The sequence below is a fragment of the Equus przewalskii genome, chromosome 9 (assembly GCF_037783145.1).
Source record: "Equus przewalskii isolate Varuska chromosome 9, EquPr2, whole genome shotgun sequence".
Lineage (NCBI taxonomy): Eukaryota > Metazoa > Chordata > Mammalia > Perissodactyla > Equidae > Equus > Equus przewalskii.
The window spans coordinates 47,817,738-47,961,916 of record NC_091839.1 but is presented as its reverse complement, the minus strand read 5'-3'; the positions used below and the strand labels follow the sequence as shown (position 1 = coordinate 47,961,916).

Sequence of the window (144,179 nt, the reverse complement as noted above, 5' to 3'; positions counted from 1 at the left end):
GGGACATTTTCTTCTGTTTCCAGTTTAAGGTTTTTTTTAGTCAAGAGAACATGTTGAATTTTATCAGATTTTTTTGTTTTTTTTTAAGATTGGCTCCTGAGCTAACAACTGTTGCCAGTCTTCTTTTTTTTTGCCCTTGGTTTTTCTCCCCAAATCCCCCCAGTACATAGTTGCATATTTTAGTTGTAGGTCCTTCTAGTTGTGGCGTGTGGGATGCTGCCTCAGCATGGCTTGATGAGTGGTGCCATGTCTGCACCCAGGATCCGAACCAGCAAAACCCTGGGTCGCCAAAGTGGAGCACATGAACTTAACCACTTGGCCACGGGGCCGGCCCCTTATCAGTTATTTTTTAGTGTCATAATAATACTAATCTTAGTATTTAAGAATGATCAGAAGGGAAGTCTGAGTAAAAGTGGTTTGTAGTGGAAGGCGGAAGGTAAGAGAAGCCTGGAGTTTAGGAAGGTGAAGAAGTTGGGAAGAGTGTTTCAGGCCAGAGTTACGATATGAAGGTAGGAGAGAGCATGATGCCTTTGCAGAACAGTTGGAGTTCTATACAGTTAGGGGGAAGTGTGAGGGGTGAATTTGGGAGAAATGAGGTGGGATGGGGTGGTAGGGGCCAGATCGTGAAGATCCTTATTGTCTTTGGGTTTTATCCTGAGAACAATGGGAAGTCATTGAGAAGTTTCATGTCTCCCTCAGATCTGCTTCATAATAGGGGCAGTTTTGAGAGTGGGCTGGGAGGGAACCAGCATTTTATCTGGGTAGAGGAGACCACTTAGGAGGCTTTTACCGCCCTTTCTGCTGGAGACGTTGGCTTGGACTGGGCTGATGTAGTGACTGGGAGAGAAGTGAGGGGTTTGAGAGGAGGCGGCATCAACAGAATTTCGTCATTGATTGGCTGTAATGCGTGAAGGAGGGGGGATGACAGGGATAACGTGACGTAAGAGAAACTTTGAGTTTTGGAATGAGATATGGGAGGTGGGTGGTATTGGTCACTGAGAGAGACAATATGAGGATAGCATTGGATTTTCAGAGAAAGGGATAAGTTCAGTTTTAGAGATGTTGATTTTAAGTTGCTTGTAGATTGTCCAAGTGGAGATGCCCATTAGGCATTTGGGAGTTTGGGTCTGCAAGTCAAGAGAAAGGTCTAGGTTTGAGATCAAATTTGAAAGTCATTAACATGTAGGTAGTCATGAAAGTTCAGGGGGTGTGTGGGATTACTTAGGAAGAATGTGTAGAATGAAAAAAGGGCCTGGGCCAGAACTTGGGACACACTAACATTTAAGGGGCAGCTGTAGGGAAACAGATCACAAAGAAAACAAAGAAGGGACCACTGGAGAGAGAGATGGAAAACCAGGAGTGGGTTGGCATGGAAACCAAGGGGAAAGACAGTTATGGGCACTTTGGAGAAGTCAACAGCATCGGATGCTGTAGTGAGTTCAAATAAAGCCTGAAAAGTGTCCTCTGAGTTAAGATCTAATCCTCTGGATTAGAGATCACAAATATCATTATCTTCTAAAGCTTAACTAAAAAGAAGGAAACTGGTCATAAAGGAAGTGTTGGTTTTGGGTTTGGTGTTTCTAAATAGTAGTGACTATAGCATTTTTATACTTTGATGGAACAGCAGCAGTAGCTGGGGTGCAGTTGAAAGGCAGAGGAAAAGGGAATGATGGGCATAGCTGGGTAGGAGGAGTGAAATACAGGGGACAAATGCAAGGATTAAGCTCGGGTAGGACAGACGGACAGAAAGATGGGTGTGCATAGGTAGTTTTATTGATATCACTTGGGGTATTGGAGGGATTAGGTTATTTTCTTGGAAGATCTCCACCAATATTTGAATTCTTTCAAGGTGTTTGGGGGCATCGAATATGAAATATAAAACTAGGAAACAGAATGGAGATTATCAAGTAAGTTGTTAGGGCAGCATCAGAATCTCGCCCTTCTAAGCAGTTTTTAATCTGATCGTTTTATTCATTAATGTACATGAAATAATGTGAGTAGATGGTATATATTCAATAATTACTTTCTAGAACTACCTAAATTTCTTAATGATGATTAAGATATAGTTATGAAATGGCAACATGGCAAAAGTGCCATCAAACTATGGCTCATTATAATGAGAAAATGTAGTTTAAGCATGTGAAGCATTTATTTGAAGAAGAATAGTGGAGATTTGAGAAGCATGAAAGTAGATGTCAGGTCTTTTCTCTCATCTTGAAACCCTTTTTTGTTTTGTCTTTCGGTACTAGGTAAAAGATGCTGGAACACCTCAGGAGCCAAAGGAATTCAGACTGCCGAAAGGCCATCACTTTGACATGATGAATATTAAGAACATTCCCAAAGGCAAAATTTCTGTTGCAGAGGCTTTGACACTTCTCAATAATCATAAACTTTATCCAGAAACATGGACTGCTGAGAAAATAGCAGAAGAATACTATCTAGATCAGAAAGATGTCAATTCCCTTCTCAAGTATTTTATTACTTTTGAAGTCAAAATCTTCCCTCCTGAAGACAAGAAAGCAATCGAATCAAAATGAAGAAAATCTTGAAGTTACTTTTCCTATACATACTCCCCATCCCCATGCCCTGTTTATTTTCTTACTTTTAGCATGTTAAATTATATAAATTACTGAATGTTTAAAACTCCCTCCTTGTGAGGCCACACTATTTATTGAGCTCTGCTGAATTTGCAGTATTGCTGAGATTGAATTTTGTTTTCTTTTAAACTTTATTTTGGTTTAGGCATATGCTCATATGTATATCAGCATGACTAAGCACATGTACAAATTTATCATAAATAAAAGAATTAATGTGTTATTTTAGGCACATATCATATCAGCTTTTAAATGTCATTTGGCCTCTTGGGAAGTGTCCTGAATTCCTCATTTAACATTCAAAGTTTCATCTTCCAATTTAGATGATTAGTTTATTCTTATGGAATAGTGAAAGTAAGAGCTTTCCTGTCTCTTAAGACTGACATTTTCTTGTTAGGGAAAGAGAGACTTGACAGTGAGGTAGAATAACTATTTTCTAAATAAAGACAGGAGACTGGATACCAAATCAAGAGAAAAATACATTTTTACTACTACAGGGAATAAGAATTAGAACTTCTTTTGTTTTGAGTTGGTTTTATATATGGAATAGCTCTTTAAAATTATGAGAAGGAATTGGTGTTTATAAAATTTTAACAATCTCTGCTTTGACAAACAGATCAGTCCAAAAGCTTTCAGAGAGGCAAGCAGTAGTTGGAGCTATCTGAAAAAAATAACTTTTTTCTTGACTTAATGTAGAAATACAAGAAAATTTTAAAGAATGGTTAAATCAGAACTGTGGTAAATGAAATTTAGTGATCAAATGTGTATATCTTCTAATTTAAATGCTGGCTGAAAGAGGAGAGAAAAATTAGCAAGTAGAATCATATACAATGTGATCATTAGAAGGGACCTGGGAAATTGCTTCTTCATCCATTTAACAAACTTATGAGCATAATGTGTAAGAGTACTGGGGTCTTGAGCAAGATTGTGTAAATTTGGCTTTGTCATATTACTACCTGTGGGATTTGGGGTAGATTGTGTAACCTCTTTGAGATTGAATTTCCTCCATGAAATGAGTATAATGCAGCCTGACTTAAATCTGAGGGTTACTGTGAAGATAAATAAAGGACCACAAAGGACTGAACAAATAACGACTGACTTTTCTGTATTTGAGAACAGAGGCCTGGGGACGTTTCATGACTTTTTAAAGATTATTCCGTAGTTTATGACATAGCCAGGCCCATAATTTAGGTTTTCTAAATCCTAGGGGTGTTTTTTTTTCTGTTGTGACAAAAAGAAGCATCTCTCCAAAGAGCAGAGCTGCGAGTTTTAGGAATATTGGGGAAAGTGATAAGAAAAATTCCAGGTTATCAGTTTCTTTCTGAGAGAAGGTAGACATTTGCTGCTTTGCAGGGGTTCCCCTGGAAATGGTATGGAAGATTCTGAGGAATCCATCATGATGATGGAATGAGGCATTCATAATGCTGAGAAAAGAAAAGGTGGGAAATGTTTGTTTTCAAATGCAGTTTCATTATGTGAATAAACTATACCTAGTATATATTTGGTTCAAAACTAATTCTTTTAAGAAAATAACTCTGAATATAAAATTCTATTTTAAAACTGGTAAATCAGTCATCAGAACTTTCCCTTTATCAAATAAGGGTCAATACTTGAATTACTAATACTGCTGTTTCTGAGCCATCTTCCCTATTCAAATCTGCACTGGTCAGGCAGCTGTAAATATGGCTGTTACATGGTGTCACATGATAAAATAAAGTACTTCCCATATCATTCATTGGCCTATTGCTGCTTTTTATTACACGTAGGAGAGTGCTTGGGTAGTAGTCGCATCCTGGAAAGTGTGGAGTTTAGATTCAGAAAACCTGGGTATCAATCTCAGCATCACCACTAGCGGTGTGATCTTGGAAGTGATTTCAACTGTAAAACAGGTAATGATTGCTAACATTTTAAAAATAGTTGCTGTCCTCGGCACTCATCTAGGTGCTTTGCATGGATTAACTTGCTTAATATTTATTGCAAGTATGAGGGTGAGTACTACTGTAAACCATATTTTACAGAGAAAATTGAAGCAGAGAGAGATCCAAAGTATCTTCAAGATTTTCAGAGTGGTGAACCACTTAGTGAGTGGTGGAACGTGGATTTAAACCCTAGTAGGTTGTTTTCAAAACTGCTTCTGACTGCTACACTGTGTTGCCTCTCTGTGGGATTATAGGAGTCAAGTGAGGTGGCTTGGGACATGTGAGGCCAGGACTGCTCAGTGCCCGCTGTGCATGAGAATCACCTGTAGAGCTCTGGAGACATGGATGTCTGGGCCCCGTCTGCTGTGATAGACGTTTAGTAAGTCTGAGAGACTCCCTTGTTCATGGGCTCTGTATCAGGGACTTTTAAAAAATATTTAGTGGCCAGTGTGGCACCAGACTCTCCAGAAAGAGTGTGTGCTGACCATCTGTGTAGGTTAAATATCACCTCTTGGTTCTAAAGTTTACTGTGTAAGAATAAAAGGAAGGAGTAGGAGATAGAAGGGTGGCTTTGAAGGCGTTTGAAGGGGACAAGCTTTCTCAGGTGTGATGAAGGGGAAAAGGAAAGAATCCCTGGAGATTTTAAAAAAGATTTGGGGTTAGCAGGGTCAGGAGAGGAGAGGGAGGTTAAGCATAGGGTGGGCAGAAGAACTGGGGTCCAGGAAGCCGATAGAGGAAAAGGTGCCCAAGTGGGTTGTTTTGGCAAAGTTCTACGATAAATAAGGTGATGATATAATATTGCCCAAACTGGGACACTTTTGTGACTGAAAAGGGCAGCAATTACATTAGAATAATAGAGGTAATAGGCATAAACTGGAATGTCTTGGACAAACTAGGAGGTATGGTCATCCTAACCACAAAAGGCACTAATGGAGGTCTTGAAGGCCACCTGGGATCTGGATGCAACCCTCTTACCTCCACTTCCTCAACATGTAGCATCTCACTATTAACCCCTCAGGAGTGACCCCTATCTCTGTCAGGGGCCTTTGCTTGGCCCTAACTAATGTGTGTACATGGACATCCCTCCTCCGTATCTACCTCACGCCCTTAAACACCCATAATCCCAAGAAAAGGGGAATGGGGCCCTGGACAATCTTTGGTGGTGTGATGATGAAGTTTCTGTACCATACCTGGAGGGACTGAACTGAGGTGGCTCAAAGCACCCTGAATTGGGGCTGTGCTTAAAGATACCTTGTTGAGTACAAGTTAAAAATATATAAGAAACAAGCACATATAAAGGATTAAAATGATTTTATGCATCTTAAATACCAATACTTATTGCTTCATAGCTGCTCTATCTTACTTTTCCTGACAAAGACCAATCCATTAAATAGTTTGAAAGAAGGAATGTCTATCCATTTGTTTATATGAATACTCCATTTCTTCTGCTTTAGGAATAAGAGGACTGAATTACCTGCTAGGAGAAATGATGACATATCAGAAGCGCTTAGGTCTAAATCCCTATATAAAAACCAAAGCTTTACATTCAGAGCATTCGGATCACTAATTCCTTGGTCTTTTTTTTGCCATTGTCACTGCTCCAACAACAGAATTATGTCTTGGGAGCACGCAAGTCAAATTGTAGGAGAGAAGCTCACCGGTTAGAACAGAATCCTAAGCAGAGATGAAGTTCTGTAATTTTTTAATGTATTGATGTAAAGTATACAGTAGGCAACACCAAAATTGCTTTCTCCTTGCTTCCTGTGATGAAAAAGGCAAGAGGCAGGTCATGATAAAGACGAATAATTTTGGGACAAGAATTTAATCAAAATGGGGTAAGCCAGCAGTTGGGAGTTGAGAAGTCATCCCTGAGATGAAAGTAAGTAGATAACAGTTTGCAGTCTCGATGAACGGGAAAATTTCTTCATTACATGAGAGAATATAAGCTTTGGAAAGGTGGCCTAGTTTTGAAAGAAGAAAGCCACAATAATGCCACCTGAATGACAATGAACTCTACTTATGGCTCCAAAGCAAGTAAACTAATAAAAGGATTTATGTGTGGGATTGATTACTGACATCCACATCTGGAGATAGAGGACACCACTGAGGAAAAAAACAAACAAATTTTGTATATTCCTAAAATAAGCCTCAGGCCTTTTTCTTATTCCAGAAGGATAAGTATTGATTAATACATATATGTTTGGTAGTAAAGATTCCATTTAGAGATAATGCTTTTGAGTAATTTTGCTATTTTAGTATACTTTGTAGTACTTGTGTATGGGAAATATTGTAGCCAGATTTTTCTTTAAATGTCTTCCTGCATTTGAAGGTAAGCATAATACCAATCATCCAGTAATTTAACTGAACTATATAATGAAGATTATTACTTTTATTTTAGAATTATCTATACTTTCCTTTCATTTTTCAATGATGCTTGTTACTTAAGAGTATGTTTTTTGTGTAATACTTTTATTTTTCTTTAGTTCACTTTTTTTCAATATATGGCATTTTGATTTCACAAATTCTTATATGGGTTGGTGAGTATATAAACAGATGCCACTTTTTAATTACCCTAATAAGAAACAAAATGGGCTCATATATATTATTAATATCATTATTAGTGTAGGGAAACCCTTGCAGAGAGCATTCAGCTCGCATTAACTCTATTCATTGCTCCTTAGACGATTATCCATTCATTATTCAATCATTTCTATACCTTCCTGCTCCTGGTGCTGGTCCACAACTGATGCTATTGGTTCATATGAGGAGCCGAGTAATGGAAAAACCACTCAAAATTTGTCTTGTGGAAGGAAAGGAGGAGAGAAATTATTTTTTGCCTTACAAACCTCCCAGAAATACCTCAGTGTCACCAAAGCAAATGAGTACCTTTTCTCCTCTTAGGTTATTTTTTTCTTTTGTTACTGGTCCTGATGCTTCAGGAGGAATAGCAGAAAGTAAGATAAAAGATTTTTTAAAGTTTTAAGAGATTCTAAAACCTCAGAACAGTATCCTTAATGAGGCCCTTAAATATTTAGATTGCCACATTCTATTTTTTAAGAGACCCACTTTTAGGTAGGTCAAATGAGTGACCCACATCTGAATGTAGATATAAGATTAATAGCATGATTTTTTAAACTTTCTCTGCTTGCTCAAGTAGTTCATTAAGCAAAAAGAAGACACGTTTAAACTTTGCTTAATAGTTTTTTAAAAGAGAAATGGCTTTTCAAATCATTTCCTCAAATCAATAATATATTGCTAATTATTTATTCTTTTGTATATTTATTCATCACAAATATTTATTGATCTATCTACTGTGTTCCAGGCACTATTCTGGAAGCTGAGGACACAGCAGGAAAGATAAAGTCTCATGGACCTTGCAGTTTTACAGTGTTAGCTGCTGTTTCCTTAGCTATTGCTCCATAACAAGACTCAAAACCTGGCAGCTTAAACCATCAATTTGCTGTTCTCTCATGGTTTTGCAGATTGTTGGAGCTCAGCTGGGCTGTTTTCCTTCGGATCTCTAATGTAGTGGTGGCTGAGGCTGGTGTCATCTGAAGGCTAAACTGGGCTGGACGTCCAAGATGGCTCACTCAAATGGCAGCCAGTTGATGACAGTTTTTGGCTGAGAGTTGAGCTAAGACTGGATCAGAGCATCTACAGGCATACTCTCCATATGGGCTTCTTGTAATACAGTGACTAGCTGGCTTCCAGAAGCAAATGTGACAGGACAAAGAAAGAGAACTGTCAGAAATTGTCAGAGCATCACTTTTTTGTTCTATTCATCAGAGCAGTCACAGAGCCTGCCTTGGTTCAAGGCAGGGGACGTAGGCCACACCTCCCTGTGGGAAAAGTGTCAAAGAATTTGTTGCCATCTTCGCCCTTTGTGGTGCATCATATCAGGAAATGCATGATGTCAATTTGTCTCATTTTGATGATATTAACTTTGATAGCTTGGTTAAAGTGGCATCTGCGATATTTTCCCTATAAAATTACTTTTTGCCATCATAATTAACAAGTTATTGATTAGGAAGGGGCATGGAAAGTACTGGAAGTGTTCTCTCTCTTGATCTGGTTGGACATTGCATTAGTATATACATGTGTACAAATATATCAAGATGTCCATTTCAAAATAAAGTACTTTACATACTTTAGTATATTATGCTTAATACCTCAATAAAAAAGAAAAAAATTTTAAAAATCAAAATTGCTGTCTTCACCTTCATACCTTGCCCGGTTGTACTTCGGTTGGTTGAACAGTGATTCTGCTAGTCTCGCCGTTACAGAGATCGCAAAGCTCAGACACCTCTGACTCTTCTCTAGGTCACTGTCACCTTTGGCTTTCGGCATCAGTCGTGACTCTCTATACTTCATTTTCCAGCTGGCTCCCAGACTAATTTTTCTAAAAAAACAAATGTGAATGTGAAACTGTTTCTCCCCTGCTTGAAATTCATCCCTTCACCCCTAGGACAAAATCCAAGTTCCTTAAATTGTACGGAGCTCCATGTCTGCTTAATCTCTCTAAACTCATCTCCCTTGACTTTCTCGGTGTGAGCCCCAGCCCTCCTGTTTCCTACTGAGGTATGTATTTACCTATGACCTAAAATGCAAAATAACACTTCCATGGTTTACTGAATGGTAATTTAGTTCAATTCTGTTTAATGAATATTACTGAGTATTAATCGAGTACAAGACTCTGAGCTACATACAGAGGTGAGAGTTGTGATAAATAAATATAGTCCTTGCTTCCTGTTGGGATAAGAGAAATGTACAAACTACTCCACTACATGGTAAAATTTAATAAGTGTCCTAAGAAGTATAAACAATGCAATGGGGATTCAGAGGTGGGAGAGATGAGAACCGTCTGAGCAGGGTTTATTTGCCTTAATTAATGCTTTGTCCCAAGGAGAATGAACTGCCATTTAAGGGGAAAAATCACATGGAAGTAATTAGTTCATCAAAGAATTACGGTTCCAGAGAGCCCAGACCATTTTTGTGGGTGGCGTACATGGTGCCTGTGCCACAGAAGGTCTTCCGCTCCCTGTGGTCACTCTTTCACGTATCTTGAGAGGCTATTGTGTGGTTTTGACTTTCTTATACTGGTAGATACTGTTTCCAATTTTATTTTCTCCTTGCAAAGTGCTGCTGTGGCTGGTACAGTGGAGGTGGAGATTCTCGCTGTGACACTCACAATGGGTCTTTTGTGCAGAGCGTGCCCAGAGAGACTCTTTAATGTTTATGGAAAAGGTGCGATCTCTGGCAAAGTCTCAGGTCTTCGTATTTCATTAGACACCTAATGTCCCTTTTACACCCAGTATTTCTATTTCTATACATTAGAATCCTGTGATTATACAGCTGCTGCAGAAGAGCCAACTCTATGAGTTTGCTAGGGCTGCCGTAACAAAGTCCCACAGACTGGGTAGCCCAAACAACCGAAAGTTATGTTCTCACAGTTCTGGTGTCTAGAAGTCTGAGATCAAGGTGTTGTCAGGGTTCTTTCTTCTGAGGCCTCTCTCCTTGGCTTGAAGATGACCATCTTCTCCCTGTGACTTCACAAGGTCCTTCCTCTGTGCCTGTTTGTGTCCTAATCCCCTCCTTTTATAAGAACACCAGTCACGTTGGATTAGGGCCCACCCTAATGACCTCACTTAACTGTAATTACTTCTTTAAAAGCCCTCTCTCCAAATACAGTCACATTCTGAGATACTAGGGTTTAGGACTCCAACATGAATTCTGAGGGAACACAGTTCAACCCATAACAGGAACCTATGTCAGATTTTAGCTGCATGTAATTATTTTTTAAGGACGTAATAAGATCCTGGTGCATTTTGCATTGCATAAAGTTCAAGTAGGTTTATGCCGCAGTTTAGACTTGAACATTACTATTAAGGATAATTGGGACTTGCCGGTCGAAGGATCCTAGAGCATTGGATGTTATCTTAGTCAAGATCAGGTCCAGCTCCTTCATTTGCAGGTTCAGATATGGCGTCTAACGTCGAACAATTGAAAGCAGGGTCTAGAACTCAGGCTCCTAATTTCCTGATTCACGATGCAGTGTGACGCCTACCTGGTAAGACCACTTGATTTCCTAAAGATAACCTGGAAGCGCTGCAAGATCTTAGAATCTCTCTGTCATCAGGAATAAGAGTAGCAGGAGGTCTAGCTTTACGATTTAAGGTTTCTAATTGTATTCTGGTGCTTTGACAATATTTGCAACCCATATGTAATACCTATGATAATTTTTCGTAAGTGAATTAGAGGTTACAGAGCATATTAGCAAGGCATACCTGCATTCAAATGTCGGCTTCCCTCACTTGCTGGGAGGTTAGTTAAACATTCTCAATTTCGTTCCCCCACCAATGAAGTCCCCTCACTACTTATTTATCTGTGAGAATATATCAACATAACAAGAAATAAATGTGTGATCTACACGATTTTCAGAATAAAACAAACCACAGCATCATACCAATGTACTGTTTCCATACATCTCCCTACCATAACTGGGATAGTGATAAAAAATTTGGTTTCTGGGTCTATGGAAATTCTTTTTTCTTGCTGTTATTTTCATCATGGCTTTGTGAATTTAAATCCTCTCTACTTCAGATGTGCACCAGATTTATAAACTTTTATTCCAGTTCTGAAATTTTTTCAAAATTTACAATACAGTTTATGAGTATAAAATAAAGTGATTTCACTGAGAGTTTAATCAATTAAAAGGAAAGAGAATTCGGTAAAAGAATGTATTAATTTAAGAGGAGTATCAAACTTGATTTGTGATAACATCATGAGAGAGAGTATGAGATATGACATTGAAGAGAAAATGAATTCTTTCTTTTTTTTCTTTTTTCTTTTTCTTTTTTTTTTTTTTTGGCTGAAGAAGATTTGCCCAGAGCTAATGTCTGTGCCAATCTTCCTCTATTTTTTTTTTTCTATATGGGTTGCCACCACAGCATGGCCACTGATGAGTGGTGTAGGTCTGTGCCTGGGAACTGAACTTGGGCTGCCAAAGTGGAGTGCACCAAAGTTTACTAGGCCACGGAACTGGCCCAAAAATTAACTTTTAATTATTTAGTTTGATACATAGTGTAATATAGTCAGATTCTGTCACTTGGGATTTTATTATTTGACAGTACAGACAGAAGCAGACCATTTAAATAAAAGTGATTTCTAAGGAGAAAGCAAATAATAGTTTTCTAAGCAAACTGTTAGTTTGAAAAAAGTACTGGGAACATATTTAACTTATACTGGAGAATAAACTGCTTTTAAAACCCCAAATTTCTTGGAAGACTTAGTAAGTTTTAAACTTTTAAAACCCAAAATTGCTTTAAAGAGTTAGGATATTGCTATGTATGTGAGTAGATTGTGCTATTTGCAATTATGCTAATTACCAATGAGTGATTATCTGTTCTTTCCCCAACTGGAATTCTGTTTAGAAAGATGTGTATATTTATATGTCTTTGCTTTTCCTGTGAATTTACCAGGGATAAAACTGAGCCTCTTTAAAAATATTGTCATTAGTGTGGTTTCCACTTTTTTTAGCTTGATTTGGGAGATTTTAATCTAACTCCAATGATGGTAAATTTTTATGAAATGAATAATCTGGGGCAAACTCAAAAGCAAAACCTTTTATTCCTTTGTAGAGTACTCTAAGTAACTGAATCATTGAGTTTATAATAACGGTGATAGTAATAATGATATTTTTATCATGGCATATATTTACAGTATTTATTATTTACTAGGCATAATGGTAAGTGCTTTACATGCCTTATTTCATTTTATCCTCACAATTATTCTATATGGTAGCTTCTTTTAGTCTTCCCAGTTTGCAGGTGAGAAAACTGAATATTAGAATGCTAAGTGCTTGCTTGACCTAAGGTCATGTTGCAGTCAGTGGGGAGGGGCTATCAGGGACACGTCCTCTCCAAAGTCCAGGTCTTGACCACAGTGGTGGTGGGCTGCTTCCCCATCACCACACTTTTATTCTACTTGTAATGCTCAGTGCCTAGCAAGCAAGACTCTTTTCCGCTTTGAGACTAGAAACAAATATCACCATTGTCTACAGCAAAGATTCCCAGAAAGATGAATTTCAAAGGGAAGTGATACGCCACCATGAATCTTACAGGGGAAGTGGTTATTGGGCTGCACATAAAAGGAGAGATAGGAACTCACCCTGGAGGAAAGTTTAGTATAGAGAGAGGGAACAATATATGTCAAGGCTTAGAGGTGAGATAGAGAATGTGGAAATGGTCCATGGTTTTACTCAGATTTGGGTCAGCAGTTTGTCTTGCATTCTTTTATCCCACATCCCTCCGGCCCCACCAAGGATTGTGCCTTTGGTTTCTTTGCTTTCACAGATTTAGAAGACCTGGATGTAGACTATCTGGTGTGGCTGGAGCCTGTCTTATCTTACATCACATTCTATTTTGAGACTCTGTGCAATCTTGCTGTTTGCCTCATCTTCAATGAATCAGTGCTGGCCTTTGAGATGCCCATACATGGTTCTGCATAGTATCCTTGGTGATGAGATGCTGATAGAGGCTTTCAAACACTGCTTCATTAAACTTTCATACCTTAGGTATCTCAAGGGCTCAGAGAAGAAAGGTCAGCTCCCTAAATGAGATTCTTAAAGACAGGCACTGAATGCTCTTTCCTCTCTTGACAACATCCTATTGTGTTTATTATGGCATGTTGGTTGGTTGTTCTGGTGACAGTAAGGGAGAGAAGGGTGAACAAGGATGAGGTGGTGAAAGGTTTTGCTTTGAGGGGAGGGAGGTAGGCTCTAGCATCTTTTGTCAAAGCTTGCTCTCATTCAACGGTCTTGGCTGTCATGTAACCTGTTTCTGTGATGCTGGTATATTTTCATATATTCATACCTAAGAATCCTTGAAAAATAAGAAAAGGAAGGTGATATTTGTGCTCATTTTCTTTCATCTGACTAGGCTTTGCCATCATTTAAACCTCTTATATTTATAGTCATGTCCTGAAAGCAACACAGGTACATTATTCCTGTTCTAGTCTTTGTTAACAGCATTTAGTTTTCAAAGTTATTTCTCCAGTGCTATCACTTATGTATCTGATTTTTAAAAAATTTTATTAAGGTCATAACGGTTTATAAGATTGTGGAATTTCACTTGTACATTATTATTTGTCAGTCACACCTTTACCCCTTATGCCCACCCCCAAACCCCCTTCCCTTCTGGCAACCACAAATCTGTTCTCTTGGTCCACGTGTTTGCTTATGTTCCACATATGAGTGAAATCATACAGTGTTTGTCTTTCTCTGTCTAGCTTGTTTCACTTAACATAATACCCTCAAGATCCATCCATGTGGTTGCAAATAGGAAGATTTTGTCTTTTTTATGACTGAGTAGTATTCCATTGTATAGATATGTACTACATCTTCTTTATCCATTCATCAATCGATGGGCACTTGGGTTGCTTCCATGTCTTGGCTATTGTGAATCATGCTTCAATGAACATAAGGGTGCATAAGTCTCTTTGAATTGTTGATTTCTAGTTTTGGATAAATACTCAGTAGTGGGATAGCTGGGTAGTATGGTATTTCTATTTTTAATTATTTGAGAAGGCTCCATACTGTTTTCCATAGTGGCTGTACCAGTTTGCATTCCCACCAGCAGTCTATAAGGGTTCCCTTTTCTTCACATCCTCTCCAACATCTGTTATTTTTGTCTTGGTAATTATAGCCATTTTAACAGGTGTAAGGTGATATCTCATCGAAGTTTTGATTTGCGTTTCCCTAATGATTAATGATGTTGAACATCTTTTCACGTGCCCATTGGCCATCTGTCTATCTTCTTAGGAAAAATGTCTGTTCATATCCTCTGCCCATTTTTTGATAAGGTTGTTTGTTTTTTGTTGTTGAGTTCTTTACGTATTTTGGAGATTAATCCCTTGTGGGATATATGATTTGCAAATATTTTCTCCCAGTTGGTGGGTTGTCTTTCCATTTTCTTCCTGATTTCCTTTGCCTTGAAGAAGCTCTTTGGTCTGTTGAAGTCCCAGTTGTTTATTTTTTATTTTGTTTCCCTTGCTGAAGTAGACATGGTATTCGAAAAGATCCTTCCAAGACCAGTGTCAAAGAGTGTATTGCCTATATATTCTTCTAGGAGTTTTGTGGTTTCATGTCTTACCTTCAAGTTTTTAATCCATTTTGAATTAATTTTTGTGTATTGTGAAAGATAATGGTCTCCTTTCATTCTTTTGCATGTGGCTGTCCAGTTTTCCCAGCACCATTTATTGAGGAGACTTTCCTTTCTCCGTTGTATATTCTTAGCTCCTTTCTCGAAGATTAGCTGACCATACATATGTGGTTTTACTTCTGGGCTTTCAATTCTATTCCATTGATCTGTGTGTTGGTTTTTATACTAGTACCATGCTGTTTTGATTACTGTAGCTTTGTAGTGTATGTTGAAGTCAGGGATTGTGATGCCTCCAGCTTTGTTCTTTTTTCTCAGGATTGCTTTAGCTCTTCAGAGTATTTTGTTGCCCCGTATGAATTTTAGGATTCTTTGTTCTATTTCCTTGAAGACTGTCACTGGGATTCTGATTGGGATTGCATTGAATCTGTAGATTGCTTTAGGTAGTATCGACATTATACCTATGCTTATTCTTCCAATTCATGTACATGGAATATCTTTCCATTTTTTTATGTCATCTTTGATTTCTTTCAATCATGTCTTATACTTTTCAGTGCAGAGGTCTTTCATCTCTTCAGTTAAGTTCTTCCTAGATATTTTATTCTTTCTGTTGAGATTGTAAATGGGATTGTATTCTTGAGTTCTCTTTTTGTTAGTTTGTTTTTACACTATAGAAATCCAACTGATTTCTGTAAGTTGACTTTGTACCCTGCAACTTTGCTGTAGTTGTTGATTATTTCTAATAGTTTTCTGATGGATGCTTTAGGGTTTTCTATATGTAAGATCATGCCGTCTGCAAACAGCGAGAGTTTCCCTTCTTCATTGCCAATTTGGATACCTTTTATTTCTTTTTCTTGCCTAACTGCTCTGGCCAAAACCTCCAGTACTATGTTGAATAAGAGTGGTGAGAGTCGGCACTCTTGTCTTGTTCCTGTTCTCATAGGAATGGCTTTCAGTTTTTCCCCATTGAGTATGATGTTGGCTGTAGGTTTGTCATATATGGCCTTTATTATGTTGAGGTACTTTCCTTCTATACCCATTTTATTGAGAGTTTTTATCGTAAATGGATGATGGATCTTGTCAAATTGTTTCTCTGCATCTATTGAGATGATCATGTGGGTTTTATTCCTCATTTTGTTAATGGGGTGTATCACACTGATTTGTAGATGTTGACCCATCCCTGCATCTCTAGTATAAGTCTTACTTGATCATGGTGTATGATCCTTTTAATGTATTGCTGTATTTAGTTTGCCAATATTTTGTTGAGGATTTTTGCATTTATGTCCATCAGCAATATTAGCCTGTAATTTTCCTTCTTTGTGTTGTTTTTGTCTAGCTTGGGATCAGGGTGATGTTGGCCTCATAGAATGTGTTAGGAAGTGTTCTGTCTTCTTCAATTTTTTTTTGAGGAAGATTAGCCCTGAGCTAACATCTGCCACCAATCTTCTTCTTTTTGCTGAGGAAGATTGGCCCTGAGCTAACATCTGTGCCCATCTTCCTCTATTTTATATGGGGGATGCCTGCCACAGCATGGGCTAATAGTGGTGTGCAGGTCCCCACCCAGGATCCATACCAGTGAACCCCAGGTTGCCAAAGTTGAGTGCAAAAACTTAAGGCCACTGGGCTGTCCCCCATCTTCTTCAATTTTTTGGAATAGTTTGAGAAGGATAGGTATTAAATCTTCTTTGACTGTTTGGTAGAATTCTCCAGGGGAGCCATCCGGTCCTGGACTTTTATTTTTTGGGAGGTTTTTGATTACTGTTTCAAGCTCTTGACTGGTGATTGGTCTATTCAGATTCTCTATTTCTTCTTGATTCAGTTTTGGGAGGTTGTATGAGTCTAAGAATTTCTCCATTTCTTCTAGATTGTCCAATTTCTTGGCATATAGTTTTCATAGTATTCTCTTATAATTATTTGTATTTCTGTGGTATCCATTGGAATTTCTCCTCTTTCATTTCTAATTTTATTTATTTGAGTCTTTTCTCTTTTTTTCATAGTGAGTCTGGCTTATGGCTTGTCAATTTTGTTTATCTTCTCAAAGAACCAGCTCTTAGTTTCATTGAGCCTTTCTACTTTTTTTTTGTTTCAATTTCATTTATTTCTGCTCTAATTTTTGTTATTTCCCTCCTTCTACTGATTTCAGCTTTGTTTGTTCTTCTTTTTCTAGTTCTGTTAAGTGTAGTTTAAAATTGCTTATTTGAGATTTTTCCTGTTTGTTAAGGCGGGCCTGTATTGTTATGAATTTCCTACTTAGGACCACTTTTGCTGCATTCCATATGAGTTGGTATGGTGTATTTTCATTTTCATTTGTCTCCAGATGTTTTTTGATTTCTCCTTTAATTTATTCAATGATCCATTGGTTCATTGAACAGTAGCCTGTTGTTTAGTCTCCACATGTTTGTCACTTTCCCAGCTTTTTTCTTGTAGTTGATTTCCAGTTTCATAGCATTGTGGTCAGATAAGATGTTTGATGTGATTTTAATCTTAAATTTATTGAGGTTACCTTGTTTCCCAACATATGGTCTATCTTTGAGAATGTTCCATGTGCACTTGAGAGGAATGTGTATTCTGTTATTTTTGGATGGAGTGTTCTATATGTATCTATTAAGTCCATCTGGTCTAGTTTTTCATTTAATTTCGCTATTTCCTTGTTGACTTTCTGTCTTGATGATCTATCCATTGATGTAAGTGGGGTGTTAAGGTCTCCTACTATTATTGTGTTGCTGTTAATATCTCCTTTTAGGTCTGTTAAGAGGTGCTTTATCTACTTTGGTACTCCTGTGTCAGGTGCATATATATTTATAACTGTTATGTCCTCTTGGTGGAATGTCCCTTTTATCACTATATACCGCCCCTCTTTGTCTCTCATTGCCTTTTTTATCTTGAAATCTACTTTGTCTGATCTAAGTATGGCAATATCTGCTTTCTTTTGTTTGCCATTAGCTTGGAGCATCATCTTCCATCCCTTCACTCTGACCCTGTATTGTCTTTAGAGCTGAGATGTGTTTCCTTGAAGCAGTATATTGTTGGGTCTTGTTTTTTAATCCATCCAGCCACTCTGTGTCTTTTGATTGGAGAATTCAATCCATTTACATTTAGAGTGATTATTGATATATAAGGGCTTACTGCTGCAATTTTATAACTTCTTTTCCAGTTGTTCTGTATTTCCCTTGTTTTTCGTCCATGTATTTTGGACTGCCAATTCCGTTTGGTGGCTCTCTAAGATGATTTCCTCAGTTTTCTCTTTATTTATCCTTTTTGTCTCTGTTCTGATTTTTTGTTTAGTGGTTACCATGAGGTTTGTATAAAAGATCTTGCAGATGAGATAGTCCATTTTCTGATAGCCTTTTATTTCCTTAATCTAAGCAGGTTCCATTCTTTTCCTCGTCCCTGTCTAAGTTATTGTTGTCACAACTTATTTTGTGTTGTGAGTTTGTGGGTTAAAATGAAGTGATTATAGTTATTTTTGATGTTTTCTTTCCCTTTATCTTTAATCTTATAATTGCTTGCCAACCTGTTCTAATAGAGAGCTGCAATTTTGTGATTTTGTCTGCCTATTTATCCCCTTGCTCAAGGCTTTGTAAACTCTTTCTTTTCTTTTTTAGGTATGAGGGACTTTGTGATCATTTCTTGGGGTGGGGGATGTCTTGTGGTGATGAACTCCCTCAGCTTCTGTTTATCTGGGAAAGTTTTTATTTCTCTGTCGTATCTGAAGGATATGTTCACTGGATAAAGTATTGTTGGCTGAAAGTTTTTGTCTTTCAGAATTTTGAATATATCATTCCACTCTCTCCTAGCCTGTAAGGTTTCTGCTGAGAAATCCACTGAAAGCCTAATAGGGGCTCCTTTGTAGGTTATTTTCATCTGCCTATCTGCCCTTAAAATTTTTTCTTTTTCTTTGACTTTTGCCAGTTTTACTAATACATGCCTTGGAGGAAGTCTTTTTACATTGATGTAATTAGGAGTTCTATTGCTTTCTTTTACTTGTAATTTCAGTTCTTTCCCCAGGTTTGGGAAGTTCTCAGCTAATTCTTTGAACAAGCTCTCTGCTCCTTTCTCCCTCTCTTCTCTCTCTGGAATACCTATAATCCTTATATTGCATTTCCTAATTGAGTCGAATATTCTCAGAGAATTTCTTCATTTCTTTTTAGTCCTATTTCTCTCTTCTCCACTATTGGAAGCATTTCTATATTTCTGTCCTCTAAATTGCTATTTATGCCCTCTGTAGTATCAGCTCTGTTATTTAAGGACTCCAGATTTTTCTTTATCTCATTCATTGGGGTTTTCATCTCTAACATTTCTGATTTTTTTTTTTTTATGGTTTAAATCTCTTTTGTGAAGAATTCCCTCTGTCTGTTAATTTTATTCCTGATATCGTTGAACTGTCTTCCCGAGTTTTTTTTGTAACTCTTTGAGTTTTTTTATGGTAACTCTTTTGAATTCTCTGTCATTTAGATTGTAAATTTCTGTGCCTTCAATACTGATTTCTGGGTACTTGTCATTTTCCTTCAGGTTTGGAGTGTTAATATATCTCTTCATACTATTTTATGGGGTACATTTGTGCCTTTGCATAGCAGTGGTATTTGTTCACAGATTCCACCTGCCACAACTGGGGGCAGGAGGTGGGCAGAAGCTGTGTATTCTGAGCCTGCCATGATCCCTGCCAGCTGTGCCTGTCCTTTGGAAGCTATACTGAAAGGGCCCATCTGTGTTTACCTGCTCACCACCACTGCCTTACAAGTGTCTGCACTGGCACTCTGGTGGGGGTTCCTTGTTCTGCCTGACTGGCTGAGCTGGTGTGCCAGGTGGACAGAGGGGCACTTCTTTTGCATGCATGATCCCAGAAGCACTCCCACTCTGCACTCACTGTCTACCCTCCTGGGGTGTTTGCCTTGGTGAAGACACCCCTGTGATTGCTTAGTCACCTCAGTATGGAGGTTTCCCATGGACTGGGAGGCAACTCCAAGAGCTAAGGTGTTCCTGCAGAGAGCTGCCCCTCCCCCTCCTCCCCTCAGAGCCGTGTGTGATCCTGCACCCTAGATTGCAGCCATTGGGGGAGGAAGAGGAGATCCTCTTACCACCTTCCACTGCATCCCAGGGGGTGCAGCACCTCCGCCTTCAGACATATGGCTGTGTGGATCTCTCAGACGTCTGTTGTGTTGTGTGAATGTCCTCTGTTGGTTTATGAGCATTGTTTTCATTGTATCTTGGGAGAGTCTAAGGAGACTCACTCTACCATGATGCTGACATCACTCTCTTATGTATCTCATTTTAACAACTATGATTAAAACACAATCAAATAATATTTGACTCTTACCATTCTTTAGAGCTTGGTTATTGACTTCTGCATCAGGCAGAATTAATGAATCTTATTGGTTGTGTCTCATACAGAGACCTAAGATTCCAGCAAACATTTATCCCTTCTTCCCTGTATATAACAGTTTTGACTGAGACGGCTTTGAGTGGCCAAACAGCATACTGGCCTTTCCTGGGTTTCTCTCCTTTGCAGCTGGTGGTGATAGAATGTCTTTTTAAACAGACACCCTATCAGTCAGACCTTGGAGGCTGCACAGTTCCCACCAAACAGTGATGGGCATCAGAGATGAAGAACAGCCTCCCTCCACACTGTCTGCTATATTAACTTAGGATTTGGGAGGTGAGAGGTTGGCCTAGATTTCTTTCTGGCCTATTTGAAACATCAAAGAATGAGACAAAGCAATTGGACACCACAGGTATAAGAAACCTCTTTGCTCAAAAGGTGAACGTGGAAGAGCAAGCTAATTTATCATTTACCTCCTGAAATTGTTCCTTCTCCATTCCGAGTTAGGAGAGAGGAGGGCAGGTCTCTTTTTGTAAAGGGAAATAGGAAAAGTTGGCAAGAGTGAGAAGAAGATGGTTTGAATTGTGTTTCCCCTGGATTTCTAAGAATAGTATATGCATATATAAATACTTTTACTTATCATTCTAAAAGTGAAAGAGGAAAATGATAATTTTTAAGGAGAGGCAACCTAGAGATAAAAATACAGCTATTATAGCTTCTAAAATAATGCCAATATCTACAGCAGTCTTGATTTTCTTTCATTCTTATGGCAGAGGACATAGAGAAAAGAGATTAAGCTATTTTCCTCTTCTAGTACTCAAAACTCCTCTTTCTTTCCCAGAAGTCTTTTTTTTTTTTTTTGCAAAATCACAAATCCATGTTTATTTTTTCAACATAGTGTACAATTTAACAAATCATTTATCTCCATTCGTCATTTTGTATACTTAGGACTTTAGAAACATCTTGTTCTCAGAAGGATTCCAGAAGAAACTGAAGTCACACAGGCTTATTTCCTGCTCTGCCTCAGAACAACACAATATTATTATCTAGGTATTTCTATTTTTACCCTATAATGAGGACACTCAATCTAAAATTGCACACAGCCCTGAGCTGTTACATTTCTGGTTTACTTTAACCTGAATAAGTCCTTCAGATTTTCCTGAAATCAGATGTGTGCAGTGCCAGTTTCAAGGCCATACATGGCTCGTTACTGTCAGAATTCAATGTTTATTTCTCATTGTAATGAAAAAGGCCCTCTGGCTGTCCAACCAGCTGTAATCTTTTACTAGTTCTGAATAAACATTTCAACCCATAATGAGTCATTGTTGGATTTGATGAAGAAAATGGAATTAGAGAGAGAGTAATTTACATCTGTGCTGGCCACTCATTAAAGTTTTTCAACAAATGTGGGTGAGGCAAAAAGATGTAATGAAAAAAGAAAGTTGTGGTTTTCAAAATGTGGAGAAACAGTTGAAAAAGACTGATGTTATCCTAATGTACTGCTCTGTGAAAGAAACAGGTGAAGCTGCTCTCCTTACGGGTGTGACCGACAAAGCGTGTGGACCTCCTGCAACGTGGCAAAAAAACTTTCCATGGATATGAAGTTGGGTCCTCAAGATCAGGGCCTAAATTTCCACCTTTGGAGCTGACCCTGCAAGATCTATCCATGCCCCACATTCTAGGACCCTCCCATCCTCGAGGTGGGAGTGTTGACCTGGAGGAGGAGAATCTGAGGAAGATGGTTTCCATGTCAAAGAAGCCTGGGTCAGGTTCATCTCTAACCTGAGAGGCTCCCTCTGAGGCCCTGGAACTGCTGCCCTCCTGGGCGAGTCAAACCATTTGGGGCAAAGACTCCTTTGCAGAGTGCTAATGAATTCAGAACTCTCTCAGGAGTCTTAAGGAATTCTTCTCTGTATCCAACCTCTACTGCCTGGAAACTTGCTGGGGATAGCTTGGCTGGGTCTCTGAAAGTTCCCTTTCATCCTCTTAAACCATTGGATGCATTCTTCTCAAATAATAAAGCGAACATTCAACATTTTAGCCAAAATGAGTCAAGCTGTACAACTCTAGCTTTTGAGCTTTCTACCTTTTCAAAGCTCTGACCCTGATGCCAGAACATGTCCTTCTTGGTATGAAACTGTATATTTGACTTATAGTAGAATTTTGGGAAATATCAAGGAGCTCAGAATGATCGATGAGGGCGTAGGTAAGTGGGCTACCACAAGAAAAGGGAAAGGGAAGCTTGAGAGTCCGGTTAGTAAGCATAGGCTGCAAAGTGCGAAAGCTTCTCAGCTCTCAGCACTGCTCCTTGGAGCAAGGCACGACACCACACGTCTTTTGAGTTGTCAGTTTCCCTGCAGCCTCCATACCCTCACAGAGAAGAGACAATTATGCTTAATTTTATATTCACTGGTTGAATTTCTTTAAACCACTTTAAATATCAGAGCAGCATTCTTACCATAAACAGAAATCTTGTTCTGAACTGATTATTTAAATGAGTTTGTCACTTTCACAGACTGGAAATCTTCTAAGGGATTTTGTTTCCAAAAGAACTTTAGAAAATACTAGCAAAGATCTTTTATTAAAGTGAGACAAGTGATAAAGAACTGAATCTTTCTAAAATTACAGATTATGAATCACCAGAAAAACTGACGGCTTATGCATATCAAATCTGATCTTGCAAAGATCATATTGCCAGAAGGGTGTGACTGGAATGCAGAGTAGAAAAAAGATGCAAGACGTCAATGGTGAATGTGTAAACATGAGCGGCCAGATCCTTTTCGACAAAGAGTGAGCCAGGTAACTACTTTTGTTTCTCCAGTTGACAACATTAGCCACCCTAGATGCTGAAAAAGACCCTTGTGTGATGGCTCCTAGTGAAGGAAATATTAGATTATTTTAAAAGACACTGACATTTACGTAAGAAGCAGTTTTTGCTTACAATGGCAATGCCTTGTTTCTAAATGGGGATCTTGGGCTCTGGAAAATGATTTGATTCTTGTGTCTGAGGGCATAGTGATGATAAAATCTGAGTTAACAAAAAAAAGCAAAAACTTGAAAAGGTTGCCCTCACCCATAGGACCTTTGAAGATATACTTTCCTTCTCTCATTAACTTTTTATAAAGCAAGGGAATTCTCTTTTAAGACACTCTCCAACATCCCACTTAATGCATCCTCTTGGGGAAATTATGGCTTCACCAGGGAGCTCTGCTGAGGGTGTGAGCTGTGTTTGCCCCTGTAGGGGAAAAGGATTTTATGTAGTTTAAAAAAGAAAAACAGAGAAACCGTGTATTTGAGCTTTGGATGTTGATATTTCCCTCTTTGAAAGTAGAGTAGTTTTTTATATTTCTGCATTTCCTCTAAATGGAGCAGAAAAATTCAAAACACATTCAAACTAGAGCGGATTTCCATATAGGGTGAGTTTAGTATGAGCCAGATCTGAAGACTAGCCTGAAGCCTTCCTTCCCCAAGAAAGAGCACCAAAGAAGTGGAGTGTATGGGGTGGTTATATACCATCCTGGAACAAAGAGCATACATCACATATGATAGGAATGTCCCTTTTTAAGTTGTCACAGGATGCTGGCACAGCATGTCAGTGATCAGCAGGTCAGTGGTCCAAAGTAATCATAGCAGGTTGGTAATTAATCCTTAGTTTCCAGGAAGAGATGCTTATCCTTAAAGAAATGCCAATATGGGGGAAAGCTACATCCCTGTCTTTAGGGGCATTATTCTTGTCTTTGGGACATAGTAAATATTTAAGGCAGATGTACAATGCCTTCTCAACAGGCCACATCAGACCCTTTTGGAAAAACAAGTTCAAGCCGAATTAGTTTTATACCAAATGGCTTCTTCAAATACTCCAATATATCCTATTGCTTTTCATTTATTTATCAAATGTAAGCTAAGAATTGTTTTCTCTCACGTGTCTTCACAGTACCCCTGCCACTTAATAGACATTACCCTTTCTGGAATACTGTTGGGGGAACCAGATTGTGGTGGGCTTTATAAGCCATACCGAAGAGTTTACTCCTGATGTGTTAGCTCTGCAGAGTCACTGAAGGATTTGGAACATCAAAGAAACTTAATGAGAACGGTTGTGTACGCGATAGTTGGGGCTGGGAGCAGCACGAGGGAGGATTCGATTGTGACTTGTCCAGGGTTGCAGGAAAGAAAATTGGTCTTAGATGGTGTCAGTAGAAATGGAAACAAGATGGATATGAGAAGTATTTTGAAAAATTGTAAGCTCCTTGAAGGCCAGAATTTTGTTTCGCTTATCTCTGTGTCTGCTCCATCTTCCCAATGTAAGGGACACTCAGCATCCCATAGACATACGTTCCAGTAAATTGAACTGTGTGACAGGACATAGTGAATGAAGACTAAATACAAAGCAATAATGCTGATAGAGCGTTGTTTGGAATGAATATTCAGTTATATTTTTAAAAATGATTCCAATATACCAATGAATAGGAAAATGGTGATATCCTTGAGAGAGACTTCCCTGGGTTAAGGGTCATAATCAAATACCAATTCCTTACTTGCTTATGGTGCCTTTGAGCTTTTCCCAGATAGAATTCCTTGATCCCTCCTCTGCGCTCTGTGGAAACTCTGTTCGGTAAATACATTGTTGCTCTTCTCACATTGTATTACTATTAGTTCCCGTCTGTTATAACTTCTTGAAGGTAGAGACCTAACCATGTCAATTTTTAAAAGATTGAGGTAGAATTGTCATGCAGTAAAATGCACACACTGTAAGTGTACAGCTCAGTTACTTTCTACTTGTGTATATACTCATGTAGCTGCTACCTAGATTGAGATGCAGAATTATTCAATCATTTCAGAAAGTTCTCTTCTGTGCCTTCTTGGTCAAAAGTCATAAATGCCTGTGCCCCTGCCAAAGGTAACCATGAGTCTGACCTCTACTGTATAGATTAGTTTTGTCTGTTCTTGAATTTCATATAAATGGAAACATGCAGTGTGTACTCTTTCACTCAGCATAATATTTATTTTTTTATTTATCCTTCTTCTCCCCAAAGCCGCCAAGTACACAGTTGTATATTTTAGTTGTGAGTCCTTCTAGTTGTGGCATGTGGGACGCCGCCTCAGCATGGCTTGATGAGCAGTGCTAGGTCCACATCTAGGATCTGAACCAGCGAAACCCTGGGCCGCTGAAGCAGAGTGCGCGAATTTAACCACTTGACCACAGGGCTGGCCCCTCAGCATAATATTTTTGAGGTTTATTTGTGTCACTGTGTATATCAGTTGGTTGTTCTTTTTGTTACTTATTATTCCATTTTATGAATGTGTCATTTTCCTGTTGATGAACATTTGAATTGTTTCCAGGTTTGAGCTATTGTGAATAAAGCTGATATTAACATTCTTGTACATGTCTTTTTGGAGACGTGCTCCCATTTCTTTTGGGTTTGGACGTAGGGGTGGAATTGCTGGGTCATAGGGTAGGCATATGTTTCATTTTATTAGAAACTGCCTAATAATGTAGCATTTTACTTTCCCACCATTAATGAGCCTTGCAGTTGGTCCACAGCCTCACCAATACTTGGTATGGCCGGTTGTCTAATTTTAGTCATTAGGGTAGATATGTAATGCAGTTTTAATTTGTGTTTCTCTGATGAGTAATGATGTTGAACACCTATTCATTTGCTTATTGGCCACTTGGATGTCTTCTGTGAATTGTCTCTTCAAGTGTTTTGCACATTTTAAAAACTGAGTTGTCTGTCTTTTCTTATTAATTACTCATGTTACTTTTTGAATTCCCAGTATTCAGCATAGTGACTGACAATTAGCAAATGTTTTTAAAGGTTTGTTGAATAAGACAATGAGAGTAAATAAAACTGGCTTTATTTGCAAGTTTTTCTCTGTCACTGTCCACAGGAAATGGGTTGTGGAAGTAATTTGCTTCTATGGTGCATTTAAATTTGTTGATTTTTGAAAATATCGAGACATAAATTCTAAACACAGATGGTTTTATTTTGATAAAAGCTCTTGTGATTTTACATTAAATTATGGTTTATTCATGCATTTAAAGTACTCATCATCATAGTGTCTGGAAGCCTAGAAAGATTTTAGACTAGAATACAAATTGTAACATTACTTTCTGTTCTTTTTTCATCATGTTAATAAGGTAGATTAGATATGATGTCCAAAATGCAGGATTTACTCCACATTTTTTATTCGATTTCTAGATTAGAAATGTACTTTCAAATTTCTTGAAGATAAATGAACTTTAAAACATATGAAAAAACATTTTAAAGTCCAGATTTATTTTATATTTTAATGACTATTTTTCTAATTATAGAAGTAAAAGCCACTCAATTTTGAACATTTAGAAAATATGGCAGTATAAAGAGAAAAACAATCTTAATTTGACCAAATCCAGATTCTCACTCTGGCCTTCTTTGTGTGTTTTGTGCACATCCCTGTGTGTGTATATATATATATACACCCACATACATGTATAAATATGTATGATCTATGTTGCTATCTGTTTATTTTTGTAGTTCCACTCAACTTTCTCCCATGGTAGATTGGAGCCAGCCCTGGTGGTCTCGTGGTTAAGATTTGGCGCTCTCAGTGCCAAGGCGTGGGTTCGTTTCTCAGTCAGGGAACCACACCACTGTCTGTCAGTTGTCATACTGTGGTGGCTGTGTGTTGCTGTGATGCTGAGGCTAAGCCAGCAGTATTTCAAATACCAGCAAGGTTGCCTGTGATGGACAGGTTTCAGCAGAGCTTCCAGACTAAGACAGACAAGGAAGAAGGACCTGGCCACTCACTTCTGAAAACATTGGCATGAAAACCCTGTGAATAGCAGGGAGCATTGTCTGATAGAGTGTAGGAAGTGGAGAGGATAGTGCAAAAAGACCAGGCGGGGTTCCACTCTGCTGTCCCCAGGGTCACTAGGAGTCAGAATCCACTGGACGACACTGACAACGACAACAAAGATTGGAAGGCTGTTTTTACGTTTATTTGTATAAAGAAGAAAGTTGGTTGTTTTATGTCTCTGATACCTTTTGTATAGCTTTTTGCTTCATGAAGCAAACCTGAACATAGATATTTATTAATCCTTTCCCATTATCTGTGCTTCCTCAGGATGGGAACTATGTCAATCTTTCCTGTCCTCTAGCCCCTAATATTACGCCTTGTGTATGCAGCAGGCACGCATCAAGTGGTGGTTTTTTAACAGGCCTTTGGAGAACTGCTGGCTCTCTTAGGGGCGTCCCAGTTGTGAAGAAGAGGCCAGATTCTGTGAACTGAGTAAGAATAGATTGTTCTACGTGATCCCAAGTAGACGTGAGAAACTCATGGTTTGCTTCTACTCTTGACGTTTTATAGACTCAGGAGCTCACAAGGATCCTTACAGATCTTCTCAATCAATTCTATGCACTCAGGCAGATGAATTGCTGAACTCTAAGACAGCCAAGATTTCTCCTGAAGCTTTTTTTTTTTTTTTTTGGATGAGAAAGATGGGCCCTGAGCTAACCTCTGTTCCCAATCTTCCCCCTTTGTTTTCCCCCCAAAGCTTCAATACATAGTTGTATATGCTCGTTGTAAGTCCTTCTGGTTCTCCTGTGTGGGATGCCACCACAGCATGGATTGATGAGTAGTGTGTAGGTCCACGCCCAGGATCTGAACTGGCAAACCCCAGGCCACTGAAGTGGAGCGTGGGAACTTAACCACTACGCACGGGGTGGGCCTTTCCTGAAGCTTTTTAAAGATGGAGACTATTGATATATTTTGTCAAATGTAGTCTCCTCCAAATGTTATTTCATGGGAAGATTTAATTAGTAGTTTAGTTATGCTTGGAATGGCTCAATTCCAACTTCAACTTTTCTAACCTAAAACAGATAATTATATTCCACATTTAGGTGGTGAGAAGAAAATGATAGCAGAAAGCAGTATGCTGAATTTACAAAGTAAAGAGGTTTATTATCTAAATCTTGAATATACAAAATTATAGCCCTGGAAATTAATATGACATACAGTTTTAAATTATGAAAATTAAATGTGATTTTATAAAATCTCACTTATAGAGAAATAAACCCAAAGGAAATAGATAATATAAATAGTGATCTCTGATTAGAGTATATTTTCCTTTAGACATTTTAGTATTAATAAATGCTTTGTGTATAATGTACCTTCAAAATTATCTTCAAACATTATTTTCTTTTAGAATAAAATGAAGTTTATGGAGATCACTCATGGAAACTTTTTTTTTTTTGAGGAAGATTAGCCCTGAGCTAACATCTGCTGCCAATCCTCCTCTTTTTGCTGAGGAAGACTGGCCCTGAGCTAACATCCATGCCCATCTTCCTCTACTTTATATGTGGGACGCCTACCATAGCATGGCTTGCCAAGCGGTGCCATGTCTGCATCCAGGATCCAAACCAGCAAACCCCGGACCACCAAAGCGGAACGTGTGAACCTAACCACTGCGCCACCAGGCCGGCCTCTCATGGAAACTTTGCATGAATTCACAATGTACATTTTTAGAAACTTGAACAGATTTAATTAACGCAAATAAAAACGCACCCTGACCCCAAACCTTCCCCTCAGGTAAAGCATGATGCCAGCTGTGTGGAAGGATGCCTTTTCCTGTATCATTGTCTCCCCAGAGTTTTCTATTAAGGGGCAGGGGATCTACTCAACTTCTTTGAGAGGCCAAGATGGTTCTGGAAGATGGGTGTATAACCCTTCCCATGCTGTGAATTTTCTAGGTGTTATAATGTTCAGGCTGTAGAATATTTTTAGCAGTGGTGCTACTGAGCAGCTGACCCCGGACACACTGTGGTTTAAGGAGCGCAAAGCCTGTGCGTCACCACTGACCCCTGCTTTCCCCTTCTCTGCGCCCTCCCTTCCATAAGGGTTTCACCCCTTAATGGGAAGAATTAAGCTTCTGAGCAAGATCAGAGTGCATCAATCATATTTTTGTGATTGGTTATGGTTGGTAAGTAGGCAAATATTTAGTCAGTACCCAATGTGGTGCTGAAATCCTGCTATAAATCTAGCTCTTCTTACATCTGAAATATCAGTTTAACTGAGTCTAAGAAACAATAAAACTTGGATAAGCTTCATGAATTTAGGTTCCTTAAGCAGTTTTACATCAAAGCACTCAGTGGGGTTAAAATAATTTCATACAATATACATTGCAACTTATTTCATACCAAGCATAGGGCATTAAAATATAGTCTGTGCTTTTTGTGAGTAAGAAGATGGAATCTTTATGTGGTTTACTCTTTTAAATGCATCCCTTTGAAAATATGATAAAATAGACACATTCTACTAGGAATCCCCGATATTCCCTTCCCTATCAGATATCAGGTCTGTTGATCACTGCTCAGGAGACCTTGTTGGCCCCACGTGTCTTTAAAATTGCCAATTAGCAGCCCTGCCCAGATGCAGCTGTTGCCACCCACAAAGGAGGGACGTGATTTAAAAACAGGCAACTCGTTTCTCCCATGATTGGGCTAAAAACATGCAAAGTATGGCTGTATGAAACAAAGGATGCTTTGAAGTTGTTGAAATCATTCTACGACTGAGAACCACTGCTGGAAATTTTCCCGTGTGCTGCAGCCCTCTCCTCTGAGCATAAGCACCCTGGAGACCGGAGGCGTTGTTTTGCTTTTCTCAGTGCAAACTGCTTTGAGTCTCTCTGGCATCATTAAGTCAAATTTTAGCCCAGACGTTTTGTTCAGACCTAAACTCTGAATGACACTTGCTCGGTTGATTAAGAGGGAAGAACAGCATCTGGGAACTGCTCATAATGTGATACAAACGCCAAAGGGTTGAACTTGGCCTGAAATATATATATATATCAGCTCCTGGTGCTTTATATTCTGCTGTGAAGATTTTATTTTTGTCTCCTTCAGACACACTTCAGCCTGGCTAATAATGCCTTAGGTCTGGGGCATGTTTGCTTTTTCTTTATAAAATGAGCATGTATTTTTCTTCCATGTGTTCCCTCCTCCTTCAACTTCCCACCTCCCATCTTCTATCCTCAAAGAAGTATTTACCTTCCCATTTATAATCTTTTATGTTTTATTAGTTTAATATCGTGGGTTTGAGTATGAACCTATGCAAAAAGTTGGCAGAAGAAAATAATACTCGGCAAAATTTATCAAAGATATATACATCTAGATAAATTTGTTTAAAACAAATATTGTATACTTCATATTGTGGGGAGAGGATCTAGCCACTGCCTTTAAGTATAAGAGTAGAAATAATAATATCAATAATAACAATATTAACATTTGTTGCAATCTTATTTTGTAGGAGACACTGTGTAATGGACTTTACGCTCATCATCTTCTAAGATAAATTCAATGATCCCCATATTTTAAATGAAGGAATTGAGACCCAGAGAGGTCAAGTGACTAGCCTAAGGTCACACAGGTCAAATGAGACCCAGGTAGAACAAAGGTTTGGACTGAGTCTGTCTCAAAGCTGCCATACTTTCACAGCACATTAAAATACCTGTGCAAGGCATTGGGAGATGGTGTGTTCAGGCGTATAGGAGAAAGTAAAAGGAAAATAATTCGAGACTTGGTTGGTTGGGAAAAGTTCCATGGAAAAAGTGAACATTCTTAGAAGTGGTATGTTGGAAATGTGAAGAGAAGGAGCTGGGGAGAACTCTTGAGGGAAAACTCACGCCCTCTCCAACTTTGTGCAGGTTGTTCCGCATCAAGTCTGTGAGTCCTCAGAGTTCCCATTTTTGCCAGTCTTGTCAGGTAGCCCATGGACGGAGCAAAGATTGTGTTCCATTCACTCTGCCTCCGGTCATACCATTGACTTAGAGCTTTTGGGAAAATGGTAGCATTTGTTTCAAACAGAGAACCTTATAATTTGTCAGAAAATTCTTGGTTTACTTATTTTCAAGAAACATCTTATTTTGGTCCTATCAAAGGAGGATGGGCATTATTATCCTCATTTTATTGGTGAAGAAACTAAAGCTCAGAAAGACTTTACAAGAATAGTGTCACCTATATATTCTTTTTTGCATCTTTTTTCCTTAACCATATATCATCAGCATATTCTTACGTGATTAAATATTCTTTTACAGCATAATTTTCAATAGTTGCATCTATTTCCTCATGTAGGTATGAGGTAGTTGCCTTAGCAGTACTCCGCTGTGGACATTTAGGTTGATGATAGTCCTCTGTCGCCAGCGGTGTGGGGAAAAGTCTTTCCTAAATTGTATATGTTGTGGGTGGGAGTATGAATTTGATAATATCTATTAAAATTAAAAGTATGCATGTTCCTGAGCAAATGACTACTTTTAGGAATTTGTCTGTTAGAAATAATCACACATGTACAACAGCAGCTTTGTTTATATTTGCAGAAACACTGGGGACAATTTATACATTCAGAAATTACAAATTAGCCAGATCACAGTACATTGGTACAATGTAATATTCCGCAGCCATGAAAAGGATTCAAATGTGCCTTCATGGAAGACTTTCCAAAACATGTTTTGAGTAAAAACATCAGATTGCAAAATAGTATGAACCCACTTATTAAATATGTAAGTATAGACTTAGAGACACATAAAACATGTTTGGAGTAATATAAACCAGATCATAAAAAGCGATCTTTTGAAAGTTTATTAGGTGGGTGCCTGTATATATTAGGCAAGGAATTGGAGGCAGCTTTGTATTTTATACATTTCTAGTTTTCTTTAATTTTAATACTACTTTTCTTAAATTTTTTTTTTTTAATTTTTACAATTTAAAAAAGGGGTTTCTGTGGGAAAAAATAAACAAATGTCACAATTTGGTTTGGACCCACTCTACTTGACTCCTGGCCCCTCCCTGGAGCTTGGCCCAAATTCTTGTTGTGTTTCAGGAGCTGTGTGCTGTCCCATTCTACTGCTGGCTCTTTGCTCAGTGGAGCCGCCCTTGCCCCTGGGGCCCCTCCTACTCACCCAACCTCCCTCTCTCCCAACACTGGGAGCAAGCCAGACTGAAATGTTCCCCCAACCCCACCTTCTATCTCTCAGCCTGCTTTTGCCCTTCCAAACAAGAAGTTATTGGTGAGATGGTTTTTTCCACCTAATCTTCTGAGCGATCAGGCTGCTTCCGTAGCGTGATGAATTGCATAGCCGGACTCTGCTGTTCTTCAGTCTGGGCCCGTCTGCCTGGCCTCCAACAGATATCTTGAAATTTCTGGTATTTCAGTGGTTCATTTCCAATGCTCATGTGTGCTTTGTCCCTATTTTTACATTTCCTTAGTTGTTTTGGTCTGGATCAGAGGGGAGAGTTGTCTGTCTCTACTCACGTTTCCATCTTTACTAGGAACTCACAGAAACACAGAGCAGTGAGGCCAGACCCAGGAGGGTGGATCAGGCAAGAGGGGAAGCACAAGCAAAGGCATGGGGATTAGAGAGAATGGGGTATACAATGAGGAAACTGCAGGTAAGTAGGTACGCCTTGATGGAGATGTTGCAGGAATATAAAATATGTGCCCTTAAGCCATAATTACCCCACCATCTACTCACACACACACACAGCCACCTCGTGTCTGTGTCAGACATCACTGATTAATTACGGAGGTGCCCTCATAATCCCTCTCGACAGACTCCTCCAGCAGCCATCATCTGTGGGTGTTGGTATAAAAGAGGAAACTCGTTTTCCGTCTCAGCTATAAAACCTTCCTGGAGGCCCCAGGTAGAGTTGGTCACTATCTTTGTAGGGTGACCCTATCTATTGCAGTTGCGACAGCACCATGCTGACAATATTCAAAGGGTGACATTTATTCTAATTTATTTAGTAAGCCAATAGTTTTGCTAATCTTCCTATTCATCCTCGGCATACACGTGGATGTCCAAGGAGATGAAGATTGCTTGAGACTCTGGAAAGGAACATCACCGTGTGGATGAGAAAGAAGTTCAGGGCTGAAAGGTTCATTTCCATTTAAGAGCAAGAGACAGAGCTACTCTTCTCTGCTGATGTGTAATTTATCTCTCGAGTCTTTTACACATTGTTCATTGCATTGGTATTTCTTAAGTCAATGTATTATATTTGTTCTCAACGTTTATTTGCTGACAAGATCAGCTTTAATCAATGACCTGGAAATTTAGGGCATTTAAAATAGATGTTTCAAAGTCAATAGCTGGGAACCAATGATGTTTATTTCATAAAGTTATGTTTATTTCCGAAGCAATTCAGATGCACTTGTATGTGTGACAGTCCACTTTTTCTCTTGAATGAATAGACTCTTGGAGGTACTTATAGCCTAAAAAGCCACTGAAATTATGGATTGGATTTAATTCTTAAGGGGGTACTTTTAAAAAATTTTATTGAGGTCATAATGGTTTATAAGATTGTGGAATTTCAGTTGTGCATTATTATTTGTCAGTCACTATATATATGTGCCCCTTTACCTCTTTTGCCCACCCAAAAACCCCCTTCTCTGCAGGTAACCATTAATCTGTTCTCTTTGTCCTTATGTTTATCTTCCACTTACAAGTGAAATGTGGTGTTTGTCTTTCTCTGTCTGGCTTATTTCACTTAACATAATATCCTCAAGGTCCATCCATGTTGTTGCAAATGGAACAATTTTCTCTTTTTTATGGCTGAGTACTATTCCATTGTATATATACACCACATCTTCTTTATCTATTCATCAGTTTATAGAAACTTGGGTTGCTTCCACATCTTGGCTATTGTGAATAATAGTGCAATGAACATAGGGGTGCATAAGTCTCTTTGAATTGTTGATTTCTAGTTTTGGATAAATACCCAGTAGTGGGATAGCTGGGTTGTATGGTATTGCCATTTTTAATCATTTGAGAAAGCTCCATACTGTTTTCCATAGTGGCTGTACCAGTTTGCATTCCTACCAGCAGTGTATGAGGTTTCCCTTTTTCCCACATCCTCTCCAATATTTGCTATTTTTTGTCTTTGTACTTATAGTCATTCTAACAGTTGTAGGGTGATATCTTAGTGTAGTTTTGATTTGCATTTCCCTAATGATTAATGATGTTGAACATCTTTTCATGTGCCTGTTGGCCACCTGTCCATCTTCTTTGGAAAAATGCCTGTTCATATTCTCTGCCCATTTTTTCCATCAGTTTGTTTGTTGTTGACTTCTTTATATATTTTGGAGATTAACCTTAAGGGGGTACTTTTTGGATCCTTCATCACTATTTCAAATTCTCAGTTCTGTTTTCAATTAGAAAGACTTTCAATGATCATCATTAAAATGTTTACCATTAAATTTAAATGCAATTCATTATAACGAAATGCCTTAAGCAAAATTCAAAGTAATAAAGAGAATGCAATATTTTCCTATAATTTTCATGTTTTTAAAATTTATTGTCCAAGGCAGATAAAATCAAAATAAGGGAAAAAAACATCCTCTCACAACCTTATCCTCCAACATCTCCATCTGTTTTCATTTTCATCTGTTTTTTTTAAGTTCTGGTCTATGTATAACAGAAATTTTTGAATTCTGCTATAACGTAGAATAATGATGTTTATTTTTATTATACTAGAATTACATTTTGCATTTCATGACCAAGCTGCAAAATTTGTAAATATCAGTTTCTTTTCCGGTGTCATGTTTTCCATACCAAGATTTCTTGGATTCTCTCCAAAATCCATTTCTGGTGTGTTCTCTCACTGAATTTATTTGTCACATGGCCTCATCACTTATGAAATTACTCCCTCACTCCTTCCATGAAGTAAAAGGCAAGAGAGCTGTCATATTTTGAATCTGTTGGCTTTTTGGATAACCAAGTGTGGTTGGAACTTGTCTTTTATAGTACTATAACTCGATTTTTACTTAATTTCTGTTTTTAAAACGTGCCATTCATACTCTTATACGCCTAAAGTATTTGATACAGGATGAAATTGAAATTTTGTAGGCTATCAGTGCAGCAGATCCATCTTAGTTAAGAAAAGGAGGAAAATAGGTTTGTGCCCAGTAGATGGCTTGGCTGTAGAGGTGTGCTAATGAGGCCAGTGACCCAGGATGACTTGTTCAAGAGGATGCTTTATCCCTACAAGAAATTGTGGTCACAGAAAGACCTGAAGCTGAGATGGTTTTTCTCTAAAATACAGTGACCTGAAAGCCGGGCAAGAGTTACTGTTTTCTTTATCATGGCCCTGAATGTAATTCAAATATTAGCTCTTACCAGATTTGTGCCACAGAGCAACCTGTGAAAGTATTTTTAGTTTTAAAAATCAAGGTTTACAATTTTTTCCTATATTATCTAGACTTTAAATTTTCCTTATATCAAAATCCCATTGCTTTTAATGAGGTAAGTTATAGAAATATAATTTGCTAGATACTTGTCTAAGGAATTTTTTGGTTCCTTTGATTTTCCTGTGGATTAAGCATCATTATTCCGTTATCGTCCCCACTTTTATGATGACATGACTTTTGCACAGAAAGTTGAGGTAACTTGCCCTGCTTCAGTGGAGGAGCCAGGAGGATGAATCAGGTGGTCTGGTTCCGGAGCCTACAAACCTAACCACCAGCTATAGCAGCCTCCCAACACACAACAGGCACAGAGCCAGAGACTTGTTTGCAGGTTGGGAAGTCTGGAAATAACGTGTTGTGGAAACTGTGGCTGCATGAATAGGACAGGGGCGTTGAGAGAAACATCTCATCTGTATTAATTTTGAATGTTTCAGAGAAGGTATTGGAGTTTCAAATTATTTGTGAAATACAGCAAAGCCATCCCTATTTTGTAACCTCCCATGGGATGCAAAGAAACTGCATGGACGCGACACTTCAGCAGAAAGGGGACACTTTCTGGGTGGAAGTCCTTTCAGGCTGCATTTTAACTTCAAGTTCCAGAGATGCCCTCAGGCTTTTCACACAATAGCACCACCCAGACTTTCTTCCCTTGTCTTTTCCGTATATGTAAAGTGTCTTACCTTGTGTTCTCCGATTAATAACCATGAGATAACGCGCAGCTTCATTATCATGCACAGCGTCAACACGTATGTCCTGGCAGGCCAGCTAGAGTTCAGTCCAAGAAGAGCTCATTAGGGTATTTGGGATAGTAAATTTAAATTCCAGGCCCCTAAGCAAATTTCAGATTTGGAGTTGATTGTGTCAAAGCAAAGAGAGGCTGAGAATGCAATAATTGCATGTGAGGAAGAAAAACAATCCTGCCTAAGACTTTGCCCAGAGCCCACCAGGCTACTCCCTCCTGCTCCATGTTTCTTCCTCCTCCTCCTCCTCCTCCTCCCTTGGCTCCAGCTGCGAGGGAGGAGGCTTGCCTTTAACGGAGACTTGGCTTCCCTTTGATTCAGCTGTTTGGATTCCTTGAACTGAATCAGAAGTGGCAATCAAAGCTTTTCACCAGTCTACCTAGTTAGGATCATTTCACTTCTTCCAGCCCTTTAATAATGGTGGAATAAGTCATCTCTGTTTAAGCCGTGGTGGAGCTGGCTTGTTTGTTGTATAGTTGGCCGTATTGTTTGCTTCAAACAGTATGGCTGGAAGAAACAAATCCAAGCCTATTGCTGCTGCATTGGAGGGTTTGTTCGGTTTTCAGTTTTATTTGGAAAATCTTAACAGATGAAAAGATCCAAAAATTATTTAAGATTTCAAATTTGGACTGTACTTGGTTTTATCAACCAAGTGCTTCTGAGTAATGTGGAAATTAAGTGAGAATCTTTAAAAATAAGCAATTAGATTCTGCTAATAAAAACAACACCAACAGCAGAGACAGAAAACTCCTCTTTCCTGGAAGTAAGGTCTGCTCTCTGAATGGAAAAGTGGAAAACAGGCTGTACCAAGAAGGAAGACGTCAGCAGATAAACTAACAAAGCCGAGAAGGGAACAGGAGAGATTCATGAGCGATTGCTGGTTCTTGGCTTCCGTCATGCCCTTGAGTTGATATCTGTTACTTTGCAGCTAAAATTGTCTTCACTGTTATTATAAATAATACGAAAAAAGCCGGAAAGTCTTAAAAATGTAATTCATGACAAACTTTTTGGAGAAAGGAGTTTATTGGAAGCAGTCAAATGCTGAGGTTGGTTTGCTTTTCAAGGTTGAACATTGAATGTCCTCAGAGGGGATGGAAGAGCTGCTGCCACAGCATTTCTCAGGCCAGACCTCCACACCCAGAGGACAAGGAAAGTAATCTAACGGGAGAGAGCGTTCAGAGTTCCCACAGGAAGACACCATCCTGTTGAAGTAGAGAAAGTGCATACCTCTGCTTGCCCATTGTTACCTTTGCTTCAGGGAGTTGATCTCTGGTGTACAACAGAATACTGGGGCATTGCAGGAAGGGCTTGTGGGGCAAGATACTGACAGGGAGACGTCATCTCTACCAGATCTCGTATCCTGACAGCACTTCCTAATTCCATAAGCTGCTCGAAAGAAACCAGAAGTGGAAAATGGAAGAGGAAAGAAATAAAAAATTTAGAATAATTTTAAAAGACATAATGTCAGATTTACACGGGTAAAATATAAAAGAATATCTCTTCTGGAAGTTGCTTCCTCTGGTAAACAGAGAAGAGGTATGAAGGTGTGTGTGCTTTAGGCACTTGAAAATAGTTTGAGGAAGGAAAAAGAATGAGTGGATGATAATACTGTGGAACTAGTGCAGTGTGAGTGTGAAGCATGTAAGAACATATGACGAGAAAATAAACATGGAAAGGGCAGGATATGAATGTTCAGAGTTATTCAATTTATACACTTCATATTTTGCTTTGTTTTCTCTTTGATGCCCTAGAAATAGAAAGTGAAATACTCCCTCACCATCCAGGAGAGTTTGAAGAGTCAACCCTTCCTGCCCTCAAGGAAAGAGAAACTAGTTTAAGATTTAGGCTCTGGGTATAATGGACTTTCACAGCTCATTGTGAAAGAACGAGAGGGAGTATAGGGTTTGTGGAAAGAAGCAGAGTGGCATGGAGAAACTGAGACGAGAAGGGACTTCCTCAGCCTACAATGAGATTCTCCTGGGAGTAGGGAGTAGAAGGGGCTCAGAGCATCCAGAATCTCTAGTTCCAGAAATGGCTGCAAGACGAGCCTATGGAGGTGAGATCCTAAGTGCTAGAGTTGCCAGCCTCCTAGAAAATTCCCATGTCCTACTCAGGGCATGCAAGCAAAGTGTCTGAGAGACCATGTCAGGCTTGATTGATGAGGATGCTTGCAGCAACCACGACAAAGGGGAAATTAGAGACTTCTTTCTCCAGACGCCATGAATGCCTTCTGGTTTCTGACGAAGCTCTGAGATGGGATCAGGGGTCCTAATGATGACCCAAATAGAACCGATCTACAGGGATGTAGGCTGAAGGCAGAACTTGGGTTGAATTAATGAAAATTAGGTGATGTTTTCTTTATGCTTGAGGTTGTGGGCTGAGTTTCTTACCAGCTACATAGTTTTACCCAATATTGGCCTCTGTCCAAACACCAATGATGCATCTACTCTTGTTTTCTGTGAAGGTAATTGAGGTGCACCCTTCTCTATGAAGGGTGTATTTTCTTCCTTTTGTAACCCAACATCTGTGCTTTTGTTTTGTTTTGTCTTATGGAATCTAACAGAAATATATACTGAGAGCGAATAAAATTACCCTAGATTTACAGGATTCCCCAAATACATGGAAGTACATCATTTCTTCAATTCTGGTTTAAAAGGATTACGTGTCGATATATGTGATGAGGGTTTATTTGAAAGTGTCAGGCTTCAGTGCATTTGATCACAAATTTCAGGTATCTCTCCTAAGTCGACTGAGGATAGGGAACTCAGATTTATACAAGCCACTGGTCAGTTTTGCATAAATAGAAGCCTGGAATTTAAAGAAAAGAGTTTTTGGTTGAGATAATTCCTGGTTATAAAGTGATATCAAAACCTCATTTTCTCTTCTTTGTGTTAATTCTTAGATAAAGGCCTAGGGTGTGCAGTAGTCAAGTCTGAAGTCTCTGATGAGAGCTCAGGGGTCTTGCCTTGACAGAAATTTCTGTGCAGAAGAATCAGCAGAGGGCAGATTTGGATTGATTTGGGCTAGTCTTCCGAAGTGCTGAAAGGTTTACAAAGGAAATGTGAATTTCGAGGCGGAGACCAACACTGTTGTAGATGTGCGGTTCTGTTCATAAAATTTGTTGGATTAGATATGGAAGCGGGTACAGACAGAAAGATACCAAATTTGTTTGAAGACTTATCTTTTCCTAATAATAAAAGTATTACATGTTCAATTGAGGAAAATGTGGAAAATAAAATATAGAGAAGAAAACAAATCTAGTTTCATCCAGAAATAACTATTATAAACATTTTGGTGCATTTCTAGACAGTATCCTCTCTCTCTATAGATATATATAGATATACACATATATCTATATATATCAAGATACATACTAAGAATATACTGTAGATACTGTTTTGTATGCTGTTTTAGTCACTCAACAGTGAATCATTAGCCTTTTCCTATGTCTTTAAAAATTCTTCCCAAACAACATTTTGAATGACTGATATCCCATCAGAAATATATAGCATAAGTTACTTAGCCATTCTGCTTCATTAGGGATATTTTTATGGTGAAAAATCATTGCATATAAACCTTAGACATACTTCGATTATTTCTTCACGATAGATTTGTAGGTGTGAAATTATTTGGGGAGACAAAAGATATGAACTTTTCTGTGGCTCTTAATTTATATTATGAAATTGTTTTCTAGAATGGTTGTACCAGTTTATGCAAGAATTCCCATTTTATTATGCTTGAAGGTCCTGAATAGTATTTTCTAAAACTCTTTTAATTTGAAATTCTTAAAGAAATTGCAATTGTTCGAATTTGCATTTCTTTGATTATGTGTGACCTTGAACATATTTCATGTTTACTAGTCACATACATTTCCTCTTCTGTAAATATCTTTTCCTTTCTTTTCTTTTGGGGGTTTTATTGTTTTTCTATTGCTATATATTGAAAATCATCGTTTGTTATATTTGTGATATAATTATGAATTATATGGTATATATGTGTTTCTATACTCAGACTATTAACTCTTTTTCTTTGGTGAAATCTATTTTTGTCTCATGCACATATCCTCCTCTGAGGTTCTTATCAATTCTTGCAGGGTCAGGTCAAATCTTATTTCCTCCTAAAAGCCTTTCAAGATCCCTGAGGTGAAATGAAGCTTCTCCTCTTCCACACTACCACCGTATTTGGTTTTATTACTCTAGCGCACTTGTTTCCATCTGCTTTAGAAGAAAGCTTGCCTCTTTGGAAAGGAGCTATTCCGTTTTACTCACTTTGATATTCCTTAACAGTACTCACACAATCCTTTGCACAAAACAAGTGTCCAATAAATGCTTATGTTAAATGAAGTGAAACCAAAACCATTATAGCTTAACTTTCAAAGATAATAGATCCTTATCATCTTGCGATTGCACATGCAGCAACTTGACAAGATCAACTACAATCTGAATGAAAAGAAAACAAACTCACCATGAATTTTTCTCTTATAACCCAAGTGCAGGCTGTAGGGATTTATGCCTCCATCGTAGTTTGGTTGAAGCTAGTCACTCATATGAGCTTTTTCCAAAATTAAATTCACTGGGAAAAATATATCATAAAAGCCACTCTAATTGACACAGTTATTAAAAAAAAGAGAAATAAAAGCTAGATAGACACACAATCACAACTTCTAATGGGATTAGAAATATGAAAACAACAACAAAACTTCCAAGAATGCTGAGTTAGAATTGCCAGGAGTGATTCTGAGTGGTATAATTTTGTTTTATTGGTACCCAGGGATTTTAAGGATACAGAATAGAGTGATAAACATAACCAATAAATAGGACAGCACACGGTGTAGTGGCAGACTATTCACCGGGCATACAGATATGAAAGGCTTTGATGACTCAATTTTAAAACTCAATCCCTCAGTTTTCTTTGAGAAGCAAAAATTGTCTTGTTTTTTAGGAAAATTCATGTGAATATAGATCTGAAAGATGGGCTACAAGTGGAGCCTGAGCGTATTGTTAAGGTACCAATTGCTAGCCGGAATACTTGTGCCCCAGTCCCTTTGGCTCCGTGAGGATGAGGACTCACCCCGACATCACCTGGTGTGTGGTGTGCTCACTCCTCCAGGCTCACAGAATCTATCTCCTGAGGCTGGTCCCACTGCTCTTGTGGGGGAAATGATTTCAGAAAAAGTGGACCCTCCAGAAACTGGAAGCCAAAAAAGAAAGAAACTTTTAAGGTAGGACATGTTATCTTTTTAAGCTTTGAAGTTCAAAGTGTGCAGTCTCGGTGGGAAGCAGAAGAGGTCTGCAACAGACACATGAACAACACATGTTCTGTGAACAAGATAAAAGAGTTCTATCATTGAGCCAGAGAGACCGAGGAGAAGCAGAATTATGTACAGCACTCTGCCTCTCCAGACGTCCCTCCTTCTGTTTGTACTCCCTCTCCCAGGAACAAACGTTTTTTGTGATGGGAGATACAGCAGAGAACACAAGGGGAGCTGTCTCCCATTACTTTTGGGAGAGTCCAATTTAAAGGGAACTTTTTCTCAGCAAACGTTCTCAGGGCCACCAGCCGTGGGAAGTCTACCACAGATGGCGGTGAAGGCATAGTGCGCCCAGATGAGTGCTTACTAAAAGATAATAACATTAGGATCAGAAGTTAAACGCTACATGGGAGTAATAGTAAAAAAACTGAAGTTTAGAAGTGGAATTGGCTTTAATCATGACCTACATAAACTCTCACGTTGTACAGATGAAGGGATCTGACCAGGAAATTTAATTACTTACCTACATAACCCAGCTTGTTAGTGGCAGAGTCCGAATTAGAATCCTGCCTTCCATTGCCCGGATGTTTCTCTTCTTCAGGACCCCAACTCACCATCCTCCCAGGCTTTCTAAACTCTGATCCCAAACGTTTCTTTTATAGCTTTGTATTTTATATATATATTTTGACATAATTAAAATATTTTATTAAGGCACCTATATAAACAAAGTTATTTTTAAAAAGAAAAACAAAACCCACAGAAGGATTAGGAAGAAAAGCAACAAGCCCTGGCTCTAAATTCCTTCTGTCCCACTCTACAAATGCAAGTATGTTAGCTCTCTTCTTCGCTGTTCCTCTTGTATTCCTTTTGGTCGTTATCTCAAAATAAAAGACTGGTATATTTATTGTTAACTTATCAATTTAAGATTTTGCTTATGGATTTGATAGAAGAGAAGACTTGTGTAGAGCATTGTATAAATCTTTTTCCTTTATTGTTTTTTAAAAATATATTATTTGATATGTAATTACATACTTAAATACAGGTTTTTGTGTGTGTGAGGAAGATTGGTCCTGAGCAGACAACCGTTGCCAATCTTCCTCTTTTTGCTTGAGAAAGATTGTTGCTGAGCTAACATCTCTGCCTCTGTTTTACGTGGGATGCTGCCACAGCATGGCTTGATGAGCAGTACTAGGTCTGCGCCCAGGATCCTAACCCGCCAACCCTGGGCACTGAAGCAGAATGCACGAACTTAACCACTACACCACTGGGCAGGCCCCAATCTTCTGTTTTGTATGTGGGATGCCTCCACACCATAGCTTGATGAGTGGTGCATGGGTCCACACATAGGTCCATGCCTGGGGTTCCAAACCCACAAACACTGGGCCACCCAAGTGGAGGGGGTGAACTTAACCACCGGCCCCAGTTTTGCTTGTTTTTGAGCTGTAAAATATCTATAGTAGCATATTGTAAGTAATCTTGTTGGATTTGCTTTCTTCACTCAATATTATGTTTCCAAGAGTAATCAATTTTGTTGGATTTTTCTGAATTCATTTTAACATCTTTGTGATATTCCATTCTGTGAATGCACCACAATTTATTCATCCATTCTCCTGCTGTCTCTGCTGACATTTGTTTTTTCCTTTTTTTCTGCCTCATCTTCTGAACATTGAGGTGTGGAGCATTCCTGTGTTTCCTGGTGTGCATATGCCCAGTTTCTCTTGGGTGCATAGTTAGGAGTGAGACCTCTGGGTCACCTGCTGTAACAATGTTCAGCTTTTAGAGATGTTGCCAAGTTGGTCTTCCCTCTCACCAGAGATCTGTAAGTTTCCATTGATCCAATAGCTCTCCACAATCACTGTGAAATGGTATTCTAATGAGGTTGAACGTTTTTTGTGTTTTATGTATTTGTTAGCCATTAATTTTCCTCTACTATGAAAAGCCTATTTAAATCTTTGGTTGATTTTTCTATCAGATTGATTGACTTTTTCATGTTGATTTATAGCAGTCAATTATGTATTACAAATACAGATCTTATGTTTGTTGCCTGGTGTAATCAGTCAGGGTCCTGTCAGGGAAAGAAACCACACCAATTATTTGAACAGTAATAATTTAATATAAAGAATTGCTAAGTAGTAGAGGGTAGTTATCTACAAAAAGGAATAAAAGATGAAGCTAAGAGGTCCAGAAGTAGCAGGTGCATAGTCTCCCAACCTCCCACTGCCAAGGCTGAGGTTCAGACCTCTCTCAAGAGGTAAAGGCCTCTTCAGAAGCCTGCCAGTGGTGAAGAAACTTATGAGAGGGTGTGGCAAGAGCTAGTCTGTGGGAAGCATCTGTCAATGCGGAGGGTGTGGGTGAGCTGGGTGTGGTCTCTGGAAGGGGCTCACCATTGCGGGAGGGCCTAGTGGGTGAGAGCTGGTCGTAGAAGCAATCAACCATTGCAGATGATGTGGGTGGCAGGAGACGGCCAGAAATTGTGTCTCAAGGCTTGATTAGACTCAGATTAAACATTGTTGGCCAGACGACTTCATAAGTGACATTGTATACTGCTTATTCAACCACACCAGGATGCAACTAATGATAAGTTAGTTCTTGGTATCTCCTACAAATCTTTATGATAAACCCACATTTTGCCCTTTGCTATTAGATGATCTGTGGGGTGAAATTTTGCACTCTGAGAATATAGTTTTCCTTGACATCCTTTTATGTACAGTTTTTATCATTTTTTACCCTAATCAAATAATACATTGGGAATTGCAAAATGGTGACTATTCCAATTCTGTAGTAGTGTTTGCATTGATTAGCCTTCATTCTTTTGTTAAGAGGTTCTTTCTTTTGATTTTTCCCTTTTCCTTATGATAGAAAGCAAGCAAATACCCAAAGACTAATTGGATAATGTCAAAAAGCTACAGAAGTCAGCCAGAAGAATCTCCCATTGGCCACATTTGAGCAGCCAAAAGAATGATGATGTAATTAATTATAATGTGTTCAACAAATAAAATCCGTAAGTCTATAGTGATACAAAGAGTACAGAGAGAAAGATATCTTTCACCCATTGAGTTTAATCCATTTACATTTTGATTATGATTATCAATATATTTGGATTTATTTTAGACTCTTACTTTTCGACATCTATTTTTTATTCCACTTTTTCTGTGCTTCTCATTTTGTGTTTGTTTGTTTTGGAGAAATGGAATTTAATTAGTGTTCAGTTGTTTTTGCTTTTTCCTTATCCCATTTTCCCCCACTACATATTCTGAATTTATACACTATTTTCATTCATTTAGTGTTTGTCTTTGAAAAATTGCCATTTGTATTTAGCTTCACAGGTCTGAAGATTAAAAAAAAAATCTGTGCCTCCCTCCAGGACATACAGAGACCTCAGGACACTAACTCCAATTACTCCCTCTTGGTGTTTTAGTTTAGTTTAGTTTTGTTTTGCTGAGGAAGATTCTCCCTGAGCTAACATCTGTGCCAATCTTCCTCTATTTTGTATGTGGGTCACTGCCACAGCATGGCCACTGATGGGTGGTATTGCTCTGCCCCCAGGATCCGAATCTGGGCTGCTGAAGTGAAGTGTGTGAACTTAACAACTATGCCACAAGGCCAGACCCTCCTGGTGTATTATTATGGTCCAGTATTTTAGTTCTGCTTTTTTTTTTAAAAGCATTTTAAATTAGAAACTATCATCATTATTATCTTATATAGAAAGATTTTGTTTGGGTTTATATTTTTGTTTACCATTTTATTAATTTACCATTCTTTCTAGTATCTTGGACCCTTCATCTAGCATCATTTTCCTTCTTCCTAAATTACAGCCTTGAGAAGCTCCCTTAGTGATGACCGCTTGGTAGAAAACTCTCAGATTTTGCTTATTTGCAAATGTCTTTATTTACTTGCATTCTTAAAGAAATAGTTTTTCTAGGTACCCCTTTCTAGGTTGATTATTTTCTCTCAACCTTTGATGATATTAGTCCACTATCTTCAGAATCCAGTGTTGCTATTGAGAAGAGCGTGTCCTTATAATTGCTGTTCCTTTGTGGGTAAACAGCCTTTTATTCTGTCTGTTTTTAAGATCTTTTCTCTGTTTTTGATGTTCTGCAGTTCTACTACTAAGTGTCTAGGTGTGGATTTCTTTTTGTTTATACTGCTTGTGTGCAGTTCTTGAATCTGTAGATTCATGTTTTTAATCAATTCTGAAAATGTTTCAGTTCTTAGCTTGCTAACCATTTCCTCTTCCCTATTTCTATTCTCTTCTTCTAAGACTCTTAATTTAATATATGTTAAGCTTTCTCATTTCACTCTTGCAATTCTTTAATGTCCTTATGTTAGTCAAAGTTCTCTAGGGAAACAGAAGCAATGGGATGTGTGCATACACACGCATACACACACATACACACATCTCTTGGAGGGGGATAGAGAGAGAGAGAGAGAAATTTTAAAGGATTGGCTCACAAGATTGTGGAGGCTTGGCAAGTCCAAAATCTGTAGGGTGGGTTAGCAGACTGGAAAGACCAGGGAAGAGTTGCAGTTGGAGTCCAATTCAGTCATCTGGCAAAATTCCTTCTTCATCAGGGAGGTCATTCTTTTTCCCATTAAAGCCTTCAACTGATTGGATGAGACCCACCCACATTATGGAAGATAGTCTGCTTTATTAAAGTTTACTGATATAAATATTAATCTCAACTGAAAAATGCCTTCACAGAAACATTTAGAATAATGTTTGACCAAATATCTGGGTACCTTAGCCCAGTCAACTTGACACATAAAATTAATCATCACAGTCCCTTTCATGTTTCTCTCCTGTTTTTCTGTTATGCATTCTGAATAATTTCTTTGCATCTATCTCAGCCACTATCTAGCTCTCAGATTCTTTACAGTTGTATATAATCTCCTATTTAGTAACTAATTGAGTTCCTCTTTCAATGGATATATTTTCAATTTCTGGAAGTTATTTTTTAAAAATTGTCTGTTTATTCACTATATTTTAACAGTCACTATTTGGTTGATCATCTTTGTAAGTCCACTCTTCATTATTTTAGAACTCACTTGCCTAACTGCTTCATATTCTGGACTTAATAAAATTCTAATATCTGTAGTCCTTAGGTTCTAAATCTGTTGATTTTGCTAAATCTCAGTCATTCTAGTTTCACTTTCTTACATGTTTTTTTCTCGTAGGATGGTCTTTGATTATAATCCCACTGATCGATCCTAATGGGTGGGAAGCTGTGGGCCTGATTTGAGGATTGTGGAAGCTTTCCTAAGGAGAGGATTTGCTTCTGCTTTAAATGATATCAGATAGTGTCACTAACATGGGACCATTTCAACTCCTCATTATAGACTAGGCTCATCTTAGGGTCCCAGGATCCCTAGCTTCCTTTCCCTACCTGGTTAGGTCAAGGTTCAGTTGCCAGATGACAATGCTGCTACTGGAAGCCACTGCCAGACTGCTCCACCCAGATCTTTGGTTCCAACCCCTGATAATTGTTGCTCCACCTCAGCTCATGTGTAATTAATCACTATGAAGACAATGTTATCATATATCATCAATAATGATAATAAAGGTAGTAGCATCAGCTGTGTTATTCTCGCCTAGATGGCGTATAATAAGGAAAAGGAGAAATGAAAACTATGAATGTCCCCCTGAGAACTTGCATGAAGAGTCAAAAAGCCTCCACGGCCACTTTGAAAGAATCCTTCCTCCTCTCTAGGGTTTCAGGGTAGATACGGCTGAGGCCCAAGCCCCGGGGCCTGATTGGAAGGCCTGCAGAGTTGCAAAATCAATGAAATGCTTCATTCTACTAGATCTCTTATACTAAGGTAAGGGTGCTGGTGGGAAAGGTGTGGATGAGGATATTTGGGCAGACACATGTGAAGTTGAGAGATTTAAATTCTCCAATATTTCAGAATCTCTCTTGGCAGAGGAGCCCTCTCCTGCTCTTCAGGAAATCGGCTTAACTCTGCATCAAAGCCTTCCAATGACTGCACCTTAGGCAGCTGTTGCACAAGCTGATACTGATTCTTCTCAGGACCCATCTGCTCACTATCTTTTATTGTCCCTCGCATGATATATAAGAGTTATATCACAACATGAGCCAGATAGAAAAAAATGTGAGGACATAGTTTTTGTCCCCAAAGTTACAGTAGCTCACCAGATTCTATTGTCAGGAGTGTGAGGAGCACGTACAGGAATGAAATCTAATGGTCTTCGTTTAAGGAGGATGAACCAGAAGCCTTGTTTGGGCTGGGTTCTTTGCCATGAGTGTGCTCACATGGAATTTTGAATTTAACACAGTGGTTCAAGTGCTTGTGAGGGCACCGCCAGCTTCTACCACTCTGGGATTCCATTTTTGTCACTGAGTTCAGGGAACCCAATTCTATTACAGCATCTTCTACCATCATCTATGGCTTACTAAGGACAGTTACCAGAGAGCTTATGAAAGGATGATGATGCTCCCTACTCAATGCATTTCTTAATGCCTTGGTGACAAGAGGACCTTAAGGACTCTTGGAGGCATATGGTTAGGAGATGGCTGAGAATATTGCATATACTAGAAGCATCCTAACAATTCTGTCTCCTGGAGCTTTCAGATGCCTTCCTCTATAGCTCTGGTTCTCAAAGTGTGAGTCTGGTACAAGCTATGTCAGCATTAGCTGGGTACCTGATAGAAATTCAACTTCTTGGACCCCAACCCAACATACTGAATCAGAAATTCTGGAGTGACTCCCAGAAATCTGTCTTTTAAAAAACCCTCTTGAGATTCTGTTGCTTGCCGAAGTTTGAGAACCAGTGTTATACAGCTCTGAAAGCACACGATGTAAGAATTCCAGCCATCCTGAGGTCCCATGCTGGAAAAACCATGTAGAAAGACTACATGGAAATAGAGAAAGATACCCAAGGACCCCCAGCTGATTCAGCCCCTGGCTGTTTGACATTCACTTCTAGTGTTTTTAATGTATCTTTGAATAGATAAATGAGTTTGAGAAGTATGTAGTGTTGTTTGTATGTATATGTTTTTAATTTACATAAGTAGTATTGTCTTGTACTGTTTCTTACGTTTTTCACTTAATATTGTTTCATATATAATTCATTCTATGTATCTACTCCATTTAACATTCATTCTCCAAATGGTGTGCATCCAGGTTGCCTTCAACTCTCTCCTACCACGAACAATGATCAACATCCACATAATGCCCTGCCCCACTTCATGAACTTATGAAAATATCTATGAAGGCTATACTGATGGAGAAAAACTTAAATTCCCATTTTCTCTTAGAAATAATTCTATTAGAGGACAAAGCTTTTCTGTCAGAAATTTTAGAAGACTGGTGAGACAGTCATTACTAAGAGCCTTGAGGCTTTCCTGGTTTTATATACTTATCACACACACACGCATACAAACACAAATATGACTCCATATTCTTGGTTTGTGGGTTGAAACAAAAAAGTCATGCAAATGACACGTTGTGAATAGCTGTAATATTTTCTACTGAAGTCTATACTAACTGATGCTCTTCTTATAACCTATGTACACGTGAAACCGGCAGAAGAGTACAGTTCACAGTGGGAATGTGAATTCCCTAGGTGGTTGGCAATAGCATAGTCTCAGTAAATATATAACCAGTTGTCGGTGAAGGAGCCATGGGCTAGCACTAAGTGCTTTAAGACTATTCATGGAGTTAATTGCTATCTTAACAACAGATCATTCTTCAGGACTTATATTGGTATCTGCTATTTTGTGAATTTCTTAACTATTCAAAAACAAGTGTTGTAATGTCTTCAGAAAACAAGATACATACTCCATAGGCCTCTTGAAAGCACTTCTAATTTATTATATATTAAAACTGTATATATTTTGTACACATACATTAACTCTCTGTCACCATGCTTAAAGGAGAAGAATGAGGAGTGACCGTTGTCAGTGTGAGGTTTCCCCAAATTCCACCACTCTCCCCTCTCCTGTGGGGTTCCCTTGCTGATGGAGTGGTATATACAGGGACTAAGCCAATTGGGGAAACAACAATTAGGCTCATTTATTAATAACCAGCAGTGTATCTGATACTACAGTTCAAGTAGTAAAAACAGAATTGGCTAAGCCAGAGAGGTATCTGCTAAGCACTTGAATTAAGTATATCTAGGCTGCTGGACCTCCTAACTTACCCACCCAGGAAAGCACAGAGGAGGATGTCCGGGTTTGATGGGGAAACTGTCTGGCAGCTTCACCATAGAAGGCTGAAAGCTTACCCACTTGCACACAGGAACAGAACCTAAAGGAAATGACTGGTTTGGCTTCTTCCTTTAGGGCACAATAACCTTGTGCATTAGATAATTGTGGCCTAATGAGGGTTGATGCGTTCAACAAATATTTACTGAGAATTTATTTAACCAGATATAAAGAAGAACTCACTTTATTCTTAGAGTTCACGTGCTAGAACAATCTTTATCAAAATGTGTATTCCAAGAAACAGGTACTCGACACATAAGAGAACTATGGTCTGGAAAGTTTGAGGAGTGCTGGTTGTTTTGGTCTGCTCGGGCTGCTGTAACAAAAATACCAGACACTGGGTGATTTAAACAACAACTACTTATTTCTCAAAGTTCTAGAGGCTGGGAAATCCACGATCAAGGGGCCAGTAGATTTGGTCTCTGATGAGGGCCTGCTTCCTGGCTCATAGCCAGCCATCTCACTGTGTCCTCACACAGCAGAGAGAGTGAGAGAGTCCTCTGGGGTCCTTTGTAAGGGCACTAATCTCATTCATGAGGGCTCCACTTTCATGAGTTAATCACCTTCCAAAAGCCCCACCACCTAATACCATCACCGTGGGTGTTAGGATTTCAAGATGTGAATTTTTGAGGGGACACAAACATACAGTCCATTGTATGGGTTATAGACTTTAAACAAGTTGGTTTTGGCAGAACTTCTTAGAGCATTTAATACGCAGATGACATTGGGATTCTCCAAGAGGAACAGAGACTAACGTATTTCCCAAACTGACTAAAGAACTAATGTCCATCGGACACATTTTAAGAAATACTGACCTCATTACTCGTCTCCGCCTTTCTCCAGCCACACTGGTCTCCTGGCTGTTCTTTGACTATTCCAGGCTCTCAGCCTGGAGGCTTTGCCTCCTGGTACTCCTGCCTGGAATACTTGCCCCCAGATAGTCACTGCCTTGATCACTTGTGGTCATTTGATTAGTTGTTCCTCCAGCCCTCTATCTCCCTTCCCTACTTTCTTCTTCTCCATAGTAATTATCACCTCCTAACACACCCTATATTTCACTTACTTGTTGTGTTTATTGTCTGTCTCTCTCTAGGAAAATATGAGCTCCCTGAAAGCAGGAGTTTTGACTGTTTTGTTCACTGCTGACTTCCAACAGCACGTGGCACTGAATACATGACTGAAGGAAGAACTGGTTTAGAGGAAGAATTGCTGTAAGAGATATATTGTGCAATAACTTTAAAATTCTAAACAGCTATATTATTCTCATCTGTGAGTATTTCACATTATCCCTCCTCCTGGGTTTTGGGGCATCGAAGCCATTAAATGTTAATAATTTATTTATGGCTCAATTTTAAAAAGAAAAGTTACTATTCAATTCTAAAATTTGCTTCACCTAGATTCCACTTGCTGATAACAGAGAGGTTGATATTGATGAAAAGGAAGTAGATCTGACGCTACGATTACTTTTCAAAGCTTATGGAGCCCTAATCCAAAAAGAAGAGATCTATCTATCCATCTACCACATCCTTTAAAGATTTTATTCCCTTCTCATCTCATTTTCCCACCTCTTAGATGAACTTCTTGCACCCAAATCCTTGTCAGGATCTACTTCTAAAGGAACAAAGACTCTGTATATGTCTCAAGTTCCTTAGCTGTAAAAAGTGAAGGTGTTTTATGAAATGAATTCAAGAATTCTATAATTCTATTGTATAATAGTGAATGTAACCCAGACATCAAATGGGACCTTCTTGTCTCTTATGAGCCAGATAAAACGAGCTCAACACCCTCAACCCCAAATTCATGGCCATGGAAGTCCAGAGCCTTCTCAAGCATTCTGAGAATTCCTGAAATACTTAAGCTCTTCTGCTCACATCCACTTCCTGAATTCTGCTCCTTTTGATACTCAGGTCTGCACCATGTAAACCTAGATAGGGATCTCAAGTTTGAATTCTCTTAAAGCAAACAAACAAAAACAACTTCCTAAAAGCGTTTGTAGCTGAGTCAGACTTTAATGAATTTCTGGAGAGTAGGTGAAGGAGTGGTTTGAGTTCTAGGAACACAGATAGCTGCAAGCAGAACAGCTCTGATCACAGGTCTTACAAGGTCCTTTGAGGACCCCACTGCTGAGGAGTTTCACTGACACTTCTCACCTAGACTCAGGCCTTCTCCCTCTTTTTTCCTCCTCTCTTTGGCTCTTCATTTGTCTCTCTTGTTACTCTCAGGAGCAACAACATCCCAACTCTGTCCGTGCAATCCAGCTTCTCCCTTCTGGAATGTTTTGGCATATGTTTGTCATCTAAGCCTTAACAGCCTTGCTTATATCAACTGGCCTCATCAATTTATTCTCCCAAACCATGACACGTTCCTACTTAGGAAGAATTCTGGTGGTATTTGTTCATCCAGCATCTCTCCCCTTTTCCCCAACCCCTTCTCATATGAATTAGTTCTTTTCTTTCTCTTCCTCTAGTAGGCACTGCAGTTATCTCTCTGTCTTTTTTTTCATCTGATATAAGGTTTACTACAATGATCAAAACAGAACTAGCAAAATAGTAGACAAGTACATCAATGGAATAGACTAGAGAGCCCAGAAACAGATCCATGCTTACATGCTCAATTCTTCTTCTTCTTTTTTTTCTTTCCCATTCTGCTGTTATCTCTTTGACATACCAAAACAGGAATCCCAAACTAGTTTCCACTGTTGCTGTTTCACAGTCTTTTCGTTCTCTCTCCATGTGGCTAATACCTTTGGTTCTCTTTCCCAGGCAGTCCTTAGTGCTCTGCCTCATGTAACCACGTCACACTTTTGTTAAAGTGGTGCGTGGCTTCTCGCTGTTCCATAGATAACACACATGATTATCCTTCAAAGAAGTCTTCCTGTATTGAGAAGGAGACGTACACATTAATTCCTTGTGGCTTCCCTAGGCTGGCTATGTTAGAACGTCCCTACAGTTTCTAATCAAACCTCAGTTATGCTCTTATCATTGTTTCCTAGCTGTCAAATTCATGTCACCTGACTGTGTCTTTGCCCACCAAGAAGCAGGCATGAAAAAGGGATGAGGTGTGCCAGAGATTTACTGATGGAAATGTCAGTGAAAGATAAAGAGGAGGAAGGAGGAAGTAGGGAGAGCCTTCAGACGATGTTGCAGGTCTCTTACCCGTGCAAGGAGAGAGGGAAGGAAGGAGGAGAGGGTACACAGAGTCTGAGACTGCAGCACAGTTCTAAGAAAGTTTTGGCCAGGCTGATGAGGAGTCCTGGAGCCCAAGTATCTGTTAGAGGAGGCCTGTCTTCAGGAACAGGCCAACACTAGTGCCCCACACATTCTCTGTCTTTGGCTGAGTGTGGCAAGAAGGAAGTGTGGTCTTAGTGAATACAGTGGTGGATTTTGAGGGCCCCAGGCTGGCAGTGACCTGGAATTCCTGCGGCAGGACAGCTGAGTGGTGCATTTTAATGGCCACCACATCGGGCTTATTGAACACTTTCCTTTCTAGTGGTATTTATTACTTTGCCCATTATCTATATAAGTTACATATCTAACATCAGCAGAAAATCTTTAGAAGGTGAGTATTATATTTAAAATAATTATGTATAATAAGGAATTAAAATGATTTCATATGGTAATTTTGAGAATAATTGTTTTCTTCTAGTGATTTTTATTCTAAAATGGAGAATTTTAACTTATGATTTCTAAGAAAGCCAAAAAATTCGAACAAAATTCCTTTCAACTCAAATATGTGTTTATCCATTATCTTTTTTAAAAAACTAAAATACTGAGATTTTATCACTTCTGAATACTCTTTAAAGGTTCTTGAAGTAATACCTTTTGTAAGGGTCAATTATAATTGTTTTAAAAATATCAATTATGTGAAAAATGAGTGATTACAAAAGATCTAAAAGCTGATAAAACTTACTATCAGCAGGATAAGAACCACTTCACTTGTCAACAAATTCATGTTTGCTGAAAAAAAAAACCAATGACATTGATATTGAATATTTTTTAAGGAGATTTCTTTATTTTATCATTTTTACTCTTCTCTATTTCCTATAACAAACTTGTACTTCTTTATAATCAGAGAGACAATGTATATATCTAACTCTTTTATATATCAAACTATATATCTAACCCTTCCCTAATTTCTCCACATCTTTAAAAAAACACCCACAACTGGATTTAATAGCCTAATAAGAAGTTAATAAGGGCAGAGTCAAGGAAAGATTGTTTCCTAGCCTGACATTGAGTACTGTTAGTTCTATTTCTTTTTCTTTTTCCTTTTTTTTGAGGAAGATTAGCCCTGAGCTAACTACTGCCAATCCTCCTCTTTTTGCTGAGGAAGACTGGCCCTGAACTATCATCCATGCCCATCTTCCTCTACTTTATACGTGGGACGCCTACCACAGCATGGCTTTTGCCACGTGGTGTCATGTCCGCACCTGGGATCCGCACCGGCGAACCCCGGGCCGCCGAGGAGGGGAAGTGCGAACTTAACTGCTGCACCACTGGGCCAGCCCCATGTTAGTTACATTTCATAATGGAAAAATTTCAAATCAGCTGCCTACCATTCCAGAACTCTCTAAAAGGCAATGAGATAAAGGAACATCCAGAAAAATACAAGTGTTGTTGGTAGTGATGACTCTAACACACGTCAACATTAACTTTGAATCAGAAAATATGTTGTGTTTTAGATGAATGTCTTATTTAATCCTCATAATACTTCTTTCTTATTCCCAATTTACAGATGAAGAAACTGAGGGTGGAAGAGGTTAGTTAACTGCCTACTGTCCCTCCAACATGGTGGTGCTATAAGTAGAACTTGTGATTTTCAAATGCCAAAGGATTTACTTATCTGCTACATTATCTTGCATTTCTAGTTAAGCTCCTGCTCAGTTGGGCTGGCACTGTGTGAGCTATGAGGCCTCTTTCTGCTTCTATAGATAAAGGCCGGATATGAAAAATAGTCATATATGAAAACACCTTTGTGAATTTTGTCATATCCTCAAAATATTTGTACTTTTATTCACTTAATATTTTTAAATTGACTCATTTTTTTAAAACAGCTTAGAAGTAATATCCATGAGATGGATGTGCTAGTTATATTTTCCAATTCATAATAAATAAAATAGACATATTAAAGGTTATCTTCTCCTAAAATTGAATCCTGTGCCAACAATGGTCCAGATACCAGTGCTGGAGGAACGCCAGACTAAGACAGACTAAAAACTGGCTGAATGGCTTCTCTCCAACTTCTTTCGCTGGTCTCGGCCTGTTGGATTTTACCACTACAATGTTTATTTGGTGTGTGTGTGTGCATGTGCTTGCACAAGTGTGTGTGTACTCTAGGGGGTGGGGAATAGCATGATTGGGTAAGGTGGGGAAAGGGAAAAGGCCAAGAGACCATGTCCCCAGAAAGAATAGATGCATCCAGCTGGTTAGTCCCTATGGACTCCCCTGTAGACTTCACCATGGACATGCCAAGGTGGAATCAACCAAAGCTAGTCACTGGGGCACAAAGATACCTGGAGAGTAGGTGCCTGTGATACAGAGAGCTAGTTGTGTGGTATGGTCAGTACCTTTCCCACAGAGACCCTCACTGATCACTCTTTTGGTCCAATCCTATGCTGCTAAGGGGGTCCCTTAGCTAAAGGACTGGCTTGAGAGCTTTGCCCTCAGTGTGCAATGAGTTGAAAGATGCCTTGAATATGACGAGCAAATACTGGCTAAAAAATATTATAATAAAAGACTTCTGAGCCTAAAACCTTTTTTCTAAAGATATTCAAGATGCAACCAGGCCCAGACTCACATATATTTATCACTGTCCTATGAGCAAAACTAAGAGAAAGATTTTAATAAACGATTAACAACATCAAACAAATTTTTTTAAAAAAATAACTTTATTAGGGAACTTTCCAAACGTACACAATAATAGAGAGCATAAGAGAATAAACCTCCATATATCCATCCCCCAGCTTCAAAAAGTATCAATCATTTTTTCTTCTATTCCTCCTTCCATTTTTTCCCTGCAGGATTATAAAATTCTTATGTATGCACCCCTGATGACATTTTTGTTTTACACATAACTGTCGTGCTATTATAATATCTAACAAAATTAACAATAATTCATTTATAGTACTTAGTCCATAATCGGATTTTCCTGACTGTCTCAAAGGTTCTTTTCACAGGTGGTTTGGTCAAAACAGGACACAGAGGCCACACATTGCATTTCATGATTATGATCCTTAAATCTCTTTTACTCTTTTACAATCGGCCCCATTTCTTCATGCCATTGATGTGATAGAGAAACCAGGTCATTTTTCTAATTGAATGTTCGACCTTCTGGATTTGACTGATTGCTTCCTTGAGGTGGTTTTTAAACTTGATCCTCTGTCCCCTGTATTTCCTGTTAGGTTTAGAGGCTTGATTAGATCCAGATTCAATTTCTTAGGCAAGAAGACCTCAGAGTGCTTCGGGGTACTTCTGATTTTGTCGTATCATGATGTCCAGAATCTGGCTGTCAGACTTTTCGATTTCAGTTTTTTTCCTTTTCTTTCTTACCTTAGTTGCTCTGTCTAAGCAACTAATTTTGGTGAGATTCTAAATTATGCTACATTTATTATTTTGCCCAAACAAATTAAAAAAAAGTTGAGATTTACATAGACAAGATAACTAGGCGCAGAATACCAGTGGTTGTGAGTCTTAGGACAATTTGTGTTTGAGGAAAACTTCTGCTTCATACACAAAGGTATTGGCTTAATAGGGTAAAAATGTATAAGATGTGAACACTTAGGGATGACTGAATGCAAACTTATAAAAAGCACATCAGTAATTACTATATTTAGAAGCCACACTGTTAAAAGCCAGGATGATGATAGCTGAAATTTAATGAGTCATTTACTAATTATTTAGCTTATAGATTTCCAAGGCCATTTGCTTCTAGTCCTGTTCCTCTTCCTTAGGGAATTTCTGGTGGTATTTTACCACTTTTTAACACCTCCAGAAACTACTGTATGCTGATAACTGACCATAAACAGCACAGGTGGAGAGATACATAAGAGACTATGACTCAGTATCCACGCTGTGTTACTGATGGAGATAAACCATGAGCCGTTTGCACCACAGTTGCAGATTTTCAGGGCAGAAGGCAGTTAGAATTCTGCTGACTACCTAGTATGCTATCCATTGCTTGTAAAGAAATAGAAACATAAGTCATGAAGGTCAATGTGCCCACTGAAGGAGACAGGGATCACCGTGCTCCTCAGGTGCTAGATGTGTTCTGCTGGGGGTCTAGCCAAGGATTGGCAGCCATGACTGCACCTGGGGAGCTTTTAAACTCTGATGCCCAGACTCTACCCCAGAACAGAATCTGGGTCTCTGAGGGTGGGTCCCAGGCATTGGTATTATAAAAAAGCTCTTCAGGTCATTCTAACTTGCAGTCAGGGCTGAAAACCTCCAATCTAGCCAGCACATAAGAGGTATCATTTATAGGTGTTACTCTCTGCAAAGGGCTGTGCTGGAAATCTCTTGCACAAAAGGAAATTGATGCTTGAGAGACGTTATTCGCTCAATGTCTTGCTCCAAAGCAGTTTCACAGTCTGACTCCAGAACTAGGGGCTTTTGAACGTTTTTTGAACATGACCCAAAGCAAGCCATGAAATTTACATCATAACACAAGATAATGAAACACAAGTTTAACAAATAATACTTAAACTTATTAAGTATGATGCACTCTGGTATTTTGTTTTATTTAATTAAAAAATTACTGGTCAAAACCCACTAAAATGATTTCAGGATTTGCAGTTTGAAGCGCCTGCCTAAACCATGACACTACAGATTTCCTTTCTGTTCCAAACACGTGGCAATGTCTTCTCATTTTGTTTGTTTTGCCAATGGATGTCTTCTCATTTTGTTTGTTTTCTCACCTGGAAAGCCTGTTCTTTTTTTTCTCTGCATTTTTTAAAGGCCATCAAATTGATTCCTGGCTAAAAAGCATTTCCTTGACTACTCCAATGCATAGCGTCTCTTACTTCAATGCCTGTAGTTAACACACAGAGCTCATCACACATCTTTTTTACACTAAACGATATGATATATTGTGATGCTCTGTATAATTGCCGTATATCTTAGACGGTTATGTCTGCTTGACTAAATTTAACCTCTTTGAGGACAGTGACCATGTGGTATGCTTTTGCTTCCCTACTTTTTGAAATGTCTAGCACAGAGCTGGGCACATAACAGATACTTAACAGCTGTGTGACCTTAGACAAGTCAATCTCTGAGCTTTCATGTCTTCATCCCTGAAACGAAGGGAGCGGTTTTAGGTTAACTTTAAAGTCTCTTGCAGGTTTTTAAGTTTATTTTTAAAAATCATATCTACAAACTAATTCTACAAAATACAGAAATGAAGGAAGAAAATATGAAACGTTTTTATGAGCCACTGCAAGACAAGTTTTTGTGTGGGAAGAAAAAAGGCTGAAATGGCATTTTCGGTTGGCAAAATATAAACTCCTCTGAGCTATCTCTGAAAAGAGAAAGAGGAACTTATTGGAGTTTGAAAATGAAGTTGGGCCCGGTGTCACTTGGATACTGAAACGTAATTGTTCGTAGGCCGCATTTCTTTTTCAAGTTGAATGAATATATATGTAATGCGAAATTTCCATGGACTCTTATCAAGTTGAATTGATTACATGATGACACAAGGCTTAACAACGAATGAGGGATGGCTGGCGTGTAGAGGCAGAGGTATCATGATCTAGGAAGAACATTATTGACTATAATTACGTTTTAGGTATTGTTTGTTTGCAAGTGGTTTGTTCAACATCACTGAAGACCTTCCCAGTGGCTTCTGAGGCCAAAGGATGTGGCTGGCTGGTTCAGTGACTTGCAACTCCATGACCATCAGCATTTTTCTGGTCCTGAGGCTACTGGCAGAGGAGCCAGAAAGGAGTAAGTCCCTTGGGTGGTGTATATGTATGTGTACGTATGTGTAGGTGTGTGTGTGAGTGGGGGGGGGGAGCGTGTGTTGGGAAATGGGGGGCTGTGAGGAAAGGGTCATCTATGGTCCTTCCCTTCTCCATATTCATTTCCTCTTTGTTAACACTAATTTTCCTTTGGGGAACCTCCTCTCTCCTGCTCAGTCCCTGTGGTTTGGGTGTGTATTGGGGATGAGGGAACAGGCACTAAGGTATCTCCCGTGACCTTTTTCAGACTCAGGCAAATGACCCCAACTTCGCAGTGCCTCTTCTAATCCATGGTTACCATGGTTAATTCAGAGTTGGGCACAGGATCCAAATGAGTCTGATGAGATTCATTTCTTGGCCTGTTCTCTTGCTAATGGGATCCACTGCTAAGGAGGTTGGAGGAGGAGGTAAGCCTGGGGCTGTAGATCTAGGCCCTGATTAGAGAAAATAACACCAGTAGAATGAAAGCACAGCCACCATATGGAGAGAAACTGAGTCCTAACACTCTATGAGCATCTGAAGAAAAAAAGGATTTAAAAATCTCATGGTTTTTTGCCAGCTCTGCTCTTGGGATTTATAAGCATATGAGCTAATACATTCCAACCTCCTCCACTGTAGGTTTTCTTAAGTCAGTTCGAGTTGGGTACCTGTTACATCCAACTATCCTGACATTACACAGGAGTTTATCATAAAACCAGGATATCCTCACTCTGCTCATGGCTAACCTCCTCTCTCATCTTAACGTTTGGTCCAGGCTGAACCCTGTCTCCCACTTTTATAGAGCCCAAGGCTTATTTCCTCTCCATTTGGTAACAGAAATTGCTCTGATCTTTTGCCTGTTGTCTCCCTGCCCTCTTCCTCCACAAGTCAACGTGTGCTTGTTTCCCAGCTGAAGGTGGCAGGAGAGGAAGAACTGAGGTCCAGTTTCAGGCTACTGATGCAAGTGCCTTTGTGTGAATTAGAAAGTACCATTCCCTCTGAGCCCCCCTGGGGGTTCTTTAGAGCCTAGGCTGAATCTTAACCCTCAATTGCCTGCCCACATCCACTTCAGCCAGAGGATACTGAGCAGGGTACAAATGACACAACACTATGCTGAGACCCCAAAGTACTAAGCATGGGAGCCATGGGGTAGAAAAAGAAACCCTTTGCTGCCCACGCCCACTGTTTACTGTGGTCTATTTTTAGAGTGTTGACAGCTGCCGATGCTGTGTGTCTCCGGAGCATCCCCACGCGGGGCATACCCCACTGTGGTCTCAGCAGTGATCACAAATGTTGATGATAGCTGGAAAAACAATCACTTGTTTCTTTGAAGCAGGATTTCCCAGCATCATTTAGATTTTAAGGCGGTGTCTTTTCTGGAGGGCCTTCCTGAGTTCAGTTTGGCAATCATTACAGCCAGTCTTTGTTGATGAAGGTCAATGGTTCATGAAATCCAGTTGATGCCCACCTGGCAATTGGCAACTGGAGGAGAACAGAACACAGGGTAAAGCAGAGCATTTGGCAAGTCAGCAAGTGACAAGTCACAGCAGTGAGATCTTCAGGGGTCAGTCTAGGGACCCCAGCCGGTCTTTAACTATTTTAGTCTCCTGCGCTCCTGGGGGAGATTCTGATCACTGTGTTGGAGATAGAGAAAGAGCGAGCAAGAAACGCGAGGAAACGCGATTCCATGGGCAGTCGCCAGCGGCGCGCACCGGCTTTGGGGGCGCCGGGAAGACGAGACCCTAAAAGCGACTAGAGCGGTTAGGAGAAGTGGCTAAATTCCAGGGATCGTCGTGGAGGACAAGCCAGTGGCGAGGGCGGCCACCCGTGCCGGGTCCCAGCACTTGCCCCACATTTGCTCAGGCAGAGGGGCGACCAGACCTGGCGGGAAGCAGAGAGGCGCAGCCGGGAAAGGGAAGCGCAGCAGCCCGGGGGCACCCCGGACGGTGGCCTCTGAATCTTTCGGTCTCTGCTTGCCCCTTCCCTCTTTACTTGCCTCCTCCCCCTTTCCTTCCTCCCCGCCCCCCTCCCGTCCTAAAGCGCGGCGGGCGCCTTTAAGAGGGAGCTTTGGTTACCCTGGGGGCGGGAACCCCTCGGCAGATTGGGAGGCGGCGGCGCTCGGCCGCGATGCTCCTTACTTTCGGCTCCAGCTCCCGCCGCCGCCGCCGCCTCCTGGATCGCCACCGCCACCTCCTCCTCCTCCTCCTCCTCCTCTGCCTCGTAGCGTTCTTTTCTGCGGCGGAGGAGAGAAGTGCTATGTCAGGAAAGTTCCGGGAGGGACTGTGTGGGGCCATGCTCCCTGGGCTCCTGTGCAGGCGCCCGCGCGCAGCTCTTTGTATGAGGTGAGACTTGGGGTCCTGGGCCCCCGGGACAGGTAGCAGCCTGCAGGGAGCGCTTTGATGCGCCGCGTCGAGATCGGTATGCAGCTGGGGGGAGTGTATGGCGGAGAAGGAGGCGAAGTTGTGCCGGAGAAGCTCGGGTTTTCGGGAAGATTTTTGCAGCTGGACTAGAGTGATTTCAGCAGCCAGCGCCACACCGTGGGGCCCGGCTGGGACTCGGTTTCCCCGGGGGCCGCCTCGCCGCGCCGCCCGCCGCCGCCGCCCCCATCCCTGCCTGCTGGAGCACTTAGGCCTTCTAGGAAACCGGGCGGCTGCAGGTTGGCACCCAGTGCCGGCTCTTTCACTGCCGGGCTCTCTCCTGGAGAAGCTAAGTGCTGGGAGTGAGAGGAGGGGGATGGAATCCTCTTGAAGTTTTACAGTGTGGTCTCGTCACTCTTTAGGGCTGAAATTCACCCCGTTTGCCCCGGTGGGAAGGCTCCTTGCGGGCTCCAGCAGTTCGAGAGGTGGCCTCTTCCATGTGGGCGCTGTGTGTCTGGCGGTCAGCCTGGGTCGGTTGTCAGCATCACCCTGATTTTAATCCTTCCTCCCTCGCCCCTTTTGGAAAACATTTTTTTTTTTTAAGAAAAAAAAAAAAAACATCTTGGAGGCATAGGATGCTAAAAAAAAAAAACCTCTCAACAATATACCTTTATTAAATTTATCCCCCGGGACTGACCCAAATTTTCAAAATGATCGTTTAGTCCCTGATGAAATATTTAGATTTGGTCTGGAAACTTAGGAAATACAGGTACCGTCATAGTCGGATGCAGTTTTTTCAGTGAGGTAATATGAGGCTTTAACCTATTTTTTAAAAATAAGATTTTTTCTTTGTTTATTGGTGAATTTGGTTTTCATTGTCTCTTAGATTAAGAAGGCTACAACTAATTGTAGGAGAGTGTTTCTAAGAATCATAAATAAAACCTGATGTTTCTTGCATAATCCCACATTGCCTCAGATGGTTTCACCTATGGATGAGGTATGTAATACGTGTAATTATCTGATGAAACCTAATATATAAGTACATTTATTACACAAATGGGTGTCCTGTGCCCATTTTCTCCCACTCCCAGGTCTTACCACACCTATTTCTGTTTCTGTCTTCTCCACTCACATTGTGTACGGAACATCTGATTTCAGCTACAAATAAAGCTGCTGATGGAAAGTCCCTATATTTTGTGACATGTTGCATAGTCGTAATTTTAGTGACATAATTGTTTATATAGCCCAGATTATTTCAAAAAATAAAAACAGAATGTGGGAGCTTGTTTAAAGAGTATCATGAAATATTTAAATTCTGAGGTATATGTTTTACATATAATTTTGTGTGTGAAAAATATACTACCAAAATAGACAGTCTTGTAGGAAATGTCTTATTTGCAGTGGGGAAATTTTGAAAGAAAATCCTTCCAGAATAACCATTAATATTATAACATTTCGTTGGGAATATAGATATTCATCTCTGAGCACAATTTTGTCACTCTTCTGTCAAATATACCAGAACTGAAACTTTCAAAAAAGAATTCACCATATCGAGCATTTTCTGAAAATTTGCAGCAAACTGAACATTCTTGAGAAAAAATTTGCTTAGAAAAAGTCACATACTTAAAACCCTAACTGCAGTTACCATTCTTCCTTAAGTTTGCCGGGCTCCAGGCGAGACAGTACTGCATTCAGTAAAAATTTGGGATTCTAAGGTGGATGTGACTTAGTTGTTAGGATTGTATTGATTAATATGAGTATCATGAGATTTTCTATATAGTTTATTTGATTTGAGATGATTGTTTTGTGAATGATTCTTTTTGAAACTAAATATATATGTCACATAAATATATCACAAATATATATCTCACAAAATCCATATCTATCTATATCTATCTATGGATTGATATGGGATAGATGTAGATAGCTATGGATATATATATCTCCATATATATATATTTTAATATATATGTATTTTCCTGGCAAAGCAAACTTCATTGTGGCCCTGAGGTTGGGGCTCTTGCTTCCAGGCCTGCTGGAGAGTTGGGGTGAGGGGCTGTCGTGTTGCCCCCAACACCTCCATCGCACTCAGACTCTGATGGAAGGGATGGGGAGGTGGGGTGTCCTTGGTCTGCAGCACACCTGAGGAAGGCCTACTCTGCATGCTGCTCTCGCAGGCCCTTCCTTGGTCATTATATATATATCCATATAGCCGTGGAGATGCATATTTATGTATGTATAACATGGAAAACTGTTCAGGGACTTGATAATACACTTGCACTGAGAACAGCAGGTCTAAAAGATCAGAAGCTAAAAACAGCCTGTTAGGACTTCTCATTTCTTCAGCATTTTCGTCAATATCGGTTGCTATTAAAAAATACTATGTTTTCCAACATGTTCTTGTTCTCACACAAGGCTTGGACCAGGGAGCCATATGCCAACGATCCTAACCACATATTTGTTAAAATGGACTGAGTTATCCCACCAATGGATGATTGAAGCAGGCATTTCTTAAGCTTCAGTTATTTATCTTCAGTAGAGGAATCCTTAGGTAACATTTAGCTTGTCAGTGTAGTGTTTTCTTCTTTTAACTCTTCAAAAATGACCTTCAGGGCATGCCCCCATAGGTCTGGGACTTAAGAGAATAGACTTCAAAGGCATGGGAGGCAAACCCTGGGGAAGTTTTGATACTCCAGTGTAGGAAATGATTTGAGAGAGGTCTCCATTAATGCTTGGGAAAATAATACCTATAATACAGTGCTTCAGTCCACAGCTGAAGCTGCTACATTTCAGCATATGTACGAAAGTTAGAAATGAAATGAAATGATTTTTTAGACTTTTTGCTTTAATTTGCCAGGCATTTACCAGAAATGTGTTTATATTTGCTACAAATGCCTTTTAATGTGTTGCATGTAATAATCTCCCCTTCCTCCTTTTTTTTGCAAGCATGACCTCTGTAATTAGGGTGAGTTCATAGTGTTTACTTGAAATAGACAGTGATGTGTTTCACAGAGTTTATGTTGTGTCACTTCGGCTTTTAAAAAATACGTTTGAAATGTTTGAATCTCTGAGATCACTGCCTTTCAGAACTAATGGGATCTTGGTCAATTATAGTTTCAGTTTCCTGGGAATTTTCTGTTTAAGGTCAGATGTGGCCCTAATTTGAACTGGATGATCCACAAAGTAGGTACTTTTGTAACCACAAAAGATGGAGAACATTCCAAATAATTTGCACTGTGGGCAGCCCAACATGCTTTAGTGTTTAGCTGGCTTGAGGCCATATGCCGTCCTTGTAAAAGATGATTTCTGAAGCTGACGGCAAGCTGTTTGACACATAGGATAAAATGCCTTTTAGCTTCTATGCCAGTAAATATGGACAGGCTTGGTAAAAGTAATTTGTTCCCATTTCTGCCTGTATGACAAAAGATTCAGAAAACTCAGGCATGATACTCTAGTTTAATACGCTAGAAAGTTCCTTCATGTTCATTAAAAATGTAAGGCAGAGTTGAGAGGGTTGAATTTTAATATAGCTTTCAGGTCTTGGGCAAAAGAGTACACTTACAGTTAGGCGGGTAATCTAGTGGTCGCCTATTGAAATTAATAATAACACTTGTCGGTATTTCCTTTGGGTGATAATACAAAAGAAATTATATCCTCCCAGGCCCAATTTAGATTAAAAAAACATCTCCAGCCAGATACTGTACCAATCAACTGGCATATATGTTAATCGATTCTTAGAAATTTTTAGTTGAAACTGTTAGGTGTCATTATAGTCGTAAACTTTACATACATTTTGAGGTTTTGGTCCAAAGTTTCTTTTCTCTTAATTGACTTAGCCCAATCTATATTGTTAAAGCATTTCAAAAATATTTAAGGCAAATTTTTTAACGTGGAAACTTCTAAGGATCTGCCTTGGGGAGATGGTGCAGAGGGGAATGATTCTTTATTCTAGCTGTTACCTTCCAAAGGGGGGCGCCCTCACCTCTTCCTATTCTTTTTAAACAAAAATAAATAGGTAATTTTAGAGACAGAACTTTTTAAGGTATTTAAAGATGCTTGAAGTTTGCATCCGAATAAGAATTTCAACTGCAAGTTACCCAAGAGTCAGTTAACGTCTTTGCCAGGCGTTGGTACAGCATCTGGCTGAGGGGGCTGCTGCAGGTTTTTCGATGTGAATTCGTCCCGGGAGGATATAGGTTCAAAGGGATTGGAGTAGAAAGGGGCTACTCCAGGAATAGCATCCATTGCCTTCCAGAGGGGAAAATGTTTGCCTAAGTGTGTACTTGCAACAAAATCCATTCTTTTCATCATTTTAGCTTACGTTTTCCATTTCCTGCAGGCTGTATGTGAAGTAGGCCATCTTGCTGCTCCATTTTGATTAACCTTACGCAAACTGTGATGCCTTCTAAAGCACTAGCAGAAAGTGTGTTCTTTGTCTTTCGGCTTGTTCCCACTCAGCTGTGTCAAACGATTTTCCTTCTTTTGAATTACGATCTTTCTCGATTTATGATGGGGTTACATCCTAATAAACCCTTTGTAAGTTAAGAATATCATAAGTCGAAAATGTGTTTAATACACCTGACCTACTGAGCATCATAGCATAGCCTTGCCTACCTTAAACGTGCTCAGAACACTTACATCAGCCTGCAGTTGGATAAAATCATCTAATACAAAGCCTATTTTATAATATAGTGTTGAATGTCTCATGTAATTTATTGAATCCTCTACTGAAAATGAAAAACAGGATTAATGTGTGGTAACAGAATGGTGTAAGCGTATCTCTTGTTCACCCTCGTGATTGCAAGGCTGACTGGGAGCTGTGGCTCGCTGCCGCTGCCCAGCATCATGGGAGAATATCATACCGTGTGTCCCTAGACTCGGAAAAGATCAGAATTCAAAATTTGAAGTACGGTTTTCACTGAATGCTTATTCCTTCCGCACTATGGTAGAGTCAGAAAGTCGTTAAGTTGAACCGTCTTAAGTTGGGGACTATCTGTGTTGGCTTCATTAATGATATATTAGGAGTTTTGAATTTACGCTTCCCCCATTTTCCGTAATAGGACTTGGATAAATTTGCTTCTGCTGAAAGGGGCAGTGATATTGGGAACTTCTGTTTTTGTGTCTATATTTCATGTATAGTTGCTATTGTAAGGTTTCAAATCTTTGTTATTTGTGTGCTATAATGGATATTTTTTATTATTATGGAAGTGACACATCTTCATTATAGAAAATTTAGAAAATCCAGACAATCAAAAAACCAAAAAGACCAAAACCAAAACCAATAAACAAAGAAAAGAAAAGAGGGGGCTGGCCCATGGTGTAGTGATTAAGTTCAGTGTGCTTTGCTTTCGCGGCCTGGGTTTGTGGGTTCGGGTCCGGGGTGTGGACCTACACCACTTGTCCACCATGCTTTGGTGGTGACCCACATATAAAATAGAGGAAGAGTGGTAACAGTTGTTAGCTCAGGGCAAAATCTTCCTAAGCAAAAAAAAAAAAAAAAAAAAAGAAGGAAAAGAAAAGGAGAATTACTTTCAGAGATAACTATTGGTAACATTTTGGTGTATATTTTTATATACATATGGTAAAGTACCTATAGTACATAAAGTAAATATATATTTCTTTTTAATTTTCATACAAAGATGAACCACACTGCACATCATGGTATGATCTTCTGTAACATTTTGAATACTGACAGTATTTTATTCTATGGATATATCATAATTTATTGGGGATATGCTGTAATATCAGATAGGTTTTCCTTTTTTTTTTTTTTTTTTTTGCTACCATATAGCAGTAAATATCTTATAGCTTAGTTTTTGTGCACATCTAAGGTTATTCCCTTTGGGTGGAGCCCTAGAAGTAGAATTTTGGGGTAGGGATAAAGGGCATTGATGTTTTTCATTGAACTCAAGGCACTTTATTATTCCCCATATCAAATCTATAGACTTCATCATAGTTTTTCTTGATTACCTTCTGCAGTTTTGTTTGGTCAGTGTGATATGAAAAACTCAAGTCAGACAGGATTTGAACCTGGACCCGACTGGGGGCTTTATCCCAGTGAAATAACCCTAGATATTTGAAAAGACTCAGCTGTAAGATCCGTTCTCAACACCAAACTGTTAAGTCGCGCTCAGTCACAGCTGTAAGTGCTCTTTCCACCTAAACAGATCCAGCTGCTGATAGCGCGCCCTGAGAATGTTGTCCCTTTTTCGCTTTGTTTCCTTACTGTGTTACCACCTGACCTCCTGCCCACGTGTACTGATGCGCACGTAATTGCTGTATGGTAGAGGGCAGAGAGAGTGTTTCTTGTGTCGTCATTTCTAAGATTAAAAATGTTCTGTTTTCTGCCCTTTGCTGCCGACTCCGGGAATCTGAACGTCCCACGTGTGTATATGTTTCTATATATCTGTATATTATCTATGTCTTTCTCCCCTTCTGTCAATAATACAAAACTTCATCTTAGCCAGAAATTGCCTTTGGAAACCAGAGAAGTATCACAGGCTATCACAAAAACGTGGTCACTTCCAGGAACAAAACTAGGATATAAAATGGACAAAAACTAGGAAAAGGACGTGTGTGAAAACCTAAGGATTCTTGGGTAAATGGAGAGAGAAATTCTCCCTTCATTTTTATGAATAAAGTTGTCTTTAGCCATCAAACATGACCATAATGAATGCAGAGTCACATTTGTATTTTCATGTACAAATTTTCAGTTTTAGAATTTGGTGCTGGCTGTAAAAGGAAAGAGAAAGTAAACACACACACCCAAACATATTTTCTGGGCCAGTTATTCTTCAGACATGGTCTTCTCTTCTGTGAAGCCATCTCTTCTCTGTTCTCTAAGTCAGACTGAGGCTCGCTGTTCCCTTAATACCTGCTGCTTACCTCTGTTTTGGCACTTCAGAGTGAAGTTTTGTTTAGATGAGTATCGTTTCCTTCTTTAATATCTTAAAGAAGAGGAACCGTATCCTTGTGTTTTGACATGGAATGTGACAGTCATGTCAAGACAGAACGTGAGATTTTCTCATGAGATCCTGTGGATAGTCACTGTTTACATGGGAATGTTCAGAATATGTTTTTGAAACTGATTTTACTACATAATTCTCTTAGAGTATTTATTGTGAAGTACGTTGTACATATAAAAGTGCATAAAACATATTTCTAAGTTAAAAAAATTGAATACCTGTGGATATACTATCAAGGCTAAGAAGTATAGCATATGTAGAATCCCTCTGTTTATTCATTCCCCACTTAAAGGAAACCCTTGTCTTATCCCTAAAGCAGCATATTCTATTTTTTTTTGAGGACGATTAGCCCTGAGCTAACATCCACTACCCGTTCTCCTCTTTTTGCTGAGGAAGGTAGGCCCTGCGCTAACATCTGTGTCCATCTTCCTCTATTTTATATGTGGGACGCATACCACAGCATGGCTTGATAAGTAGTGCGTAGGTCCACACCCGGGATTCGAACTGGTGAACCCTGGGCTGCTGAAGTGGAGTGCATGAACTTTACTGCTGTGCCACTGGGCTGGCCCTGCGTATTCTTTTTTTTTTTTTGAGGAAGATTAGCCCTGAGCTAACTACTGCCTATCCTCCTCTTTTTGCTGAGGAAGACTGGCCCTGAGCTAACATCCATGCCCATCTTCCGCTACTTTATGTGTGGGACGCCTACCACAGCGTGGCTTGCCGAATGGTGCCATGTCTGCACCCAGGATTTGAACAGGTGAACCCAGGGCCGCTGAAGCAGAACGTGTGCACTTAACTGCTCGCTACCGGGCTGGCCCCTGCATATTCTTTAATTTTGGTTATTTTTGGACTTTACATGAAGGGAATCTTATATTTCTTATATATAATAGATATATATATTTTTAAGCTTGCTTCATTTGTTAGGATTTTGAGATTCATCAATGTTGATAGCTGTCATTTTTTTTTGTTTGTTTAGTGTTTTGTTTTATGAATTCTATAATTTATCCATTCTACTGTTAAGGGGCATTTGTCATTGTAACTAGGTTTTCAAAAGCATAAAGTATAAGCATAAAGTTTTCCATGATATCTTTTATCTGTTTAATCATTGCTGCATCTGTGGTATGTCCCATTTATTTTTACTCCTGATGCTGCTAATTTTTCTCTTTCTCTCCTTCAACCTTGAGCTGTATATTTTCTCTTAATCTTTTCAAAGAACCAACTTTTGGCTTTGCTGATCATTCTCTGTTATATGCTTGTTTTCTAACTCTTTCATTTTTGCTCTTTTACTTTTTCTTCCATGGTTTTGGGTTTATTCTGCCATTATTCTAATTTCTTAGTTGAGTGCTTAGCTTATTCGTTGTGAATCTTACCTCATTAGAGTACAGTGCATTTCCTTTGAATCACCATTTTAGCTGCTTATCAGAATTTTTTATGTAGTTTTTTAATCATACAGTTCTAAATATTTTCTGTGATTTCTTTGATCCATGAGTTCTTGAGAATGGTATTTTCTAATTTCTAAACATATTTTGTTTTTGATTTCTAACCTACGTGTGACATGATCAGAGCATGTGGTCTCTGTTATATGAGTTCTTTGGTGCTTTTTGAGGTTAGCTTCATGGACATGAGCTAGTATTCTCTTTTTAATGAATGTGCCATGTGTAGCTTGAAAATATTGTGTATTCTCCAGTTTCTGGGTGCAGTCTTCCATGTGTATCCATAAGATGAAAATTGTAATTGTGTATTTAAATCTTCTTTATCTTTATTTATGGTTTTTTCTACTTGATCATTCAGTTACTGAGAAATTGTAATAATGGATTTATCAATTTCATGTCAGTAATTTACCTTTTGCTTTACATATTTTGAGGTTTGTTATTAGGTGCCTTAACAATTAGATTTTTAAATATCCCTGTGGTAAATTAAACTTTTTATTGTATGTGATGGCCTTCTAAATCTCTAATAGTGCTGTTTAACTTAATGTCTTTTTTCTTTGATATTAATAAAACCATATAGGGTTCTCTATTGGTTGTGATCGGCTTGATATATCTTTCTCTACTCTTTGACTTTCAAGTTGGATTAAAGTTCTTATGTTTTTAGATGTGTCTTTTATGAACAGCATATAGCTGTATCTTTGCTTTTAACTGGAAACTTTAGTCTTTTAATATTTAGAATGAGGACTGATATATTCGGATTTCTTTATCATCATATTATGATGTATTTCCTATTCTGCTTTTTCTGTCTTTCTATTCTCCTTTGTTGCCTTCTTTTAGATAGATTGATTTCCCCCTTTTTCACTGTTCTTTTTCTTTTGAGGGTTAGGGGACTGGCTATAAGCTCAATATGTGTTCTTTTAGTGGATACCCAGACAGTTTGACTATGCACATTCATCTTAATCTACTCTAAAGTTATGATCAGTGTCTTTGCCTTCTGTGGTGGACTGAATTGTGTACCCTCAAAATTCATGTTGAAACCCCAACTGCAATGTGAACTGTACTTGGTGATAGGGTCTATAAGGAGGTAATTAAGGTTAAATGACCAATAAGGTTGGTGTCCTTGTAAGAAGAGGAAGAGACACCAGAGATCTCTCCCTTCTGCACACGTGCAGAGGAAAGGCCAAGTGAAGACACAGTGAGAAGGCAGCTGTCTGTAGGACAAGAAGAGAGGTCTCACCAGAAACCAACCCTGACAGCGCCTTGACCTTAGACTTCTAGCCTCTAAAATTGTAAGAAAATAAATTTCTGTTCTTTCGGCCACCAGTCTGGATATTTTCTTATGGTCACCTAGCCGACTAATACACTCTCCTTTAAAAGAATGCAAATTCCTAAGAATTTTTTAACTCTTATGATACCCACTTCCAACTTATGTGTTATTGCTGTTGAGTATTTTAGTTCTAGCCTGTTTTTTTCTCTCATAAGTTAGACATTACTTTTATTGTTGTGTACAGTGTCTTTTATATCTCACCATTCCTTCTTGGATATCAGATCTTCTGTCTGGGATCATTTTTTTTTCTGCCTGACGTACATTCTTTTCCTTTATTGAGAGAGAGAGAAAAAAGAAAGACAGAGGGTATCTATGTGTGTGTGTGAGAGAGACAGAGACAGGGAGATTTTTGTTTGTGTGTCACAATCCTTTTCTTTCACTTCTTTCTTGAAAGAGAGATTCCCTGGGTATTAAATTCTATTTTGACAGTTGTTTTCTTCCAGTGCATCAAAAAATATCATTCCATTGTCTCTGAATTTTATTGTTGCCCTTGAGAATTAAGCAGTGAAACTAATTTCTTTTGCTTTGTTGGGGAATCTATTTTTCCCCTCTGGTTCCTTCTAGGGAACCTTTTAAAGCTATCCAGATAATCTCCCTCTTCTTAAAGATATTCTCTCGACCTCTCTCTCTCGGTTCTGAGTTAGCAATCTTATGTTTCTAGGTATGAATTTTTAAAAAATCCTGCTTGGCGTTAGAGAGGGTGCATTTGAGACTAGCATCTTTCAGGAATTCTGAAAACTTCTATGTATTATCTTTTTGAATATTTTCTCTTCTCTACTAATTTTATGATCTCCTTCTGGAACCCCAATTGCGTGTTTGTTACACTTTCTGTATTATCTTCCTTGTCTCTTATCTCTTTAATCTCTTATCATTCATTGTTTTCTCTTGGTTGTGTTTGGGAAAAATTTCTTATGTTCCAACTTGCAGTTCACTAATTTACTTCAGTTATGTCTAATATTTCACTTTGTTGATTTTTTTTTTTTTTGGTGAGGAAGATTAACCTTGAACTAATATCTGTTGCCAGTCTTCCTAATTTTTTGCTTGAGGAAGAATAGACCTGAGCTAATGTCTGTGCTAGTCTTCCTCTACTTTATATGTGGGTCACTGCCACAGCATGGCTGATGAGTGGCATTGATCTGCGTCTGGGATCTGAACCTGGAACCCAGACTGCCAAAGCAGAATGCGCCAAACTTGACCATAACAACATGGGGCCAGTCCCTGACTTTGTCTTGAATATTAGTTTATTGTATTTTTCATTTTTATTACTTAATTCTTTTTCATATCTGCTTGTCTCCTGCTAATAATTTCAACCATTTATTCTTTTATTTTATACTTTTTGTCTAATAACTTATGTAACTGAAGTTGTGGTGGACTTGTTTTTGTGATTTTCCCCTGCTCTGAATCACTCATGCTGCTTTGGTCATTCTGAAGTACTGTGATTTTTCACTATGAGCGGCTCACTTTCCTCAGAACTTCATCTGTGGCAATTTTCTCAGGCTTGGGTTGAAGGTGAGTTCCTTCGGAGGGGAAATACATTTTGATTCTGCTACTAGCTTGGATGCTCTATTGACCAGAGCACATTTGAAATCAGATTTCTGCTTGAGGTTTTTTTTTTTTTTTTCAATCTCAGGACTAGTCTGTGGTTACAAATCCTTTGGGGGAGATTATTTTCCCTCATCCCTGCAGCACCAAGGATCAAGACCTGCAGTTTTCTTTGCTGTCCCTTTCATCATGGAGGAGTTTATTTCTTGTTCATCTTTAACGTACCGAATGTAGCCCTTTGAAGTCCGGGTTGCTACTGGGATCTTCTGATAAATATTATAATTCTATAATCCCATCTCAAATGATTTAAATTTGACTATACTAAAGAAACTATTTTGTTTCTGAGATCATGGCCATGTACGAAGTAGGAGATCTTTGTTATTTGGGTTAATATGCAAACCTTAACTAACCATGCATGATGTTTACTTTTGAAAAGACAAAGCAGACACTAATGTGTCAAGATGTGATGGCAGAATGCTTACTTTTCAGTTTTCCTTCGAACTCCAGTTTTATAATTGATCATTTTTCTCTGCTGATAAGTTTGAAATTTCTGTTAGGTTGTTGGGATCAGCACTTTCTTTTTGTAAGCCCTAAACTTCGTCTTATTTATGGTCATTGAGTATTTAGTGTTGTGTTTTGTTTTTTTAGGAAGCTGGTACAGTCATCTCCTTTTAAACTGTTTGATTACATCTTCAAGTTTGAAAGACACCGCCAGTCACATTTGGTTTTCCGTTGCCTCCCATTTCTGGGCTTTGCCTTTAAAATGGTAGTAGGGAAAGTTAAAAAGCCACTGATAGTCTGTGTTGCCCTGATTTATACTCTCAAAAACAAGTTAAAGATGGCAAACTGCAGGCTTCTTCTGGGTAGTTCACTTTTGAAAAGGAGTAATTATTCTATGCTTATTTCAAATGGTTACATCTTTGTAAACATTTTAAGAAACACTTAGTGTTTCTCTTTTGTTATTATACTCACATTTTTCCCTTTAACCCTCATGATATAGACACGTGGGTGCAGCCTTGGTTGTGATGAACACTTAAAAGAGAAAGAGTTTAAGACCTCCCATTTACATCTCTCAGTTCTCAGTTACTGTGGTTTAGCTATGAAAACTTAGATATGTGGTAAAATGAAGCCAAATATCAAACAAAAAAAGGACTACTGTAATTAACTTGATTACTTTTGGATAATTATTCCATTCATCAGGTGATGATTATTCCTGTCATAAAATTAAGCTTTTACTATTTTCCGTGCTCTTTTTATGAAATAATTTTTCTTTTTTCAGTCTGAGTTTTAAAGTCGATCTTTTTGTCCTGCTAATTTTCCTCATTGTGCATAAAGAGGCACCAGAATAGAAAAGATCTCTGAAGCTCACATACTAGAATCTCATTCCGGTAAGGTCTTTGCTTATATCTAGATTCTAGGTTGGAATAAAGTTCCGGGAAAAGATCCTTCTGGTAATTATTTTTTTAGTGTATAGACAGCAAACACTCCTGTCAAAAGCCATGTTACATAAAGCATCCATTTAGTTTGTGGCCCTTGTAGAAAGGGCATTTTCTATGTATCTAATAAATATTTGATACTTGGCGTGATCATTTCACTGACTACTGTCCAAGCCAGAATCTGTGTTAAATTTTGCTTATTCTGCTCAATTACAGCATAATAAATATTCTGCATATGAGAAGAATTTTCACATTTTGTTCCATCCGTCATTAAGCAGACTCTACATTTGAGAGCCATTCTAGTGCAATGATTCTTGCCATTGTTGGATATATATGGAGCACACACATACACACACTGCTTTCTGGTATCACTCTCTCATAGGCTGTATCTGCTGGGAGAAATCAACTGAGAAGTGGGCATGAATGAAGTATAATAAAACTGGAAAAACTCCACAGGAGCATAAGCAATGATGTTTATACAGCAGTATTTAGTGCTCTTCTTTCCCTTTGTTTGTGTAAGAGGAAATCCAAGAATTGCAATTCTGACTATTGTGTGTACAGTTGACACTGGGCCAGTGAATTCCCTATGGGTCCTTGGTTGTACCAGCCATACGTCAGTTGCATCAGCACTTTGTGAACTTGCAAAGCCTTTGCTGATGCTTTGATCTTTGAGCAGAGGACCAGAAGACTAGCAGCGGGCACCTGACTGAATGGCAGCATCATGGGGACCCTATCAATGGAGAACCTAGTAATGAACACCCACCACAACCTCTCCCTGAATCCCTTCTCCCTTGTGATTTTGTGATGCGTGATGAGAAGTTGTTTGGTGTTTCGAATACAGCCATTTTATCATCTTGATTTTTTTTAAAAAAAATTTCTGATGGTTCAAAATGAATATTACAGATTTTCTTTAAAAAATTTCTTGGCTAAGTCATGATTTTTTTTTGCTGGGTGGGGGGAGCAGATCTGCAGTACTTTGAGTTTAGAATAGCAATTATGTAACCCTTTTTACTTAGTGATCCTTCCGCATTGTTGGATGCACAGCAAACTTGATTGAAAATTAAAATTTAGAAAGCATAGAAATGGAAATAAGGTTGGGGTAGAGGAGATAATCACTTTTATACGTGATTTCTGCTTTATGGCAAGATTTAGTAGAGAGCCCTTCAGCTAGTGGGATTTCAAGAACCATTTTCTTGAATTTAAAATTATTTGCCAACAGTTTGGTTTCAGAAGACTTTTTTTCAGGACTGCATGCATTTTGTAAAATTTTATTTATTCTTTCCATGAAAGATTCCTGCTTTTAGTCCTTATTTATTCATTTTATTTTACCTTTTACTCCCTGTGATCAACTTTCTCCTATGCCTTCCCCACCAAAAGATAAAACAGGAACAATATAAACCAGACTTCAAAAGCAAAATACATTAGTCTTTAGCCTAGTACTTTTGGATTCATCTTAGTCGATAATATCATGTTATCATAGAGCATGAGATTTAGAGAATGTTGCTAGAAAGTATGGACACATATAATTGAAGAATTAGGCTTTCTCCTCTTGGAGCATCCTGAGGTTTTCTTCACAGCACATACAACATGGTGTAATCTAGTGGTTATTTTGTGTTTGTGTGTTTGCTTGGCATGAGTCAGGGCTCTCGAGAGAAACAGAACCAATAGGAGGTATATATGATTTATTCTAAGGAGTTGGCTCATGTGATTATGGAGGCTGAGAAGTGCTACCATCTGGCATCTGCAAGCTGGAGACAGGGTAAGCTGATGGTGTAGTTCTGAGAACTGGAGGGCTAATGGTGTAAGTACCACTTGAGGGTAGAATATGGATGTCTAGCTCAGTCAGGCAGTTGGAGTGCAAATTCCCCCTTCCTCTGCCTTTTTGTTTTATTCAGGCCTTCAACGGACGGGATGATGCCCGCCCACATTGGAGAGGGCAGTCTGCTTTACTGAGTCTACCAGTTCAAATGCTAGTCTCATCCAGAAACATCATCACAGACACACCCAGAAGTAGTGTTTAATCCAGGTACCCTGTGTCTCAGTCATGTTGACATGTAAAATTAACCATCACAATGAGTTTCCCCACTAGACTTGTGAGTTACATAAGATCAGGAGATACATCTGTTTTGTTCTTTCCTGTATGCCATGCTTAGTCAAAAGCTGGCTTCAAGCAGATGCTTAATAACTGTTTCTTAAAGGATGGAAGGAAATGAATTTAAAGAAGTGTATAAGTCAAGTTGAAAAATACATGTCAAAGCTTTATATGATAGACGTGGATAGCATGGTGGAAGACTGAGTATCAGGGCAAGATACCCAAGTGAAGGTAATTTCAGTTGGCACAGGATGACTCTTGACGTTTCCTTTGTCTTTATCTGGTGGCCACTTTGAATACTAAAACTAAAGTCTTACTTCTTGGATTTTGGAACTCTAAGTATTTTAAATATGACCTTTAGATTTTTCAGAATCTTCCCAAGTTAACCAGAATTATTTTGATCATGGCAGTGAATCAAGGTCAAACAGATTTGCCATTATTTCTGAGGATGAGTCAGTGCTGCTCTTCAGCAATCCTCTTTTGAAATGGCATACTAAGAGCAGAATGATCTTTAATTCTGTGCTGTTTCTCTTGTGTTATTTTTTAGCTTCCCACACATGAAAAAATTTAGTAATTCCATATTTTCCCTTATGTTCATTATTGGAATTTGCTATGGTAATGAATTGCATTTGCATACTATGGACCAAGGGACCAAGCATTTTTTTTTTAAGAGATATATATAGATATGGTTGACTACTGCATATGCAATCATGAGATTATTTGAGGTCTCTGGTGACATCATGAAGGTCTTCCACTCCCACGTTCTGTGAAATACCGTAGGAGGAGATGTGTCTGGTTGATGTGGGTGAGGTGCGAAGCGGGGGTAGTAAGGTGGTGGGGTAGGGAATCTTATAGACGTGTCTGTCTTCTTCCAAGGGATGATGCTTGAACCATCTTAGGCAGTGACATTGTCCTGATGTGTAGGAAGAAAGAGGAGACCCTGATGTAAGCGTGTGTCCCCACTTGGTTTTAGTAGACAGACAGCATTTGTGAATCTCCAACAACTAGCTTGGTACCTGGCATGTGGTTGGTACCCTAGACATTTTTGTTGAATTGGCTCATCTGGAGATCTCAGGGATAGTCATAGTCAGCAACAAAAAGTGTTCTTATGAAAAACAAGTAAGCTATACTACAGTTGCATCTGGAGATATTTAAACTGAGTACGGTTGGAGATTTTTTTAGGTCTAGGAAGAAATATGTAGACTTCCACCATGTTTGAAGCAATGAAAGAACAAGAGAAGCTACATCTCTTTTGTTCTGAAAAGAGATTATTGAAAGTCACTTTTCTGAAATAAGGGGAGCAGAAGCTGGAGTGGAGAAGGTCAGAGGGAGAGAAACAAGGTATCATGTCAAAATAGTAGTGCAGAATTTTGAAGTGAGAAAGAGGTTTAAATTCAGTTTGGGATGAAATATGGAAAAGAGTCATTTGCAAGGGTGAAAGAGTAGAATCCTAAATGTCACTGAAGTGCTGGTTCTGTGGAGGGCATGGTTTTCTTTTCTGGTCAAAGTAGAACGGCTAGCTCATATACACTGAGCACCGGCTATGTGTCAGTACTTTATATTTGCTGTCTCACTTAATCCTTACAATGGCTTCATGAACTGAGGCGCGCTGTGAGCATCTCCATTTTTCTGACGTAGAACTTGAGGAACCGAGAGATTAAGTAACCTGCTCAGTGACACACAGTTTGTAAATGGCAACCAGGTGCTCTGACCACTGCTAACGGGGACACGCTGGGCATCTGGAAGAACAGCATGGAAGTGCTCAGTAGACAGCTTTATTGTAGCCCTGACTGACTTTTTATTCCCTCCAGAGGACGTGCCAAAATCATTTGTAGTAAGAGGCAATGGAGAAGAATGTACCAGCATTTTTAGAAGTGCCAGTAGGATGGGGGAAACATTTAGCTTTGATTAGATAAACTTATTTTAAGGCCTTGGAAACTTTCACTCTGTTAACTTTGTGGCTATTAAAGAAAAATTAAATGTTTCATCCTCGTGTAGATAGGTATATGGGGTCAGATGGGTTATAGAGTTACTTAAGGGAACAGGTGTAGAAAGTGGAGTGGCAAGCTGAGCTGTACTCCAAAATTCAGATGACTCTAAAGTTGGATTTAAAAAGAAAAACTCGAGGGGACTGGCTTGGTAGCACAGCGGTAAAGTCTGCATGTCCTGCTCTGGTGGCCTGGGGTTCACTGGTTCAGATCCCTGGTGCAGACCTACGCACCGCTTGGCACGCCATGCTGTGGCAGGCAGCCCACATATAAAGGAGAGGAAGATGGGCATGGATGTTAGCTTAGGGCCAGTCTGCCTCAGCAAAAAGAGGAGGATTGGCGGCAGATGCTAGTTCAGGGCTAATCTTCCCAAAAAAATAAATAAATAAAAGAAAAGAAAGAAAAAGAAAAACTAGTGGAATAGCATGAAAGTAAACAAATATAAGCAAGTGTTTTTTTTCCCCGTTTCTTTCTTTGCTTTAAAATTGCATTGATTCCCAGGGGATGTTTCTGGGAACCAGAAAGGTGATCCAGAGATTAGTATGAAAAGGGAGGCACTGTTTTTTTAGATTAGTAGGTAAATGATTGGAGGAAATATGGGGTACTTTAAAAATGAGTGACTAGATAAATTACCATATTTAAATTTTGTGCTTTTGAGGATGATAAAACTCTATTCTACTCATAAGTCTGTTGTGCCCTTTACTGGGGAGAGTACATTTCTTGCTTAATAACAGTAACACTTACCTAAAGGATAAGGCACATTTGAGTAATTCCTCCTGTCACCAGTTTCCAAATTTTTAAATATTGTGTTGTATGCTGCCCATGGACAGCGGTCATGATGAGAGAGGCAGGAGAATGTGTATTTTGCTTCCTTGATGTCTTTCTTAAGGAGTAGAGGTTGTTTTAAAGGAATATGTCTTATGATCATTGAAAAGAAACATTTATATATGTATTTATAATACATGAAAATATTCTTCAAGAAGAATTTTTTCCTGACTATAAGAGAATTACTCATTTTACAAGATTTGGAAAATACAGAAAAGTAAGAAAAAATATATCACCGATAATCCTGCTGGTCAGAAACATCTGTTAATATTTTGATGGGTTCCTTTCCAACCCCTTTTAGAAACTTTAAAAAACATATCAGGAGCATACTGTATATATAGTTTTGTAGTCTGTTTTCTTCACTTAACATGCTTGCATAATATTTTCTTGCGTCACTAAATACTCTTCAAAAACAGTTTTAGTGGCCATACAACATTCTATCCTATAAATCATGTAAGTAACTCAATCTGTTTCTTTAATGCGAATCTTTAGGCTGGTTCCATTTTCTTACTATCATGTACATGAAATTTTTTACCGGCTTTATTGAGATACGTTTAACATCATAGAATTCAGCCATTTCGGGCGTGCGGTTCAGTGGTGTTTAGTAATTTTACCAAGTGGTGCCACCATCAGCATAATCAGTTTTAGAACATTTTCTTCCCCCTAATAAAATCCCTCATGCTGATTTATAGTTAATCCCCTCCCATCCTTGCCCCAGGCAGCTACTAATTTACTTTCTCTTTCTATACGGTTGCCTTTTCTGCACATTTCATATAAGTGGAATTATGTACTATGGGGTTTCTTGTGACTGATTTCTTTTGCATACCATAATATTTTTGAGGTTCATCCATAACATAGCATGTATCAGTACTTTATTCCTTTTTACTGCTGAACAGAATTGCATTGTAGGGGTGTCATACATTTTGTTTATCCAGTTGCCAGTTGATGGACATTTAGGTTGTTTCTAGCTTTGTGCTGTTAAGAATAATGCTGCTACGAACATTCATGTGCAGGTCTTTGTGTAGGCGTACATTTTCATTTCTCTTGGGTCCATACCTAGGAGTCGAATTGCTGAGTTGTATGGGAATTTTGTTGTCTATTTGAGAAACTTCCAAATTGTTTTCCAAAGTAGTTCCACCATTTTACATTCCCATCAGCAATATATGAGAGTTCCTATTTCTCCATATCCTCACTAACATTTATTATTGTCTGTCTTATTTATTATAGCCATTCTAGTGGTTGTGAAATATCTCTTTGTGGTTTTAATATGCATTTCCCTAACAATAGTAATGTTGAACATCTTTTTTTTTTTTTTCTTGGTGAGGAAGATTGGCCCTGATCTAACATCTGTTGCCAATCTTCCTCTTTTTCTTGAGGAAGATTGTCACTGAGCTAACATCTGTGCCAATCTTCCTGTTTGGTTTGTGGGATGCTGCCACCGCATGGCCTGATGAGCTATGAATAGGTCTGTGCCTGGGATCTGAACCTGCAAACCCCAGGCTGCCAAAGTAGAGCGCATGAACTTACCCACTACAACACTGGGCCAACCCCAATGTTGAACATCTTTTCATGTGCTTATTAGGCATTCATATATGTTCTTTGTTGAAATGTCTATTCATATCTTTTGTCAGTTTTTCAATTTGGTTTGAATATTAAGTTATGTAAGTGTTCTTTGTAAATTCTGAGTACGGGTCTTTTATTTTATAGGTGTTTTGCAAATACTTTCAGTCTTTTGCTTGGCTTTTCATTTTCTTAATTATGTCATCTGAAGTGCAAAAATTTTGAATTTTGATGAGGTCCAATTTGTCAACTTTTTCTTTTATGCACTATTCTTTTGGTGTCATACTTATGAATTCTATGCCTAACCCAAGGTTTGGACGATTTTATATATATTTTAATTACATGAATTTTTCAAGGATATTTTAAAATATTTCTTACGGATGAGTCCTTGTAATAGTTTTATTTTTAATAATGTTTTCTGAAGTATTAGGTACTTCAAGAAGATATACAAATCATAAGGGAAATTTGAAAAAATGAATACATATGTATAATTACTGCACCAATCAAGAGAGAATGTTACCAGCATCCCAGGAACCCCCCAGAACCTCCCAGAAGCTGTTTCCAGTCATTACTCCCACTCTTTTCCAAAGGTAACCAATAATTACTAACACCATAGATTAATTTTGCCTGTTTTTGAATTTTACATAAGTGGAATAGCATTGTATATACATTTTTGTGGTTGTGTCTTTTGCTCAATATTATATTTGTGAGATTCATCCATGTGGTATGTTGCAGTAGTTTGTTCTTTTTCATGGCTGTATAGTATTTCATTATACGAATATATTACATTTATTTATCAATTCTAGTATTGACATTTTTGTTGTTCAAATTTTGGCTATTTTTAATAGCATTGCTGGGAATATACTTGTCCTTGACTTTTGGTGTACAAATGTGAGCATTTCTGTTGAGTGTCTACTTAGGTGAGGCATTGCTGGGTTAAAGCAGGCACGACGACTGCACATTTACCATAAATGACAAACTGCTTTCCACAGACATCTACCAGTTTCCACTCCCAACAGCAGTATATGAAAGTTCCATTTGCACCACATTCTGACCAGCACTCGCTGTTTTCCATCTTTTTTATTTTAGCCATTCTGTTGGATTTGTGTTTTCCTGTGGTTTTCATTTGCATTTCCCTGATGAGTAATGAGGGAGAGCACCTTTACCTTTTTTTTTGGTGTGTGTGTGGCTATTTGGATCTTCTGTTGTGAAGTTTTGTTCAATTCCTTTGCTCGTGTTTCAACTGGGTTTGTTTGTGTTTTCCTTATAAATTTATTGTCATCAAAAAGTCCATGTATGCGTTCCGGTGTGAGTCCTTTGTCAGTTATACAACTGCAAGTGTCTCCTTCTGTGGTTGGGCTTGCATTTGCATTCTCATAGTGATGCCCTTTTGGTCAACTTATCAGTCTTTCCTTTATAGCTAGTGCTTTTGATGTCTTATTTGTGTCTTAAAAATAAACTTTATTCGAACACAATGAAGATTAAGAAACTGAAACTTGAGCTAACTAATGAGAGGCAGGTGTTTGGTTGTTAGGAGGGCTCTTCAGTTTCCTGTCCACGCCTGTTCCAAGAGAGCAGCCCCTCAGAAGATGTTGCCCCCACGCTCCTGTGAGCCCCGAAAACCAGCTTTCAGCCCTTTGAGCCTGCCAGGGGCGCTGCTGCCCTCAGCTTCTCAGCCTCCCAGCTGCCTCTCTTACTCAACTTTAAGCTTCTCAGCTGCTTTTAAGCTTTTCAGCTGCCACTTTTTAGGCTCTCAGCTTCTCAGTTGCCTTGAGAAAACCTCTGAGCTGGCATTTTAGGATTGGCTCATGCCTCCGGGGGAAAAGTGTCATCGAATGCAGAGCAACCTCTCTTTTCCTTCCTTCCTTCTCTCTGGGATCTTGGCCTCTCAGGTTCTCTCTGCTTTGGTAGCTCTTAGATGCCTTCAAAGAGGTTTTAAAAAAATTATCCAGGTTTTTTGGTTGTTGTTGGTGGGAATATTGGTCTTCCACAAGCTTGTCTTTCTTTGCCAGAGAAGAATTCCCTTGGGAATGTTTTTTAAGGCTGTTGATAAAGCTTGTTGAATTACTATAAGGTTGGGTTTCTGTTGGTGGAGTATTAGTTTGCCAGAATTATTTTTATCTTTTTAAACTGTTAAGAATTTGCTAGGCAAAAAATAACATGGTGGTTTTCTTAATTTTTATTTTCTAGTGAGACTGAACACTGTTTCCAGCAACGGTTGGTCCTTTTTATCTTCTATTTATGAGTTACCTATTAATCTCACTGATTTTTAAGAACTGTGTAACATTGCCTGTATTAATAAGAATTCATGCATCTGAAGATAAAGGCTTATTACCTTAATGAACTTAAAAATAATTGCCTTTTCCATTGATGTTTATAATGTTTCAGTATTGTTGAAGGCAAGAGTTGTATCTCCTGTTCATTTGTATTCTTTCTTGGTATCTGGTGCATCCTGTCAACATGAAGCGGATTGCATTAAAAAATAACGCAGAGCTAGGATGAAGAAGCTCTTAAAGTTTGTTTCCTGTGTCATGTGATGTTCAGTGATTAATCACTGTGAAAAATTTCGTTAGTTATTGATTTAAATTATTTTATTTAGGACCATGTACTCAAGGCCAGGATCCTGAGGCATTTCACTTTTCATCATTATCTTCTTTCTCACATCCATCCAAATCACTAACATAGGATCAAATTCTCCTTTGTGAGGTACCACATTTATTGGGGATAAGTAACGTATCTGCTTCATAAATCTCCACAACTGTAAAAGTGTAAATTATACGTCTTACCTTCCTCACATGAAGTTAAATTAATGGCGTTCCTAGAAGCATCATATAAATGCTGGATGGCAACCTTACTAGTTGCATTTTGAAGGAGTTTAAGGGTAAGACAGTTTTAGACTGACTTCAGATTCTGAAGCGTGCACATAAAAATTTTAAAAATCTAAGGCATTCTCCATTGACATAGTTTATCCAACTCTAACCAAGTGTTTGGGTTTCAAGAAATGATCTAGACAGTTTAATTTTTAGTCAACGTTATGAAAATAGTGCCTGAGGAGGAGGGATAGTGGAATTTTCCTTATCATGTTAGGCATACGTTGGCTCTCTTAATTGTGGAAATACAATTTTACTCCCAGAGATGTCCTTGTTTTAGCTACTGCTCTACCTTTTTTGGTCATTTCATCAACTCTGCATAAAACATAATGTCTGTTCTCCTGCTGCCTCTGGCCCTCAGGGAATGGTGTTCTGAAGAAAAATGGAAGCCTTTGGGGAAGGCTGGTCTAAAAATAAAATCCTCAAGGTGTGAGACCGGGGGTGTGGGCCAGATCTAGGGAGAGCATTTTTAACATTGCAGATTGCTGTGTTAAGTGGAAGAAAAGTCCCTTTCTCTTTCCTCGGGGGATGAGGGAGGCAGCAAAGCCTTTTGGAGAGAGCAGGGACTCTGGAGCTGGGCTGCCCTGGCTTCCAATTCCAGCTCTCCCCCCAGCTGTGTGATTGGAGGCCTGTCATGCTCCACGCCTTGGTTTACTTGTCTTCAAAATGAGGAAAATACTTCCACCTTTAGGGTGGTTTGTCAGGATTAGCAATAATGTATGTGAGGGTCTGGAACACGATGAGTGTTGAAGAAATGGGAGCTAACATTGCACATCTTAAATTTTGTCTCTCCTTCTGGGATAAGACTTTTTCTTCTCTCAGCATGATGGTGATTCACACACTAGAGCCAGGTTACATCTGTGCTAATACTAGCTCTGCTATTTATTAGCTCTGTGACCGTGGGCAAGTTACCTAGTTTCTTTGTAGCTCAGCTTCCTCATCTGTAAAGGAGCGTGGTTATGATGCCCACTTTCGAAAGATACTACAAATAGTAATATTTGTAGAGTACCAGAATAACGCCTGACTAATATGGAATCACCATTTGATGTGTAAAAGTCAACACTCAAAGCCAACATTAATTGCTTATTGTTATTAATAAAGGTAATAGGATTAGAGATGGAACTAGAGGCTGCATTGCTGTGGGATAAATGATGACCTGCACAGAAGAGAAATAGGCGTGAAGAAGTTGAGTGAGATCAAAATTGGCCACTCTGAAGCTGGCACAAATTCAGGTGGCTGCTGTTATCAGGAGCAATCTCAGAGTGGTGGAGACACTTGCTTTTAGCTCACTCTTAGGAGAACCTGCAGAGAAATGTCCTCACAAGGATGGCTTCTGCTGTGTGCTCCACTGTCAGGAAAGACACCAAAAGGAAAAGGAACGCGATTCGGGTGGAAAATACTTCCGTGTGGCACTCAAAAATACCATACATGTTCTCCTTTGGTTGAGAGAGAGATATATATTTATTTATATACTATAATATATATTTACATGGTACATATATTATATATATTTAATGTATATTATGTTTCAGATATAAAGTTGAAGCTTAAAAAAGTCTATGGATTATTTTTTGCGTACTATTGAATGTCATTGGGCCTGAAATTTTTTTTCATTTGCCTTGAATTAGCATAAATAAGACCACAGTTGTCTTTTTTGTTGAGTTTTTATAAATTTTTTATATCCTACATTTCAGGTAGTGCCAGTCTTCATATAACACTTGTTTAATACACTTTGAATATCTGGTAACTTACGCAGGTGTTCATCTGTTGCTCAGGCCATATGTTGAGTCCTTCATGGCTCACCCTTCTGTTAAAAAACCGCAGCTACTGTTCAGAGATAAGTCAAAGGATAGAAGACATCTTAAAGGTAAAACAAACTTGTAGGGGAGACTCAAGAATGTGTGCACATCTATAAAATGAGAAGTGAACTGCTTTTTGTGGCAGAGTGATTTTTCTCTCCATCTCAGATGTTACAGAGATAAAGAGAAAGAATAAAAACACTTGGGTTCATGGGGCTGGCCCGGTGGCATGGTGGTTAAGTTCGCATGCCCTGCTTTGGCAGCCCAGGGTTTGCAGGTTTGGATCCCAGGCACGGACCTACCACTGCTTGTCAAGCCATGCTGTGGTGGCATCCCACATAAAATAGAGGAAGATTGGCATGGATGTTACCTCAGTGACAGTCTCCCTCAAGCAAAAAAAAAAAAAAAAGGAAGATTGGCAACAGATGTTAGCTCAGGGCCAATCTTCCTCACAAAACCCCCCACAAAAAACAATTGGGTTCAGAAATTTCCTAACATGAATGCTGAGAATACTTTTAAAGCTGAGGGTTTTTGGAAAGTTCACCACAACGTTGTTTTCTGCAGACTTCCATTGGCCATAATAATTCTTTTGTGTGTGAAGAAGATTGGCCCTGAGCTAACATCTGTTGCCAATCTTCCTCTTTTTGCTTGAGGAATACCATGCCAGTCTTCCTCTACTTTGTACATAGGACACTGCCACATCATGGCTTGATGAACGGTGTGTAGGTCTGTGCCCGGGATCCAAACCTGTGAACCCTGGGCTGCCGAAGTGGAACATGCAAACTTAACCACTGTGCCACTGGGCGGGCCCCCATAATCGGTATTTTAAGGTAAAAGCAAGATTCACAGTGCTGTCTAGGTGCAATGAATGAAGGAGGTAGAATGGACAGCTGAGCGATGCCCCACGCTTGCACTGTTTTTCTCAATCTGCAACCCTACCCTCTAGAAGAGCAGCACAGCATTTAACTCCAGAGTTAAAAAATAGAAACTTCTTTTCTCAAGAAATCAAAGGAATTTGCCTGAGGAGAAGTGGAGTTGATAAGGGGACAACATAGACCCCAAACAAAGCCCTTGTCTTCTTGGTATTTGGAAGCCCGCCCCCGGCCCACCCTAAAATGAAGCCTGTCTTTTGACAAGTCCAACATCTCCACACACAGAACTCCCTGCCAGCTGCCGCATGAGAGGAGAGATTAGCAGAAAAGCAGAGCCAGGTGTCCAGGAGCAGAGGAAACCCACAGCAGCCACAGGGAAGGAAGCACCCTATCCTTTCTTCAGCAGTATGCACCAGATAAATGACAAGAAACAGTGTCCTGAAAGAGTGATAAAGTAAACAGCACAGATGTCCCTGTAAGAAACAGGGATTAATTAAGGAATTGAAGAGAATATAAAAGAAAACTTTAGGAGAGTTTCAAGAAGATGACAGCTGGAAAATAACAGGATGCAGTAAAATAGGAACAGTCAAAGAATAAGGAAGAACTCTTGAAAATTAGGCATTTGTTTGCTGAAATTAAAATAATTCAGTGGAAAATTTGAAAGATGACTATAAGGAAATCCCCTAGAATATAGTGCAAAAAGAGGCAGAAAACTTGAAAGAAGGGCAAAGAGACAGGCTGAGTCAAGTTGGTCTAAAATCTAAATAGCTGAAATTCCAGAAGATCCGGCAGAGTAAATGAAGAGTTGAGAAAATCAAATAAATAATAGACACTCCTTTGTGCTCTGGGAAATAATCTGAATCTTCAGATTGACAAGTTCGGAGGGTGCAGCAAAATGGATGAAGACAACAAATATACTAAGTAAAGTTCAGAGTTTCTTTGCAGGATTTTTTTTGTCCTTAAAATATAGGGTGTTCTGAGAGCATGCTCTGGAGTACTGTGTTCAGAAGGTAAATTCTTTCTTTGTCGTTATCAATTTGATATATAGGTTTACGTTCATTTATTTTTGTGTGTATTAAATTTTGAAGGTTTACATTTTTATCCCGTTAATATTTTTTTCAAATATGTAAAGTATTTAAATGGCACAAAAGTCAAAACCATATAAAAAAGCATAGAGAAACTTTACGAACATCTCTCTCTTTTCCGTCTCAGGATCTTCTTAAAAAGCAGACTCTGATTTTGTAGATCTGGAGCCTAATATTCTGCATTCTAACAAGCCCCTCAGTGATGCAGATGCTGCTGGTCCACAGGCGGCCCTTTGAATAGCAAGTTCCCAGACAATATTGCAGATTTGCCAGTTTTTCATGTGGCATTCTAAAGACAAGGAACAGAATAGCAACTGGCTTCATATTAGAGCCTTCTTTCATTCAAATCAAAGAGTATGAATGAAATGATAGGAGGTAGAAGACAACACAGGAAAAGGAAGAGGAAAGAGGAGCAGCTGGCCAGTGCCATGGAGAAGTCCTGAGAGCGTCGGCAGCCAGTGCTGCAGGAAGTGGAAGTGCTGGTGAGGGTGGAGGCTGAAGACTCTTAAAGCAAGAGGAGCACTCAGAAGCAGGGGTTGGAATAGCTCTGCTGGGCCGGTGGAGGCTGGGCAGAACACGCCTGCTCTTCTCGGCATCAGCCTATGGAAGCACAGGCATTGGGAACCTCCTTGAAATCTGCACCCCAGTGTGGGCTTTACAAACAGTCCAGTAACCCCAGAATGACTAAGCGTCCCACTAAGGAAAGCAAACCATCCAGAGCCTGTCTTTCTGTGGTCATTTGGGAGCTCTCACGATGTACAGTAGCAGACCAGCCATGAAGCTGAGCCCTGTGTCCTACACATCTGATCTGCATCTCTAACAACATTGCAGCATAATGAAAGAGGCTAGGAAAGTGAATAGCATCTGTCGAAATATGTCTATCAAAAAGCTGGTGGAGTTCACTCACCTTGGTGTTATCTGGGTCACTCAGCTGTACTGAATAATTCTTATGGACTGAGGTTTTACTTTATTAGAATTTCATTGAGGCATGGCTTGATCCTTTCTTTCAAATACGTTGAAAATATTCTTTGAGATTCAAGTTAATTACTTTTATTTTCTCAAAAAAATAACAAAAGCACATTAAAATGCAGAAAGAAAAGAAAAAGCCCATATTCCTACCACCATTAACATATTACTTTCAGCTTTTGGGCAATTATTTCCCTTGAGCTTGTGTGTATGTGTGTGTGTCAAACAGTTATAATTATGCTAAATATGCAATATTCCATCCCATTTTTTATGACTTCATGTTTTAAGCATTTCTCCATGTTTTTATAGTGTTCATAAATAACACTTAAAGTGGCTGAATCATGTCTTACTGAGTTAAGTAGGCCCTAAATATTGGTCATTTAGGTTGGAAGATCCTTAAAGAGCTGTCAGCATTTGGAATATGTGTGGTGAAATGGGAAGTAGAAGTGGATGATTAGGAAAAGGAAATATTTTCTTTTGGAGGCTTTTTTTTCTCTAAGTTTAAAATTATCTCTAAATCTTAAAGGGTGAGGTGGTTCTGTTACTACATTTATTTATTTATTTATTTATTTATTTGAGGAAGATTAGCCCTAAGCTAACTGCTGCCAATCCTCCTTTTGCTGAGGAAGACTGGCCCTGAGCTAACATCCATGCCCATCTTCCTCTACTTTATATGTTGGATGCCTACCACAGCATGGCTTTTGCTAAGCGGTGCCATGTCCACACCCAGGATCTGAACTGGCGAACCCTGGGCTGCCAAAGCAGAACGTGCGCACTTAACTGCTGTGCCACTGGGCCGGCCCCCTCTGTTACTTTATTAAAGGGTTTCACAGAAATGGGTGTTTTACTTGATGGGTAGTTATACTTATCAGAATGTATTGAATCCAAAGGAATCCCAGATTACTTTTTTTTTTCAAGATTTTATGTTTTTTCTTTTTCTCTCCAAAGCCCCCCGGTACATAGTTGTGTATTCTTAGTTGTGAGTCCTTCTAGTTGTGGCATGTGGGATGCCGCCTCAGCATGGCCTGATGAGCGGTGCCATGTCCGCGCCCAGGATCCGAACCAGTGAAACCCTGGGCCACTGAAGCGGAGCACAGGAACTTAACCACTTGGCCACGGGGCTGGCCCCCCAGATTACTTTTTAAAATCAGTCTTCCCTCACCACCTGGCCTTAGTTAAAGACTTCACTAACAGGTGCCTTGCTCCTGGGGAGATAATGTCCCTGTAACACAGTGCTAATCTGGAGGTGTGTATAGAATGCAGCTGGAGCACGGAGAGAGGGTGCTTAATCCAACTTGCAGCCTTAAGAAGGGTTGCTGGAGAGAATGATATCTTTTTTTTTTTTGAGGAAGATTAGCCCTGAGCTAACATCTGCTGCCAATCCTCTTTTTGCTGAGGAAGACTGGCCTTGAGCTAACATCCGTGCCCATCTTCCTCTACTTTATATGTGGGACGCCTACCACAGCATGGCTTGACAAGCGGTGCCATGTCCACACCTGGGATCCGAACTGGCAAACCCTGGGGTGCCAAAGCAGAACATGTGCACTTAACCACTGTGCCACCGTGCTGGCCCTGAAAAGGATATCTTAAAGGAGGTGTAAGAGTGTGTAAGAATGACCTGACATAGAAATGTGGAAGGCCTTCTAGGTAGAGGGACCAGCAGGTGTCATGGGCCCATCCCCAGCCTGGTCACTGCATGGAGATAGAGTGCTTGGCAGTCACATGACTACCTCCAAGGCCCAGGGACCCTGTCCTTACCAGATGATGGGAGAAGGAGCACTAGTCAGAAAAAACCCCACAAACAACAGGTGGTTATATTATAATCTGAGACAACAGAGAGGAGGGAAGCTTCTCCCAACTCCACGTGCATCCTTCACAAATTCTGATACATGTTTTTTGGGTCACCATCCTTCCATATCCTCTTAGCCCCTGAATTCTTATCAATGATGGATATGTTGGATCCCTCAGGTTGTTGAGAACAAAAAGATTGATCACCATTGCTGCAGTTGATGGGAATACATCGTGTTTAAATGATTAGAGTTGTGATTAAAAAAAAATCATCTGGCTACAGTTTGGTGGGTGGATTTAGGAGGAGAGGGCAAGGCTGAGGAAGAGAGACTGTTCAGGAGGCTCCTACCCGGACTAGAGACGTGGGCACAGGGGTAAGGAGGAGGGGAAGCAGTTAAAGGACTACTCGGAGATTTCGGCAGGCTAGAGTGGCTGGTTTGGTGTGCTGGTAGAGGGAGGAGAAGAAATGGTGCTTAACTCCCAGCTTTTGGGTTGAAGTAAGTGGATGATGAGGCTATTAACTGCAATTAGGGTATAGGAGAAAAGTAATAATAATAGTAATATCATTTTAGATTAGTGTGTCTTTTTCAGTGTGTTTGTGTTTCTTAGCTGGGGTTTCTTAGAAGGCATAGCCTGAGGCAAAGTGAACGTAGTGGACAGCTGTACTGGAAAGTGCCTTCCCTGGGTGGCCAGAGTGAGGGGGAAAGGGAAGTGAGGCAGAGAGGAAGGAAAAGCACATGCAAAGTGGTGTGTCACTGATCTGGCCACAACCTCGTCAGGTGAGTTGTCTTCTCGACAGGCTTTAAAGAACGCTCTGGGGGCCTGGTGGTCAGTCAGGGACGTGAGGGGGAGCCATTCCTTTCTGTCTCCTATGTTTCTCGGGCCGAAATTCACCCCATGGGGTATTGTTTGACCTTTACTCTCAGATTGTTAAGGAGCCACTCTGGGCAGCCAGGGGAAAGCAGACCCCATGCCCCACAGTGTGGTGCGTAATAGGAGCTGAGAAATGGTTGCAAGAGCCGAGACCTCTGAGTTCTGTGGGGTCAGATTTGGGCAAGCAGCCCAGGCCCCGGGGACTTATGGAGGCCCGGGTGGCAGATGGGCCTGAGGGAATATAGACAGGCATGTAAACAGGCTCCAAAGTGTTTTCCCAGTGTCTCTCAACCCTGCTCTCTCTTCCTAGTTTCCCGTTTATAGTCTGTAAGAGTTCTATAATGCTCAGATTTTTATTATACTGTTTTATTCTCATTACTGCTCAGGTTTTATTCGTAGATTTATATTCCTCTAGTTTCTATGAACCTGGCGCCTCCATAGGTAAGTTCTAGATTGTGGGTTTAAAATAATCGTGTTCCTCTGTTTATTTGTGTCATAGTCTGATTGGGCTGCTATAACAAAACACCACAGACTGGGTGGCTTATAAACAGCAGAAATGTATTTCTCACGGTTTGGGAGATGGGAAGTCTGGGATCAGGACGCCAGCATGGGCAGATGAGAGCTCTCATCCAGGTTGCAGACTGCTGACTTCTGGCTGTGCCCTCACGTGGGAGGAGGGGCAAGGGCGCTTTCTTGGGCCTCTTTGATAAGAGCACTGATCCCATTCGTGAGTGTCTACTCTCAGGGCCTAATCATTTCCCAAAGCTCCCACCTCCGAATACTATGGCATTGGACCTTCAGGTTTTCAATTTATTAATTTAGGGGGACACAATTATTCAGAAGATAGTGTAGGGGAGGAGGACATTTCCTCTCCCCAAATGGGGGTTCGTCTGGCTGGAGAACGAATTAAATTCACATGAGACAGAATAGCAAGAGAAAATTAAACAAAGCTTTATGAGGAACCATGGCCCGGGGCCTTTCTTCCCGAAGGAAGAAAGGGCACCGAAGAAGTGGGGTGCACATAGTGGTTATATAGCCCCCAAACGGGGTGTTTCACATGTGATTGAAAAGTCCCTTTTACAATAGTCACGAGGCTGCTCTGTCAGCACAGCGCTTGATGGAAACGGCAGATAGGTCTGCTGTCTCAGTGAGCGCCGCAGGGTGGCAGGTGTGTTGCCTTGGGCTGGGGGGGCGGTGTCACAGATGAGCGCCGCAATCGGTTCCCAGCCTAAAGAAAGATGCTTAATCTTTAAGGAGATGCCAACGTTGGGAGGGGGAGGGAAGTCAGTTACAGGAGGTTACCAGACTAGCACAATAAAATGCAGATTTTAAGTCCTTGCCTTTGGTATTGATTAAGAGTTTTTAGAGAGAAGGTCATCTCCTTTCTTCTTCCTGGTACAGAGAGGGAGGCACCTTTTACAGATAGAGATTTACCTTACAAATGTAAACGTGTCCTAACAAAGGGCAAGTCCATTCCTCAGAGCCTCCTTGCCTGTCCCACTTTATCAAAAGCAGTCAGCCTCAAATAATCCTGATGCCAAAGAGACATATCTTGGGGTGGCCAATTCCAGGTCCCCACAGTAGCAGCTCTCCAGCTCGTTACTTAGAGGACGGAAAACTGCCCTGTCAGATCTCACCAGGTACTTGATTTCATCTATTCCCTGTGTATTACTATGCTAATCTCTGTAGCTTGCTTCCCAAATAGATAAGATACACCCTATGTTTCAGTAAAGAACTATTGAAAAATCAATAGCTCTCAAAAAAGTAGTATTTCTAAAGGCAACATTGTAGAATAAACTCTTCTTTTAAGGGTTTCATAAACAAGAAGGAGACATTGGGTTATGAATGTGATGATAGAATTTTTTAAGTTAATGACTCTCTAGCTTAGGGTTTTTTTTTTTTTTGCTCTTCTTGGTGAGGAAGATTGGCCCTGAGCTAAGATCTGTTGCCGATCTTCCTCTTTTTTTTTCTCCCCAAAGCCTCAGTACGTAGTTGTATATTCTAGTTGTAGATCATTCTAGTTCTTCTGTGTGGGATGCCTCCTCAGTATAGCCTGATGAGCAGTGCTAGGTCTGTGCCCAAGATTCGAACTGGGGAACCCCAGGCCTCTGAAGTGGATTGCGTGAACTCAACCACTCAGCCATGGGCTGACCCCTGATTCTGTAGCTTTTTATTGAGTGTGTACTATATGTCAGGCTCTTAATTGGGTTTAAAGATACAGTGCTGAACAAAAAAAGGTCACAGGGGCTGGCTCCATGGCCAAAGTTCACATGGTCTGCTTCTGCAGCCCAGGGTTTTGCCGGTTCGGATCCTGGGTGTGGACGTGGCACCGCTCATCAAGCCATGCTGAGGTGGCGTCCCACATGCCACAACTAGAAGGACCAACAGCTAAAATATACAACTATGTACTGGGGGGATCTGGGGTGAAAAAAAAAAAAAGATTGGCAACAGTTGTTAGCTCAGGTGCCAATCTTTAAAAATACTTAAAGAAAAGCTCACATCTCTGCCTTCCTAGAGTTTGTGCTCCAAACGAGGCAGGGGTGTGGCAGGCATGGGCACAGGATGAATGAAAGGATGCCCTGGGTAACTGTAAAATGACTGCTGACCCAGTATTCTCATGGAGAAGTACATGTTGAAGTGAGACAATAGAATGGGGGTGGGGGTTGGCTTCACGGGGCCAGGGGAGATGCTAATAGTAAGGGAGGAGTAAGAATTCACAAAGTGAACAGGGAATGGGGATGAGTGAATAGTTGGCTGTTTATTCATTTAGCTAATGTTTACTGAACATTGACTGTGTGGCAGGCACAGTCGTAGGTGTTGGGAATCTAGCTGTGAATAACCCAGGCAAAAATTCCGACCTTGTGAGAGTTGTTGGTAGTTTGGACCAGAATGATGGCATAGGGGTTGGAGAGAAGTGGCCTCGTAGGAACAATAGTTAGCAGTTAAAATGGACAGTTCTTGGGGGAAGGAAGGAATTATTGCTGAAGGAGGAAGATCTCAAGGTCCTCTTCGGTTTCTGGCTTGGATAAGCAGATGGGTGGCGATCCAGTCACTGAGCATGGGAACGCTGGTGTGGGGTAGCTTAGAGGGCCAAGGAACCATCCCCCTAAGTTTAATTAGGACAGGCAGAGTTTGAGGGCCCTTTGAGATGTCCAAGTGGAGATGTTACATGAGCAGTTGGGTATGTGAGGCTGGCATTCAGAGGTAAGATTTGGGATGTAGAAACACATTTGTCAGGTATCTGTATACGCGCGGTAACTGAAGGAGTGGGCAGGGAGATTGCTTATTGCATGAGAAGAAAAGAATCAAGCTTTTAAACCTTTTTTTCCTTTTTTGTGTATTTCTCAAAATGAGACTAAATTATATTGCTTTAAATTAGCATGTGGATTTCAATCTGAATGCCCATGTACTCCCTTAGGTATAGAAAACAAAACAAAACTTGTTTTCACCCTTGCCTTCTGCAGATAGTTTATAGGTGATAAAAGGAGGTATTCAAGTTTTAAAATAGCAGTTATACATCTAGGCAGGCTTATTATTTGTTTTGAGATTCCAGATTCATTATCTAATAAGACTTGGTATTTCCTTCAGATTTTGAATTTTCAGTCAAACACCATTGTGAGAAACGTCAAAGTAATGTGTCTGTGAACTATTCAAAAAGGCTGATGAAGTTAAAGTGGACTGCATTTTCCCCAATAATAGTTTCAAGGCAGGAGAGGATTCTCAGAACAATGACCTAATGAACGTGAGCCAAAGAATAAGAAATAGAAATGAGAGACAAAAGGAATATGAACAAAACCTGTCACCCATGGGGCTCATCACTTCTTTTGCTTTTTGTGTTTCTGGAAAGGTTCCAGAAGGTTAATCTTCTATTAGCCACTTAAAAAAATACATTTTCCTAGTTTTTAATTAGAATTAATTTGCTCTTCTATTAAATGCTGACCTTTCTTGCCACTTGAGTTACAGTTTTAATTGTTATCAGAAGTCACTTAGAATATTCTCCTCTAAACAGAGCCCTTGCTGACATTTAGTTTAATTTCTCAGTATTTGTGGGGGAAAGTAACATGAACGCAAATAAACCCTTAGGCTTAATAATCTAATTTTGAAAATGTCTGTGGAAGAACTAAATGTTTCTTTGAACATTTGTGAGAAAAATTCTTTTTTGTCGTGAATATTCTGGTTCGAATTAGAAATATATTGGGAATGGAACAGTGCTATAAATAGAATACTGCTCATGGTTCGTATTTAAAATGTGCACACGGCAGTTTTTTCCCTTTAGCTTTATTGCATATAAGTTTTAAGTTAGATATACGATGAAAATAAATGAAATTTTGATTCGATGATGATTATCTCTTTATAAAAATAACTTTAAATAAGCCCTCCCCATCCTATCCACTCTACTTAACTGTTGCATTTTCTCTTTTGGTTAGTTGTTCAAAATTTCCTTCTACTCTACCTACAGATAAACCACAAAATGACAAAATTCGGCCAAAAAAATGTAGATATTGCTATAGTGATATAAATTTATTTGTGGACTATTCTTTTTAGTTGTAAAGCAGGTGGCCCAATGAAAGTGATTGCTCTGTTTTGTTTTTAATGAAATAGAGTTTAAATTTGGGCTACTTCTGAGGTGAAATGCCTGATTCTTTAGTTCTGATTCCACCTACCTCGTAACAGAACTCAAGAGTGTACTCAGAGTCTATTTGCTTCTATTGTGGTGTATTTTTGTCTACCATTTCTCTTTTCTAGTTAGACTCTCTAGACATGTAGTAAGGGCCTAGTATAGGCAAAGAATATGGAGTTATGTGTGATACATCTTCTCTTTCCTCTTAGTTTTCAATTTTGTTTCTTTCCTATATGACAAGAAAGACAGGGGTAGAAGGAGGAAGGCTTTGGGACTAAGTGAAATTCTTCTTGGCTAAGAGTGTGGCAAATGTCAGAGAAGGACAGTAGTGTGACACCTTTTCTCCTCTAGCAGAGCTTCTGGCCCATAATGGGAGAGAGTTGCTCAATAACCCAAGACAAGAGCATTTTCCTTTCTTTTAGACTTTTGTTTTGTTCAAGACAAAAGCAGACTGTCTGAGTAAGGCCAGTATTTTAAATTCTCACCTGTTTTTATGCTACTCTATCAGTTAAGAATTTGCTAAAACACTTGGGTTATTCCGTTAGTCCTCCCCTGGTCTTCACCAGCAGCCAATTTTGTGTTTACTTCACTCCTTCAGGGACAGAAGAGTTCTAGAGCAGCAGTTGTTTCGAAGTGGTGCTGCTTGACCCTTCCCGGCAGCCTGGGCTTGGTGGGCTTGATACCGAACCTGAACCTGAAGTGAGTTCGCTCACCTGTTGCACAGCAAGCCAATCTCTGCCACAGGGTGTGGTGGAAGAAAGTAGGAATTTTATTTTTGCACAGTGCTGAGCAAGGAGACAGGGCAGCTAACACTGAAATCCCAAACTCCCCGAAAAGCTAGAAGGAAGGGTTTTTATTTGGGGTTTTAGGTAGGGGAGGGGGAGCATATGGCCTTGCTGGTCAGAGCTTTCCCACCAGCCTGTCTTTGGCCTTGAGACTACTTGCAGAGAGGAGGGAGCCCGTGACCTTGCTGGTCAGCAGCTTCCCCACCAGCCTGTATCTCTTTGCGGGGAGGAGATAATGCATCCAGGTGCTAGTCCTTCGTGGTGCCTGTCTCCATGGAGGATAGTGGATTCTGGAGCCAGGAAGCCAGAGAGTAAGCAGGCAATGAGTGTTTTGGTTTTAACCCCATGTATGCTGGGCTTAATGTGGGGAAACTGATATCAGGGTTGGTATCAGGCTCAAGGCCACCCTTTAGAGCATGTACTGTGAGCTGGGACTGGGCTGGTGGGACGTCTCTGCCAGGAGCCCTGGGAAGCTTGAGCCCAGATCTTTCACTAGGCCCACTTGTTGAGGGGATCCACAAACTGAATGGTTTTCTTCTCACTCTCTTCTCTGTGCTTACAGGGTGCTATAAATGGTTATTGCATTTTAAGCATCACTAGAGTGCATAGCTTTGTGTTCGGCCTGATAGATTACACAGAAGATAGGCTGTGGCCTTCATCCTCAGGGACTTCTATTTAGGAAACAGGTGAAGAAAAGTGTGAGAATAATAAAGATCAGTATTGGTTTGGTGTGAAAAAAAATTCTACAAAACCAGGAGCGAATAAGGAAAATATATTTCTCACCCTTGTTTTCACACCAGAGAAGAAATCCTTTTTGTTGGTTTGGTGTATGCTCTTTTATCTGTCTTTTTGTCTGTTTATCTATCTATACATATATATACGTATACAGTCGTGCATTGGTTAACAACAGGGATACATTCTGAGAAATGCATTGTTAGGTGATTTTGTTGTGAGAACATCATAGAGTGTACTGAAGGGGAACAAAATTTGTTACCTCTAAAGATCTCTTTAACATGAGGATTGTTTTAGGCTGATTATTTTTAAGAAACGAAAGAGTAAGAAAGTTTTTCTGCTACCTCCCCCTTAACTACCTTAAAGAATCCACATCAAAAAACCTGTCTCAGGAAGCGAGCTATCCACTTAGCATAATGTGAACTGGGTGGTAGACAGGGACGAACTTAGGAAAGCCTGTTTGTTGGGCTCTCTTCTGTGTTTTTCTGTTTCTGCATTGCCAAACAAGCCCTGTTTTCCAAATATTGATCCTTTTTCCTATCTGTGAATTACCTTCCTTCCCTTTGAGGTCCCTGACTCACCCCCAACATCTTCTTTTGTCTGTAGCTGAGGATGGTATTTAAGGTGAGGGCTTCAGCCATTTTGGCGAGTTACTTGGTTTTCCTGGGTTTCTCCCATGTATACATGTTATTAAACTTTTGTTTGTTTTCATCCTATTAATCTATCTTATGTCAATTTAATTCTCAGACCAACCAGAAGAACCTAGAAGGGTACAGGAAAATTTCTTTGTCTTCTACAGTACTTACACAGACCTAGATGGTATAGCCTACTATACACCTAAGCTGTATGGTACTAATCTTATCATTGCATATGTGGTCCCTTGTTGACCAAAATGTTGTTATGCAGTGCATGACTATACATATACACATGCAGATGCATATACATATATGCATACACACTCACACACATAGACACACATCTACATACGTACACAACAATGGGACTGTGTTGTATGTCATTCTGCAAATTGATTTTTTTCACTCAGTATATGATGAATATTCTTTGGTGTCACTATTGTAGATTACTGTTTGTGATAGCTGCAGGGTATTCTCTAGTATGTGTGTACTATAATTCATTTAACTATTATCTTATTGATGAACATTTAGAAAGGATCTAGTTTTTTACTCTTAATTCTGCAATAATTATCCTTATCTGCATGTTGCTGCTATTATTTCTGTAATATAGAATTCCACGCAATATTTAAATTCTTTATTTTTATTAAGGTACTTTTAAAGTAAGTAAATTCTTTATTTTTATTGAAAAATACTTCCTGGTTATCCTTCAAACAATTGAACCAGTTTATACTCCAACCAAAGATATGCAATAAAGATATAGATTGCATAAAATAGTTGAAGCACTGTAGAAAGATCATGGTTATAATATGTTGTCTTTTGATGGCACTTTGTACTTTATAATCCACTTCCACCTATCTTATTGAAGTCTCACAACCACCCAGTGGTGTGGTTTTATATCTGCACTTTTATAGGGATTGCACTGAATCTATAGATTGCTTTGGGTAGTATGAGTTTTTTAACAATATTAATTCTTCCAGTCCATGAACATGGGATGTGTTTCCACTTATTTGTGTCTTCTTCAATTCTGTCATCAAAGTGTTATAGTTTTCAGTGTAGGTCTTTTACCTCCTTGGTTAAATTTGATGCTTTTGTAAATGGGATTGCTTTCTTAATTTCTCTTTCAGAAAGTTTATTGTTAGTGTATAGAACCACAACTGATTTTGTATCCTGCAGCTTTACTGAATTTATTTATTAGTTCTAACAGTTTTTTAGTGGAGTCTCTATGATTTTCAGTATATAAGATCACATCACCTACAAATAGAGGTAGTTTTACTTCTTCTGTTCTGGTTTGGATGCATTTTATTTCTTTTTCTTGCCTAATTGCTCTGGCTAGGACTTCTAGTACTGTATTGAATAGAAGTATTGAGAGTGAGGATCTTTGTCTTGTTTCTGATCTTAGAGAAAAGGCTTTTAACTTTTCGCCTTTGAGTATGATGTCAGTTGTGGGCTTGTCATACATGGCTTTTATTATGTTGAGGTACATTCCTTCTATACCAAATTTGTTGAGAGTTTTTAAATGAAAAGATGTTGAATTTTTTCGCATGCTTTTTCTACATCTATTGAAATAGTCATATGATTTTTATCCTTCATTCTGTTAATGTGGTGTATCATGCTGATTGATTTGTGTATGTTGAACCATGCTTGCATCCCAGGGATAAATCCCACTTGATCATGGTGTATGATCCTTTTAATGTGCTCTTTAATTCCATTTGCTAGTATTTTTTTGAGGAATTTTGCATCTAGTTCATCAGAGATATTGGCCTATAATTTTTTTTTCTTATAGTGTCCTTGTCTGGGTTTGGAATCAGAGTAATAGTAGCCTCATAAAATGAGTTTGGAAGTGTTCCTTCCTCTTCAATTTTTTGAAAGAGTTTGAGAAGAATTGATAGTAATTCTTTAAATGTTTGGTAGAATTCACCAGTGAAGGCAACTGGTCCTGTGCTTTTATTTGTTGGGAGATTTTTGATTACTGATTTATCTCCTTTCTTATTATTGGTCTCTTCAGATTTTCAATTCATGATTCAATCTTGGTAAGTTGTATGTTTCTGGGAATTTAGCCATTTCTTCTAAGTTATCTAATTTGTTGGCCTATAATTGTTCAGTTTCCTCGTCCTTAAAGTGGGGATTATAATAGTAATAATTCCATAGAGTTTCCTGTGAAATTTTAAAAGGCTAATTTATATTCAAAAAGCTTAAGACATTCTTTGATGTTATACTTCCTAACAAAACTCAGGAGAAAAGAATTTATTCTCTTTAAGAGTACAAATTCCCTCTTTGAGTACTGACTGAATATCTTGATTTGTCTATTCCTTTATGCTTTGGAGAACTTAAAAACAAAATTCTAAATGTTTTATTTTTGAATTCCCATTGTTTTTATTCCAAAAGTCGAACTTTAGTGGTACTGATTTTAGCTTTATGTTTATTTCTCTCTGATATGTATAGGATATTGTGTGAAAGAAAGGGGCATGGGTACTAAACATACTGGTACTACGATTGACAGTTTAATTTGATAAAATTATCCAGGATGTGGGTATATTCCGATAATAACAACATCTTCTATAGAAGTAGTCCATATAATCAACCTGGCACCAGATGGCTGGCTGGTGCTTCCAGGGTATGATGCCATATTCAGTTAAGTTGAGTTTTGTTCTCTATGTTGTCAGGTTGAGTATTGAGTGGCTATAGCCAGATTGGTTTTGGTGAGTGGAAATTTATGTTGCCAAACCCATGTACAGCCTCTATCCCTGTAGCTATAGCCACTTTGTTCACAAGCCCTTTGGAGAAGAAGAGTGGAGAAAAAGGTTGATTGACCTCTGTAGAATGAATCATCTTGTCTGCCTGGTTATTTAGCTCCTTCTCTTTGAGGTTGCTATTTGATGAGCATTTACATGACCAGCCAGCTAAACCATTAGCTACTGTTCACAAATGAGTGTAGATCTGTACCTCTGGCCTCTCTCCTTCAAAATGAACAATAAGGTATACTGTTCAAAGTTTCCCCCATTGGGACGTTTTCCCTTTGCTGTGTCCTTCATTGCTTCTGAGTGGGGCTGTAGTACTACAACTCTTCACTCTTGAGTGACACCAAGATATTATATAGAACTATCTCTAAATCAGGCCTGAATTTTTCTTCTGTAGTTAACTGGTCAATTCCTCTTGGTGAGGCCATGGGTGAAGTTTGAAGAGAAGATCAATGTAGAAAGAATAGGAGCTACAAGGATCTGAGCCACTTGCTCATGTTACCTAACTGTGCCCTTAGGATCTACTAGGCATGATTTCATATAGCACTTCTGCTTTAGGTTGAAGTGCTCTGTATACACCCAACTTTATGGCTTCTGAAGGTTAGACAGCGCCAGCTTTATGTGGAATGCTCATGTTGCATAGCTTTGTTCCAAAATCCTAAAGGTCTGTGCTGTGTTGTGATTCACCTATAGCGGGCCTGTCAAATCCCTATCTGCCACAGATACTTAAAGCACCAATGAATCTGTTGGGTCATATAGCCCAAGTGGTGGAACAGCTGCCATGGCAGTCTGGACCCTGTTGCTGAGTCTTCTTTTATTAAATGTCCCACTCAAACCTGGCAACTTTTCAAGCTACTTGATAAATGGGTCAGAATAACATACCAAATAAGCCTTCAAAATCCAAAAAAGTCTACTAAGTGCTGTGCCTATTTTTTAGGCTATCACCTTGGAAGAGATATCTTGACATACTACAAGACTCTTAGAAAATTTAGAAAGATGGCAGGCTTTTGAATTTTTGTAGGAATCTTTCCCCATCCTTTAGCACATATGTGTCTTACCAAGGTGTTTGGGGTAGTTACTACTTACCGCTCAGTCAACAGATAATGGAAAGCATGGCGTTCTTTGGAACAGAGAGGCAGTCAAGGCCCTGTAGACTAGATTATGACGGTGTGATGGAGAGCTGATGGGGCCCTGAGGTAGGTTAGCAGGTGCCAGCTGGAGGCAAACTGCTCAGATGTTTTTTGCTAACACATATAAAGTAAAAAGCAATAGTAATTTGCCGATCAATAGCTGTCTGCCAGATGCCAGGGAATGTGTTGATTTACTCTGGCAATGAAATCACATCTGGTACAGCGTCTGTACTCTATAAAATCCATCTGTTTTCTACAAGGCCAAATAGGCTCATTGAATGTGGATGTGATAGGAATGATCACTTTCATCCTTCAGTCCTTGATGGTGACCCTAATTTTTGCAATCTCTATAGGAATGAAATGTTGCTTTTGGTTGACTATTTTTATAGGCAGAGGTAGTTCTAGGAGTTTGCACCTGACCTTTCTTACCATGATAGCTGTTACCGCACACGTCAGGGAACCAGTGGGAAATCTGTCAGCTGCTGAGTATGTCTGTTCCAGCTCTGCATTTCAGAACTGGGAAAATAATGATGATGTGAGTGGGAGCTGGGGCTGAGCCCAAACTCCTTTAATCACATAATCTCCGTAAGCCTCTACTCTGAGTGGTGGAACACAGTACCATTTTGGGTCTCTAGGAATGAGTGTCAGTTCAGAGCCATATTCAACAGTCCCGCAAAATTCTGATTATCTCCTGTTACCCAACGTATAGTGACCCTGGTAACTGGCTGCAGGCTTTTTGGGGGAGACTAGGAGGAAGATTTATAGTCTAAATTTTTAGCTGTGTAGCAAGGTCCTTCCTCAAGGGGACCTGGCTTCATTTTACTCAAGTGGCTTTAGGTCTATATCCTGGCTCAAGATTGGGAATTGATTGGGGGGCCGCGTCTTTCTGTTTTATGGTCTTGTTGCTAATATAGATCTAGTAGAACTTGGCAGGTTAATTGTTTCCCTCAGGGACACCATGATCAAATATCAGTGATCTCTGCAGGTCAGACTATTGTGATTTTAGCCTTTGCTCTGCTGCCCATTATGAACCATACTTACTTCATCTCTGGTTAAGGGCTCTCACTCAGCCCTTGCCACTCTGGGATAGTGTCATCCCCGTTCAAGTCAGGAACCCCGTTTCTTCGATGGCAACATTGTCCATTGTCATTCCTGGTCTACAGAAAATAGCTACTACAGAGATCTTCAAGAATGCTAGCAGTCCTCTTAACCAATGTTTCTCTCAAAGCCTTGGTGATACCAGGTGATATAGTTAGAGGCAGATGAGCAGGTCTTAAATGATAAATCCACTTTGGCATTCTTATCTGCCCAGGGCTTTGGATAGCTTCTTCTATACCAAGGATATTTTGGCATCTCAATTTCATGGAGTATGAGTGACCTTTGGGACCAGGCTTCAATCAACCAACTGAACAAACTATTAGAGTCATTTTCAAACACTTGACATAACACAGAGAATCTAGAATCTCTGTTTAGTGTACCCATGACAATAAATTTGATCTGATTTAATACTGTATTCCTTCCAACCTGACTCAGTCCCCTCAGAATACATTTCCATACGTGTTTTCTGGTTTCTCTCTGTATATATTGGAAGAAGCTTGCATTTCTTTTGGTGTAAACGGTACTTCTTTCTAGTCACACTTTATATTTCACCCTCCAGATTCTGCTGAGACTTGAGTCTGGTTGTAGGTCTAGAAGCAATAGCAGTTGGGGGGGGCGGGGCAGGGTCCTTAGGAAGAACAAAAGTCCTTTACAAGGACTACATTAGGTGAGGGCCTTACTGATTCTTCAGGCAAGGAGAGACTAACTTCATTAGCTGGGGAAGGAAGGCTATTTCTATGGACAAGGAATACTCTGCAGAACAAGATGCTCCGCGTCCTCAGAATCTCCAAATATACCTATCCCAATTTTCAGGCCCCTAATCCTTCCAATCAATGCCCTAACTTTAACAAAAGAGATTCCGTAAGTTTGGGAGTCCAATTTGTTTTGTAATATAGCCACGTATAGGATTAGAGTTTGGTTTAGTTTTCAGAAATCTCATCTCTGGGGCTACAAGGGATAAAAGTTTCTTTCACAGTGTTTAAAGAAGCTTTCTGGTTCTTCATCTAATCCTTGGCTTGGAATTTAAAGTCCTCAATTTACCTTTTTGCTTCTTCCAGAAATACAAGTTCTAGGACCCACCCCAGACTACAGAATGAGAGACTCAGGGGGTGGGCGCAGCAGTCTGTAGTTTAACGGGGGCTTCAGGTGACCCTTATGAACCATCAACTTTGAGAACCACTGATGCAGCACAACACCTTCAAAATTCTCAGAGGAAATTATTTTCAACTGAGAGTTCTAAACCAAGACAATTAATGTGGACAGAACAAAGCTTATTCAAACATGCAGGGGCTCAAAATTTGTCTTCCTTCTGTTCTTCCTTCAGAAGCAATTGGACAGATAGTTCTTGGAAAAGAAGGAAGTAAACAAAGGAAGCAGTGAAATGGAAGACAAAGGGCCTAGGAAATATGGAAGCCAAGAGCCAAAGGCGGGAAGGAAGCTTTCCAGGATGGTAGTAAAGGCATGTCCCAGGCTGGCTTCTGTGTAACAGATGCAGAAAGTAACTCCAGGGAGGGCCAGGACGCCAAAAAGTATGACTCCAAGATAAAAATGTAGTTGAAAACTTTGACCTTTCAAAATATAACACTTCTAGGTATAAAATCTATCTGGTGGAGTAGGTGAAAAAAATTGTTGATAGTTGTTTTTAAAATTGAAAATAAAATATAAGTAAATTATTAATTCTAGGAAATGCAAAATTTATCAAAGAAAGGGCAATATTCTATTGGCTTATCAGTAAATTTACTATATATATGTAAATATAGTAATGTTAATGTTAACTTCTGCTATAATTCACAATTTTCAAATAAACATTTTGGTAGTATGAAGGGAAGAGAAATAATTTGGAAATGCTGTGACAGCTAAACCTTCATCTATTCTAATAGGAAATCAGGAGTTAATATATAATATTGATAAATCAAAAAGTAGCAATTTCTTCGTATTATTTAGATATGTAAGAATAAGTACTTGGAAAAAACCTTTCAAGTAATTAAAAATGGCGACCTCAGGAAACAGGAATGGGATGGTGAAGAGTGATACAGGGTTTGACTGTCATTTTAAAACTCATTTGATTATTTTTAAAAGTATGTGCACTTATCATGTAAATAAATATTAAAATGAGTGGAGAAGAAATTCCCTGATCTCACAAAACACAGTGCAAATGGATTGAATTAACCAGATATTTATTGGTCTGTATGCAAAGCATAGTAATCATAGAGGATGATGAGATTAACAAAGTCAGTCGCTGCCTTCTTGGAGGATAGAACCTTTCCAGAGAATAAACAAGTATCTAAAGCATTGCAGTAGCAGATAAGACCAAGGGATGCAGACCAAGAGAATACTACAGGCTTGACTGCTCATTCCAGCCACTGAAGCCCCAGTAATGGTGACATTCTGGCATACTCTGAACATAAAACACTTTACTTATATCATTAGCCTAGTTACCCCAATGTTGTTTCTGTAGATGTATAAGATAAGAGAAAGAAAGAACCAGAAATCCAGTTACTTCTGCCCTGTGTGAGTTTTACATGTGTACATACATTTGGGGGGTGTGTATATGCATAGATGCACACATTCACACGTAAGTTTAAGTTTTTCTTACTTGGAAAATATAGTAAGAGTTTCTGCCAAATGGCAAATAAAGACTAGTCTAGATTACATTTAACATTAGGACCATTATGCAAATATTACCAACCTAAGCTAATTTTTTAGTTTTCATGTTGCTACTGTCCCATTTTCTTTGGAAATACAAATTTTAATTATAAAATTTTATTTAGTTTTATATAAAATTCAGAAGAAACTTCATGTCACAGTGGTGTTTGAGTAGAAGTCCTGAGAGGAAAGAATCTTTTAACATAGTTACTGTGAGCATTCAAAAACACCGCTTTGGTTATTATGCTTCTCAGTAAGAAAGGAAGAAGGCCGGAAAATATTTACATTCTGGTGAGCCAGCAGTGTAATGAATGAAGAGCACTGCACAGATACCAGGGCAAAGGCATTAATTATTAAGTCCATGCATGGCATGTTCCCTGATATTATAAATTCCAGTTCTTTTCCTTAATGTTTAACTACAAAATTGCTTTTGTTTAATCCCTTTGTAGACTTTCTATGTTAGGGAAATTGACCATGTGTGTTTCCCAGGCGCTGAAAAGCTGATAGAAGCTGTGTGGATGGATTGGGCTTGATGGGGGCTTCAGTGTACAGGGTGACTGGGTGTCATCAAATGTTAGTATCTAGAATTTTTTCCTCTAGGGATTTTTGGTTACTGGAAAAGATGAGCCCTTCGTCCTGCATGGCTGGCATATGCCTGGCTGCTGGCACTCTTAAGAGGGTGGAGAAGGGGGCTTAGTTTCTCCTGTTGAATGTGCAGACGGTCACTCAGTCTCCCTGTTCTCAGCTCGGCACTAATATTCTCAAGGCTGGTGATTTCAGGTTAAGTTGTCCCACAGACCTGGGCTACTGGAATGGGGGTGTGTGCTTTCACGTGGTTGCTCAGAGGAGAGGAGACCGGGCATGGAGTGGGGTTCCAGTGGCTCTGTATATAGGTTTTCAGTTAATTTTCCAGTTTCCAGCTCCACCCACACTTTCTGTGGTAACTGGCACCTCCCAATCCAGATCTTCTCTGAGGATCTACAGGGTGTGTTAGCTCCTTCTCAGCATATTTTCCTGGAAGTTTTGAGGATAAAGAGTTCTCTGTTCTGTGATGTTAACTCAGTTACCATACCACCATCTGCTTTTTGCCTTAAAACATTTAAAAAAAAATTCCCCATCTATTGTTGGGCTTTTCCTTCATACCTCTTGTCCTTTTGGGTTGCACATTTTGTTTTAAAAATCCCTTTACTGTCGTTTCAGTGTGATTTTGCGATGCAGGGTCTATGGTCAGTCTACCCTGTATAACCAGAAATCCAGGAAGCGTTTGTTCATTGCTGTGTCTCTAGTGCCTGGCACATACGAAGTTCTTACATAAATATTTGATGAATGAATAATTGAATGAATTGAGTTAGAAGTTTTATAGTAGTAGGAGGCTTTGATGGCAGAAAAATATTATGACTGTATGTATATGTAACAACCTAAAAAGCATCTTTTAAATTGTGGTTTTGCTTTGACTCCATTCCATTTTTTGTTTTTGTTCTTCAACGTGGTCACAGAAACTAAGTGTTTTAAAGTGTGTCCATCAACACAATGAAAAGGCAGCCTACTGAATGGGAGAAAATATTTGCAAATCGTATCTATAATAAGGGGTTACTATACAAAATTTATAAAGAATTCAAACAATTCAATTGCCAGAAACCAAACAATCCAATTAAAAAATGAGCAGAAGATCTGAATAGACATTTTTCCAAAGAAGACACACAGATGGACATGAAAAGATGCTCAGCATCACTAATCATCAGGGAAATGCAAATCAAAACCACACTGAGATATCACATCACACCTGTTGGAATGGCTGTTATCAAAAAGACAAGAAATAACAAGTGTTGATGAAGATGTGGAGAAAAGGAAACCCTTGTGCAGTGTTGGTAGGAAAGTAAATTAAAAATAGAACCACCTGGGCCGGCTCCGTGGCCGGGTGGTTAAGTTCACGCGCTCCGCTGCGGCAGCCCAGGGTTGGGATCCTGAGCATGGACATGGCACTGCTCGTCAGGCCACGTTGAGGTGGCATCCCACATCCCACAACTAGAAGGACGTGCAACTAAGATATACAGCTGTGTACAGAGGGGGTTTGGGGAGATAAAGCAGGAAAAAAAAAAAATGATTGGCAATGGTTGTTAGCTCAGGTGCCAATCTTTAAAAAAAAACAAAAAAAATAGAACTACCATATGATCCAACTATTGCACTTTTGGCCATCTATCCGAAGAAAACAAAAACACTAACTCAAAAAGATATATACACCTCCATGTTCATTGCAGCGTTATTTACAATAGTCAACCTAAGTGGCCATCAATGGATGATTGGATAAAGAAATTGTGGAATGGAATGGAATGGAAAATTATTCAGCCATAAAAAAGAATGAATTCTTGCCATTTGTGAGAACATAGATGGACCTTGAGGGCATTATGCTAAGTGAAATAAGTCAGATAGAGAAAGACAAATACTGTATGATCTTACTTATATGTAGAATCTAAAAAACAGCACCACCACCAAAACAAACCCCAGGCTCATAGAAACGGAGAACAGATTGGTAATTTCCAGAGGCAGGGGATGAGGATGGGCAACATGGGTGAAGGGGTTCAAATGGTACAAACTTTCAGTTATAAAATAAATTAGTCATGGGGATGTAATGTACAGCATGGTGACTATAATTAGTAATACTATATTGCATATTTTGACATTGATAACAGCGTAGGTTTTTTTTTTTAAAGATTGGCACCTGAGCTAACAACTGTTGCCAATCTTTTTTTTTTCTGCTTTATCTCTCCAAATCCCCCCAGCATATAGTTGTATATCTTAGTGGCATGCCCAGCATAGATCTTAAAAGTTCTCATCACAAGAGAAAAAATCTTTTGTAACTATGTTTGGTGACAGATGTTAACTAGACTTATTGTGGTGATCATTTCACAATGTATACAAATATCGAATCATTATGTTGTGCACCTGAAACTAAATTAACGTTATATGTCAGTTATACTTCAATAAAAAAACAATCCAGTGTTTACACTTCAGGATGGATATGTTTGTTTATTTGGTCGAACACAATTATAGGTGTTATATTAGGCTTAAGCTGCACATTTGCCTATTTATAATTTTTCTCTAGAGATGTATTGAGGCTGATTATGTCGCAAGCACAGTCTTTATTCTTATTTGGTGTATATTTAAGTAGTTTTAAAGAGACTTTTGGTGATTGTGGTATAAAGCTTTCCAGCTACCACTGCCCCTGCTCATTGGCCTTTTGTGGTTGATAAAGTTGGAGAGTCATAGTCTTAGTGTGGCATCTTATCCCGGTATGTTTTACATTTCAAAGTGAATATGTGAAAATGGATAAAATCTAGTAGGGACAAAGAAATTAAGCTATTAAAATGAGAGTAAACAGTAAAATTAATATTTTGAACAAACAGATTAGTATTCTCCTTATTCGGAAGGGCAGCCCTGGAGAACAAAGAGGGGACTGTAGCGAGGTACAGGTATGGTAGAGAGCCTGTGATTTGGCTACAGTGCTGGATCTCGGGTCTTGTAAATGGGATGCCTGCACCCTCTATACCCTGAGAAATGAATACATGAATGTTTGGCATTTACCCCTAAAATCAATGACTAATTCTAAGCCCAAATAATGAGCAGATGACAGTGTTGTTTTAAACTTCTGTGCATGTATTTTCCCCCCAATCTTTGGGATTTATTCAAAGAACCTACCTAGAAATCCGAAGAGAGGTTGTTTTTTTTTAAAATCATATTATGCACTTTATTTATTTATTTATTTTTTAAGGAGTAGCTCATTTTTTTTCAAGTTTTTTTTTTTAGGTTATCCCTGAGCTAACGTCTGTTGAAATCGTCTTTCTTTTTTTCTTCCTTCTTCTTCTCCCCAAAGCCCCTCAGTACACAGTTGTATATTCTAGTTGCAGGTCCTTCTAGTTGTGCTGTGTGGGATGCTGCCTCAGCATGGCTTGATAAGCGGTGCTAAGTCTGTGTCCAGGATCTGAACCAGGTGAGTGTGTGAACTTAACAACTTAGTCATAGGGCTGGCCACAGAGAGTTCTTTCTAATTAAAGAGGTTACCCTTCTAGTAAAGAAGGAAGAACCCACACCACAAAGTGGGTTAGTAATATAGTAGATTAAGAAAGTCCCTTCCAGAAAACTCTAGGTTTGCAGACATTGGTAAGAAGTTGGGGGTAAGGATAAGAGCTAGATAGTAAGAAACGTTTTGGAGCAGGATAACCAAATATCTTTGTAAGTTGTCTGGAATAGATCCTTCACACCTGAATGTTTTTCTGGTCATCTCCTTTAGAATTTCCATCTTTATTATTTGACTGACATATTCTATCAAGTTTCTAACACATGATAAGGTCGGTTTTAGGAAGAAGAAGTTGAGAAGATAGAATTATATGTATCAGAAAATAAGGGATGGAAACAGGTGGGCATGGGAAAGAAGAGAGAATGTGAGAAGCAAAGAGAGCTTTGGGGAAAAAAAAGAAATCTTGAAAATATGACCAAGACTTTTTAGTATAATTTTTCTTCTCCAATTGAATAACTTCTCCGGTATGGTTGGTGGTGGGATTTCTGGGAAGAAACCCAGGAACAAACAGAAAGCTAGGAAACAGTTTCAAACCTTCATAGCTAATAACCTGGTACCTGCTTATACGGGGTTAGAGCAAAAGTGTGTCATTATCATGTGTTAAAGAGGAAATTGAGTTCAGGATTCTTTGCCAACTAGTTTTGTGCTAATGTGAAAATGGAGTAGGAGCCTGTACCAAAGAGCTATTAAGAAAAATATTAGTATTCTCAGAGGAACTTGATAATAAAATTATATTAATGGTATCTGTGGAAAGGCCATGCTGCTACTGGAAATTTAAAAGAAGAATTAACAATAAGGTTACAACTTTTGCCTTTGAGGCAGTAATACATTTTGATGCTTTTCACTTTCACTTTATGCATGACTGTCATGAAATTTCTATCGTGTTTGACTAAAAATAACAGAACAACAATATTTTAGTGCTGAGTAGGTTAGAGACTTGAGTATTTTTCAAGGGTTAAAAAGAGCAAAACTGATCCTTCATGATGAAAGGTAAAAAGTCAAATGAGATTTAGAAAGCCCATTTCTCATTTCTTTTTTGTGTTTTGGGCTTGTTTTCAGGCAAAAGGACTCCTGTGGAAGATGGAGCTCTTTGTCCAAGCCCATCCATGAACCATGATACTGCTGCTCTGTGTTGAAATTCTTGAAGAACCCCCACATGTCGGCTGCCGCCTTCCATCCTACTGAAACCATGGTCTTCTCTGCAGTGCTGACTGCGTCCCATACTGGGGCAACCAACACAACGTTCGTAGTCTTTGAAAACATGTACATGAATATTACAGCCCCTCCACCATTCCAGCATCCCGACATCAGTCCGCTGCTTAGATACAGTTTCGAAACCCTGGCTCCCACTGGGATGAATTCCTTGACAGTGAATAGCACAGCTGTGCCCCCAACACCAGCAGTTTTTAAGAGCCTAAACTTGCCTCTCCAGATCATCCTTTCTGCTATTATGATATTTATTCTGTTCGTGTCTTTTCTTGGGAACTTGGTCGTTTGCCTCATGGTTTACCAAAAAGCTGCCATGCGATCTGCCATTAACATCCTCCTGGCCAGCCTGGCGTTTGCAGACATGTCGCTTACAGTGCTCAACATGCCCTTTGCCTTGGTAACTATTCTTACTACCAGATGGATTTTCGGGAAATTCTTCTGTAGGGTATCTGCTATGTTTTTCTGGTTGTTCGTGATAGAGGGAGTGGCCATCCTGCTCATCATTAGCATTGATAGGTTCCTTATTATAGTCCAGAGGCAGGATAAGCTAAATCCATATAGGGCTAAGGTTCTAATTGCAGTTTCCTGGGCGACTTCCTTTTGTATAGCTTTTCCTCTGGCTGTAGGAAACCCTGACCTGCAGATACCTTCCAGAGCGCCTCAGTGCGTGTTTGGGTACACAACCAATCCGGGTTACCAGGCTTACGTGATTTTGATTTCTCTCATTTCTTTCTTCATACCCTTCCTGGTGATACTGTATTCGTTTATGGGCATCCTCAGCACTCTTCGGCACAACGCCTTGAGGATCCATAGCTACCCTGAGGGTATATGCCTCAGCCAGGCCAGCAAACTGGGTCTCATGAGTCTTCAGAGACCCTTCCAGATGAGCATTGACATGGGCTTTAAAACGCGTGCCTTCACCACCATCTTGATTCTCTTTGCTGTCTTCATCGTCTGCTGGGCCCCCTTCACCACTTACAGCCTTGTGGCAACGTTCAGTGAACACTTTTACTATAAGCACAACTTTTTTGAGATTAGCACCTGGCTGCTCTGGCTCTGCTACCTCAAGTCTGCCTTGAACCCACTGATTTACTACTGGAGGATTAAGAAATTCCACGACGCCTGCCTGGACATGATGCCCAAGTCCTTCAAGTTTTTGCCACGGCTCCCCGGTCACACAAGACGCCGGATCCGCCCCAGTGCTGTCTACGTGTGTGGGGAACATCGGACTGTGGTGTGACTGTTGGAACCGCCTGACATTTGGGGTGATGGTTGTTCTGTATTTGACTGAAGTCTTCTTTCACGTGGCTTTTCCACGTGTACTTTACTGTTTTTTTATAGGGTTTGTGTGTAGGTGTGTGTGTGTGGTGTAAAGAAAGAATGGTGGTTAGTTGTAATTCTGTTACCAAGGATACACAATAGGGAAGTGATCACAAATGTTACCTCCAGGGTTCAAGAGAAATCTTCGCTTTAGGATGGGGAGATGGTTTTTTGTTTCTCTGATTGATTTTGTTTTTGAGGTAGAAATCAGGATTGTGCTTTACTGAGCCTGCAGTTGCGTTGAATTGTAGGTGTTTTGTATGCTGCTAAGGAATGCTTAGTTTATCAGTTCTCTTTTTCTGGAAGACACTGCTGCTTTTTGCCATTACATTGGAGCCAAAAACCACATACATCTCAGTTGCTAAATATTTACTTTTATTGGAAAAAGAAAAACCCAAGAGGGTTAGTGACATTTTAAAGGTCATTAATATTTTCTTTGGTGCACTTTAAGAAACAATGTACAAACGAATTTAGTCATGTTTTTCAGAATTGTTTTTGTACATGACATGTTGTGCTTTGGGAAACATGGCATTATCATTTCTAGGAAGATAGTTTTTAAAAAGTGCTTTATCTGCATATACAGTTTTAAAGGAGAGAACATAAAAATGTAGAAATTTTTCTAAGCACAATAGCGATTCTTTAGAGCAATAGGGCAAAGTCGAGGAGACAGATTACTCTGGCAAGTCTAAGCGGGATGCAGTGAGGGGTGGCTGGTGTGGGCTCTAGGGATTCCTTTGACTCAAGGATTCTCACTGAGTCCAGTGGGAGGAGGGTACCATTCATTGGACACCTACCATGTGTCAGCACTGTGCATCATTTTATCCTCACAGCATCCTGTGAGGTAGGTATTATCGTTTACTTTTTACAGATGAAGAAAGCAAGTCTCAGAGAGCGAAATCTTACTCAAGGTTGGGAGTAGAGCTGGGATCCAAGAAAATCTGTCCTGAGATTTTTTGAGTCCTGAGACTGTGCTGTTCTACTGTGCCACCTTGACACCTCATTCAGGTTTAGATGTTTCATAGTCAAGAGAAAACTCTGTGTATCCTTTAGTTTTTTTAGACTAAAACCTTCCTTTCAAAAATAGCTTCATTTTTTTTTTTTTGAGGAAGATCAGCCCTGAGCTAACATCTGCCACCAATCCTCCTCTTTTTGCTGAGGAAGACTGGCCCTGAGCTAACATCCGTGCCCATCTTCCTCTACTTTATATGTGGGACGCCTGCCACAGCATGGCTTGACAAGCGATGTGTAGGCCTGCACCTGGGATCCGAACCGATGAACCCCAGGCCACCGAAGCAGAATGTGTGAACTTAATCACTGCACCACTCGGCTGGGTCTTAGCTTCTTTTTTTTAATTATTATTACCAGAAGAAATGTGAAACCATTACAGAAAGTCTGGAAAATAGAAAAAAAAGTCACTCACAACCAACCTTTTACAGTACAACTTTAAAATCTTAGATAAATAAGGCTATAGGGAAATGAAGTGATTTTTTGGCTTGCAAAACAAGTGACTGACACTTCTGGAGAAGTTTTGTATGGCTGTCTGTAGGTGTTGGGCTTGCGGGTTCACAAGTTTCCAGTTGTCCAGCTGTTTCTAAATATTCTGGGCAGAACAGCATTGTTGCCCCAGTGTTTGCCCATAGCAGAGCTGGAGTTTGTGAATGCGCTCAGAAGTGTGTCTCCTGTAAAGAAGCAAAGATGGGCCCTGGTCCGAGCGAAGAGCAAGTTTTAATAGGACATGTCTGAGATTTCAAATTATTTTTCTCATGCTGACGATCTGCCCCCCTAGCTGTATCCAGAACCTTTGGTCCCCTTCTCTCTGTAACCACTGATACAGTTTATAAAACAGTCAACAGGGACGGGGCTGCAGACTAAGACCATGAGGGCTGAAAGTGTAGCCTCTTGGCTGCATAGCCATTTAGGAATAGGTAAGTTAACCATGAACACTTTGGATTTATAGCATCCTATCAGAATCTTAGTGCTTTGTGAACCAGCGGGAAAAATGAGCCTCTGTTTCTTCACTTGTACAACCAGAGTTGGGTTAGATGAATCTTTAAGATCTTAGCCAACTTTAATGTACTTTTCTCTATGTGAGAGTTGGAGATTTTTGAAGAGCCAGGCTGACGTCAGGTTCACTCTTTGGTTTCCAGTATTACTTCTGGACATTTTACTTCATTAGCTATTTCTTAGAATTGAACGTCTGAAGAGCACATGGCATGGTGTCAGGAGTTGGGGTTTTGGAAGGTTGGTGACATCTGGAAGGACCTGGAAACCCGGCTATTCAGGCAATTGTAATGGTATTGGAACTCATTTTCCAGTGAAGGAACTCTTTTGAGATTCAAGCATATTATTCAATATGTTGTTTTGGGACCATCTTCGGATAATAGTTACCTACCTCTTTGGTTTCTAATTTATATTATTTACAGGTAAAATTGCTTTTGTCTATAGGAATCTTATAGAACGTAAACACTGTAGTAGATCCTGGTAGCACATTGAGGTGTATTATGCTTTCCGTTTTCAATATAAACTGGATTTCAAGCAGATATTCATAAGGATATTTGAAATTAGTCTTTCTCTAAGGAGAGTCAGCGTGATCTGTATTCATCTTATGTACTGGCAGTAGGTCTGGAGACTCTTTTGTGGTTGGAGTTGAAGCTGGGATTTACTTTCTTTGTCCTTTTTTTATGAGCCATCCTTTGGTACTTTTGTGCTGCTCGGTAGGCAGTGCATCATTTGGTGAGAGTTCTTGGGTGCCTGCTGAGATGCTCGGTGTTTGTGAAGGAAGACCACGAGGGGCCTTTGTGAGAATTCAGCAACGACACCGAACAGTAGTTCTCTTTACACTGGATAATCTTGATCAGATGACAGTTTACAGGTCACTTTGAACGTTTTTATTATGTATACATTTTGAAAGCTTTAAAAAAAAAAGCAGTACTGGTGGTGTACCTTTGAAAAACTTAGGTGCAGAAGCTCATGTTTCCTGTTTCCCTATATTTTCTTGAGGAGAGAAAAGGATACCACTACTAATGAGCACTGCTGAACGACATAATCAGAAATGTTTTTGTTTTAATTTTTCTTCTGGCTAATAAGTAAGAAACATGAAAGAGAGAGTGAAATATTTGTGGTCAAAAGAAATCCCCAATAGCCTGGAATAGTGATCTTCAAACTTTACTATGAGTATGTGTCTAAGTATTCCCAGTGGAGTTTGTTAACAGTATAGATTCCCAGGGTCCCCAGAGGGTCTGAAGTGGGCCAGGGAGTGCAGCCTTGTTGAGCACTCTGCCTGATTCTGATGGAGATGGTCCCTGGGGCACACGCTTCAGGAAACACTCCTATTGAAAATATACCCATTTGAATATTGCCTGTTTTATCCAAAAATGTTGGTTTTGTGTTGGAAGCCCTTATCTCCTAGTGCATGGATAATCTACATCGAGAGGAAAATCTGCACATCATTGTTCCTAATTTGCTGCCACGGGTGTTAGTGCCGAATCTCGCCAGTGTTAGCTTTACCTTCTTTCAACTGGTAAAATTCTAATAGATCATATGGTTTCACAGTAGAGCAGTAAGAGTGAAAATATTTGAAAGTCATGACTTTCAGGAGTCTAATTCCTCTCTGTCTTCTCCTAGAGAGAGATCTTTATTGTATGGAACTTCCTAAAGAGTATGAGGGCAATGTAAAGATTCCTCTAATTCCCACTGCTCTGCTTATGCCAGTCATGTTCAATGGAAGCATGAAGAAAATAATCCTTGTAATGTATGTATTTCAGTTGCTGACAAAGATATTTAATTTTTTCTGGATCCTTGCTTTTGTTTACATGAAAATATTTATGTATATATCACAGAAAAATTTTCACTTGCTTGAAATTTTATTCTACCATGATTTTTAGTTTAAGTTTAAAGGACTGCTTAATTCAGATTTATTTTCACAGCCATAGTCCTGTTAAACTGCCTTCATTGAAGACTCAGTTTTTTAATAATAAAAATATCAAAGCACATGTTTGTTATTACAGGTAAATGGTAATACATACTAGATATATATTGGTACTAGTCCTTTGTAATTAAAATTAATTTATTTTACAATAGTACCTGACCTGTATGAAAAAAAAAAAAAACAACAACACTTTAAATTTTGGGTGGTTAATATTAAAAACTCAACAAGTATGGTTCCTTGTGCATATTCTTATTACAAATACGGAAATGCTCCCAATAAGAAAATGAATAAATGTTTAACATTTCTGAAAGTGGAGTTTTTTTTAAAAGGACTACTTCATCTTATCTTAGAAAAATTTGTCAGGAATAATACTTTATGTTAAATTAAAATCTGAGTTTAGTTTCAAATCCTTCTTCCTTTGGGTTCTTATTTTCAAATTAGCCCTCAAAGTCTGTGTGTATGTAACTATATCCTAGTTTTAGAAGTTCTCGGAGTAGCTAAGTGTGAAAAGAAACTTGGCAAAAGATCATTAGTAAGAAACAGTTTTAAGAAATTCTGTCTAGAAGAGTTGTAAAAATGGTACTTCTGAGTCATTTAAAATTAGATTGTCACTTGGCAAAGCAACGACAGTGTCTGCTCTGTTTTGATGAAATGATTTCATACTGCCCTTCCATTTCTAAAAATCTAAGGCCTTTCTAAAATCCATAGGAAGTATCATATATTTGTGTATAAGAGTTTCAAGTTTTTGCCAATTAGATATGGGGTTTTATTTTCTCTTCTTTTTCACTCATATGCAATAGCTAATTATATTTCTTCTTTTTAAGTTATAAAAGAAGTTGATCTGCAACAGAAGGTTGTCATTGAATCCACATTTGATAGTTCCTTCTGAAACGAAAAAGTAAGAAAGATATAGCAAAATAGAGGAACGTATTGATTTAAAAATATTTTCACGTCTACCATGAAAATAATGAAGCCTGCTCAATTCATTCATAATAAAGAGAACCTTTAGGAGCAATTTCAACCTTAAATATCAAGGTGCAGTCAATCAGATGCAATGCAAAAAGAAAAAATAATAATTTCATGGCTGTATCATTTAATGTTTAACCAGAGAAACAGAACTAGGGGAAGATACTTATCAACAGATTTATTGCAAGAATTGGCATACATGATTGTGGGGCTGGCTAGGCAAATCTGAAATACAAAGGGCAGGTCATCAGGTAGGGCAGGCTGGAAATCACAGGCACAGCCTGAAGCTGCTGTCCACAGGTGGGATTTTTTTCTTTGTCAGAGAAGCTTCAGTTCTGCTTTTAAGGCCTTTCAACTGATTGAATCAGGCCCACCCAGATTATCTAGGATAATCTCTCTTAGTTATTGTGGACTGATTATGGACTTTAATCACATCTATAAAATACCTTCACAGCAACATCTCGATTGGTGTTTGATGGGATAACTGGGGACTGTAGCCTGGCCAAACTGACACAACTAAAGCCCACTAGAATCGCAATATCCAAATTTAAAATGTAATAAAATCCTTCTATGAGGCTGTAGTGGTAGTCCAAAAAATTCAATCATGTAAATCTCAGTGTTGACATTAATAAAGCAACCAAGATAAGCTTGTTACAAAGAATGGGATACGCATTCTAATTGTATTATATTCAAATTTGCATAATCACAGGGCTCAATATTTATCTCTCTCTTTCACTGTATTTATTTTGAAACATCTCAAAAGGGAGTAATAATCAATTGATCAGATGACTCTGGAAGCCAGCTTCCCTGCTATGTAAGCTTTCATTATTTCTAATACTTATCAAGGATGATGTCTTTCCAATGAGGAATTTGAGAGCGTTTATAGTTATAACAATATTAAGTCTCAGCATAAAAGTATGCTAATAGTAATAATAATAATGTTGGGTGCCATTTGTTTGCCACTTATTGTAGTCAAGATACGCTTTATCTATTTTAATTCACAATATTTCTTCCCTTTTCCAACTGAAGAAACTGTTCCCAAGAGATTAACTTTTTCAAGCATAGCCCAGATTCAAATCTAGGCCTAATGCCAAAGTTCATATTTTCTTAGGCCACCTTACTCCGATTGTTCTCTGATTACAGAACTGAGTCCCTAGTGAAAAAGAGCTTACTAAGCCTCATCCTGGATGATGATTACCCTCCATGCATTAGGATAATAAATAATTATAGCAGCAAAACCTATACACAACGTTGTACATACTAACGCAAAATCTAGGTTAGTTTGTTCTTGGTCTTAAGTCATTAACTCTATTTGGCTAAGTCAAAAAAGAGACTCTTGAGCTGACTGGGCACCTGAGAGCCTTGGGCACACCATCTCTAATGTCACAGAACCTTCACAGAGGTTGTTAACTGTGCAGAACTATGGGGACACTTAGACACCCAGACACTTAAACTTCCCTTAAATTTTGTAGATCCCAGAACCCCTTTGGGAAAGGCCTGCACCCTGGTGCACAGTTGGTGTTCAATTATGTAGTGATTTGTCTGAGGTACTGGGGTTTATCTATAGTAACCATGACGTGGGGAGAAGAGGTTGAGATGATGAAGTCGGGAGCCCGGAGCTCCTTGTGCTGGCTTTGACTCTCCTGCTGCGTCACCGGAACTCTTTCAGCCTGACATAAAATGGCAGTGTTTTAAGATACCCGTGAACTCATGATTGGTATAGTGATTAGAATTGCTTAATCGATTGAATCCTTCGTACCAAAACCAAAACCACAAAAAACTCTGTTACTGTAGTTTGTCATTGTATATTCTTGAAAACGATGAAAAATATATTTTTAATTGTGTAATTTATTGACCATCTGTTCTGTGACAATACCTCTGTTACAGGTTTTCAGTTACATTATACCCTAATAAGCAGATGAAGAAACAGTTTTAGAGCAGTTAAATGACTTGTCGCATTGAAGAGGTAGAGATGGGATTTGCACACAGCTGGATAGCTCCCAGCTTAGAGGTCTTTCCATTTCACTTAAGTCAGTGAGGTTTTATTGTCGGAGAGAGAAAGGCTGGAATAGGGAGATTGCGAGGTTTGGAAAAACCAATAATCAAGTAAGCAGAGGCCAGATAAATTATCTTGGAAAGTATCTTAATCTTATAGGTGCATTTTTATTAGTTGAAAGAAGAATAATAGAATGTTTACGTTTTTAAGGAAATAATTTTTCTTTTTTAGTTCATCACCCAAGCTCAACCACTAATAAACAGCTGAGCTTGGGGACAAAGGAATATGGGCAGGTCAATGTGACATGGCCAGGAATTGTGCTTCCCAGTGTGGGCCAGCAGTTTGTTCTCAGTCTGGACTTAAACCTCCGAGGGGATGTGAGAGGGGTCTATACACCCACATGCACTGGTGAGTATTGCTATCACTTTTGCTCTTCTGGACTTAATGCTCGAAGAACTTTTCCTTCATGGATACTGAGGACTCTTTGGGAAACTGTCAGTACCCGGTGCATTTCTGTCTGCTCTCACCTCCTCTTCCAGGACTCATCTCATGAGCAAGGTAACTGCAAATGGCACAGAAGACATTTCTCTCTGACAAGAAGAAAGATGAAGTTTTCTTGTACGACTTCTCTGAAGATTTATAGTCTCAAAAGCTATGATTAACTTAGATTGCAAGACATCACACTACTTATGTTCCTCTGTGTGAAGGCTACTATTGCCAAGCAATGGGTTCTGTTTGATCTCTCTCGAGGGCGAAAGGCTTCTCATGAAAACAAACAAGATGCACACTGAAGAGAAATAGAGCAGTGTGATCTGACAGAGTTGTGGTGACAGCCAAACAATGGCAGCCAAACAAGAAGAAGACATCAGCTCGGTCTTGAGTTCTAGCCTTACTTTTCGCCCTTTAGTTCACACGTTTCTCCCCTGATAGACACTAAGCTCCCTGAGGGGAGCAGGGCCCTGTGCTTGTTTGTTTCCCCAGCACCCAGCATGGTGGCTTGCAGAGAGTAGTGGTTCCCAAAAGTCTGGAAATGGACCTTTGATGATAGAATCCTGGTGGTGAAAATCATAATGCACTTATCCAATACCACGTAGGTTCCAGGTGGCAAGACCTGAGACCAATGCCCAGGTGTTTAGTCTCTAAGCCCTGTGACCTGCCCACCATACACAGCTGCCTCCTTGATTTATGGGAGAAAGTAATCTAGGGGTTATCTGACACTCCATCTAGGCTACTTTAGGGGATGACCGTATAGAGTGGATAGAGCTGCTAGATTTTCATTTACTAAACCTGGCAACCTTAAGAGTGGTGCACATATGTGTGCAATTTTTTGATCCTATGATGTGCACATCATGTCATGGAGGAGGTCCTCTGTTCTTCTTATTTGTCAGACTGATCTGTGCCTGCATCTTGTGGTCTTGGTTAAATATGCTGGGGTTCAGGTTTCGAGCAGTAGGGGGAGGACCTGAGTCATTGTGCAGCTGAGGAGCACTGATACAGATAGTCGGACTGATAACAGCAGGTAAAAGGCGTGTTTCTGTGACTGTTTTGTGTAATCTCAGTTTGTTGGTAAATGAATGATGATGATGATGATATGGACAAACGTGTTCAATAACCACCTGCATCAGGGAGATTTGGGATGGGAAATGTTTTCTGTTGCTGGAATTAGACATCCATATGGTGAATGCCATTTGAACACTTGCAAGAGAAATTCAGAGTTTAAATCACTTTCACCATAGTTTTGGCAGGACTGGGAACACATTTTTTTTTCAGCTGTTCTTCCTGATGGGAGCTATAAATAGCTTTGGGGAAGTATATAATTATCTCACAGTAGAAGCTCAAGATAAAAAGCCACATGAGATTTTAAAGGAACATTTAATAGTTGCTATTATGTAACATTTATGAAATATGCTCACTGTGCTCATTGTCTTTGCCAGGAAGAAACTTGGAATAAAAAGTCAATCCAAGATGTGACATGTATAAATAGACCTAAAAGGTATATTAACATGGTGCCAAAATGAAGGGTTAGTTCAATAAAAAAAGAAAATTTAGGAGTAAGAAAGAGTCAGCCAAGTCTGTGTATTATTGTATAGAATTGAAGAAAACTTATATTTAGTAACAAATCTTTAAAATACTGGCAGTTTAAAACAAGGATGAATAGTCACAAAAACAGGTACCATTATGGTATATGTATGAGGTAGTACTGTGTTTTTTTGGCAGCTAGCTTAGACTTTTGCATATAAAAGTTTACCTACTCTGGTCAGTGAATAAATACTAAAAGATTTATATACTAAACAAAGATTCATTGTTGGCTGAAGCAAGGTAAGTGTTATAAATAATGATTTCAGTCATCAGCTCCTGGCTAAGACTGTTATTACAGTTTAAATCTATTGAAAGTCCAAAACCAAATATTAATGACAGTTGTCGTTTGTCGGATACCTGCTAGATGATGGAAGTACTATATCTATATGAATATATAATCTCTAATTCTTAGAATAACTCTAGGAGGTAGATATTATCATTCTGAAATTTTACAAATCCATCAAGGTCACAGGACTCATAAAGTGGAGATACAAGAATTCAAACCCACATCTGTGTGGACACTGACACTCAGGCTTTTTTCAAGTTGTGGTACCATCTATCCAACCTCTTACTATGCTTGCTTATTTCTTTCACCTTATTTTTCCTTCACGCATGAAGGATTTTCCTTTAGAATCTGATTGGCTCACTCAACCTAGTTTGGACTTCATGATCTGTCCTGTTGCCTCTGGTCCTGCCCTCAGCTTGTCCTCAGTTCTTCTACGGTCTCCTGGCTGTAGGCTTTAGAGATCTGTCTACATTACTCATCACATTTCATATTCGTATATACTAAGTTCAGCATTCCTAAGTACTCCTCAGTGCTGATAATTTGCATAGATGCCACCTACAAGATAAAACATGAATATCCTCATTATGGCCTGAAGTCATGTGTTAGTCATTTGCAAGCAAGAAGCACAGGAAATGAACCAAAGATCCTTATTAAGCATGATTGGTCCTTGTATGCTCAGAGAACTTCCAAATATAGGGCAGAAATCCAGGCAGGCCAGGCAGACACACAGCTGCTGGAGGCCAGGGTCAACAGAAGACTTCTGAGATCTGAATAATCGAAATGACGGTAGTTTCTTTGTGTTGGAGTTCTTCTTAGGAAGAGGTTCAGACCTGGTGACCACTAGAAAGGCAGACAAGAATTTGGAAGTGGGAAGGGACTCAGGCTGGAGAAGTGCCTACACTCAGGCCTTTAATAAAAAGCTGGAGACCTCCTCTGGAATGTTGGCTTGGCCAAGAGGTCATGGGATGCCTAGAGGCATGTGGCTCTTGTCACGAAGTCCTCATGTCTTTGAAGGAGGGCCTCATAGGAATTTGCCCCCTTCTGCAGCCTGAGTGCTCATCTGGGTGCTTTCAACTTAATCCCAGAAGGGGCTGACAAACTGATATTATGGTTTAGAGGGTTAGGAATAACACCAAAATGAAAGCAACAGTTCCTTGCTCTTCTGGAATGGGGCCAGTTACCCACAATAAAATACTCAGCAATCACCAGCTTAAGAGAAAAGTTCAGATCTAGGCATGAATATGGTGAGGGCTTGGAAGTAGAGTGTGAAAACACTCAGTGTGGCAGGTGCAGACCACGTTTAAATCAAAGAAGTTAGGAAATTACCGAACCTTGAGAAATCAGGTTTGCAGGAATGAGGCCAGTGGGTGAAGGCTTCAGCAAGCTGATGAGGTGCAGAGCTGACCATGCAAGATGGGCCTCCCTCTACTGGCACCGGAAGAAAATGGACCTTTGCTGCCCTCACATCTTTAACTCATCCAACACCATGTGCACTGATTCTCTTCATGCTCTGCAACCCAACTCACTCATGGGCCTCCTGGCTTATCCCCAGTACTTACTCTTGTGAATGGCTTCCTCCCTTCATCCTGACTTTTGAGGATGCTCTTCTAGCAGTTAGTTTTGCTTCCTTCTTACACTACAATGAAAATTCACTAGCCGTGCTTCCTCAGGTGACCCTAGGTAATCACCTTCTCTGGTCCAACCATAACCCTGGATGGTATTACCCTGGCCCCTCAAATGTGACATGAGCATCAATCTGTATATTCATTAAAGTAATGCTAGCTTCTGACAACAAATCCCTCAAATCAGTGGCTTAACACAAGAATAGTTCATTTCTTTTTCATATAACAACACAATCTAGATAAATGTTCCTGGTTGGCGCCAAGTTATCATTTAGGAATCTGGGATGATGGAAACTCTGCTATCTTCAGCATGTGGATTCCAATGTTCCAGTATTGAGCTGGTGGACTGGATAAAAGAGGGCCCATAGTTGGACACCTGGGAGATTTTAATAGACCAAGCCTGAAAGTGGCATTCATCACTTCACCTCCATATTCCATTGGATAGAATTTGGCCACGTGGATACACATTTCTGCAATGGATACTGAGAAATGTAGTCTAGTTGTGTGCCCCAGGTGGAGAAGAAATGAGGTTTGGTAACAACATAGCTTTTTCTGCCACAGTAGAGCCAGCAGTGACCCCTTTGTTTCTGGCCAGAGTGTCCCAAAGAGAAGAAGCCACTTGAGATGTAAGCATCCCTCAATGATAGTGGCCCAGGAGAGTTCCCCTATGTGCAGGGCCCTCAGCTTCCCTCTGATACTCTTAGCACAAAGATTTCCCCTGACACAGTCTAGCACCTCAATGTCTTTATGCTGTTGATGAACTCTGTACCCCAGGCTGTGAAATTTATGGGTGAGGCAGAATGAATCTTAATGTCCTGGCTGAGAAGGAGACAAGTAGATGAATAATCCCACACTCATGACCAGCCAGACTGCTCCTAGAACACCATGCAGGATTTCTGGAAGTATTTCAGGCCATGTCAGATTGTTCTTGCCTGGCAGCAAGTGCCTCCACCACCATCTGCCACCTCTACTGGGGCATCAGTCAATGTGTTGCTGTGTCTTGGAGTTCTGTTTGCCAGCACAGGTTTTATCCAGGAACAACGAGAACCTGAGTGTCTGACAGGAAGGCTTTCTGGACAGTTACATCATTTATTAGTATAGACCGCAAAGTCAGTTGTCTGTGGATAGAAGATTAGCTGGCAAGCCAACTGCATCGGCTCACTGGCTGAGAACTGGAGATAAGCTATGTGTGTGGAGGAAGTGTGCTCCTGCTATATGAAAGTGCAATCAGTGGGCATGTTTACAATTGTATACCGGAGAAACCAGTTACTTCTTTGAGTATTCCTCTCCGTCTGTTCAAGGTGCTCTTTACCCAGTGAAGGGAGATGTGCAGCCTGCTCTTGTAAGTGCAACTGCTGGTTTTTCTCTTCTCCCTTCCTTCCTGTTCTTTTATTTCAGTAAACCAGTGAACTCTGGGTGCTCATGGGACTGAGATGGGCTGGGCACAGACCCATGGGATGCTAGTTATAGAAAATCCTGTTCTTTGGATCCTGGTGCATAGGCCCAGCTACTGAGCTGCCCAGAATTATTCAAGTCTGAGTAAATCCCACTGATTACCACTGATAGATGGGCCCTGGGGGAGGCTCATGACCCATGAATGTCTGGATGGAAGATCACACGGAATGACTGGTCCTGGAGGTCAACCAAAAGACATACAGGCTTTCCATATAAATGTAGATCTTAATCATCCTCATGTGTCCCATGTGATGACTCATGAATGATATTCTCCTACCTTCTGACCTCGTTTCTTAATTCTTGCATTTATGAGTTCAGTTTACTCCCAGGAGCTGATGCTTGGCTATAAATTCCTGTTTTAACTCCTTAATTATGATTCAAGTTATGCCCCTGGAATTGTGGCTGCAAGCTTCCTTGGGAAAATATTTCACCGAGTTCAGGAATTCCCCAGATTCCTGTAGATCACCAAGACCTTAATCTGCAGCTCTCTTGCTGGGACTTCATTTGAACAGATGGGACAAACTCTCAATAAAGCTCAGCGCCCTAAGTTGCATATATCTCAGATTCTTTTACCTCTAAAGTACTTTATTCCAAATATTTGTGTGTGTGTGTGTGTGTGTGTGTGTGTGTGTGTAACAAACCCATTTAGCTTATGAAAAGTACAGAGGCCTAACCAAAACTCACTGAATCAGAATATTCAATAAATAGTTTGATCCCTATCCTGCTTTCTAGGAGATTCTCTCTTGTCCATTGCTTTCTATGGCTACATCTCCGATGGATATTGGAGAGAATGAGCTATCTAATAGTGTTGTCTTGGAGCAGTCTACTTAGGGTTAGTAAAATATCGGGGTCCTGGGAGTTGCTTTAGAGCTCAAACAAAGCAACTTCCTTAACAGCTTATGAGGCTTTCCACCCTCCAGGCCCCTTATCATTCCCTGAGTTCCATGGGCTAGCAACCCAAAATCAGACATTGTATCAAGACATAGTTTTTGAGTTGTGAAACTTGGCATGGAAATTTCAATCTCTTAGCAGCTGGCCTTCCTTAGTCTCAGACATCGGCTGGTGTTCTTGACTCTCAACTGAATGGGTTGCATTTTGGTCTCTGCCTAGGGATAAAATCAAACAATGGCTCTGGTAGGTGTCATCAGTAATTTGCCTTTTGCGCCTAGCCTCCTTCCAGCTTCTTCTTTGCAGTTAGCTTAGTCGTTCCCTTTGTCACTCACTCCTAGAGTGTGTAACAGCAGATAGGTGCATGGGAACATATCCCAACTTTGTCTCCTGGAGCAATTCTTCCCTGCCTTTCCTAGCAAGAACTATAACTGACAGTAGAACATTCCATTTTCCAACCCCTGGTTTCATTTCATTGGATTTTTAGCTATCTCAGATTTCAGGCCACAGGCAGAAATGGTTTGCATTAACATAGTCATAATTTTAATTCCTTCCTGCTTTCAGATGGGCCAATTTCAGCCTAAGTGAATCTTTTCTTTGTACAACCTTATATAAGGCCACAGCAAATAACTCTCTCTGAACTCCTAACTCTTTTCCTATCAAGTCTTTTATTGGAAAGTTCCAAGGGACACCTGGTCTCAATCCCAAGATACAAGGTTAAATATTTCACTACTTCTCATCAAAGATTACCAACTTCCCTGCCCAAGATGGAAAGTGCTTGTTACTTTCTACCTTACTTTTGCCTATTCTATCTTTTTTATCCATTACTTACATTATCCCACTTCCAGTTCCTTTTTTTTTTAATTCATTGAGCACTCTTTCCATTGTAAGTGACAGAAAACCAATGAATCCGGTTTGGGCATAGGGAACATGCTCCACCCTGCAGCCCGTAAGTGTACTATGGGCTAAAAGTGAGACAAAGTGTGGGTGGTTCTCTAGAGACAAGTTGGGGTACAATGACTAAAATGATGGTCTATGATTATTGAATGGTCAAAAATCAACAGATTTCCATTACGTTAGGTCTCTCAGCTGAGCTGCTGAATGCTGCTGGAGACTATCACACAACCCTAAAATTGGTGACATTTCAAGTTCGTGTTCTCCAACTTTATTTTGACTTCAGCACTACTCAGCAAACTTTTCACATTGCTATGTCATCTCTTTTAGAGGTTCCAAAAATGCTTATTCCTAAACTGCTATTCTTCTTTTGGCACAACTCTCCGTTCACCTTCAGCAGACAGCCTTGCCTTTTACTTCCTATAGAAAATTGTGGATAAAAGGTAAGCTGTCCCTCACCTTCCTGTTCCGACATACACAAATTTGCCTATATTGAAGTGACTTTTACCTCCTTTCCTGCTCCTGCGTCCTGCACTCCAACCTTCTGTCCTTCATAGGAAGCCCTCAATTATCATTGTGCCCTCTCCTGTATTTGTAAAGTCTTCCTCTCTACCTGCATATCTCTCACAGCCAGAGCGGGCTTACCATAAAGCCAATGAAGGTTAAATAAGCTTCAGAGCATCTTACTTGCCTGAGTCTCTTTCTAGGCTCTGGGTGGAAACTTAGCAATGTGTTCACAGGGTTATATGTATTTGTATGCTGTGCAAAAGTAAGATATATTAATGGTAATTTTTCTGTATATACTTTCTCACTCACTCTAAGACCATTGTCTATTTCCAGTTTGACTTACCTTCTGTCAAATTTCCTTTGTGTTTTGGGAGTTTGTAGGCATTTTGGGATCCAAATTGAATTGGGGACACATTTTCGTGTAGGTTTAGTGGGATGTATATACAGTTAAGTTATTGCTAGCAAGCCTTGTGTAGGAATGGCTTCCAGGAATACTCCTACTCTCCACTGTGCTGACTCACACTGCATTGTAACTTGAAGGTGCTGTACGAATGCATCTTTTGGTGCCTGGCACCGGAAGTATGAGGATAATGGAGGAGAAACAATATTTGAAATGTTTGGAGCCAGAAGCTAATCTGTGGAAAATTCTTCCAATCTTCACATATGTAAAACTGTAAGTGGAGAATTCACTTCTCATTGAAGCCTAGTAAAATCGGAAGTTCTCTTCCTGTTGGAACATATTTAATAATGCAATAAAAAGTTCAGTTCACATATATTTCTTTTGGGATGGGAATAATGTGAAGTAGAATTTACCAGAATTGCTGTGTTTGCAAGGCAGAAAGTTTAGCAGTATTACAAATGACAAGTGTCTATGTTGAAGTCTCATGTTTTATACATTCCAACCATTAATATTAACAGGTAAATTTTGAGCAATCACATTAGAATAATGACTGGATTATCTTCTTGTTATCTCTATAGAAAATTATTTTAGACAATTTTTGTCATACAAAGAGATAATCAAGGAGTATATATCCAAAAGAGGTGGCCCATCTTGGCAATGGCAGTGACACCAGAACAACCAGCACCTCAGCAGCAGTGGTGCCAACATCCCCAGAAAACTCAGGAGCAGCAGCACAGGTGGAACATTCATCAGCAGCTCCCAAACCCATAGAGAGCCTGCAGAGAGCCAGGTAACAATGACAGCAGAGCCCATGACCCCCGGTACCCCCATATTTTTAATGTAGTTGTATTAAAAACAGCTATAACCACTTCAATTTGGTAACAAACTCACAATACAAAACGTCTCCCTGCAACTTCAGCTCCTTCACCTTTGGCAGCAGCACCTACAGACCCAAAAAACCTGAACATGGTGGAGTAGCCCATGACCCTGGCTCCAGCCAAACTCTCCCCCTCCTCCTGCCACAGTAGGGGAGCCCATGACCAGGTGACTCCAGAAGCAGCTGAAGTACTCACCAGCCCAGTAACCCCAGTGGTGACACTCACAACTGCAGTGACACTGTAAGCAGCAAGGCATCAGCAATCTCAGAGACACAAGCAACACAACAAGGGCACTGATGACACCTCTGGCAGAGGCAGTGGAGGGTGGAAAGTGCAGGCTCTTGCATACAACCAGAAGCACTCAGAATCAAAGTAACCAAATAAGAAAGGTGTTGGCTAACACAAATGTGCCAGCAGAGGAATAACTCATCAAGTACCACGAAAAGCTACAGTGACACAGTATCACAAAAATAAAATGATAATTCTCAAGAAACTAAACTTGAAGTCACAGAAAAATTGTGATCTAACTGACAGAGAATTCCAAATAGCTGTCATGAAGAAACTCAGCAAGTTACAAGAAAACTCAGAAAGACAAATCAATGAGCTCAGGAATAAAATTGGTGAACAGAAGGAGTACTTCACCAAAGAGATTGAAACTCTGAAAAAGAACCAAATAGGAATTCTGGAGCTGAAGAACACAATAAATGAGATGAATTATAAAGTAGAAAGCATTGGAAATAGAGCAGACCATATGGAAAAGAGAATTAAGTGAGCTCAAAGATAGACATCTAGAGATTATTCAGATGGAAGAGGAGAGAGAACTAAGATTTTTAAAAAATGGAGAGATTATAGGAGAAATATCTCACTCAATTAGGAAAAGCAAGATAAGAATAGTGGGTATCCCAGAAGGATAAGAGAAGGAGCAGAGAACTTATTTAAAGAAATAATAGTGAACTTCCTAAACCTGGGAAAGGAACTTGATATACAAGTACATGAAGCTAATAGAACACCAACTATCTCTATGTAAAAGACCGGTCTTCTCCAAGACACAGTATATTAAAACTATCAAAAGTCAATGACAGAGAAAGAATATTAAGGACAGCCAGAGAGAGGAAAATAGTAACCTGCAAAGGAACCAGCATTAGGCTATCAGTGGATTTCTCTGCAGAAACTCTACAGACTAGGGGAGAGTGGAATGATATATTCAAATATGGAAAGATAAAAACTGTCAGCAAAGAATACTGTATACAGCAAAGTTATCCTTCAGATATGAAGGAGAGATAAAGGCTTTCCCAGACAAACAAAGGCTGAGGGAGTTCATTGCCACTAGACCTGCCTTTTAAGAAATCTTGAAAAGAGCTCTCCTATTGAAACAAAAATGCAAAGATATACAAAGCTTTAAGCAAGAAGATAAATAGACAGATAGAATCAGAAAATTGCAACTTGATACTAGAATAGGTTAGTAAATACTTAAGTGTAACATAAAGGCTAAAGAGAAAGAAAGCATTAAAAATAAGTATAACCACTTCAATTTGGTAACAAAGTCATAATATGAAAAGAGTTAATTTGTGACAACAAAAACTTAGAAAGTGAAGAGGAAAAGGAGAGAAGCTGCATAGGCAAATGGAGAGAAGATGGTGTCAGCAGAAAAAGGACTATCTCATTTATGAGATCTTTTATGCAAACCTCATGGTAATCACAGAAAAAAACAGAGCAGAGTCACAAAACAGAAAAAAAGAAGAAACTGAGAAACACGTCACAGAAAACTATCAAACTGAAATTGCACACAGAAACACAGGAAAAAAGAAACAATAGAAATACAGAACAACTAGAAAACAAGAGATAAAATGGTAGTATTAAGCCCTTATATATCAATAATCACCCTAAATGTAAACGGACTGAATTCACCAATCAAAGACTCAGAATGGCTGGATGGATTAAAAAACAAGACCCAACAATATGCTGCCTCCAGGAGACCATTTCAGCTCTAAAGACAAACATTGGCTTAGAGTGAAGGGATGGGAGATGATAATCCAAGCAAATGGCAACCAAAAGAAAGCAGGTGTAGCAATACTTAGACCAAATAGACTTCAAGCCAAAAAAGATAACAAGAGACAAAGATGGATATTATATAATGATAAAAGGGACATTCCACCAAGAAGCCATAACATTCATTAATAGATATGTACCTAAAATAGGAGCACCAAAGTATATAAAGCAACTATTAACAGACCTAAAGGGAGAAATTGACAACAACACAATAATTGTAGGGGACTTTAATACCCCACTAACATCAGTGGATAGATCATCCAGTCAGAAGGCCAACTAAGGAACAGTGGCCTTAAATGAAACACTAGGTCAGATGGACTTTATAGCTCTATGTAGAACATTCCATCCAAAGGTAGCGGAATACACATTCTTCTCCAGTGCATGTGGAACATTCTCAAAGATAGATCATATGTTGGGAAACAGAACAAGTCTCAATAAATTTAAGAAGATTGAAATCATATCATGCATCTTTTCCAACCACAATGGTATAAAACTAGAAATCAACTACAAGAAGAAAACTGGAAAAATCACAAATATGTAGAGGAAACATGCTACTGAACTACTTTTGGATCAATGAAGAAGTCAAGGGAGAAATAAAAAAATACCTGGAGACAAAAGCAAATGGAAACACAGCATACCAAAAATCTACGGGATGCAGCAAAAGTGGAACTAAGAGGGAAGTTTATAGTAATATAGGCCTACCACAAGAAACAAGAAAAACCTAAAATAAACAATCAAATACTACACCTAACAGAGCTAGAAAAAGAAGAACAAACAAAGCCCAAACTGAGTAGAAGGAAGGAAATAATACAAATCAGAGAAGAAATAAATAAAATAGAGACTAAAAAGACAACAGAAAAGATCAATGAAACTAAGAGTTGGTTCTTTGAAAAGATAAACAAAATTGACAACCCCTTACTGGGACTCACTAGGAAAAAAAGAGAGAAGGCTCAAATAAATAATCAGAAATGAAAGAGAAGATATTACAACAGATATTACCTCATATGCTCAACTCCCATCACAACACACACCTGCCTTTTTCCTTTATATCCCATTTCTTTGTATGACATAATCATTCAACCAGTTTAACAGGCCAGAGACTTGTGTTTCATCCTTTATTCTTGGGCATCTCTCTACCATTTAATTGGTCCCTACGTTCTGTCAATTCTATTTCTTTAAAATTTCTTAAGCTCATCCCTTTCTTTCCATTCCCACCCATTGTAGACCAGTCCCTCAGTCTTCTCTTTTCACTTTGATTTCTGTAATAGGCTTCAGTCTTGCCTCCTGTAAATCCACCTTCCACACTGTAGCCTAAGTGATCAACCTTAAATGGAATTCTATTCTGACAAATATTTTACAACGGTAGTCCATGTGTGTAAATGTAAATAATTAGTATACATTATTGACAAGAAATGAAAAAAGTTTTTTTTTGTACTTAGAGAAGTATGTGAGCTAAAATATTTGTATCCCCTTTTCCTTTAGGAAGAAGTTCAAGCTCCTGAGCAGAGCATATGATCTGACTCCTATCTACCTCTCTGGACCCATGTCCTTTTACCACTTAACTTGCATTTCATACTCCAGTACTGCCATGCTGTTGTATGAACACATACATTTCTCAAGTTCTTTCTTCTCTGCTTGTGTGTTTGCCACGTATATTCACATGGTGAATTCTGATTCATTCATTGAAATGAAAATGAGATATCAATGCCTCCCAGAAACTTTCCCTTTCAATGCCATTCTGAGTTAGATGCCCCTCATCAGGGTTCATCTCTCTCATTATACTCCCTTGTAATCGTTTGTTTGCTTTTCCCCATAGTCTTCATTATGGACTTGGTACATGGTGAAGGGAAGCAACATGTTTTTGCTATTCCATCCCCTTATATAGTCACTGGGATGTGTTGTCCTTCAATAAATATTGAATCAATTACTGGATGTGGAAATGCAGCTATTGGAAATGTTAATAATGTGGGTTGTTGATGTAAAAAAGTGTCCTGTGGGGAGGCAGATTAGTGTAGAGGAAAGAACATGAACTTAGAACTGCAGCAGATCTGGTTCACGTCTTCACTTGACCAGTCGTTTAACTTCTGAGGCTTTGTTTTCTCATCTGAGAAAGAGCGAAAAGAAAATCTATCCTTCACTGTTCTTAAGAGATTTGGAAATAAAATAATGTTTGTAAGACACCTGGCATGCAGAGTTCATCCCATTAATGTTAGTGAGAAGTCATAATGATGGGGATGAACTTGTATCCCACATGAAAGCTTATTTGCCCATCCTTTCAACAGGTGCTGCAATAGGACCAAGGATTGTTCTCTCCAATTCTGTCTTACTTCTCACCAATTTAATTATAAAGTAAATATTTGCTTTAAAGAAGAAATTACAGGACACAGATATCTTACTCCTTTATTATATGACAGATGTTATCTACTGCCTTCATCATAATGACTTGAATTCACAATCTCTCAGCCCTCTCTCTAATAACAAGAATCTGTCAATTGATATAGTTGTATGGAAAATAGTTTTGCTTTGGTTACTGTGCCTCCAAAGAAAGGTTTACTTTGATTTTCTTTTTAAAAATGTCTCCCTTTTTATTATAAAATGAAAACGTGTTTATTATAGAAAATCTGAAGGATGCTGCAAAACACAAAAAATTAAGAAATACCCACTGATGAAATGCAATTCAAAACTACAATGAGATATCACCTCACACCCATCAGAATGGCTATAATTAACAAGTCAATAAATAACAAGTGTTGGAGAGGATGTGGAGAAGAGGGAAATCTTATACACCGCCTGTGGGAATGCTAACTGGTGTAGCCACTAAGGAAAACAGTATGGAGATTTCTCAAACAATTAAAAATGGAAATACCATATGATCCAACTATGTCAGTACTGGACATTTATCCAAAGAATATAAAATCAGTAATTCAAAAAGATATATGCACTCCCATGTTCATTGAAGCATTATTCATGATAGCCAAGACATGGAAGCAACCCGAGTACCCATCAATGGAAGAATGGATAAGGAAGATGTCGCATATATATATACAATGGAATGCTACTTAGCCATAAGAAAAGACAATATTGTGCCATTTGTGACAACATGGATGGACCTTGAGGGTATTATGCTAGGTGAAATAAGTCAGACAGAGAAAGACACACACCATATGGTTTCACTCATATGTGGAAGATAAACAAACACATAGATAAGGAGAACAGCATAGTGGTTACCTGAAGAGGAGGGGGTAGAGGGAGGGTGAAAGGGCTGAAGGACCACATATGTATGGTGATGGATAAAAACTGGACTGTTGGTGGTGAACATGATGCAGTCTATACAGAAACGGAAACATAGTGATCTACACCTGAAATGTACACAATATTGTAAGCCAATATGACCTCAATAAAAGGAAGAAATGCCCACTGATAACACACATATATATCTCTTCATTCTTTCTTTTTGCACATATATTATTACTAAGTGAAACCAATCAGATTGTAATATTACTGTAATTTGTTTTTCATTTAATAACAGTCATTCACTATTATAATATACTTTATAAAAATGACTATCAATACAATATGCCATTATTTATTTAACCTGTATTGTTTATTGGGCACTTAATTTGTTTTTAATTTTTCTGCTATTACATATAATGCTGTGATGAATATCCCTGAACATATTTACCCACTTTGTGTTTTTTGTTTGCTTGTTTTAGATAAATTCTAAGGAATGAAACTGCAAAGTCCAGAAGGTTGTCATCTTTTAAGTTTGGGGGGATTTATTGTCAAATTACATTCTAGAAAAGTTGTATGAATTTATATTCACTCTGGCGAGTACCTACGTCCTAACCTAAGATTTGACTATGGAATTAATTTTAATTTTGGTAAATGAAAAGTGGAAGATATTTATTTCAAAATGCAATTTTTCCCTTCTTCTTCCCCACAAATCGCCCCCAGTACATAGTTGTATATTCTAGTTGTGAGTGCCTCTGGTTGTGCTGTGGGACGCTGCCTCAGCATGGCCTGATGAGTGGTGCCATGTCCATGTTCGCACTGAGGATCCGAACCAGCAAAACCCTGGGCTGCCAAAGCGGAGCTCGTGAACTTAACCACTCAACCACAGGGCCAGCCTCCAAAATGCACTTCTTTGACTGGTAGTGGACCACACAATATTTCGTATCTTCATTTACCCTTTCTATTTCTTTATGTGTGAACTACTTTGCACATTTTTCTCTCTGGGCTTTCATCTTTGTCTTGGTAATTTGTAAGAGTTTTTCCCATATACAGAAGACATAATCTGTGCATCAGGTTGTCTAGGCTCTTGCCAGCTGCACTGTTCTCAGTTATTTAAACCTGTCATGCTTGCTGATCTTCCTATCTTCACATGCTCTGTTTTCTCCTTCCTCTCTTCAGGTCATGTGCATTCCTCGGGGTGGTCTTCTGTAAACCTTCCTACCCCAACTTGTCAACGATAAATCCTTTGCTGTCTGTTCCCAGGGCATAGCACAGTATGCTTCCTTTTTCATAATGCTCTTCACAGTCATAATTGCTTGTTTATTGCTTGCCTTCTGCAACAGTGTAAAGTCATTAGGGTAAGGACCGTGTCACCATTGTTCACTGTTTGATCGTCGTCATCGATTCCCCATTTCTCTTTGCTAATGGAACCCTGTTCAGATGTCTACTCTGTCCCCTCCCCAACTCAGTCTATGTCCCTTGGGAGACCAACCTCAACGCCACTCTAAAAGTAACCAATCAGGGTTATCTAGTATCCATCTTCTTTGCCAACGAATTTTTCAAGATTGGGAATGTGATGAAATTTGAGCCAGTGAGGTACAAGGAGAGATTTGCTGGGGGCGTTTACTTCATTTCCTGGGGACGCTTCCTTTTTGGAAGCTTCTCTCTTCTTCTGGACATGTGATACTTGGAAATAAGTCTGATTATTCCTAGCAGATTGAGAACAAAGTCAATGCTCAGAGGATGGGAAAGCCAAGAAAATCTCAGTGAAATGGAGCTGGAGTCTATGGATTATGTCACTCTTGAAACCACATCACTGCTGGACTTCTGGTTATGTGCACCAATAAATGACTTTAATTAAACTAGTTTGGGTTGGATTTTCTATTGCTGGTAGTCAAATGCACCAGATCTAAGCTATATGCCCAGTTCCTGGTACTCAATAAATGCTTATTGATTAAATCAGAGATTCTCTCCCATATGTGATATATGTGTCTTCCTTGATATATAGTTTGTCTTTTTGTCTTCTTACATTTTGTTTTGTTTAATTATAAGGTAATAAACATTCATGTTCGATAGTCAAAGCAATATAAAACTACAAAAGAAAACTTTAATGTCTACTTCATTTTTTCTAATTATACCTTCCTGAGGTAAACAATGTTAACCATTGGCTCTGTGTACTTACATATTTTCCTCTATAGTTACAGAAACTTATAACCTTCTATCATGTTTAGTTTTAATTGCTTGTTTATCCATTTTACAAAACTGGGGTCATACTGTATACATTACCATGTAGTATCTTTGTTTTTTAATTGATAAGTCACAGCTGTTTTTACAGGTCAGTCTACATAGATATAACTCATTCTTCTTAATAAGTGCACACCATGGCTGCATCTCTGTGTCTTTGGTCTATTTAAATGTTTCCCATATAGTTTTATTCAAATTCTTTTCTTTAACTATGAGTCTGAGCCTTTAACTGTTTCCTCTTCGACTGTTCCACTTTAATTATGTCTCCGAATTTGGATTAGAAGCATTAGAAGAAAACAGTGGTTGATGGAGTGACTTAGGTAATGTGAAGGATATGTAAACTTCACAAATATTAATTCTACCACCTTGAAATCTGTTTTTTCCCTTTTTAAAAAATAAATCATGTTGTCCTTTCTCCTGTTTATTAGAATAACTGTAATTTTTTTCTCTGTGTCCTTTGCAAGAAACCACACCTGGTGAACAGCCCTAGGGAGACTTTTCAGCTGCTAGTAATAAAGTAATGTTTTCAGGAGGGATCCAAAAATGAGCTGAAAATCAGAAAGATTTAAGATTTTAACCCTCACTCAGCAAATAATGAGTGTTATTCGTTTGAATTGAAATTTTAACTCTTAGGTATATTAATTTATTTATTATTATTGGGGGATATACATTTTATTTTTAACAGCTCTATTAAATATTAATTCTTGCTGATTGGGGATAGTTTAAATTCTTGTTAGTAGAGATGCTATAGTTGAAAGTGTGAGTACTAAATGACTTTATAATGATCAATTTCCCCCGTCTCCCTTCAAAGGTAGGGAAGAAGAGAAAACAGTGATTTTTAAACTGAGGGAAAACTAAAATTACCTAGCACACTTATGCTAAAGGTGGCACACAATCAGGATTTTTACTGGTTTCCCTAAGGAACAATTCATTCTCGGCAACAGCAAAACTTAATTTCAGAGAGAGGTTGACTGATATGAACCAAATCAGACAATATAATAAGGGCAAGACAGGTAGTTACAATATTTCCAAGCAGTTTTTATCAGCTAAATAACACCAAAGAAAAGCAAAGAGAACACCCAGTGGTAAATTAACCTATAAGCCAGAGAGATAAAGGCAGCTGTGGTTTCTGTGTAAGTTCAAAGCACAGATGAAAATTAGCTCCTCTGGGTATAGTCATTTCAGACTCCAGGAACACTGGTAATTTTCTGAGGTTAGAAATATTGCAAAAGCCTAAAGCATGATTTTTCCTGAGATAACCAGACTCAGCTTGTCTAAATATAAAATGATCCAAGGCTTAGGAAGCGTAAACCCCAAGTTGTTCATGAAGTCACTGAAAACGAAAACAAATGAACAGAGAGAGCAACAAAGCAAGACACAGAAAGGCTTTTATTCCTAGAGTAGATAGAAACATATTTGGATTTTCTTAGTTTTGATTTCTTATCACAATGAGCTAGGGTTTTATTTTGTGAAATATACTTTTTCCCCAGCAGAATATGCTGGTAGCCTTCCAGGGGTGGAGTGATACAGAGAGAAGCTTGAGAACAGAGGGACATTCTCTCAATTGCACCAATAGTCCTGTAATTGTAATTTGCTCAAAGTTTATACAAGATATGAAGTATATGCTCTAGAGTAACATTTGAATTCTTTTTGATATAATCATATATATTTTTTTTGTTTTTAACAACTAATATTTTACAATGATGTTCCAGATAATTTTAGTTTGCTCTGTGGGTGATTTTATTGTTACATAGAGGGGCCTATGTATTTCTAGGAAGATTACAGTTTGAGCATCAATTTCGACTTTAATTTAAAGACTCCATGTCTATTAGCTTCAAAGCAGAAAACTCGTCTTTAATAACTTAAGCTTCATTTTAACAGGTAGCAATTAGCATGCCAGACAATTGCCATAATCTGAGAAGAATTCTGATGTGACTTGACCCTTCTCTTATCAAATTATTATAAGTTTCCACTGAAATTTTATGGGTCAGCACAAAGTGAGAAAAATTTAGTGAAATTCTGGTGCAGAGGGAGAAATCTTTCTTTACTTACTCATTTAATTTGGGTCATAATTTAGATTCAGTAGAATTCCATTCATGGTGTTTTTACAATGTTTAAAAGAATAAAAACTGAGGATAAAATACTTAGTTGGAATATATATTTACACCTTGTCTTATTTAAAATTAATTTAGTTGACAATACAATACACACAATTCAATAAGACAAATTAAGGAAGTACAAGGAAAAGAGGGGTAAGGTAGTAAGGTAGAGTTGAGAGTAACGTGAGCACATGCATCGTGTGTGTGTGTGCCACAGATTCTAATCTGAGCTTCCTTACAGCCAATTCAAAGAGGGAAATGTGGTCATTTGTAAGAGTCTGGGGCTCCACAAGGTAAGCAAAATTCTTCCTCAGTAGGAATAAAACTGTTCCTGGCACTGAGACTAGAAATCACTTTCGTTTTTTTTTTTCCCAAAGAGAAGACTCTGGGGATCATGTTGAAGGGCACCCTTAATATCAGCTTAACAGAAAACATAGTTTTCTAGAATTTCTAAAGCCCTCTCACCAAAGGTCAAGAGCATCACTTAAGACCAAATTCTAGTAAGAACTGTTCCCCTGGAGAACTATAAAGCAGGACAGGTGATTTCCTCTCTGTCAATGTGGCTTATTCTCGCGCTAGATCTTCCTGAGTGGAATTAGGGGAACTGACAGAGAGTTGACTCTTCAGGAAATCCTCTATTAAGAATACTCCTCTCCACAGAGCTGAACATCATGAATTTCAGGTAATATTCTCTGACAAGAAGCTGGACTGCAGCAATTTGTGTTTCATTAAGCGCATGGCTAGGAGCCATGACTGTCACTGTTGCTGCGTGTAGTGACGGCATCTGGTGAAACTGCCCAGCTGCTTGGACACTGGCCTGAGAGTTTATCCTTCTCTCTGAAACCAATGAGACACAGCTTAAGATTCCAAGTAGATGCAGTGATAGCAACTGTAGTTGAATGCAGCTCCATTTTATTTTTTAACTTAACTCCATTGTTGAAGCTGGTTGCTTTTCTGTCTCTACTATGGGACTCTGTAAGATCTTTGAGGGCAAGTACGGTAGAGCCTGGAGACGAAGCACTCCAGTTCTGGACTTGCACCGTGGGGACTTGATCCTCGATGAAACACTTAATGTTTCCTGGGGAAATTTGTTTACCTTTTCAATGTCTTAAATTCCCATCTGTAAATAGGGCTAATAATAATATCAACTTCATAGAGTTGTGAGGATAAAAATATAGTTAATGTAAAGTGTTAGATATTATTGCTTTTCTTATTTTTTATCTTTGTGGCAAGAGAACAGTGTGGTATAATGGATATTACACCATCTTCAAAGTCAGATATGTCTGTGGTCAGGTCTGTGTGTTCTTGGACGATTTACTTAATATTCCTATCACTCAGTGTTCTCTTCTCCAAAATGGGGGTAATTGTGCTACTATCTAGGTTGTGTAAAGTTTGAAAAGGACAATATGATCATAATTTCTGAATGGAAAAACAACTCATAAGCAAAGCCAAAGACAACTGGCAGATTAGCAAAAAATATTTGCAAATCACAGACATAGGTGTAACTTTCCTGATTTATAAAGAGCTCCTAAAATTATGAAGACCAGAAAAATGCTTAAAAGGCAGGAGCAGATAGATCACAGAAAAAGAATGGAAATGCCCACCAGTATATGAAAAGATGCTCAACCCCACTCATAGTAAGAGAAATAAAAATGAAATACATAAGATACCATTTTTCACCTATCAGATTGACGGAATTCTAAAAGTTTGACAACACACTCTGTCAGTAAGTCATACACTGCTGCTGGTGGCAAATGTAGCAAAATGCCACGACACCTGTGGGGGATTATTTGGCAATAACTACCAAAGTTAGAGATGCATTTTATTTCTTGCCCCAGAAACCTCATACTTCTGGGAATCTATTCTACAGTTATAAGTATACAATTACAAAATGGCAGATGTATAAACTTACTCATTATGACATGGTCTCCAAGAGCAAAAGACTGGAGACATCACAAGTGCCCACCATGGGGGGTTGATTTACCACACAATGGAGTACTGTGCATTTGTGAAAAGAATGAAGACATCCAAACTATGCTGGTGTGAGAAGATCTTCAGGATATATTACTGTTAACTGAAAAAGCAAGGAGCAACATTGTATATATACTAAGTGTGAGAGAAAGTGAGGAACAAGAATCATTCCAAGGTTTTTGGCCAGGGGACTGGAGCAATGGAGCATCAATTTATTAAGATGGGAAGACTGTGGGTGGAGCAAATTTGGGGATGAAAATTAGGAATTTGATTTTAAGTGTGCTGAGATTGAGACTCTATTAGACATCTAAGTAAAGATGTTAAATTGGAGTAAATGCATTAGTATACATTTGCAGAGCTTAGAGTAGTCTGAGGTATTAATACTATTGAATGTTATATAGTGTTAACTATTATTATTATTATTAACAAATGTATTAAAATTTCCCTACTATAATTGCAGATTTTCAAATATTTACTTGTAGTATATATTTTTACTTTTTATATTTGAAATATATTTTTTATACAAGTTTGGAACTGCTGCATCATCCTGGTGAATCGTTCTTTTGTCATGTACTGACTCTTTTGTTCCTAATGATGATTTTTGCTTTAAAGTCAGTTTTGAAAGAGCTTGAAATAAATCTACCACCTTTTTGGGTTATTATTTGCCTGGCATAGGTTTTTCAACACTTTAGTTTCAACCCTTCTGTCTCATTATGGTTTAGGTATATCTCATATAAACTCCACATAGCCAGATTTTAATTTTTTAAAATCCAGTCTGAAGGATCTGCCATTAAAATGGAATTTTATTCCCTTTTTATTTATAAAGTTACTGACATATTCATGCCACTTTACAGTTCTTTCTATTTACTGTAAATAGTACTTTCTATTTATTTTCTTTGTATTCTTTTCCTTCCATCAGATTGAGCTAGGTACCTTACTATCTATTTTCTCTCTACTGGTTTGTGATTATACATGTAGTTTCTATTTCTCAAATTGCAAATTTTACATTTTTAACATTCCATTACCATTTACATTTTAACCTTTAGTCAGAATGTGGTATAATTTTCTCAATAAATAGGGATCATCTTCTGATATTGAGGTGGGAAAGAGGGCATTAGAGTTGCAAGGAGAATGGAGTAAAATGGAAGCCACCATGGAGAGGGAGAAAATGAGTTGAATGGTGCATCATAATTGGAATGCCAGGTAGTATTGGGACTCTGTGAGTTGGTGAACATGAGTTTAAAGCAAACTCTTTTTACCTTCTTCTATGATTTTCTTCAGCCGATATAAAGAATATAATAGTTATAGTCAACTAGGTTTGAGATTTTTCCTGACTGCAGCAGTGAAAGTACAAGAGGATAAGAAAATCTGGTATTTGAAGACTATAATTGAAATTACAGACCATGGAATCAAAGATGAATAGGGAAGAAAGTAAAGAAAAAATAGATTGGAAGCAAGAAGGTTGGTTAATGAAATAGAGATTTCAGTGAGGTTGAAGTAGGAATACTTCAGCCAGCCAGCTGGAAGAAGAGAAGTTTGTGGGATATTTGAATAATTGATTTTGGATCTAGTGGATTTAGAGAGTTAGAAAGTTCCTAGAAGATAACTGGACTGAAACCTCAGAAACCAGGGTTTAAAATGGACACTGAAGTCTCTCAGGATGATGCTAAGCCTTAGGGTGAAGAGGAAGACTGTGAGCCAGATGCCAAAGTCTTTGCCAAAGGAAGGGGAGTAGTGAGGAGGTCTGAAGAGAGCAACAGGGAAGTGAGGAGAGGAAATGATGCTCAAATCAGCAAGGTTGTTTGTTTTGTTTTGTGTAGAAGGTGAAGAATTTGTCACCTGAGAGACAATGAAGAGTATGGGGGGCCACAACCCACTCTGTCAGAGTTTTGCTTAAATATAAAGTCTTATTTATTTGGAAAATTTGGATTTTATCTGTGTTTGAGGGAATGCCTTTGGAGTGTTTTCAGCAGAAGAATAACGTGATCTGTTTTACATTTTCAAAGAATCACTTTGGCCTCCTTGTGAAGTACACTGCAGTGGATGAGTGTGAAAATAGGAAGATTAGTTAGGAAGATAGTATATATGTAGAGGTAGAAAAGATGTTGGCCTGTAGTAGGGTGGTAGCCATGGCAATGCTGAGAAGCGGTCAAATTCTGAAGATTTTCAATGTTTCGTTTCATTTAATGACCAAGAACTTTAGGATCTTGCCCTGTGTATAGGCTTTACCCACATTCTAGAAGGCACTTGCAAACCAGTGACAAGGTTTCTACATTTCCAGGATCCGGTTTCCAACATATCAATTACTCACAATCCACCTGCCGATCTGGACTCAGTGGAAAGGCAAGCTTCTGACTCAGAGTCCAAAAATAAAGTTGATTCCAAAGAAGACACTGGTAAGGGCCTCTTCCTGTTTGCCCAGCCGCTGTCCAGCATCCTGGTGATTAGGTTGTAACTCATGAAGGTCTGGGTGATTGCTGGGTGTGATATATTCAGCACACCACAATGACTAGTCATCCTGACTAATGTGCTTTCAGAAATATGTAGCACTATAGAGAAAGTCTTTTCATTGAGCAATTTGCACTTAAACTCGTTCAACACAAAGATACTCTTGGGCATGCAAACAAAGGTGTCCTTAGCCTTGGGCCCAGCAGCCAACTCTTATTCACATTTATGCAACTTCTCTTCTGGATCAATGAGTGCCGAAGTCACATTCTCTTCTTTCTTCTCAGTTTGAGCCTTCTGCTTTCCTTCCTGATCTTTTTCTTTCTATGGACTCTCCTTCTTAGGCTAGCTCTCTGCCAACTTTTTAGCATCAATTAGGCCATATTGTAAAATGAGAATAGATTTTTTAATAAATAAAATCTAATATGAGGGAGTTACAACTTCCTCAAGACAATCTGGAATTAGGGTTGGTGGATGTTGGTAAGGAACCAGTGGTTGGTATTAGGAAGGCCTGGTGGAAAGAAGGCTCCGGGAAGTACTTGCTGAGGCACAGTGGGATGCAGCCAGTGGTGATGATAGCTGGTGAGTCATTTTCACCTACCAGGAATGTCTTAGTCCTCATGTGAACCTCCAGCAGCCCCAGGGTTTTCTTGACATCTTACTTCGCATACTCCAAGGTCTGTTTATTGAGATTCAGGGGGCCAGGTACTGGGGGGCCAGAAAGAGGGACAGTATTGCTGCCGACAAAACACAGCTATTTGTTGCTCACCTAATAGAGAAATAAAGTTTTTGCTCTCAACCACTCAGAATTTATCACTGCCAAATATTGTAACATCTTGGGAGGAAATTTGCAGGGAAATTTAGGTGGGAGGTGGGTTTGGCCAAAGAGGAATGTGGCACGTTGAGAGCCCCACATTACTGAGTGGTGATGATGGCCTTGAAATTCCTGACTTATTTCAGGATTTGTGCACAAGGCCCAGCCACCATGAACCTCGTGGAAAATTTTTCAATGTAAAGAGCTGACAGGATTTGTTTATGAGATTGGATTGGATGTGGGGTTTGTGAGAGCGAAAGAAGCCAAGGAGAACACTTAGAGTTTGGGTCTCCTTCAGCTATATCTTTTCAAATGTTCTACTTTTATTCTCTAAAGTGAAGCATCTCTGTATTTGGTGAGATATATACTTGTGGGTTAGTTAAGCTATGGGATCTGGCAGAAGCAGGGACTCATATACATTTCCGGTGGGACATTTCTAGGAATTGACTAGTTTTCTATTTTCTTGTCTAGAACACTCACTTTGTAAGCCTTTTGAAATTAGCACATAAGGTTACAAAGTAAAGAATAAAACTCTGAGACTGACAGCCCTTCACCCACTGCTGACTTCTTATTGCAGTACAAATGCCAAATGTGCCTTTTAATCTTCTCCAGTAAATTGAAATTGTATTTTGGGAACTCCCAGTACAAGTTAATGAGATTTAGATTGGTATGATCTGTGAGTCCTAATTGAAGAGTGATTGAGGTCTTGTGGTTTTCCTATTGCATGAACATATAAATGCAATGAGAAAAGAACCTAAGAAATTTGTCAAATGGTATGAAGTCTGGAATTTGATGAAATTAAAAAATGTAGATGGCTAGCATTGTTCTGTCTGCTCTCCTGAAGTCTAAGACTTTTCTTTATAAAATGCTTCATAAGGACATTTTCTCCAGGTTCGCTATGTGATTATACCTCAAATCCAGGTTTTTTAGGACAGAGTTTTGGAAAGCTTGGGTAAGCAAGGAATATTTTCAGAGATAACTAGGCTAGGGATTTAGCTGGAGCTGAAAATGTCACAGCCCCCAAAACTACTGACTGTGTGAAATCCTTAATTTACTTAAACTCCTCTTAGAAGGGTCTGTTGGTTGAAAATTTCCCAGAAGCCATTTGAATAGAGTGAATGGTTATGACCTTGGAGCTTTTTAAATTCCATATATTTAAAACTTCCAAGTAAAAGTCATTGTACATAGGAATGTTTATAAGAGAGCAATGCAATTTTTGTAATCTATTAACACTGAAATTATTGAATGACTATATGTAAAGTCCTTGATCTACAACAGAGGTTGATGATCTATGTGAATAAGCTTTCTCAAGAAATCCGGGAATTATCTTAAGTGTATATTTGCTCCTTTACAATTATATATTAGCTGCTTAAGCACACAATGTGTTAAACATAAAAAGAGGGATTTTTAAGACTCAGAAGAATTTTGGCCTCAAAACTTATTCATACACAGTATACTGCTTTATTACATTTTAAAACTTCGTTTAAAAACTATGTTTAAGGTTAGCTCATTGACTGGTAACTAAATTGATGTGTCTGTTTTTTACTGAACTCTCTTTCCCAAAATGCCCTCAAATGGAGCAGATTTTATCATAGTTAAACCATCGACAGGTAACTTCTTTGGTTAAATACAAAAAGTATGATGTAACAATGAGAGGAATCTATCTTATGGAGGTGACAATAAACCAGGTGAAGAGCGAAATAGCTATTTAGATCATAGACAGGATTAAATGAAAGAATAAGAAACAAATCCTTGGGTGGTTGAAAATAGTTGTTGAAGAGCAGCCTCGTGCTGGAGCTCTTTTCATTCCTCATGCTCAATTAAATGTCTTCTGAAACATTCGATTCATTTTCAGAAGCGAATTTGTGATGTTTAAAAATATTTCCTTTCAAAATTGCTTTCCATAGTCCCAAATAAATTGAGCATAATTACTACTGTGATTGTATTATGAATGTAATCACTGTAATTTTATTCTTGTTCATGTATTTATTTTTTGAGAAATAGTTGTACCAGAGTTAAAGAATTGTGGTGGTTGACATTAATATATGGGAAGTGAGGTTGTGGCTACTTAATCAAGAGGTGATATGTTTTACCTGCTTAAAAGGCAATTCCTCCCGCTTAATCATCTTGTTTTTGCCAAGGTTAGCTAATCTTTGTAATTGAGAGGTTGGGTATCCAGAGTATGGATTAGGGATCTTTGTATTGCTTGTTCGCCTTTTATCTCTTTGATGGTGGCATTTGAGTGATGGTCAAGGCATTGTCTACATTATGTCAATCTAGAAATTGTACACGTGCCATGCTGTTATGCTCACACATTTCCA

General features: G+C 39.1%; 2 protein-coding genes and 1 long non-coding RNA gene across 4 annotated transcripts in view; all 3 read left to right on the top strand.

The window, feature by feature from the left end:
* Window positions 1–4,329, top strand: part of NDUFAF4 (NADH:ubiquinone oxidoreductase complex assembly factor 4) — an 8,048-nt gene extending 3,719 nt beyond the window's left edge. Inside the window, exon 3 of the mRNA XM_008515990.2 lies at window positions 2,250–4,329. Within this exon, the coding sequence (XP_008514212.1) occupies window positions 2,250–2,537 (288 nt within the window). The 3' untranslated portion in view covers window positions 2,538–4,329. The remainder of the gene's footprint in view (window positions 1–2,249) is intronic.
* A 56,049-nt stretch (window positions 4,330–60,378) lies between these two features.
* Window positions 60,379–115,441, top strand: GPR63 (G protein-coupled receptor 63). 2 transcript variants are annotated; one of them, XM_070556703.1, is made up of 3 exons: window positions 60,441–60,684; window positions 108,374–108,490; window positions 109,637–115,441. In XM_070556703.1, exon 3 carries the CDS (start codon window positions 109,734–109,736, stop codon window positions 111,024–111,026), a length of 1,293 nt encoding a protein of 430 aa, XP_070412804.1. In that variant the 5' UTR covers window positions 60,441–60,684; window positions 108,374–108,490; window positions 109,637–109,733; the 3' UTR covers window positions 111,027–115,441. The 2 variants fall into 2 exon arrangements, with proteins under 2 accessions (XP_008514345.2, XP_070412804.1); XM_008516123.2 differs by lacking the exon at window positions 108,374–108,490 and having other exon boundaries at window positions 60,379–60,684.
* Window positions 115,442–126,089: 10,648 nt separating this feature from the next.
* On the top strand, window positions 126,090–132,482 carry LOC139073354 (uncharacterized). The gene is made up of 3 exons (XR_011521992.1): window positions 126,090–126,400; window positions 126,706–126,917; window positions 130,537–132,482. It is a non-coding gene; the product is annotated as an uncharacterized lncRNA (long non-coding RNA).
* The last annotated feature ends 11,697 nt before the right edge of the window (window positions 132,483–144,179 follow it).

What these genes read in the sequence shown, in the direction of transcription:
- GPR63 (XM_008516123.2), top strand. Translation starts at nt 109,734, where the DNA reads ATGTCGGCTGCCGCCTTCCATCCTACTGAAACCATGGTCTTCTCTGCA.